Raw genomic sequence first — 144,179 nt, forward strand, 5'->3', positions numbered from 1 at the left:
TGTTGATGTAATATCAATCTCAATTTCTATATTAATAGTCCAAGAATCAAAGTTAGCTTTCCACTCAACTTCTAGCTTATATTCATGATCATAGGTTGAAGCATTAATTATTTTTCTTCTCTTTGCAATGATACCATGGGGGTCATAATGTCAAATATCCCCCATTTCAAAATTCATTTCTTTCAGAAAATTCTCAATTGGTTGAAGGGCTTGCCTAGTATTGACAATGAAAGGACCTATAGGCTTACCCAATTTGAACATATATCCTTTCTTAGTAGGAACAAAGTGGATTTCATCCATGTGTAGGCTCTGTTTGATGAACTCTAAGGAAAATATCCTCATTGGCATGAAAAGGTAATCGGTAGGGAGGGATCTCACATCCATAAACCCTAATTTCAGTGTATTTCTCAAACAAATAACAATCACCCACCCTAGTGTCCTTACTAAGCTGGAGGATCTATTTTTCTTTAAGCAAGATCCTTGGGGGGGGGATAAATTATGGATGGTTTTGTATGAAATAGTCATATAAGATGATATGAATTGGGAGTAGCCCTCATTGTTGGGTTTCTGCCTGACAACAACATCCCAATTAAAGACAAACTTTCTCTATTTGTTTGAATACATTTGACTGAGACCCAGGGATTCAAATTCATATAAGTGTGTATATAGGAACAAAAAAAAAATTATGAAGTAATATCTGAAAAAAAAAATGTGACAGAAAAGTGGTGCAACTGGAATTTGATAGATTCATCCAAGAAGGAAGGTATATAAAATAGATGGCATGGATGGATCATCCCTCTCAAAAACCCTATGGTGGCTTTGGTAGCAATATTGGCATCATCCTCCTCAAACAATTGGGCAATTACAGTGAGGATAGGTTGCACTACCTCTGTAAAAGTAGGTATTGGGAAAGTATCAGCAGTTGCAAAGTATTAGTGGCCAGGGGCCAAAATAATTTGTAAAAAGGACTATTGTTTCCTAGTTGAGAGGGAACTGTAACTATTAAACAAGGTGGTTTCAGTGAATTTTTCTAGTTTAGGAGGAGCTAGGTATACCAGAACCTTTTGAATCATCTCTAGGGTTACCTCTAATATTTTAACTCTGGTAGAAGATATAAAACAATGCTTCTTCTCAACATAAGTTATAGTAAGCCATGAAATGAACTCAGGAAAATTATATATAGAGGTTGTAATTTGGTAATATAGCCCTGATTCAACTACTCTGAAAGGGTCCTCTCCCTTGAAGTAGCATCCATACATGTTGAATCAGAGATCTGATAGGTGGTAGGGAGAGCATGGGTCGGATATTTGTGCCTCTATGTCCACGAGTGGCTTAGTGTAGAATGAGGGTTTGGATTCCCACGCTTTGGGGGTCTTTGGGGCCAATTTCTTCATTTTGAGCATGGAGACAAAAATTACAGGTAGGAGGTTGTTGGGTTACCTTGTTGACCAAGTGAGAGTTCGAGAACGATGTTGGTGGGAGCTTTGGAGAAACATGGTGGATGAACGACGAGAGAAATTGGCTAGAAGAAGAATGAATTTAAATTCAAATGGATAAAAGGGTAGGGCCTTTATAGGTAGAGGGAAACAGTCATCTAATGTCAGATGAGGTCATGAGGAGGAGACACATGGTAGAGAATGATTGGAAGGGTGATAGGTGGACCATGGAGGGGATACTTTACCATTACCTTGGTGCTCCCTTGTTGGCATTGTTGGCGACCGCATGCATGGCGGGTGTGGTCCCCACCTCTCTCTAGTGGGTGGGCAAGTGGGAGGCAAGATCAAGAGGAGACCCCTGAGAGTTAATTTTGTTCATTGATCAGATGATCCCACACTGTTGACTTTTCAACTCTAGGGGGTGGCACCAATGTATTGGTCACGCCAGTCCCACCCCCGAAATACCTCTGTGAGTAGGTCGGGCCATGAAATATGGTGATCCACCCATTAGTTGCTTGATCTTTAAGAAAGGGTCCACCTTCAATTTTCCTTCATCCTTTAAATTTGTTATGCTCGCCTTAATAAACATTTCTCAACTATTGCCTCTTTCCCTAAGGCATTCTGTGCACTACCACTACCCAATTTGGTTCTCTCTTGTTAAGCTAGGTTTATCCATCCTTCTCTAAACTAGGGTGAATAAGAGACCATTTGATGTAAAAATTAAAGAGTAGAAAATAGGATAATAGATCCTTTTGGGTTTTCATAATCTTCTTGAAAAAAGTAATAAACTATTTTTAAATTGATATATGAAAAAAAAATATAACAAAATTAATATTAATAAATGAATGCTTTGTATTAATATATACATATATTTCTAGAAAATAAATATAATTAGGAATATTTGTAACAACCTTGGTCAAAAATCCATGTAATAAAGTTATTAAAGGCAAAATAATAACCATGGTCATGGGACAAGTATTCCAAGATGAATGTTGGGAAAAAACATAGTGATGGGGATCACTTGTGATTAATTAATTTCTATGGAAATTGGCAAAGGCAATAGCAAAGGCTTTAGAAAGGAATGAGGCATTCATTGACATTTTATTTATGAAAATAATGGAAATTAGGAGAAAAGGAAGGTGAAAGGTCACATGTTGCATTGAGGGGGAAAATGAAGGAAAATAATGGAAAAATGAATAAAATAGATGCCTCATTAATAAAAATTCTTTTGAGGATCATTTCATGGCTTTTTTTAGTGTTATCTTTTTGTCAGTTCAGTTTTGGAGCTCTCATTTTCTACTCTCTCTCTCTCATACTCTTGGACACTTATAATTTTCTTGGAGCACTCTTCGAGGAGTGTGGCATACTTGGGATTCAGATCAAGAAGGAAAAGGAAGAGCAAGAAAATGCAAGAGAACATCGGGATCAACATTTATAAAGGGTTTTTCTTGCAAGTACCAAGTTGCATGTATGATTTCCCTACTAGTTTTGGCATGAATGGCACATGCATGTGGCTTCTTGTTTATGATCTGTTATTGGATTGGAGGATTTCCTAGATTGATGGTGGCTTTTCCTATCCTTGTCATTTCCTGGATAGCCATGGTGTTGTGGGTTTTCCTTTCTTTCTGGTTGGTTCTCATGATTCCTTATGGTTGTGGGTTGAGTTACTAGTTCTTGGAAACCTTGGTTGGACAAATGCTTTGGAAGCCTTGTAACAGCTTGGGTTGAGTTACTAGTCTTGGAATCCTTGGTTGGAACAATTGTATTGGAAGCTCTTGGTGGGTTGATTTAATAGTCCTAGAAGCCCTAGTTGGACAAATTCTTTGGAAGCCTGACAATAGTTGTGGGTTAAGTTAGTAGTCCTGGAATCCCTGGTTGGAATAAATGATATGGATCCCTAAATAGCTTGGGTAGATACCAATCTAGTGATGATTAGTGATGTCTGACCATGAGGTGGAATCATTGGTTGAGGGTTGAGGTGGTTTGGCCTCTAGAATCCCTGGTTTGGTTGTAGAAATTTTTGAATAATTTAACACATATTCACAGAGATTATCCTGATCATACAATTATAAGCGGAACATGTATAATACATAATCTCCTCTACGTTGATCATCAATTTACAGAAGCAGAAACATTCACAGGCGCACATAGAAGCATCAATCAAACTCATAAACACAGTATGTATCCCGGGGAAAGCATCTCGCTAAAAACCCCACACTATCTGTATATTATATTGATTGAATCATGTAACAATACAAAGCATAATACTTCTCACAAGTATCTCCACCTGTTACACACAATACAGCTCAGATCTGATCTCCAAATCTCTTCCACTGCTTGCCTGCCTCCACTGCTCAATACCTGCTCAAGAACTGATGAGAATGGCTTCCCAAACTCGTTTTTCACCTGCAAAATAGTCACTCACTCTTTGTGGACGTGAGAAAAGGCTAAAATGTGGGCCAAATACGTGAGCAAACTCATTGGCATACTCAATCCTTTGATTGTGCAAGATCTGATGCACAACTATAGTCACAACTGATAGCAATCTGATTCTCTACCACTTGTCCCTGTTGAACTGAACATGCACTGACATGCAACTGAGTTAACTGATGTATTCATTAGTTGTATTATGAGTTAATAACTTGTGAATTAATTAATAACTAATTCATCCAACTCATCTCTAGTCTATTGATCAGTTAGACTAAATACAACCAGTTTAACAAAGCTAAACTGAACACAACTCCATCAACTGCACCTCCAGTCCACTAAACTCAACTCACTTGAGTTCTAACTGAAGCCCTGCATGAAAATATTAGTCATCCCATAGGTAACCACGTATTTCCTTGTGGGATCTGCATGTACCACATCCGTAGCTCATTCTGAAGTGCTCCAAGAGAATAAGATCAAGTTTATAGTCCAAATATTATTATGAGACAATAATATTTGACTTTTCTTTTTTTGACAGCCAGTCTAAAAATAGACTTTGATCACTCACACTGTGATCACTCACACTTTCATCAAAAATAGAATTCCATCTATTTTTCCCAACTTGACCAATCATCCATAAACAGCAACCTGCAATCCATAGACATGATCCATATGTCTAAAAATAGACATAGTCTAAAAATAGACTTGCGCCAAAAATAGCCTGCGGGCCCACTTAGTGAAGGCGACTCTTTTCACTAAGCTCCATCATCTTGTTGCAATCTCAACAAGAATTTCTTGTTGCACACTTTTCAACACTCCCTCTCAACAAGAAAGGCTTCCTCTCAAACCCGATCCTGTAACTCTGGAATGTTCTCCATGCAACACATCTGGCCGGTCCACTTGCTCTGTCATCAAAGTCTCTGACTGCTATTGCCTCTGTCGACTGAAACTTTGCATCTCTGTGCTCTTCAGTATCTAACTGCTCTAGCTTCTGTCACTTTGATCCCTGACTGCATCCGTGCTGCTGCTGGTTCTATCTCCCAGCATTGCATCCACACTGCACCTCCCAACTGACCTCCCTGTTGGGATAGAAACATCCTCTGATGCTGAAGCTCTACCTGTTGCTGGCAAGTGCTCCCTCTCTGACATCTGCGCTACTGCAACATCTCCATGCATCTCGCACCATTGCACACCTCTCTGTGCCACCTAGCACTGTGCAAAACACTTGTGCCTCTCACATTGCTACAGCCTGCTAGCTATGCACTGTCCTGGGATTCCCTGCACTGTCACTCTCTCTGCCGCTCCATCCGCATCTGTCTCTACCCAATCAGTCAGTTCCTGCTACTACACATCGGGGCTCCCGTAGCAAGGTCTCATCCAAGAGGTTGGGTACCTCAAGGATCTTGCCCCTCCTCCTTGGGATGATCAATCCACATCACCCCACCTCCTACCTGGAGGTATGGATGCATGCGATCCCTCAGCCCACCTGGCTTGAAGTTTCCCCCTACTGGAGGTCTCTGGATGAGTAGATGTCTCTACTCGATCTCCTCTCAGCTTCCCCTGTTGTGGCTCCTCCACAATCTCCTGAAGCTGCTGCACCAATCGTGGCTCCTCCACAATCGTCTGAGACTTCTTCTGGCTCTGCATGTTGAGAGGTAATATACGCTCCCTCTCAACCACCAAGTCTCCATCAGTTGCCTTGCTGCTCAAGGCTTTGCATGCATCTTGAACCTCAAGAGCATACAGGTTCTTGACCCGTGAACCAATCTGCTTCACCTGTCTAGTGATGATGTGTCTAAGGAAAACCTTTCCCTTACTAAAGACCACATCATAGCCTCTGTCTTCCAACATCGCGATCGACACCAAGTTTCTCTTCAGTCCTGGTACATACTTGACATCGGTCAAGGTAAGGCGAGCTCCATGCTCCCTCTGAAAAATAACCGTGCCTACACCTGAGACACTATACTTCTCATCATTACCCATCCCTATGAGTATCTGGAGATCTTTCTCCTCCAAAGTACTGAACAAACTTTTGTCACTGGTCATGTGGAAAGAAGCTCCACTGTCAAGAAACCAACCACTTCCCATCATGGATGAAACCATGCATGCGAAGAGTGTGAAATCCAACTCAAACTGTGAAGCAAGTGCCTCACCTTCAGATCCTTCCCTGGATCCCTTCTTGGACTTCTTCTTTGGGCAATTAGTAGCATAATGACCCAACTCATGACAATGAAAGCATCTCACCTTCGCCTTGTCAACCTTCTTCCCATCATTGGAAGAATTGGATTCGGAAAGAGAAACCTTCCCCTTCCCCTTCTTCGCCTTACTCACTAAGGCACAATTCTCCTCATCCTGCATGGATGAAGAACCGTCTCTGGTGCTCTGTCTAATCTCCTCCTGCACAAGATCTGACCAAAGTCTCTCCCATCCTGGCAGTTTCTCCCTTCCATTCACCGAGTCTTGGTAGCTATGCCAACTCTTAGGAAGGTCAAGGAGTGCTAGACTCACCATCCTCATCCGACAGTCACCCCCACACTTCCCAGCTCATCTCGGCATTGGGTGAACTTCGTGAGATACTGGGGCATACTGTCTCCATTCTCACACTGAATGTTTCTGAGTTTTATCTCTTGCTTTGGAATTAAATTCGAATTCCACTAGCTCAAAACTCAACCGCTTCTGATCTAGAATTCGTGAGAACAAAGTATTTCTTGTACAGAGATCGACTGTATGGGCATTCACCGGATATCTCACCTTCCAAAAGAAGGATGAATCTAGAGGCTACCTGGCCCGATTACAGACTCTGTCTGAAGAAATAAAATGTAAACACTTTCTGAATAATAGATCCGATGATCAATCCTCGCTTCATATCCTGTAAAAATCTCTTCTACAAATCAAGCAGCTCTGATACCATGTAGAAACTTTTTCTGCAAATCATCTAGCTCCGATACCATGTAGATTGTAGAAACTTTTTCTACAAATCATCTAGCTCTGATACCATGTAGAAATTTTTGAATAATTTAACACATATTCACAGAGATTATCCTGATCATACAATTATAAGCGGAACATGTATAATACATAATCTCCTCTATGTTGATCATCAATTTACAGAAGCAGAAACATTCACAGGCGCACATAGAAGCATCAATCAAACTCATAAACACAGTATGTATCCCGGGGAAAGCATCTCGCTAAAAACCCCACACTATCTGTATATTATATTGATTGAATCATGTAACAATACAAAGCATAATACTTCTCACAAGTATCTCCACCTGTTACACACAATACAGCTCAGATCTGATCTCCAAATCTCTTCCACTGCTTGCCTGCCTCCACTGCTCAATACCTGCTCAAGAACTGATGAGAATGGCTTCCCAAACTCGTTTTTCACCTGCAAAATAGTCACTCACTCTTTGTGGACGTGAGCAAAGGCTAAAATGTGGGCCAAATACGTGAGCAAACTCATTGGCATACTCAATCCTTTGATTGTGCAAGATCTGATGCACAACTATAGTCACAACTGATAGCAATCTGATTCTCTACCACTTGTCCCTGTTGAACTAAACATGCACTGACATGCAACTGAGTTAACTGATGTATTCATTAGTTGTATTATGAGTTAATAACTTGTGAATTAATTAATAACTAATTCACCCAACTCATCTCTAGTCTATTGATCAGTTAGACTAAATACAACCAGTTTAACAAAGCTAAACTGAACACAACTCCATCAACTGCACCTCCAGTCCACTAAACTCAACTCACTTGAGTTCTAACTGAAGTCCTGCATGCAAATATTAGTCATCCCATAGGTAACCACGTATTTCCTTGTGGGATCTGCATGTACCACATCCGTAGCTCATTCTGAAGTGCTCCAAGAGAATAAGATCAAGTTTATAGTCCAAATATTATTATGAGACAATAATATTTGACTTTTCTATTTTTGACAGCCAGTCTAAAAATAGACTTTGATCACTCACACTGTGATCACTCACACTTTCATCAAAAATATAAGTCCATCTATTTTTCCCAACTTGACCAATCATCCATAAACAGCAACCTGCAATCCATAGACATGATCCATATGTCTAAAAATAGACATAGTCTAAAAATAGACTTGCGCCAAAAATAGCCTGCGGGCCCACTTAGTGAAGGCGACTCTTTTCACTAAGCTCCATCATCTTGTTGCAATCTCAACAAGAATTTCTTGTTGCACACTTTTCAACATTGGTTTTGTTGGATTTTCTCCATGAGATCCCAAATTCATGCTTGGAATATGGCAAGGGGATGTTTGATTGAAAGAAATATTTGGTTCATCCAATCTATGGTCGGATGGTACATGGAAGTCCTAGAATTGGTTGCATTTTTCATATGTTAATAAGATATTCTTTCGTCTTGTAGTCGATGGGTAAATATACTTATTTATATGTGGTGTTTATGGTTGTTATATCCTTGTTATTTTTGTTAATTATGTGTTGGTCGTGAGTATGTTTTATGACAGACTTGATGTATGGCTCTCATCATGTTTTGATTAGCACATAAATCAAAAATAAATATATAACATAATAGATGATAATGAAACTATTGTGATATGGCAACAATGTTGCTTTATGAATCTCACATAAGTATGAGACCCCTATGCTCAAATTTGTGTTATAACCTGTAGAATGCATATTTGTAACATGTTTGACGAAATGCTTGTCATGGATAGTAGGGGTCCATTCAATTCATTGATTGAATATTTCATTAATGATCTTTTCTCAATGTTATTTACCATTTCTAAAAGTTTCATGAAGTTCTGGGCAATGGCCTAAGTCGTGGACTTGAAAAAGTTGCAAAAAATCTGGGGTTGTTAGCTCAGAACTAGCTAAAAAATTCCACAGTCATTGGTATGCCCTTACTGTAGGGGTAAATGGAAGGCCTCATTCATATGCATGGATTTTCATGGGAGCGGATGGGGGTCTAGGTCAGTGAAATGTCAAGTTGTCTCATGGGTTGATCACCTAGAAAGGTTGGTTGGATCTTGGAGATTTTGTAGCATGTGTGTAAGGTCATAATGGTTTCCTTTTGTGGGTTCCAATTCCTTAACTATACATGGGGAGTTGAATCACATCACGATAACCTCTCATCACATGTTTACCCCTGCAGACTGATTAAATTGGGTAAATGTGGGAGGAGGGTGTTACAAAGTGTTATCAGAGCATGGTTCACCCTATGGTCTGGATGGGAGGTGCATGTTGTTCGTGCATAAATGTCAATTACATATGTGTTCCTTATGATTTTTGTCTATGTGCTTGTTGCATATGCATGGTGTTGGTCATAGGTGTAGTGGTGTCGCCATGTGAAAATTTGATGATGTTGCTGTTGGATGTGGTCGTCATGAGTGCATGTTGATTGTGCATTGGTCATGTGTGTTAGTCTTTATATGTTTTTATGAATACATTGACATGGTGATATTTGTAATTCATGAGGTCATGGTATGTGGTTGGTATGGTCATGCATTGATGACTGGATAATGATTAAAATGATGATTAAATGTTTATATGATTATGTTTATATATGTATTACGCTAATCTAGTTGGTCTTCCAAACGAGATATCCCCCCCCCCCCACCAAACTAAATGAAGGTACATTGGTTGGTTATGGTTTGGCTTAGTTGACATGAAATACCTTGCAGGAAGAAATATCAATATGAATAGCAAGATGGTAGACTACAACTCATGAGATTCTCCCTATAGATTAGATTACCAGCATGGTGATGAGTAGTCCCCTCACATAGCAGACACTTTGAGAAGTTTGAAGGGAGAAATAAGGAGTTGCAAAGAAGATAATGACTTAATCATTCAATCACAAGAGAGAATTTCTAGGGTACACAAGAAACAAGAAAAGGTCAATTCAGTGATTCTTTAGATCTTGTCAAACTTGAAGAGACAAGGACCACTTATAATCAGTTGTGGATAGGAGGATATCACTAACAGAGCACATGGTAGCAGATCACATGGTGGGCACAGGTTGGATAGAAATGACACAATCAAAGATGGCAGATCCTTGGATACACCCGAAAGATGAGGTAGTGGACATGGGATTTTCTCTAGTTCTAGTTCAAATAGGTATCATGGTAATCATCGTTATCATCCTTACAGGATGAGTGACAAGGGACATTTTCCAGATGAGTTCATGAAAGAAAAGACACCTACATATTATGGGGAAATGAAGAGGTCACAATATGTTGAATCATGGTTGCTTGGGATGAATAAGTTCTTCAGATTGCATGATTACTCAGTGAACATGAACGCCATGATAGAGACATTCAGTCTTAAAGGTAAAGCAAATATCTAGTGGGAAGATGTAAACAATGTCAGAGGTATTCATGAAGAGGATTTGACTTGGAGTGAATCCAAGAGACTATTCAGGAAGAAGTGTCTATTGGAGAGATACTATGTAGACAGGGAAAAAGAGTTCTATGAGTTGAAGATGGGATCTATGACTAATGAGGAGTACAATAGCATATTGTTGGGTTTATTGAGGTATATGCCTTACCTCAAGGAGGATAAGGCCAAGATCCAACGATTCATTAATGGTTTGTCACTAGCGTTCAAGGACAGGATTGAGTTTGATGAGCCTATATCATTGGAGGAGGCCATTTGCAAGCTAAAGCATTGTTTTGAGTAATCAAAGCACAAATCTGAGATGAAGCTAGATTGGAAAGGTAATGCAAAGAATAAAGGAAAATGGGACAAGAAGCGAACAAGACCTTAAGATATGGGTAACAAAGAGAATGTGGCAATGCATAAGAAGTTTAATCAATCTGATAGAGGATATGGATTTCGGATTGAGGAGTAGAACAAGCATGATGGTTGGAAGCCCTTGCAATGTTGGACTTGTGGAGGAGAGAATCACAGGAGAGATTGTCCACAACATCAGGGTGGTAGACTATAGATCTACAATGATCAGGAGGCATAGATAGTGGGGGATGTTGGATAGAGTGTTCCATGGATCTATGTAGAATTAGAGAATAGGTAGATAGATCACCAGGCATCTATTATCAAGATGGATAGTAAGATTTGTGAACAAGTTGCTTCTATTTTGATTGATCCTAAATCTGATTAAAGTTATGTTAATCCTAACCTGGTGGATAAGTGTGGTTTGAATAAAGAAGTGCATGTGGAATCTTAGTTAGTGCAGTTGGATACAGGTACAAAGAAGAGAGTTTATCATTGGGTAAGAGCTTGTGCATTTGAGTTGAATGGAATGTCTACATCAACATATTTGAATATATTTCCATTTGGATCATATAGTATGTTGTATGGTATGGATTGCTTGTATCTCCATAGGACCAAGGTGGATTGTTATGACAAGGCTATTGAGTGCCTAGATGACAATGGGGAACAAAGATTCTTGTAGGGTAAGAATAAGGAAACATCATCTAGAATGGTGACAATTATGCAGGCAAAGTGCAGTCATAGAAAAGGGTGTGTGTTATTTGCAACGCATATTTCTAGTGATAAAGGCAAGGAAGTTGAGGATGTGGATGTCTTGATTAGGTACCCAGTTCTACAACAGTTTTAGGATGTGTTTCTGACAGAGATTTCAGAGTTTCTGCTTCACAGGGAAGTTTAATTTTCTATTGAGTTGGTATCAGGGGAAACACTAGCATCAAAGGCACCTTACAGTTTGAGCACACCAAAGTTAGTGAAACTGATGTTGCAATTGAAGGAAATGCTTGACAAGGGATACACTAGGATAGGTGTGTCACCTTGGGTTGCACCAATGTTTTTTGTGAGGAAGAAGGATGGTACTCTTAGGTTATGCATTGATTACAGGAATTTGAACAAATTTACCATCAAGAATAGGTATATGTTGTTGAGGATTGATGACTTGTTCGATCAGTTGAAGGGAGCAACAATGTTCTCAAAGATTGATTTGAGATCAGGATACCATAAGGTATGCATCAAAGAAGAAGGCATCTATAAGACTGCTTTTCGGACCATGTATGGGCATTATGAGTTTATTGTAGTTCCATTTGGTTTTAATAATTGTCTAACTAATTTTATGTGCTTGATGAATATTGTATTGCCTCCTTATCTGGACAAGTTTTTTATTGTATTCATTGATGATATATTAGTATATTCTAAAAATGAGGAAGAACGTGTGGAACACTTAGAAATGGTATTGATATTGTTAAGATAGCATTAGGTATATGCCAAGCTTAGAAAATGCAGTTTCTTTCAGATAGAGGTACACTACTTGGGGTATGTGGTTTCCAAGGAAGGCATAGCATTGGATCGAGAAAAGATAAACATTATCAAGGAGAAGACAACTCCTAGAAATGTGGATGAGGTAACATCATTGATGGGGTTAGTAGGTTACTACAGGACATTCATCAAAAACTTCTCACATATTGTCTATCATATTATGTTGGTCCAAAGGAAAGGTAAGAAATTTGAATGGACAGAAGAATGTGCAGCAAGTTTTGCACAGTTGAAGCAGTTGTTAACGAATGCTCCAGTGTTAAAGATTGTATATCCACATAAAGAGTTTGTGGTATGTATAGATGCTTCGAAGAGAGGGCTTGGTGGATTCCTTATGCAGGAAGTGTTGGAAATAATACTGAGAGGGGGGGTGAATCAGTATTAGTAACTCGATATTTTTCATTTCCATATGCAGATTTGTATACGCTACTTTAGCTAAGTGAACTAGCATGTACACGCAACTGTTATTAAAGAAACCAGTGTATATGCAGAGAAATTTTGATTTACCCAATTTATCATGTATTGAACTTTAACCAGAATGTCAGATATTAATTAGACAGTGTAGTAAAAATAGAATAAAGCATAAGCATCACACATGAACAAAAAGATATAAGGTGGAAACCCAATGTGGGTAAAAACCACTTGTTGCTGTCGTCTCTGTCTTCTTTTAATAATAATAAAATTCTATTTACAATTTTGTACTGGTGTAGACTTATACCAGTACGCAGATTTCTACCTGCAAAAGGTTACAACCTTCTCGCGTTCTCCAGCTTCTCCTAGAAGGGAGCTACAACCCCCTAGCTCTTGTACTAGCAGATATGTTTGCTAGTACGTAGGCGCTGACCTACAGAAGGCGATGACCTTCCCTTTTATTCCGGGGACTATGTTTCATAAGTTTTCAGATTGGATCCATCAACAACATCATAACTGAAATTCAATCATCAAATATATCTGCATCAACTAGTCACCTTTTGAACCAACCACAACCGAATCAATCAATCACTTTGACAACCCATCAATCTGATCATTCAAAATACTATCACCAAAATAAAGTAACCAGAACCCAAGCCAGAACCCAAAACATTGCAATAGCAAACAGCAACAACTAAAACATATTTATAAGGTATACTCTACTTCCATGTGTCAAACCTGCATGTATACACGCTTTTCTCAAAGCCAACCAGAGTATACATCTACAAATAGAAATTCAGAGTTTTGAAGCTATTCCAGACTTCAGTTATACCTAGATCATATCATTTAAAGAATAATATATGCGTCAGTATTCAGATCTAGAATATACATGAGAAAAAACACATAATTATAGTTCATTTTACGCCTTAAGATCCCGATCCATCATTAGATCTAATCCCTCATCTTCCACTAAGGTTCATCCTTGGTTCAGATCTAGCACTGCACCATAACCCAATAACCTACATACTAGATCTCACAATTAATCATATATTCATACTTGCACACCTTGGCCTAATGATCTTCTCCTCCTTTTATAGTTTGTAGGTATTTCTCAATACCATGGACCAAAACCACTTAGGACCAATACCTTGGACCAAATTCCTGGGGTCAATACCTCAGACTAGATACCTTGGACCAATACCATGGATCAAAATACCATGGACCAAATACCTCGAACCAAAAACTTAGTTTTCCAAGGTATATGCGTTTTTCCTTCTGTGGAAGTGTGTGTGTACGTATACGCGACTTGTGTACAATGAAACTGCATGTATACGTAGCTTGGTCAATGGTGAGCCTACATGTACCTCTCTTTCTTCATTCTATGAAGACTGATCTGTAATTCTTTTGTTGTTTACCTACTATGATGTGATTTTCCATCAAGGACAATACCTGTATCATAATTCCAACAATCTCCCCCTTTGGACTTGATGGCAACAACCACACCAAGTCACTCTCCCCCTTTGACATCAAGGGCAAAGGGTCATGATCCCCCTGAGTACATGCTGAATTATTTGATATGATTAAGTCTGTTGATTGAGCTCCCATGCTCCCCCTGAGCACAAGCAAAGTTTGCACAAAGATGTTCTAAAGAATAATATGACTCTATACATACATCATCAATGACCTTCCTATCACCAATGACTCATACATACATCCATCTCCCAACCAAGTGGGGATATACCAAATTTGACTCATCCACCCAACCAAGTGGGGATATAACCATTGTTTATACATGACAAAAACAAGAAACATTACATCATCCATCCCATGCATAGTGGGGTTAAAAATTGGGTCCTTTCATGACCTTTAAATTTAAATGATAAACATGATATATGTAATAGAGACCAAATATCTTAAACAAGACCATGATAGTCATCAGAAACTATCATATGATCTGCACCATCAGTAGCATCTATCAACAACATCCAGACCAGCAACCTGTATATGTCCATCATTAGTTTCCAAAAGATCATCATCCTGTGACAAAGTATCTTGGCATATATAAAATCATCCTCTTGATCCCATCAAGATCAAATTGCTTAATTCCCTTATCATCATAAAGTAAGAACTCATTAGGTACCAAATACTTCTAGTCATAATGCCAACAATGCTTTATTAGAAGCATACCATGTTCTCCCCCTGAACCTGTTCCACCTGTTCACTGTCAAATCTGAAAATTGCATATGTCAGTAAGAGATATCAAAGCATCATCATCAATTAGATATACATCAAGTTATCAACAACTTTATGAAGACCAATATATTTTCATATGTTATTAGCAAATTGTAACCATCATCAAAGAGAGCAGACAAAACCATAGCAGACCCCTTTTCCCTGAGTCTGGCCCACTATTTTTCTTCAAACCAACATATACGTGACTATGCCCGCATAAAACCACATATGTACACAACTACACTTCATGGAACTCGCGTATAACCACTTCTCTCTAAAAAAATAGGATTTAATAGCAAGATGATGCAGCAACTACTCCCAGCTTTTGTCTGAGATATTCAAATGTCTCTCTGTTCATTGGTTTAGTGAATATATTAGCAACCTGTTCTTTGGAGGGAACATACTCCAATTTGACCTTTTGTTCAAGCACTTGTTCACGTATGAAATGATATTTGATGGGTATGTGCTTTGTCTTGGAGTGCATGACTGGATTCTTTGAAATACTGATGGTACTTATATTATCACATAGAGTGGAGATGGGTAGAGTACATGTGATCTGAATATCTTGCAAGGTTTGCATCATCCAAAGTAGTTGTGTGCAGCAAGATGTAGCAGCCACGTATTCTGCTTCAGTTGTATATAATGCAATTGAACTTTGTTTCTTGCTGAACGAAGACACTAACCTGGAACCCATATAGAATGCACCACCACTAGTGCTTTTTCTGTCATCAACACTTCCTTCCCAATCTACATTTGTATATGCATGAAGTGTAAGATCTGTATCTCTAGGATATCATAAACCAAAGTTCTATGTTCCTTGAAGATATTTGAAAATCCTTTTGACTACTTGAAGGTGTTCCTTTGGATTTTCTTGGAATCTTCCAACTATTCCCACTACATGCATGGTGTCCGGTTGGGTACCTGTTAGATAATGTAGACTGCCAATGATGGATCTATAAGTTGGTTGATGTACTGTTGTTGATTCATCATTTGAGCTAAGACTGCATCCTGTTACCATTGGGGTACATACTGGTTTAGATTCTTCCATGCTGTACTTTTTCAGGATCTGTTTGAGATATTTGGTTTGTGAGAGAAAAATACCATCTTTATTTTGTTGAACTTGTAGACCAAAAAAATAGGTAAGCTCACCAAGCAAGGAAATTTCAAATTCTTGCTGCATTACTGAAGAAAAATTCTAACTCATGGATTCTTCATTGCTACCAAAAATGATATCATCAACATAAACAACAATTATTAGCAATTTACCAGTGTCAATATTTGTATATAGATTGTTATCTTCTGACCCCTTTGAAAAACCCTGTTGGTGGAGATATTTGTCAAGACGATAGTACCAGGCCCTTGGAGCCTGTTTTAGACCATAGAGAGCCTTTCTAAGTTTGCATACAAGTTTTTCATAATTTCCAAGAATGAATCCTTCTGGTTGTTCAATATAGACTTCTTCTTCTAAGTCTCCATTAAGAAAGGCATATTTTACATCCATTTGGTATACTTTGAATTTCTAAAAACTAGAAAGAGAAAGTAACATTCTTATGGCTTCAAGTCTAGCAACAGGTGTAAAATTTTCTTCAAAATATATACCTTCTTATTGAGAATATCCTTTACAAACAAGTCTGGCCTTGTTTCTAATAACTTCTCCATTTTTTTTCAGCTTGTTTTTTAATATCCATTTAGTTCCTATGATATTCTTATCATGATGTCTAGGAACTAGTTCCCAAGTATTATTCTTTTCAATTTGCTCAAGTTCTTCATTCATGGCCTTGACCAAACATTCATCTTTGCATGCTTCATTTACATTTTGAGCTTCGATGGAAGATAGTAATGCTAGATAGCTTGAGGCTCCGGTAACAGTTCTTCTTGTCTGCACACTTGCCCCTTTTTCCCCTAAAATTTGAGTTTCTGGATTATTTTTTTGAACATACCTAGACGAAGTCTTTTCTTCTACCATTATCTTCTTTTGGTGCTTCATTGGTTTCTTCTTCAAAATCAGTTGGATTTGATGTGGGAAAATGATCCTCATCTTCTTCATAATCTTCAGTTTTGATCTGTTTTGGATTTTTGCATGCTTCATCAACCACAACATCAATACTTTCAATAATTTTCCCAAGTCTTTTATTGTAACATTTATATCCTTTACTTTGGGAAGAGTAGCCAAGAAGAATACCTTCATTTTCTTTGGGTTCAAACTTACCAAGTCTTTCATCAGTCCTTTTGATGTAACATTTGCTTCCAAAAACATGGAAGCATTTTACAGTAGGAGTCTTACCATACCAAAGTTCATGAGGAGTTTGAGTGTTGTTTACCCGAACATTTGCTTGGTTGAGAATAGTGACAGCGGCGAATGCAGCTTCACCCTAGAAGGTTGCAGGAGTTCCAGATTCATCTAGCATAGCTCGAGCCATTTGTTGAACAGTTATGTTCATCCTTTCTACCACTCCATTTTGTTGAGGATTCCTTGCGGTGAAGAACTGCCTTTTTATTCCATGTTGTTCACAAAAGTCAAAGAATTCATCTGAGGTAAATTCCCCTCCTCGATCAGATCTGAGGCATTTGATTTTGTGATCTAATTCATTTTCAACCAAACCTTTGAAGGCTTTAAACTTTTCAAATGTTTCATCTTTATGCTTTAGAAGACCTATCCAACACATTCTGGAAAAATCATCAATGAACAATATAAAGTATTCTTCTCCACGAGGTGACTTTTTCCTTGATGGTCCACATAAATTAGTATGAACAAGTTCAAGAGGCTTACTAAATGACCCTTCCTTTTCAATGAAGTGAGATCTGGTTTTCTTACTGAATTGACATGATTTTTATATAGTATTTTCAAGAATGTTGATATCTGGAAGATCATGAACAACCTGGAATATGCATGCTTTTCTTATTTGAAAAAATCTTAGATGTCCCAATCTTATGTGCCATAGCCAGTTTTCATCATTTTTGCTTAGATAGCACTGTTGTTGTCCTCCCTTGAGTATGTATAAGTTGTTTGGAGTTATTATACCTTTTATCACGGTTTCTACTATATCAAGCTCATGAACAACGCATCCATTTGATCTAAACACCACTTCATTTCCTTGATCACACACTTGACTGACACTCAACAGGTTATGCTTTAGACCATCAACATACATAACATTCTGTTATAGACATTTTTGGGCACTGCAACCCCAAGCATAAAATGTCCATAAACCAAGGGCTCCTAAGTCCCTAAAAATTTTGTTCCAACCCCTAAAGGAACAAGGTCAACTGATTACAGCTTCTCCCAGAAGTTCTCCATGAAAAACTACTCAGAACTAGTCAAAACAGGATCATTTCACCTGCTCCATAGGCAAAGTGCGTTGCATCTCACCTAAGTACACTCTGTGGGTGCGTTTCATTTCAAAAAGCCCTTCTATGGGGTGCGATGGGTGAGAAGAGACAAATGGCAGTGTCAATCCGCGAGGTGGAGAGGCATGGAATCTTCCAGAAACTTTTCCTGTGACACTTGCCTCTCTGAATTCGACCAAGGATGAGTAAGAGATCATCAATCTCCAAGTGGAAGCAAGAACTATCAGAGGGAAGACACTAATCAAATCACAAGCTGACTCATCTCCCTTACAGATATCTATATATGGATCCCTCATCCCAGAGATCCAGGGGGTGGAATTTTGCATCTTGTAAGGAATTGTTGTTGGTTTCTTGAGGCAACATCATAGTGTTGGGTGATCTAAGCTTTGCATGAGGTGAAGAAGGGCTTACTTGCTGAGAGGATGATGTTGGGTCAGAACAATTGGTTGTAACTCTCTTGGCTCTTTCTTGATTATCAATAAAGCTATTCAAGTTTTCCTCCATACTCTTTTGTAATCTATGTTTTTTGCAGTTGTATGGTCAATTTACATCTGATCCTAGATTGTTTATGATAATAGATCCATGTTCTCGTATAGTGTTATGCTGCTTTGATTCTACAGGTACTCTGTGAAGCTGGGTATACAAGGAAGCGAGTAGCAAAGGACTATCAGAAGAGAGAGGAATCAAGCAAGGAACCAAGCGCAAGACAAAGGTTGGTCTCCTTTATTCTTCTCTCATCTATCTTTCATAAAGGAAAACGAAAGTAGTTTTACTTTGTTTGTTTCTAAGGTAGCTACCACACCTTAGTGGGATTAGCAGTTCTGCATAGACACTTTTCCCTGTAACAAAATGGTGACTCCGCTGGGGAACAACTAGGTTGTTTGTTTATCTACATTTGTTTACTTTATAAACTTACAGACATAGCCTGAAGTTGAGCCAGGTAGCTTTTGAACTGCATTTGCTATGCAAATGCAAAGTAGATAAATGCCGCTTCAGTCAATCTCCGGGTTTTGTTTATGAATTAAACAACTGATTTACAAACTCTCTAATTGCCCTTGTGGTAGCTCTAGTAACCTCTTTAGATCTATCCCTATTGTTGATTTACTGATTATCACTTGCTCGGCCAAAATCCCTGAACTGAACTGCAAACTGTGACCCGGAACCCAAGAAAAGTCTCGTCCCTGGCCCAGCGCACTCTCTGTTTGTGAATCTGAAATTCAGCGCACTTCCCGAGTGTAGTAGGTGCGCTGCATTTCAAATTCACTGTGTTATAGGTGTGCTGATCAGACTAGGCATTGTTCCTGAATGTTGGTTTCTGTTCACTCTTTTCAGATCTTTTCAAGAATTTTGCTGCCTGTAGTCAGTACACCTCTGTTTGAAACCCCTTTCCTTACTATTATTCCGCCTCCATTGTGCAAAGAACTGTAAATGTTTTTGTGTATTTGTTGAGTCATTTTCAGTTCTCCTTTGCAAAAAATTAACGTAATTGTACTGTCGTTTCTTGATTTGAAAGTGTCGCAAGTGTCATTTTCAGTCATAGAAGAGAGTCTGATTGCTCTTGATAGTCGATTACCCTGTTACTGTTGTATTTGATCTGAATTAGTTGTTTTTCTAGTGTCGAAAGAAAGTCTTCATTTCCAAATCGCAAAGTGTTGTCATTGTCTTCATCTTGATTTTGAAAAGAAACTTGTTAGTAATTGTCGCTTTGAAAAGTAATTCAGATTTGCGCATTAGCTTTCTTTTTATCATTCACATATTAAGAAGGCTGAAAACAAATACATGCATGTGCATTTGCATTTAGACTGTTTGATTGGTTTGATTTAGGACAGTGCATATAGTGTGTGCTCTATGCTCTTTGTGAAAGAATATTGTCTCTCTGTCCTTAGTAGCTAGGATTTTCATTGCACAAGGAAGATAAAAAGATTGTTTATCATCTTAGGTTGCATTTTAGGAATTGTACATATACATCACGCGATGAACCTGAAATGAAAATTTCTTAAGCAAGATCAACTATAAAATAAATTTAATGAATCTAACAACGATTTGGAACCTAATGCACAACATCTAGAAGTCTAGGCTAGAGACGTATTCCGGCGTCGTAAAGCCTGGTAACTGTTGTTCTCACTGTTGGTTGGGTGATTCCTCCACTTTGAGACGATAAGTGCCAGTACGGACTTGTGCTCTCACGTACCGTCAAGTATATTTTGGGAGACCACAATAGGCTTAATCCTTTATCCATAGGAAGCCATGTATACCGCCCTATCGATCGCAATGCACTGAACACAGCATTCGGGAAGATTGACTACCATACCGTAAAAAGTATTCTGTAGTTTTGCGATTGGTTTGGTAATCCCTCTGCCTAGATTTCCAGAGCAGTCCCTTTCGTTCCTTTTCAGACTCCTTAGCGGAAAAGGTCCATCTGAGCACTTGTCACTTCAGGCTCATTAAAAATTGAAGGCGACTAGAGTCATCTTTTGTTTTTTCTCGACTCTTTAAAATTGAAAAAACAAGTTCTGTCAAAGCGTCTAAAATTTATTTTAAGCGGAATAATCGTCACCTTTCCTACGTTGGTCTTGGGTTGAGAGAATGGAGTCTACCAACCAAGGAGTTCCCCTTGGAGAAAATCCTAGTCCCTTCTCCTCTTGGGGAGATGTTGGTGCACCACACATGGCCACATTGTCACTTCTAGGATTGACGATTGGCTTACCCGTATGGATTTTCTCAACCTCCGTCGTTCAGAACACCGCGATTCCTGAACAATCGAGTCAGCAACTAGACAATTCCAGAGTTACCCCCCAACCCTCTACTTCGTCCAATTCTTCTTCTCCTCCTTCCTCTTCGCTTGATGGGGCTGGTAAAGCCAAAAATCAAGTATCTGAGAAGAAGAAGGAAAAGAAGAAGAAAGAGAAGAAGAAGAAGGAGCCAAAGGCGAAAGGGGGAAACCAAGCGTCGTCTAGCGAAAATCCACACACTGCACCGACCAAGCCTAAATCGCCATGTGTCATTTGCAAAGGAGACTACTATCATAGAGATTGTCCCTGCATCCCTCAGATCTTAAGGGACTGGTCTCCTCGTTTGCACAACCCAGTGTCGTCAACCTCTGATGATCATGTTGAAAACACACCGTCGACTAGTGAAAGTGAAGCCCCTGGACAAAAAGGAAAGTGCAAATTTCCTTGTAAACTGTGTGAAGGCGATCATGTCGTCCACCATTGTACCTTCTTAGACGAGGCTAAAAGAGTTTTGGACGATCGTCTGGTTTCACCGTTATGACTTCCTCCTGGATATAAGAAACTCTTGCCGAGTCCGTCACTAGTTGAAAATCCGGCTGACCCGCCCAGGTGGTCGGCCGAAGCATCTGTCATTGAAGGTAAACCATCTAAACCCATACCAGAAAAAAGTCAAAAGGTCGAGGCGGCATTTGACCCAGTCTTGCCTTCAGAGGTCTTATCTTCAGATGATATAGTCACTGAAGAGAACAAGGATGACACCGTCCAAATTCTTTTCATAAACACAAACTCCGATGAACATGGGGGCAATTTATCCATTCCTTTACCACAGGAAGGAAGTTCGTCAGAGTCATACCCAGCCGTCTATTTGGTCCCAACTCCAAGCAACCTAGTTGTTTCCTTCGACTGGAATCAACTAGGCAGACCCCGTTTACCGGCTAGGATACCATTCCAAATCATTGCCCAAGTATATAGAATGGTTATGGCCGGTACCATCATAGATGAAGGGGCTTCTATGAGTATCCTTTCCTCGACTGCTTGGAAAGCGCTTGGTTCGCCATCACTTTTGCCTGAGATGAGAAATCTAACAAGCTTTGATAAAGGAACCAGTTGACCGTTAGGGATCCTTCCCAATGTGCCCATAACATTGAGAGGGAAAACCGTTCATATGAATGTAATGGTAGTCCAAGGTCCCCTGGATTATAATCTACTCCTTGGAAGAGGCTATATTTATTGCATGGGAGCCATTATCTCATCACTCTTTAGAGTAATGTGTTTTCCGCACGAAGGAAGAGTGGTCAAACTCGTAGACCAGTTTTCATTTCCCGGTTCACACATAGCAAATAGTCATATACCATCCCTAAATGGTATTTTCACGCAAGGAATGTCTCATCAATCCCCAGTCCGTCCTCCTGATGAGCACGAGTGATTCGGAGGACATGGCTGAAACCCAGGGGGCATGCACGCTGGTCTGCTTCGGCAGGAAAACTTCAGATATAGGGTAGGTTTTCGTGAGGGATATATGACTAGTCTGATGCTCCCATCTGTGTTTGGAAAAGGGGGTTGGACTGGAATAAGATTCCCTTGTCAAAGTTATGTGGGTGGAGGCGTCTGCGCCACTTGCCTTTGTCTATTTCGGTAGGCATCGCCGAAGAAGTGTTTTGTTTGCGATCCAGATAAAACAATCTTTGGTAACCTGAAAGAGGTAAACCTTTCCCGATAAAACAAATTTCCTGTCGGTATAATAGAAGGTGACCTTGAAACTCTATTTTATACCTGGGGGCATGCAAACCTTTTGGCGTGCAAGCGAAGAGCGACCATTTATTTTTTTAAATCTGTAGGTCCTCTAACCCTTTAAACTCGTAGGATTGGTCGTTTCCTAACTTGCATAAAGAAAGGATGTGGGGCAAAGATTTAAAAAATTGTCGTTTTTATATATGAGACATCCTTATTATACGACTGGATATATCAAGCAGTTTTAACGCGGACTTCATGCTCATTAAAAAATAAACATAAGCAATGAGCAAATGTTCCCCCCAGCATTTAAGCTCGATAAAAAATGAACTAATTCCCGGTAAATAATCATCGTCAATGTAGTACTTCAGCCTTTAAATCCTTGGTCGTGTTCCCATCATCACCTCCACTCTGTATTGGCCGATCATTCACCTCCATTTGATTGTTTACCCCTTTTGAGGAACAACTTCGAAGAGTGATCCCACTAGCCATCCTTGTAACACTACCGTGATTGGAAAATTCCAAACCTTACCTGGAATCAGCTGCTACCCAATTTTATCACTCGTTCCTCAAAGACAAGTCTCCTTTAAGCTCTTTTCAACTGACTCGTAAAATATGAAAAGATTGCTGAGCCATTGGCCTCTCCAGCTCGTTAAAGGGACCGGAAGTGCTATCCCTCCTTTAGATTTTAATCTTTTTGGACCTGAGGGATTATTACACAAAAAGATCGAGGGCTTGTTTTGTTCAGCTCGTTAAAATTATCGAAAATTCATCCCTTCTGTATTGTTTTATACTTTTTCAGACTTAAGGGATTAGATGATGAAAAAGTATTTTTTGAGTTTCCTTTACGTCCTTTTTCAGATCTCTAAAATTGAAAAGGACCGAGTTATCTTTGTCATTAAACTCGTTAAAACCTAATAGCGATAAACTTGTCCATAGCAGACAAGAACGAGTTTCACTATCGCTAGGCTCGTTAAAACATGGCGATGGGTTTGCCTGAAGGGCAAATTATAGAACAAGCATATGTTATCCTCCTCAAGCTTGACAAAAATAAAGAGGTACTGGTCAGCAATGACTAGGGAAAAATTGGGAAGAAAACTTGAAGAAACTTTGTTGGTAGCAAGTCGCTCTTGAACATGACACTTTCACTCTGCATCCAAGTCGGGTTGGGTTGTTTCATTCACCGGTGACATCACCATGGTCCCATCACGCCATCCACATTTGGGGTTAATGCTACCAATCCATCACGTCAGTGTTGCCGATATGTTCAAGAGAAGTCACTCAGAGAATTCACCTGTGTCTCACCCGATGCAATACATTTACGCTCCATTCATTCATGACTGCCACCCTGAACCTTATATCACTAGATCGTTTTCACCTCCATTAAAATCATTTGCTCCGTTCCGTTTCATTGATGTGGTATTCATTAAGGCCCTCCTATGACGGTTCGCTTCTTGTCGACATCAGCTCATTATCCAAGAAGTCAATCTAGGAACACCCCTTTCAGTACTTTGAAGCTTGCATGCCTCAATGGCAAGTTTCTCACTTTCGGTGACAGGTTTACATCAATGGCCTTCGACCGAAAGATTTTGCGTGGTGTTCGATGCCAAATCCTTTATTCACACCACGTGAATTGTATTGCAGTACCTTGAGGGTCATTATCATTATCGGTGATTACTCTCGCGCCTGTTAACAACTTACAACATCATTGGTTGGTAATCAGGCGATGTCTTTCCATGTTCGACTCCAAAACATCTCTCACATGGATCGACTTGTACTTTGAGTGAAGATCGAACGAGATTGAAGACCCCGGATCTAGTTTCATCCATCTGTGCTGCGATATATATTCAGGAAAATAAAGACATCAAATGTACATCATTGCTGCACAGATAATCATCCAATCAAAGAGATGATGGCTCTACCAGAATCATCAGTCTACACTCAGACGATTGTCTGTCCTATGTACATGAAAATGAATTTATAAAGCTGAGCATGGGAATGCCCGCCTCAGCTAGATCATGAAAATATTATGAAGATAATGTATTGTATTGTATCTTATTACAGGTCTCCTCCCAGCTTGAAAGAACTTCAGATCCTCATGATAAAGCATTTCACCCGACATCAAAAAGATTAACGACCTCATTCTTTAGGGGGCAATTGTTATAGACATTTTTGGGCACTGAAACCCCAAGCATAAAATATCCATAAACCAAGGGCTCCTAAGTCCCTAAAAATTTTGTTCTAACCCCTAAAGGAACAAGGTCAACTGATTACAGCTTCTCCCAGAAGTTCTCCATGAAAAACTACTCAGAACTGGTCAAAACAGGATCTTTACACCTGCTCCATAGGCAAAGTGCGTTGCATCTCACCTAAGTACACTTTGTGGGTGTGTTGCATTTCAAAAAGCCCTTCTATGGGGTGCGATGGGCGAGAAGAGACAAATTTCAGTGTCAATTTGCGAGGTGGAGAGGCATGGAATCTTCCAGAAACTTCTCCTGTGACACTTGCCTCTCTGAATTCGACCAAGGATGAGTAAGAGATCATCAATCTCCAAGTGGAAGCAAGAACTATCAGAGGGAAGACACTAATAAAATCACAAGCTGACTCATCTCCCTTACAGATATCTATATATGGATCCCTCATCCCAGAGATCCAGGGGCTGGAATTTTGCATCTTGTAAGGAATTGTTGTTGGTTTCTTGAGGCAACATCATAGTGTTGGGTGATCTAAGCTTTGCATGAGGTGAAGAAGGGCTTACTTGCTGAGAGGATGATGCTGGGTCAGAACAATTGGTTGTAACCCTCTTGGCTTTTTCTTGATTATCAATAAAGCTATTCAAGTTTTCCTCCATACTCTTGTGTAATCTATGTTTTTTGCAGTTGCATGGTCAATTTACATCTGATCCTAGATTGTTTATGATAATAGATCCATGTTCTCGTATGGTGTTATGCTGCTTTGATTCTACAGGTACTCTGTGAAGTTGGTTATACAAGGAAGCGAGTAGAAAAGGACTATCAGAAGAGAGAGGAATTGAGCAAGGAACCAAGCGCAAGACAGAGGTTGGTCTCCTTTATTCTTCTCTCATCTATCTTTCATAAAGGAAAACGAAAGTAGTTTTACTTTGTTTGTTTCTAAGGTAGCTACCACACCTTAGTGGGATTAGCAGTTCTGCATAGACACTTTTCCCTGTAACACATTCCCAGCTTTAACTTTTTCTTTCAAGAAAACAGAGCCTTTACGTTTTATGATAGCAGGAGTGTCATTTCCAAATGAGACATTCTTTTCCTTTTCTAAGGCATTATATGAGTGTAGTTTTTCTTTGTCACCTGTCATATGTTTTGAGCATCCACTGTCGATCTACCACTAGTTTTCTTGTCCTTCTGCATACAAGGCTATACCACATCTTTCTGTTTGCAGTTCTTTCTTTCTTCATATTTTGTAATTTTTCTCCTTTTGAGATATTTGCCAAAATTTACTCCTGCATTCAGATTCTTCATGGCCAAAGTTGTTACAGATTGAGCATTCTATTTCATTTTCAAGAAGAGAAAAGTTACTATAGGAACTTTTCTTGATCCCTGTCACATTCCTTTGGTTTCATGCCTCTCTAGTCATGATGGTTTTGTAAGCAACACATTGAGCAGCTTTGTGTCCAAAATTATGACATGAGAAACATTATCCATTGAAGAAGTTCTTGCGATTATCGAATCTACTGATCTGGTGATTGTAGTTTCTATTCATCCTTGAAACAAATTGAGTATGATTTATCTGAGGTTGGTTGTGACTTCTGTTCATCCTTGGAGCTAACTGAGTTTGATTTACCTGGTGATCTGCTTTATGCCTTTGTTGATGATTGTCATACTATTTACTGTTCTTAGCTACATCAAGATAGCTTTTATTGGAGGATGACAGCTTCTGTGATTGAGGTGCTTCTTTAGTATATCCAAGACCTGTCTTGATCAGAGGAGAATGCTGCACTTTGATGATTTCATCTAAGGTTTCTGATCCTTGAGCAAATCTAAGATTGAGAGATTTTGTTTTCTCAAGATCCTTTCTTAGACCCACAATTTCACATTCTAGATTTTCATTGTGTTTTTCACTTTCAACAAGTTGATATGTCAAGGTATCTATAATCATATTCTTTTCTTCTAAACAGATTTTGAGTTTAGAGATTTCTTCATGAAGTTCATCTTCTTCTAAAGCATCCAAAAATTTATCATCTTCATAGGCCATTAGAAGTCTGTAGTCATTACTATTTTCATCTTCATCACTATTTGATAATCCATCGCTATCTTCATGAGTATAGTAGCTCCTTTTACTTACACTCTGTTTTCTATTCCATTTTTCAGATTCCTTCCCTTTATCATATTTATCTTTATGAGGACAATTGGCAACATAATGACCGACTCTACCACATGCAAAACATTTGAAAGGTAGTTTACCTCTAAATCTTTTGAAACCCCATTGAAGCTTCTTGAAAAAGTTTACTTCATCTTCTTCTTTTGAGATATGTCTTGATTCATTGAGTTCTTCTTTTCCTTTTGATGAAGCTTTAAATGCAGCTTCTCTCATATCTGATGGACCTCCTTTTCTCATCTCAAAGGTAGTTAAGATTTCGTGACACTGTGTCATAGTAATAGTCTATAGATCCTATTTTTTTCTATGGCAGATACTTTTGATTCAAATTTAGTAGACAAGGATCTTAAAACTGTTGGCATTATGGCTAAAGTGTTGTCCTTGATGGCAACCCATTCAGGTGATAGATCACAGCAGTAGAGATTGATGATCAACTATCAAATATTGAAGAAAATAAGGGGTATGCAGGTACACCTTACATAAGGTGTGTACACGCAGGTTGGTGTTACATAAAGTGCGTACATACCCGCAGTTATCCCGTTCAGGAGGTGCGTACCCCCAGTGCACACTTTTCAAGGCAAAGAAATTCACATGTGGGGTTTCTTATATTTTACTCTTGGTATTTAGCCGACAGTATTTGTGTTATTATGGTGTCGGCCCGTGGTATTGATCCATGATTTGAGGAATAGCTTTCCTATATAAAGCAAAGGAGATCATTTGGCTTGGAAGGTGCTTGGGTTGAACATCTTAGGAGAGCTAGATCTGAAATATTATGATCTCTTGGGAATAATTTCTAGATCTAAATAAGGCGAATCTACTGATGGATTGAGATCTCTTCGGCGCATGATCAGATTTGTAGATCTGACTGTCTGGGTTATTCTTGAAGTCTTGAAATCATCTATGCCCAGAGGTACGTAGGTACAATGGAAGAAAAGTACGTACATACGCAGGAACGAAGCGTTTCAGGTGCGCCGGTACGCAGGCACAGAAGGGTTGCAGGTGCGGAGTTCCGCAGGCAGTCCAATAGACTCAGAGCGAGGTACGCAGGTGAGCAGTTGACTACAGTGCATACGTAAGCAGGCGAGCAGTTGAGCAGGGTGCGTACGTAAGCAGGCGAGCAGTTGAGCAGGGTGCGTACTGTAAGCAGGCGAGCAGTTGAGCAGGGTGCGTACTGTAAGCAGGCGAGCAGTTGAGCAGGGTGCTTACATAAGCAGGCAGTATATGGGTGAAGCTGCTTACTTCTCTTAAAATCTCTGCTTATCATTCTGATGATCTGGGTTGTTGAAGTGATGTTTGGTTCTGATATTATGTTCAGATAACAGCAGTGATTGAGTGAATGATTATGATTAACTTCAGTTTTGTTGGATGAATGGATCCGTTTAAAATGACTTATCTTCATGTGATATGATGTACTAGATCTGGTTGATAACTCTCATAATATCATTGTATATGTATGGATCTGATGATTGGGTGATTTAGAAGGTTGTTTGATTATGAGCTTCAAGTTGTTGTTGGGTCCAGTATGAAAATTGGATGAAATGTGGCCTTTCAGATTATGTGTTGTGCTTCAATGTATCCAATCTGAAAATTGATGAAATGTGGTACCTGGAGGAGAGAAGATTGTAGGTCAGCACCTATGTACTAGTATCTAAGCTAGTACAAGAGCTAAAGGAAATCTTTGGAGCATTGTAGCAGGTAGCAGCCTGCGTACTAGTAAATGGATCGGCTAGTACAAGAGAAAAGGGGGTTGTAGCTCCCGTACTGGTATAAGACTGCACCAGTACAAATATTGTAAAAGGATTTTCTTATTAAGAAGAATATTGATATGACTTGCAGCAGGTGGTTTTCTCCCGCATTGGGTTTCCACCTTATATCATGGTGTTCATGTGTGTGCCTTATGTGTGATGATCTATTCTCTATTACTGCATCTGTTATCTGATAATATGGTTGATAATGTTCTAATGCACTCATTGAAGATCAATTAACTTAATCATAAGAAGTTGTGGAAGTAGCATATATGAATCTGATCATGGAAATAAAAAAGTTTTATTAATGTGATAATACTGATTCACCCCCCCCTCTCAGTATTATTTCCAACAATTGGTATCAGAGCTGGTCCTTTGATAGAAGCTTGATCGCTTGAAGGAGATCCGTGGAACAATGGGAAAGAAGCTTAAGAAGAAAGCACCTAAGAAAAGGAAGTCATCTCAAAAGAACTATGACAGTGGGAGAATCGATTGGGGATTAGGTATAAGAAGCTCTTCAGATTCAGAATCAGATTAAGAATCATTATCAGGTATGAATGTGTTATCCTCTGATGTTCCAGCTATATTTCCTTGTGAAAGAGATGAAAGTGATAGTGAGACTACTAAACTTGCTCTTATGGGTGAGCAAGAAAGATGTCAAATAGAGGCAGAATTTAACAGGCTGACAAACAAAATTATTGAACAAGAAAAACGTTTTGACGTAAAGAGTGGTGCCCTCAAGTTATGCAAGGAAAGGTATCAAAAGTTGCAGGATGAAGCAACATCTCTAAGAAATGAAGTCATTGAAAAGAACACAACAATCAAGGAGCTCAGAGATCGATCCAGTTATTATGAAAGTCTTGAAGCCACAATCCTCTCACTAAAAGGAGATCTTGAAGAATCAAAGAAGCAGAATACAGATCTACTCCAAGCTATTGCAAAACAAGAAAACGAAGTCACCAGCTTAAAATCTCAACTAGAATGTGCCTTCCGAGTTCGTCAAATGCAGCAGGATATGAATGAAGAAAAAGAAAAGGAGATTCTCAAACTAAGGGAACAAATGGAAGAAGGAAGGAAAGCTAAAGAAGATTTGAAAAAGCAATCTCTTGAAAAGGAAGAACAGCTTCAAGTTGAGGTAAATATCTTGAAAGGTAAACTAGAAGAAAAGGATAAGCTTTTACGATTTCAAGATAGTTCTAAAGTCTTGGATGATATTCTTAGTAGTCAAAGGTATCCTGCTATAAAGACTGGTCTTGGTTTCCATGAATCTGTTGAAGGTGAATCTAGTTCACAAGGTGAGGCAAGGAACTCTAAAGAGAAATCTAAAGTGGTCAACGAAGAAATGAAAGATCAATCTCATCATCAACCAAGAAAAGGGATACCTCAAAGAAAATCCTTTACTCCTCCTTTGAATAATGTTGAATGTTATGTATGTCATAATCTTGGACATGTTGCAGCTAGATGTAGAAGAAGAAGGGTTCAAGACCATTATGCAGAAAGATCATCACATTCAAGGTACTTTTATGGATATTGCTTTGCTTGAAATATGTTTGGTTACAAAGCTGCTGATTGTTACAGGACGAATATGAAACATGTAAGATGTTATGCATGTAACAAGCTTGGACATATAGCTAAGGAATGCAGGAACAAAGTGTGGGCACCATATCAAAAGGAGAAAATGTCACGCTTGAAGATATGGAGGAAAAAGGAAGTACAGTCAGAAAAAGGTGGCAAAGCACAATGTACAGACATACCAGAATCAGAGGGAGCTGAAAGTACAAAACTTCAGTGTCCTGAATCTCATATGCAAACTTCATAAAGGGAAGTCGCATATATACGCGAATTGGATACTGCACAATCGCGTATATGCTTGTTTGAAGGCAGTAGGCAAGTGAAGTTGGAAGTGAATTGATCAGATCTGGGCATCTGAGCATCTGTGCCACTCTGGTGGACTGCCTATTCGGGCCTAATCAGAAGTACGCAGGTGTTTAACAGTAGAGCTGCGTGGGTACGCAGAGCAGAAATAGGAGAGCTGCGTGGGTACGCAGAGCAGAAGAAGGAGAACTGCGTGGGTACGCAGAGCGACGAAGGTTCAGGTGCGTACGCACAGTAACTGTACGCGGCGCGATAGTATCTCTGGGCGCGTACCTACAGCAAAAGCACGCGGCGCAGTAGTGTCGTTGGGTGCGTACCTGCAGTGACAGTACGCAGATCGGTTGAGGAAACAGTGCGTGGATACGCAGAAAGGTAGAAGGATATCTGCGGGTGTACGCAGGGGAGCAGAAGGTGAAGTGCGTGGCTACGCAGGGCAGATAAAGAAAAACTGCGTACCTGTCTTAAGACATTTTTTTGGCTGACTCTTCTTATTGATCAGATCTGACAGATGGCACCAGTTTAGAGGGAGCATATGTTCTTAATGCATTGTTGGCATTATGGTCCTTGGTGATGATGCTTATGATTCATCTTGCTATGGTTATGAGTTTTTCACATGGTTCTTGGATCAGATGGTGCTTGCATGGAGTCTTTATTATTATTAGCACATATATGGATGAGGATTGTTGGCTGGATGATTATTCAAAGTTGCATTGTTGGAGACATGATGATGATGAGATCTTACCTATATGATGATATGTTGATTGATGCAGATGCTTCCTTTTGATGGCTCTTGGTTCATGTAGATCAAGATGGTTATGAATGAGTTGATGCAGAAGTATCTTGCTGTTGACCGATACTATGAAGCAGATCATACAGTGTTGTTGCTGATGTTTATCTTGGGTGATTGGTCTTTACTCATGATGTAATAGTGGGTCTCTTTTGTAGTTATCTCTTCAAGTCATGTAACGGCCTTTGTTTCCCCACTATGCCTGGGATGAATGATATCATATGTAAACTTTTGATGTATCACCATTGTGATAAATGTATGTATTGAGTCTTTTGGTGATAGGAAGGTCATTTATGATATATAGAGTCATGTTCTTCTTGTAGAACATCTTTTTGCAGTCAGGGGGAGCTTGAGCATGGATAGCACTATATAGCAAAGCAGACATCTCAGCTTGTTCTCAGAAAGAGCATTATCAGATTGGAGCACCATGGCATATACAAAGGGGGAGTTCATTCAGAGACTTCAGCAGATCTGGTTTATAGAGCATGTTCTTAGGGGGAGCATAACCCTTTGCCCTTGATGTCAAAGGGGGAGAGTGATTTGGTGTTGTTGCCATCAAGTCCAAAGGGGGAGATTGTTGGCATTATGATGCATGTGTTGTACTTGATGGCAACCCTCTCATAGAAGATCATCTCACTTGTATACATTCAGATGAATCTACAGAAGAAATATCAGATGTGACGGAGTGCATGGGATCACTAGACAAGCACAAAGGGACCAGATGACAGTTCACAAGTAAGCTTTGCCATCAAGTCCAAAGGGGGAGATTGTTGGCATTATGGCTAAAGTGTTGTCCTTGATGGCAACCCATTCAGGTGATAGATCACAGCAGCAGAGATTGATGATCAGCTATCAAATATTGAAGAAAATAAGGGGTACGCAGGTACACCTTACATAAGGTGCGTACACGCAGGTCGGTGTTACATAAAGTGCGTACATACCCGCAGTTATCCCGTTCAGGAGGTGCATACCCCCAGTGCACACTTTTCAAGGCAAAGAAATTCAAATGTGGGGTTTCTTATATTTTACTCTTGGTATTTAGCCGACGGTATTTGTGTTATTATGGTGTCGGCCCGTGGTATTGATCCATGATTTGAGGAATAACTTTCCTATATAAAGCAAAGGAGATCATTTGGCTTGGAAGGTGCTTGGGTTGAACATCTTAGGAGAGCTAGATCTGAAATATTATGATCTCTTGGTAATAATGTCTAGATCTAAATAAGGCGAATCTACTGATGGATTGAGATCTCTTCGACGCATGATCAGATCTGTAGATCTGATTGTCTGGGTTATTCTTGAAGTCTTGAAATCATTTATGCCCGGAGGTACGCAGGTACAGTGGAAGAAAAGTGCGTACATACGCAGGAACGAAGCGTTTCAGGTGCGCCGGTATGCAGGCACAGAAGGGTTGCAGGTGCGGAGGTCCGCAGGCAGTCCAATAGACTCAGAGCGAGGTACGCAGGTGAGCAGTTGACTAGAGTGTGTATGTAAGCAGGCGAGCAGTTGAGCAGGGTGCGTACGTAAGCAGGCGAGCAGCTGAGCAGGGTGCGTACTGTAAGCAGGCGAGCAGTTGAGCAGGGTGCGTACTGTAAGCAGGCGAGCAGTTGAGCAGGGTGCTTACATAAGCAGGCAGTATATGGGTGAAGTTTCTTACTTCTCTTAAAATCTCTGCTTATCATTCTTATGATCTGGGTTGTTGAAGTGATGTTTGGTTCTGATATTATGTTCAGATAACAGCAGTGATTGAGTGAATGATTATGATTAACTTCAGTTTTGTTGGATGAATGGATCCGTTTAAAATGACTTATCTTCATGTGATCTGATGTACTAGATCTGGTTGATAACTCTCATAATATCATTGTATATGTATGGATCTGATGATTGGGTGATTTAGAAGGTTGTTTGATTATGAGCTTCAAGTTGTTGTTGGGTCCAGTATGAAAATTGGATGAAATGTGGCCTTTCAGATTATGTGTTGTGCTTCAATGTATCCAGTCTGAAAATTGATGAAATGTGGTACCTGGAGGAGAGAAGATTGTAGGTCAGCACCTATGTACTAGTCTCTAAGCTAGTACAAGAGCTAAAGGAAATCTTTGGAGCATTGTAGCAGGTAGCAGCCTGCATACTAGTAAATGGATCGGCTAGTACAAGAGCAAAGGGGGTTGTAGCTCCCGTACTGGTATAAGACTGCACCAGTACAAATATTGTAAAAGGATTTTGTTATTAAGAAGAATATTGAGATGACTTGCAGCAGGTGGTTTTCTCCCGCATTGGGTTTCCACCTTATATCATGGTGTTCATGTGTGTGCCTTATGTGTGATGATCTATTCTCTATTACTGCATCTATTATCTGATAATATGGTTGATAATGTTCTAATGCACTCATTGAAGATCAATTAACTTAATCATAAGAAGTTGTGGAAGTAGCATATATGAATCTAATCATGGAAATGAAAAAGTTTTATTAATGTGATAATACTGATTCACCCCCCCCTCTCAGTATTATTTCCAACAAAAACTTTCTCAACTAAGGTAACTTCCTTTATCTCTTCACCCAATTTTTTCATGCAATTAACAACCTCATCTATACGTAAGAAATAATTGGTAATACTTTCATCATTGTGCATCTTAAAGTTTCATATTGAATTATGAGAGTTTGTAGTTTAGCACGTTTTACCTGAGAGTCTCCTTCGTGGCTTAGAACGATTTTGTCCCATATTTTTTTGGCTGATTTGAGCTGCATAACTTTGACAAACTCTAATTGTGACAGACTTCTCAACAATGTATTGAGAGCCCCGACATTGGTTTCATATTTCTTTGTAGCTACTGTATCTGTAGGAATTGCTGATGGAAATGTATATCCTCCTTCCACGATTTCCCAGACATTTGTTCCAAGTGATTGAAGGTAGGTTGTGGTTCTTATCTTCCAATAAACAAAGTTGCTCCCATGAAAGATTGGTGGTCTGATGGATCCCCCGCTTACTTGATTATTCATGATGATGGATCTTCCTTCAAGCGATCAAGCTTCTTCTGAAGGACCTGCTCTGATACCAATTGTTGGAAATAATACTGAGAGGGGGGTGAATCAGTATTAGTAATTCAATAATTTTTCATTTCCATATGCAGATTTGTATACGCTACTTTAGCTAAGTCAACCAACGTGTACACCTGACTGTTATTAAGGCAACCGACGTATATGCAGAGAACTTTCGATTTACCCAATTTATCATGTATTGAACTTTAACCAGAATGTCAGATATTAATTAGATAGTGCAATAAAAATAGAATAAAGCATAAGAATCACAAATGAACAACAAGATATAAGGTGGAAACCCAATGTGGGTAAAAACCACCTGTTGTTGTTGTCTCTGTCTTCTTTTAATAATAAGAAAATTTTGTTTGCAATTTCGTATTGGTGCAAACTTATACCAGTATGCAGGCTTCTACCTGCTGAAGGTTACAACCTTCTCTCATTCTCCAGCTTCTCCTAGAAGGGAGCTACAATCCCCTAGCTCTTGTACTAGCTGATATGTTTTCTAGTATGTAGGTAGCGACTTACAGAAGGCTATGACCTTCTCTTTTCTTCCAGGGACCACGTTTCATAAATTTTTAGATTGGATCCATTAACAACATCATAACTGAAATTCAATCATCAAATAAATCTGCATCAACTAGTCACCTTTTGAACCAACCACAACCGAATCAATCAATCACTTTGACAACCCATCAATCTAATCATTCAAAATACTGTCACCAGAATACAGTAACCAGAACCCAAGTTAGAACCTAGAACACTGCAACAACAAACAACAACAACCAAAACATAATTTATAAGGTATAAGATACTTCCATGTGTCGAACCTGTGTGTATATGCACTTTTCTCAAAGCCAACCAGCATATACATCTGCAAATAGAAATTCAGAGTTATGAAACTCTGAAACTATTCCAGACTTCAGTTATACCCAAATCATATCATTTACAGAATAATATATGCATCAGTATTCAGATCTAGAATATACATGAGAAAAAACACATAATGATAGTTCATTCTATGCCTTAAGATCTTGATCCATCATTATATCTAATCCCTCATCTTCGCCTAAGGTTCATCCTCGGTTCAGATCCAACACTTCACCATAACCCAATAACTTGCATACTAGATCTCATAATTCATTAGATATTCGATACTTGCACACCTTGGCCTAATGATCTTCTCCTCCTTTTATAGTTTGTAGGCCTTTCTCAATACCATGGATCAAAACCACTTAGGACCAATACCTTGGACCAAATACCTGGGGTCAATACCTCAGACCAGATACCTTGGACCAATACCATGGATCAAAATACCATGGACCAAATACCTCGGACCAGAAACTTAGTTTTCCAAGGTATACACGCTTTTCCTTCTGTGAATGTGCGTGTGTATGTATACGTGACTTGTATACAATGAACCTACGTGTATACGCAAATTGGTCAATGGTGAACCTACGTATACCTCTCTTTCTTCATTCTGTGAAGGCTGATTTGTAATTCTTTTGTTGTTTACATGATATGCTATGATTTGCCATCAAGGACAATACTTGTATCATAGTGCCAACAGGAAGGACAGGTAGTATTATATGAGTCACTGAAACTTAATGAGCACAAGCATAATTATCCGACACATGATCTTGAATTGGCAACGATCATCCATGCTTTGAAGATGTGGAGGCACTATCTTCTTGGTAGGCAGTTCATCTTGATGAGTGATCATAGTGGATTGTGGTATCTATTTAACCAACCAAATCTGAATGTCAGACAAGCTATATGGTTATCCATGACCGCTGAGTTTGAATTTGAGATTAGGTACATTAAAGGTAAAGATAATAGGGTTGTATATGCTCTTAGCATGTAGATATAGGTAAATCACATAGCAACTATGAGTTCTTATGGGATAAATTTGCAGGATAGGATTTTGCAAGCAGGGTAGTAAGATGACAAGTGTTATCTCTTAGATAAACCCTAGCTATGGGAAAAACCTTAAGGTAACCTCGAACCTCTTTAAGGTTGAAAGTTGGCCCTTCAACCTAGAGAGGGATCTCTCCCTAAACTCAACTACTCAAGGCCACTGTAGTAGAAGGTTTACAATTAAGTCCTATGGCCAAATTATCTAAGAATGACTGAGTTTGGTTGGACTATGTGAAAATTCCACCATTGGGCATGGAGTCTGACCCAATCACGCTTTATATAATTTTAGTTTCAATGAGAAAAACATGAAAGCAAGGTAGTGATAATTCCTTTGACACTTTAAGGAGTTTGGAAGAAAATGAAGGAAATTAGAGCAATGGTTAAGTGAACAACAATTATTTAATGCCTGAGAATAAATAAAATGGATCATAAACATATGAATCTCAATTTCAAACACTCATTATTTCAAACATGAGGAAATATAAAACAAAGAAAGATAGAAAGGGAATCATAACATAAGAATTTCTGTAAACTTTTCATGAAGATTGTTTTCATTAAGATCTACTCAATAATACACAAGGGATGTTAATTTTTCCAAAAGGTTCCAACCCTTTCTTATTCTACAGTGTTTGCTTATATAGACAATAAAATAACTTAAATAGGTTTTTAGGTCAAAATTAATTAGAGTAATCCAACAATAGTAGTGTAAGTCTCTTAGGTACATGAAAATGAAAATATCTTTAAACATATCAAGTTTTCAAATCAAAACAACTCATTGAACTTTTTTCTAAAAATGGGACTAAGAAAATGTATCATTGTTATGGCTCCTTCAGTATAGATCGGGCCTTGTCATTCTTCAAAAACATACTTCTATTGTAGCTCCTTATTTTGTGGGTATCCCTCCTGCAATTCGTTGATAATGCCGATGTCAATCCTTTAGTTGCTTGAACTGGTGACTTTGCTGACGGGCCAACTGTCAGCGTTTTCTTTCAAACTGTTCTTCCAAAATGTGTTGGCAATGAAAATTTCAGTGCCTCTCTACAAAATGCACTGAAAATGAGAATATCAATGTTCCTTTGTACTTTTATGTGCTTAAATGCTAATAGGTGCTTCATCAATATTTCACTCTGATAGTGAAAAATCAAAAACTGAAAAAGATAGTGTGGTGTAGGAATATCATCTCTGCGGACAGAGACAATCCCTCTAGCCCAAGAGAGTGGGTCTAGCCACAAACAAGACGATATAATGTAAATTTCCTTAGATTAGAATCGAATAAGAGTGCCTACCTCTTAAAATGCTAATCCACTTGATGTTGATCTATGATCAGACAATGTACAGTTAGGAAGACTTCTCTTGAACATGTGGATGACACGACTTTAGATTTTGGCAGAATTTGACATCATAGGATTAAAGGTCATTGTGACATGGTAGAGATCATATGAAATCTTTAAAATGGATAACCCAAAACCCAACACGAACAACAAATGAGTGTTAATGTTCAAGAGCGACATGCTACCTCAAGTGAAGAATACAACTAATGAAATACTTCCAATTTTCCCTCACCATTTATGGCGAGTACCCCAATTATTTTTACACAAGCTTGACGGGGATATCATATGCTTGTAACATAAGTCCATCCTTCGGATGGATCCATCCTAGTAAGTTTTACGAGCCCTAGGAAGGAGTAGCTTGGTCTCATCATAATGACAAGTCCTATGTCGTTTAATATTTTAACGAGTCCGACAAGGGTGGAAATCGAAATATTTTTCATACTTAGAGAATTTGAAAAAAAAATGAAAAAGAAAACTCCAAAAGTTCCCTTCTCATAAATTTGTCTCTCGAACCTAAAAAGGTAGAAAACAATATTCAAGATAACCTCCTATTCATGTTTGAATAAGGTATACATTTTTCGTAAATTTTAAACCTTAGCCCAAAAAAGGGGTAAACGTATACTGAGGTGACGACATTTCAGAACCATTTACAAGGTCAAAACAACAAGGGCTCGGCAATCTTTTCATAGTTTGAAAGTCATAAAAGAGATTAAAGTAGACTCCCTTCTTTTATTTGCTTTAACGAGTCTAAAAGGAAAAAATACTTGACAATCTTTTCATTTTTTACGAGTCAGAAAAGAGCTTAAAGGTGACTTGTCCTTGAGGAACAAGTGGTATAAAGGTTAGCAACTGGTTCCGGTTATGGTGGAATTGCTAAAAAACTAAGAGGTCAAGAGGCTAGCTAATAAAACCACTCATCATTGCGATTCCTCAAGAAATGGTAAAACAGCCAAGTGAAAGCAAATGATCAGCCAAAGAGGTGGTGGCAATGGAATAGAGAAAAAACCAAGGCTTATCTGACAGGAGAGGCGGATAAAAATGGCAATCATGAGGGTTAAAATGGAGATGGGTTCATTTTGACACAAGTCTGGACCATGGGGAAGTATGCTTCGATTTAGTTTCATGTTTACACAAGCTTGAAATGAAAAACTATGGTTGGGTTTGGTTTCATGTTTACACAAGCTTGAAACGAAAAACTATGATCGGATGAAAAAATGGCATGCCCCCAACATGATGAGAGCCGAGGCACATGCCCCCCAAACTTCACTTCATTCACCAGAGTAGACACCGGGTTGCTAAAAGGTGAATGGAATGAAGTTTTACTTTCGAGATCCATGAAAGATTCAACTGGAATTTGACGAGATCTTAATCAAATACTCGATATGGAAAAGGGAGTTGTTTCATTTTTTAATGAGGTTGTCACAGTAAAAGAACTATCCTCAAGACTCCTTGTTTCATTTTTTAACAAGGTTGATACATGAACAAACTATCCTTGAAATATATTTCATTTTTTAACGAGGTTGATATAGAAACAAACTATTCTCGCATGTTGTTTCATCTTTTAATGATGTTGACATAGAAAAAGAACTATCCTTGTAACAGTTGATCATGGACCATACGAGAATATGGGACGATGGTTGCATAGGAGGCATCTAGTGACTAATGAATGACAATTGATTAATGGTCACTATTGTCACTTCGTGTGGAAAACAAACCACACTGAAAAGTGAAGAAACAAGAGCTCCCATAACATAAACATAGTCGCGTCCAAGGAGAAGATTGAAATCTAAGGGACCTTGGACTGCCATCACGTCTATATAGACGGTCTTTCCTCCCAATGTAATAGGGAACTTCGGAAGGATCCCTAAGGGTTGATTGGCTCCTCCATTGAAAGCCAATAGATTCTGGGTGACAGACACAAGCTGTGGGGAACTGAAAGCTTGGCAAGTAGTAGAAGACATGATGTTAACATATGCGCCTTCATCTAATATAGTGCCATGTACTACCATATTATAGGCTTGTACTGTAATCTGGAAAGGCACATAAGATGGAAGGTGGAAAGCAGTGAATTGACTCCAATTAAAAGAAACAACAGAACTACATGGTGGGCATATCATATGATTCCCCCCATGCTTTGCAGGAATAGGAGAAGGACTCTCCTGAACAAATGGGATGGGAGGGCCACTCTTAAATTCATGAGAAACTGAGGAGACGAGAAGAACATGAGCAGTATGATCATTACTCTCTTCAAGAACAGAGTGAACAACTGAAGGCAGAGCCAAGTCAACACTCTTTTCGACCAATGGTTGGAACAATGTAAACTTTGAAACAGGAACTGATACTGTTACCCATTTCGTAGAGATAGCAAAAAAGTGACCAGGTTTTGAAAAGGGGCGATGCAAAACACATATTTTTTTAGAGCATAGTTTTTGGCATTTTAAATTTTTTTATGTACATTACATTTTAGAATGTTAGTGATTTGCATGCTGATTTTAAAAAGTGGTGATTCTGCATCAGGCCCTTTTTTTAAAAGACCTATTTTTTGACTTTAAATTTTCTAATGTATGAAATGTAAATAATTATTTTCTAAATTTAACAATTTTTGACACTTTAAATTTTTTAATGTATTAAGTGTGGATATTTTTTTAAATGTTACATTTTTTACACTTTAAAATTTTTTATGTCAATTTTCTTTTGACATAAAAAAAGCAAATATAAAAATATATATAAAAAGACAAAAAAACATAAAAAATGTAAAAAAAAAAAAAATTATCTCGTAAACCATAAAAAAATTTGAAAAAATAAAAAATAAAAAAACTATAAAATTAAGTAACTAAAAATAGAAAATTTTAAAAAAGCATTAACAAAAAAACTACAATTTTTTTTAAACAAACTAGATTAAAAAAATAGAAAATTAAAAAAAAAAAACAATAAAAATCTAAAAAACTATTAAAAAAAAAACTAAAAAAACAAAAATATACTCCAATTAAAAAAAAAAAAAACAACTAAAATTTCAAAAAATATATACATTTTAAAACTCAAAAAAACCACAAACATTTTAAATTTTAACATATATATATATATATATTATATATATATATATATATATATATATATATATATTGGATTTAAAAAAAAACCATTTAAAAAAAAAAAAACATATATTTTCCATTTTTTAAAAATAAAAAACATGTAAAACTTTAAAAAACATGTATTTACGATTAAAAGTTTAAAAACATATACGCATATAGCTCCACTGCCCAGGGCCTCGCCCCCACGGGCGGTCGGGCGGTGGCTATCCGATTCTGAGAATGGGATAGCCACCTCTATGGGTGGCGGGGTGGTGGCTATCCAATTCCAAGAATCGGACAACCACCCCCAAGCTGCCCATGGGGGCGCGGCTCTAGGTGCCGAAGCTGCACCCACTTCACCACCGAGGGGCGTGCAGCGCTGCCACCCAGGGCGTGCAGCTCTGACGCCCAGGGTCGCACCCACACAGGTGTCCTGGCGGTGGCTATCCGATTCTCAAAATTAGATAACCACTGCCCGATTGCCGGTGGGGGTGGCTATCCGATTATGAGAATCGGATAGCCACTACCCGCCCGCCCACGTGGGTGGCTATCCGATTTCGCCGCCCGTTGGTGTGGCTGTCCAATTCTCGGAATCTGATAGCCACCGTTGGGCTGCTCGTGGGGGTGGCTATCTGATTCTCGAAATCGGATAGCCACCACTTGGCCCCCTGTGGGCATGGCTGTTCGATTCTCGGAATTGGATAGCCACCGCCCGGCTGCGTCCCCATGGGTGACCAAGAAGTGGCTATCTGATTCTATGAATCGGATAGCCACCCCCACGGGCAGCCGAGCGGTCGTTAACTGATTCCGAGAATCAGATAGCCATCGCACGACTGCCCATGGGGGCACAACCCTGGGCGGTGGCTGATAAAATTGTTTTTTTTAAATAAAAAAATAAATTTTGTTAAATATGTTCATTATATTTAAAAAAATAAAATTTAAATGTTTTTTTAAATTTTATATATATTTGTAAAATATATATTTTTTAAATATTTTAAATGCTATTTTTAAGAAAATCAAAAATACATTTATCTTTTTTTCATTTTAAATGTTTTTTAAAATCAAAAAGTTAAATTAATGTCAAATCCAAATTTTAAATATTTTAATATAAAATTCGAAATGTTTTTGTTTTTTTTTTTTTTTTTTAATTTGAAAATATGTATATTTTTTAAAATTTTAATTGCTGTTTTTTTTTCAACATATTTTTGTTTTTTTTTGTTTTTTTAAATGTTTTTAATCTTAATTTTAGTAGTTTTAAATTTTTTTTTGTTAATTTTCTATTTTTTTAATCTACTTTGTTTTTAGTTTTTGTTGATGCTTTTTAAAAATTTCATATTTTTAATTAATTTTATAGGTTTTTTTTTTATGCAATTTTTTTTATGGTTTACAAGATTAAATAAAAAAATGTTATTTATTTATTTTTATTTATTTATTTATTTATGAAAATATGTTTTTCTTATTATTTATTTCTTTATATTTTTTTAATTTTTTAATTCTTATCTTTTATAGGTTAATTTTGTTTTTTTTTTTTTTAACATTTTTATGATGATTTTTTTTTTTGTATATGTTTTGTTTTTAATATATATTTTTATTTACATTTTGCTATTTTTAAAACTTTTTTGTTTTGTTTTTTTAGTTGTTTTAATTTTTAATTTTATGTTTTATTATTTTTTTGAAATTTTAATGTTTTTTGAAGTCATGATAAAATCTTTTACACCATTATTTCAAAATGTTGAAAATTTACCTTAGAAAAAAAAGAAGTGTTATTCCAGCATCAACACTTTTCATTTTGAGGGTGATTTTTGCACAATTTTTGCACATAAAAATTCAGTTTTACTGGCATTTTTTAAAAATGTTGAAAATTGACTCTAAAAAAAAAGCCATTATTTCAGCATAAACACATTTCATTTTCAGGGCATTTCTTGCACAATTTTTGCACAAAAAATTTGTTTTCACTGCCATTTTTAAAACATTTTCAAAATTGACCCTAAAAAAAAAAAACCATCGTTCCAGTATACACACTTTTCGTTTTTAGCACTGTTTTTCATGTTTCTTCGGGGTTTTTTGGCCAGAGTTCCCATTTTGAGTTTATAGTTCCCGTTTTAAAGTTTGCATTGTTTTGGTCGGGAACAAATAGAGGAGAGTCATGCTTAGGAAGAGGAGGATGAGTAAGAGATGAATCTAAGTCGATCTCCTTACCAAATAGGAGAGGGTCAGAAGAAAGTCTCTGATAACCAATAGGGAGTTGGACTTGAAGAGCTATAAGGTTTTCCAAAATTTTGGAAGCTTTATCCATAAGAGGACAAATGTGAAGAAGATGCTTCCCTTCACATAACCTACAAGGGAATCTAATGTTTCCCTTCTTCTTACCATCATTAGATGAAGGTGCGACATCAACATGGTTGGTCAACAGTGATGGTCGATTCAGGTCTTGAGACCATACCTCTAAGGCTCTGGGAATGCCAGGACAGTATCGAAGGAGATGGTCACCCTTACACAACTTGTAAGGGAATCAGACCTTCCGTGGAGGATCAGAAGGCTTGTCTACGGGAGGTGCATTTGGAGTAACAACTGCACAGTTGGCCTCTTGCTTATCTGACTTTTTCTTCTTTCGCTTCTTCTTCTTCTTCTTAGCCTCCTAGTTACTGGATTTCAAACTTTCACGAGGTGAAGTAGAAGAGGAAGGTGAAGAAATAGGGGAAGAAAGTGAGAGATCAACCTTAGAATCAACGTGATGTGATTCAAATGAAGGAGATGGCTAGGTAGGAGTTGGGACACTTAGGACCACCGAGGTTGAAAATAACTCGATAGGTAAACCAATGGTTAACCTAGGGAGGGACAGCGTTACTGTATAAGGAGCACCAGCATTTCCAAAAGAGGGAAAAGGACCAGGATTCCCATCCAACGAGAATCCTTGACTAGTACACTCTGGAAATGTTTCCATTGGAATCGACCCTAAATAATCACTAATGAAGATAACCTTAACCAAGAATATTTCATGTGTAGTTAATTTTAAGACAATAGAACAAGACTTTGCATTTTATTGTTTTACGAGTTGAGAAAAGGGCGAAAGGTGACTCTAGTTGCTTTTGTAGTTAACGAGCTCGAAAGGAAAAGTGCTCGAGGATATTTTCAAATTTAAAGAGTCAAAAAGATCAAAATGGCTATTTAGGATAATCTAGGCAAAAGGATTACTAGGTAACCTTGAACTGTAGAATACCTCTCGGTGAACTGAAAAGTACGAGCATGTAGTCTCCCTGAATGTTGTGTTCGGCGCATCATATTTACAAGGCGGCAAACTTGTCTTCCTATGGATAAAGGATTGCAACCTATAGGGGTCTCCCTTTACATACACAATGGTACAGGGAGCACAAGTCCATACTAGCACTGTCTAAAGTTAACGACAACTGCTAGGTTTAAAGACGCTGGAACACGTTTCTAGCCTAGACCACTAAATGTGAGCGTTAAGTTTCAATGCTTCTTTAGGTTAATTCAATAAATTTTAATGGTTGATCTTGAATTAGGTTTCAATTCCAAGGTCCTACCACTATCATATGAAAACTCTTATATACAATTGTATGAGAAAATAAATCTTTCCTTGATGAAAGTTAACACTAATTGAGGAATAGAGAGCACACAATCAATGCAATGATGAAACAATGAAATATTTCACTAATACATGTCCTAAATGCACTTAATCTTCCCGTAACAACAAAAGAAGCTTCATTTCATTTCCAATGCTTATGATGTTGGAATTCTAGCTTTTCAATGACACTATTAATGCAATATTTTCACTTATGTGAACTAGAATGATATTATTCTTTTCATAAAATGAAAAATGAATCTCACATAGAGCAATTTTAATGAAAATTTCACAATTCTAAACAAACAAGCATCGATCAAATCCAAAGCATGATAATTGAAACTAAAAGGAACTTCTTCCCTGAATCGAACAAACCAAACACATAAATGCTTCAATAGACAAACCAAACAATGTAATCTATGCTCGGAAAGAGGAAAGAGACACTTCAAATAAGAGAACAAACGAGACTCTTTCGCTCATTCAATTGAAAATGAAGCAATGAATATGTTGCGACTGAAATATGGATTAAATGAAGCAGCAAATCAGAAACTTAATATAATGAGTAAACAAACAAATGAATGGTAATTGGCCTATATGCCCTAGGATCATAAAAACCATCCAAAAAACACAAAAAATCAAGCAATGAAACTTCAAGTTAATCAATGAATCAAACCCAGCAAACAAATCATCCTAGTCACTTATGGGCAGAAGAAGAGAGTCTGAGGGTCAAGAAACACTGGCACTGGAATGGGAGAAAATTTAATTTTTTCTTAACTCAGAAATTGGCACAAATTTTTGGTTGAAGCTAGTGCTGATCGGCCTGATCGGGATGATTGTTTGGCTAAAACTAGCATTGATTTCCCTGATCGGTGCGACTGTTTGGCTGAAACTAGTGCTGATCAAGGGATTCAAATAAAAAATAAAAAATAACTTCACATAGGGCCAGACTTAACACATCAGAGGGTGGGCTAGTGTCTGTATGCCTTCAAATAGGTCAATACAAATCCAAAAGACCATAAATAAAAAAAACTAGGCACACAATTAGAAAAAAACAAAGTGATGAAAAGGAGATGTATTTCCCAATGGAGTCGCCAATTTGTGATGTAGGAATATCCTCTCTATGGACAGAGACGATCCCTATAGACCAAGAGAGTGGGTCTAGCCACAAATAAGAAAATCTAATGTAAATTTCCTTAGATTAGAATTGAATAAGAGGGTCTGCCTCTTATAATGCTAATCCACTTGATTGTGACCTTGCTTGCTTGCTCCAACTTCCTTTCGTTCCTTTCATTCAAGTACCTGAAACAAACATGCAAGAAACAACAAAAAACTTGATAGCATAAAATCGAATCCAATCTACTTAAAAGGCCAAGGAGTTCTAAGCTATCAAATGTAATATTACACCCAATATAGGAAATAAACCATTAGCTGTATTAAATTAAACTTCAAAGATAAATACAACTGAATCCTTGACATTGGAGATCTCCTTTGTGGTATCCAAGTCCCACTACATGCCTTTTCAGCACTCTTTTCCTCCTCTAGCTTGACATGAAATGGATTCCAAGGTCTAACTCTCTCTCCTCATGCTTTAGCTACCAAAGACTAGTATTTTGTCATCTAAGACTAATCTTCTTCTATCAAAAGCTAAAGATTTCATAATTTGCAGATGGTTCTATCTCTCCACCACTTTCACTATGTGTTGTATTGTCTAACCAAAAAGGGTAAGATGAAGTGGTTTATATAGGGAGAGGAGGTGTTGTAGTGGCTACAACCACCCTCAAAAACTTTTTCTTAGCTTCATTTTGGAGCCTCCCTACCAACCTTTCAGAACAACATGTCTTGCTTCGTCAAGTACACAAGCTTTAGTGATTTCTTGCAGGATGACAACATGTCCATCGGATCTTGTTGCATTCCCCTCACAGGCTATTCCTCCAGACTTGGTCTAGCTACAGGTTGAGCATCTCCTTCAATAAATTGCGCAATTCTGGAGGGCAACCAACCTTCCCTCCAGAAATTGTGAAATTTTGTCTGGCAGCCTGCTGGGATCTCAAATTGCGTAATTCTGCTAGTCAAGCTTCATCCAAAAATTTGTGCAATTCCTCCTAGAAGGGCTACTCAGCATAGGAATTACACAATCTTGAGAGCAGTCAGCTGCTCTGCCTAGAAATTAGACAAATCTCCTGGGCAACCAACACAACTCGCTTCCAAAAATGCACATTTTCTCCCAGTAGTTGAGCAGCCTCTTGCATGTGTAGTAGAGTTAACTGGTTCCCTCCAGGACCACGCAAAACCGATTTGCATGCATGGTCTACTTCTCCCAAGGTAGCATGCAAAGGCATCCCTTCATTCAGGGATCTACTTCAAGGATAATTTTAGGACCACGCAAAACTGATTTGCATGCATGGGCTACTTCTCCCAAGGTAGCATGCAAAGGCATCCCTTCATTCAGGGATCTACTAAGTACTTTTAGCAGCTGGAGGTTGAATGCAAGGATCATTTCAGAAACCTCCCACCAAGTGTCGCTTTTCCTATATTTGTGGCATGCATGTCACATTTTCAATTTTATCAAAAATCATGAACCATACACTGTAGAGATCATTCATCATATCGACCTTGTGGCTCTGGCATCCCACGTTGCATCTAGAAGTCATCGACACATTCAGCTCAACTTTTTTGGGGTAAGCCCACTTTTCATGTCTTGTGTTGCATTTCTGGCCTTTTTGTGTTTCACTTTGTATGAATGTTATCTGCTTGATTTCAGTGAGCGTTTGCTATTGTTTTGATACATACTAGCTTGTACTAGCATTGTTTCAGTTTTCATTAACATCTCACCATTATCGCATGTATGAAACTATTTTTCACAAATCGTTGCCAATTCAGCGACTCGCCTCACACACATGCATGTTGTTCCATTTTCTAAATCTTCCATCCTCTATTTGCATGCACCATCATTCACTTATGTTTACACTTAGTATCGCCATGCATTCACATTCACATTCGCTTTCAGTCATCCTTTGGTGGGTCTGGGTAGCCTTGGCCCGAACTCTGCCTCACCAAGATAGTATTACGCAATCCTGAGAGGGAATGCTCTGTCTTCCTCTCAAGAAATGCACATTTTTGCCCAGTGACTGTCGTCTGGTCTTGCATTGTGCAATTATGAGGGACAATGATTGCTAGCCCAAAAAATTGCACAATGCAGTCATTGAGCCTGCAACCATTGCCAGCTGAGATTGCGCATTGCGCACTTCCAACAATCAGTAGCCAGGTTGGACTGTGCATTTCACAATTCCAACAGTCATTCTGCCTCCTGACAGCTTGGACTATGCCTTTCTCAGTCTTGGCAGTCAGTCTGTCGACCTCCCGGTGGAAATTGCGCAACCTTCATTGATCAGTCACACAAGTATGTTGCAAGTCGGTTCTCAAGTTCATTTTGGTTTTCGACTGATAGATTACTTACCATGAGTGTTGCCATGCCTCTAGGTATCAAAGGTGTTCATCTACCTCTCAGCAACACATGTACAATGGTTTCCAGGAGAGCAGAGTCAAAGAAACTGTTCAGAGCATACTTGGGGATGCAGTCGGTCAAGTGTCTATGAACTTGCCTACCCACGAAGACATCAAGTTGTTCGTAGACAAGGACATCAAGATATGACAGTAGCATCATCACAACAATTAGCACCATGAACAACAGCTGAAGGCAGCATACCAGATGCAACAAATGCAAGAGGAAGGTTGTTGACAACATAGAGGTAGAACAAAGTTGCAACCTCAAGAAGATCCACTTGTGATGAAAGGAACTTTTGATACTTAGGCTATGAGGTGACAACGTGACATGAAGATCACACGAAAATAGAGAATAGAACAAAGAAGGAGTTTCATGTGCTGAAGCAACAACTCAAGGAAGAACAGGAGCTACATAAACGAGAGAATGAGTTGCAACAAGAACATGTATAGCAGCGAGCATAACATGCACTCACAAATGAAACTGCGCCCGTACAAGTTAAAGATCCATCCCAACAGCTAGCACAGAGTAGACATGGTGAGCAGTGTTGTTGATCGCATGAAAAGGAATTCAGTAGCATGCATGTCATAGTGCGCATGCATGAAATATAACCCATATGGCATACTCACCGAGGCAAATAGAAAAATCAAGTCCAACTGGAGTTGAACAGGTAGTTGACAGTTGATGCACATGACCACCAACACGCACTGGAAGGTCAACATAGACACTATGCACAGTGCATTGCCGGTTCAGTTGTACCCAAGAAGACCATGCACTTGTTAGCAGACGAGTTGGATGGAGGAGGCACACCAGTGCACCTAGATGCAATAGAGGCAAGAGTTCACTCCAGCAAGATGTCACCATGGAGCACATGCACACCATCATGGACGACCAAGCTTGGCATCAGCTCACCACCTTCACCTTCACAAGCATGTTAAGCAGTTGGTCTCACCATAATAGACCGAGTGTCAGTGATGTCTTGCATGGATTTCTCAATCTATTTTGTCTCACATGGGCACATGTGCATTGTAATGTAACATTTTTTCAAGTGGAAGTTCAATTGTCGATAGCCGGATGTAACATTCATAGAGTAGATGAAGAGTCATGACAGTATATGAATTTTCATAAAGGATAATGTCAAGGGTCACCCCACCCTTTTCTATAAATAGAACCTCATATCTCATTGTAAAGGCTTTTGGTCAGCCAAGCTTCCGATAAGACTATCATAGAGAGAGCTTGGATTGTGTTGTAACGAGCCTCTACTTCTCCACTGTGTAGAGCTAGTACATCTCTTTGGAGGATTAGGTGGTTGTGGTTGTAACGTTCCATTGTTGGAACTAGTGGCTAGACATGGATGTATTGTATGACTGGAACTTATACTTCTTAATATAACAGAGCCAACATGTTTCATGCATATGTTGTATTGTATTCTATGTTATCTGGTTTACTCTAAATGTGTATTTGTTTGCTTATGCATGCATGTATGGACTTTTCTGTGTATGTATGTATGAATCTTTCTGAAACGTGCTATTGGTTTAACCATCACTTTCGATTGCCAGCTAACTTGTCTTCCATGTTGTGATGTATCTTTGCTCGTGTGTTCCCTTCTTAGCTTCTTGCTATCACGGGTTTCCAAGGGGCGCACTCAACTCAACCCCCGTGTATTTCAACCTCTCATGCACCTTCCTTGGCTTGCTGCAACTGTCACACCCTTGCTACCAACAGAGACATCTTACTTGCCTCTATGTGAAATCATGGTCAAGGCATTATCGTATGACCCACTTCTGGGACTCCTACACCAAATAGTCTGAGGTCTAATTGGGACTTCTTACCAGGGAGATCCCCTTACATGTTGGTGGGTCCAACACCATCAACATTTTTGCACTAGAAGGAGGGCCATATGAAAATATGAGCCCTCATCATCTATTTTGAATCTTCGTACATCTATCATGGAGTTTGTTATAGTTCGCCCTCTGAAATCTCTGTCCAATGGACATGTCTTTCACATCGAGAGGGAGTTTTGGGATCACTTATCACAACTCATGTATGATGGTGAAGGTGAAGTGGCCTGGCCTAAGCACTTAGATGACTTCCATGTGTTCATGTTGGGCATGGAAGATTTTAATGAAATAGAGACTTGTTCATTGCTAGCACACACACTTTGCGACCACCCATCATAATGGTGTGGAAAACTACCTCATAACTCCATGCACTCATTCAAGCAGTTCAATGATCTAATCGAATCTGTTTTCCACCATTTTGATCCTGAAGTGTTTGATAAAAAAAATTTAAAATAATGGAAGGACCGCACGAATCACCCATGGAGCTTTTAGAGCGCTTCCGTCTATTCAGGTTTGAAGCCCCAAAAAGTCAGATGAAATTTCACTATCTCATGGATAGATTCAAATACTGCCTTGTCCAATCTATCAATCCAAAGAAGAAGTTCAAGTTTAAACCCCACTTAGCATACTTCGGTGATGGAGGTGCAAAATTACAAATGGACACGGTCACTATCACAAATGATTGTCTACCATCCCCTCATCAAACAGCTCCACCATCGCAGAGTGATGTGGGAGACCATGCACATGCATTTGTTCAACCATCAAATCCTCTCGACATCGCTCCTTCCGAATTTTGTGAGGACTTGGTTGTCAGTCCCATACCTCGTCACATGTATTTTGTATCTCAACCTCCATCTTCGAACTGGGATAATCCTCCAAATGAAACTGTCTTGTGTTCTTCCGTTCTAGACTCTACACCTATTTTGAACGAGGATCGATCTATCAATGGATTTGTTGCTGCACAACCAACATGTGCTGACATTCATGAAGAGCATGACTGGGAACTTGAACATCCACCAGTAGCAAAGGACCATCCTTGTCTGTCTAAACCTCCTCATTCTTTTCCTGACCTGCTTGGTGATCTTGCCATCCCTGATTTTTCATGTGTATCCCCATCCATCATCTAAAAATAGAGAGGACCAATCATTATTTGAACATCCATTTGATTTGTCATCTACATTTTCCGGAAATGCAGAGGATGAACATTCTTACTTCTCATCTACCCCTCTATGCGATTCATCAAATCATGAGGATGCTGACCAACATCCTGCATTTTCTGATATTAGTTTTCGTGATCTCTTCACGCCATCATTCGATCACGATGTTGATTAAATATTTGTTAATCCATCTAAGACACTTGTCTATGATGATCCATCTATCAATGAAGACGAAACCCCCCAGATTATCGAGGCACTTCAGCCTGAGTTGATGGTTATGTTAGGCCCTCGCTGTCATGAGGTTGGTTTCACTTCTGATCAGGAAATTGTTCAAACATGTAAGGATCCTCATGACTCATTTGTATCCATTGAATATCAATCTAACACTCGGATTTCACTTCCTCCACTCAAACTACATGATCCCATTGCTCATGCATTGGAGGAATCTTGCTCAGCAAGCACACTTGCACAACGTAGGTGGTCTACCTTCCTCACGTATGCTTTCATATCACAGTCAAGAGTGTGCGTATGATTAACATCTACACGTCGTGTCACACAACATCATGGTATGTCCACAGACTGCATGTCATGCACTTTCACTCATTTTTGTTTTGTGGACATTTGTAATCTCGGAGTGTGTCTGTCTTCATTGTTGTATCTTTCACAACTGCAAGTGTGCACGAACGTGATTCTCATGGACCATGCCTTCACCAACATGGGTCAACCAATGCACCGGTGGCTACATTGGAAGTATCACTTCACATGATCAGGACCATGCACCATTAGCTTAGGAGTAGGAGTAGCGTTTGCTTTCAGTTTTCTTGCTTGCATGCATGTTTTCTTCTTTCTTTATGTGTTTGTTTGTTTGCTTACTCGCATTTCTTCCGCATTTTCTTCTCCTTCTTGCTTTTATTTTTGATTTGTTCGCTTGTTTTTTTCTGTAGGTTAGTTTCGCACAGACCATGTGTGACTCTTGAAAGAAGCTCAGTAAAGTAAAAGAGGACTTGTACAACTATTAACATTTGGTCATCTGTTGTCCGCTTTCTTATGTAAGAACTTTTTGTCTTCAATCCATGATACATCAATGGAAAATATGTACTGTTCGAAGTGAACCTTGGTGAAAACACAACACTTGCGCGCTAACTAGTATCACCTACACTAGTCGGTTGTTTTTGGGTTAATCCTTGTCAGCTCAGTCAAGTAGAGTAAGGTGAAGGGGAAAACCTTAATAGACACGTCAGAGGTAGAATAAACTACTTCTCTGTAGGAACAATCTCTTGTGCTCTCAATAAGTCGGGATCCATCTTATGCCTCTGAAATAAATAAGTTCTATGCATAGTTACGAAGATGAAAAATGAAAAAAATGAAAAAGTGAAAAAAGTTTGAGAAAATGAAAATGAATAATGCGAAAGAAGAGAAATGCTTACTGTATAGAGAGGTGATGCAAGTAACTTCGCCGGGGTATTGACCAAGCTCGCTGGCAGTAGAGCCATGCTTGTGTTCCTATGTGACTTTTTCGGGGTACTATCCAAGCCTACTGGCAGTGGAGCAACACCAGAGATGAAACTAATACTCTGATGACTATACCGCTTGTGCACCAATATACCCCTCAACCCCAATCGAAACAACTGTGTTGACTTGTCTTGGAATGTGTGTCAATAGACCAAGAGCTTGGCAGCTGCTACATCTTACAATCAAGAAAGTGTGGAAACCAAGACACACTGAGAATTGAACAATACTTTCGGAGGTGTTAGACTTGATTTTCACAAACAAGGTCCATTCAAAGAGCTTGATTTCTACCAGTGTGTCTCCAAGTGTTGTAGCGGCTACAACCACCCTCCAAAATTTTTCCTTAGCTTATTTTTGGAGCCTCCCTACCAACCTTTCATAGCAACATGTCTTACTTCATCAAGTACACAAGCTTTAGTGATTTTTTGCAGAATGACAGCTTGTCCATCAGAGCTTGTTGCATTCCCCTAACAGGTTGTTCCTCCAGAATTGGTCCAGATGCAAGCTGAGTAACTCCCTCAAGAAATTACGCAATTCTGGAGGACAAACAACCTTCCCTCCAGAAATTGCACAATTCTGTCTGGCAGCCTGCTGGCCTCCAAAATTACACAATTATTCCAGCTAGGCTCATCTAGAAAATCGTGCAATTCCTCCCAGCAGGGCTGCTCAGCCCAGGAATTACACAATCTTGGGTAGCAGTCAACTTCTCTACCCAGAAATTGCACAAATCTCCTGGGAAATCAACCCAGCTCGCTTCTAGAAATGCGAATTTTCTCCCAGCAGTTGAGCACCCTCTTGCATGTGCAATAGAGTTGACTGGTTCCCTCCGGGACCAAGCAAAAATGATTTGCATGCATGGCCTTCTTCTCCCAAGGAAACATGCAAATGAATCCATTGATTTAGGGATCTACTTTTAGAAGCTGGAGGTTGCATGAAAAGATCATTTTGGAAACCTCCCACCAAGTTTCGCTCTTCCTATATTTGTGGCATACGCGTCACATTTTTTATTTTATCAAAACTCATGAACTAGATGCTACATAGCTCATTCCTCACATCGACCTTGCAACTCTGGCATCCCAGATTGGATCTAGGAGTCATCGACACATTCAGCTTAGTTGTTTTGGGGTAAGCCACTTTTCATGTCTTGTGTTGCATTTCCGACACTTTTTGTGTTTCGCTTTGTATGAATGTTGTCTGCTTGATTTCAGTGAGCACTTGTTGTCATTTTGATACATACTAGATTGTACTATCACCGTTTTAGTTTTTGTTAACATCTCACTAATGTCGCATGCATGAAATTGTTTTTCACTAACGGTCACTGATTCGGTGACTCGCCTCACCCACATGCATGTTGTTCCACTTTTTGAATCTTTCATCCACTCTTGGCATGCACAATCATTCATTTATGTTTACACTTAGTATCACCACGCATTCACATTCACATTCACTTTCAGTCGCTCGTCGGCGGGTCTAGGTAGCCTTAGCCCAGACTCTGCCTCACCAAGACAACATTGCACAATCCTGAGAGGGAAGGTTCTACCTTACTCTCAATGTTGTTGGGAAAAGTATCCAATACGGAATGACCCTATCCCACTCTAAGGGTGATAGTACCTCAGCAACAATTAAAGCAAAGCTATTTGAGATTACTTCTTTATGAGATGTAAGAGAGGGGAGAAAGAGATCCACTAACCGTTGTCTTCCGCTAATGATTGATCCAATCTTCTCTCTTTGCTGCTTGCTCCCAGCTCCTTGCTCTTTCACTGGCCCAGCTACACCAAGATCCTGCAAAATAACAAGAGAGGGAAACTACAAGAAGCATACATTCATAATTGATTCAAGGATTAGAATAAATCAAATATACAAGTATCAATATGCCATTGAGACACATGCATATAGAAGAACTTCAAATGCTTTATTAATGGAAGAAGTAAAGTTCAGGAAGTGATACAACCATAAAAGGCCCAATCCAGCATCACCTCCCAGCAGAAAGAAATCTCCTCTTCACCTCCTTCAAGCAAATCACCCAATAGTTCTATACTCAAACCAACAGCACTTTCTTACATTCACAAGATTCCAGCCTCCTTAGACCTAATGAGAGAGCTCTATATATAGGAGTTTTGGAGAAAGGATGAGTCAGCTTGAGGCTGGCATGAAGCTGACTAGTGTCCTCTCCCACTTCAGTTATTCTTCAGTTCTTGAGTCCACTTGGAGGTTCTTGCTTCCACTTGGAGATCTAGACCCTCTTACTCATCACTAGGCGAATTCCCTGATCCAAGTGTCATTTTGGAAGCTTCCTGGGCATTGACACCTTGAGGAATGACTGTGCCACTTGGCCAAACTCGCCCAGCGCAAGTAGCCTTCTTTACAGTTGACATTCAGCGCAGGTACAGAGTGGAGCAGTTGACATTCAGCGCAGATGCTCAGTGGAGCAGTTGACATGATCCAGAATTAGCTTGTTTTTGAGTGTTTTCAGGTGGAGAACTGATATTTAGTGCTGTGGTTTGCTGACCTTGTTCCTCTAGGGGTAGGAACAACATGTTTAGGGACTTTGGATCCCTTAGATTATCGACATTTCATGCTTCATGTTGTAAGGTACAAAAATGTCTATAACAGTTGCCCCCTAAAGTATGAGGTCGTTTATCGGGTGAAATGCTTTATCAGGAGGATCCGAAGTTCATTCAATCGCTGAGAGGTGACCTGTAATAAAATACAATGCAATACATTATTTTTTCATTCTGCTTTCATGATCTAGCTGAGGCGGGCATTCCCATGCTCAGCTTTATAAATTCATTTTGGTACATAGAACAGACGATCGTCTGATGGTAGACTGATAATTCTCTGCTGAAATTATCATCCTTTGAGTAGGATGATCATCTGCTGCAATGGTGTACATGTCAAATGTCTTTATATTTCCTGAATATATATCGCAGCCCGGATGGATGAAACTAGATCCGAGGTCTTCAAACTCGTTCGATCTTCACTCTAAGTACAAGTCGATCCATGTGAGAATTGCGCTGAAGTCGAACATGGAAAGACATCGCTTGATTACCGGTCAATAATGTAAACCGTTAACAAGCGTGAGAGGAGTCACCGATAATGATAATGACCCTCAAGGTACTGTAGTACAATTCACGTGGTGTGAATAAAGGACTTGGTGTCGAACACCACGCAAAATCTTCTGGTCGAAGGTCATTGATGTATACCTGTCGCCGGAAGTGAGAAACTTGCCATTGAGGCATGCAAGCTTCAAAGTACTGAGGGGGGTGTTCCTAGATCAACTTCTTGGATAATGAGCTGAAGTCGACAAGAAGCGATCCGTCAAAGGAGGGCCTTAATGAATCCCACATCAGTGACACGGAACGGAGCTAATGATTTTAGTAGAGGTGAAAACAATCTGTGAAATATGATTCAGGGTGGCGATCATGGGTGGATGAAGGATAATGTATGGCAGTGGATGGGACACGGTTGACTCTTTCTGAACAACATCTCTTGAACATATAACGACACTGATGCAATGGATTGGTAGCATTACCCCAAATGTGGATGGTTTGGCGAAGACCATGGTGATGAGACCGGTGAATGAAACAACCCAACCCGATGTGATACGGAGGAAAAGTGTCATGTTCAAGAGCGACTTACTACCATTAAAGCTTTGAGGTTCTCCCAATTTTTCCCCAGTCATTTCTGACCAGTACCTCTTTATTTTTGTCAAGCTTGAGGAGGATAACATATGCTTGTTCTATAACCTGCCCTTCGGGCAAGCCCATCGCTATGTTTTAACGAGCCTAGCGATAGGGAAACTCGTTCTCGTCTAAAGACAAGTTTGTCGCTATTTAATCATTTTAACGAGTCTAACGACAAGGAAAACTCGGTCCTTTTCATTTTTAGAGAGTCTGAAAAGGTACAGAAAGTTAACTCCAAAATTCCTTTTTCGTCATCTAATCCCTTAAGTCCGAAAAAGTATAAAACAATACAGAAGGGATGAGTTTTCGATAACTTTAACGAGCCGAATAAAACAAGCGCTCGACCTTTTTGTGTAATAATCCCTCAGGTCCAAAAAGATTAAAATCTAGAGGAGGGATAGCTCTTCCGGTCACTTTAACGAGCTGGAAGGCCAAAACTCGGCAAACTTTTCATATTTTATGAGTCAGATGAAAAGAGCTCAAAGAAGACTCGTCTTTTGAGGAACGAGTGATAAACAGGGATAGCAGCAGATTCCAGGTACAGGTTGGAATTTTCCAATCACGGCAGTGTCACAAGGATGGCTAGGTGAAATCACTCTTCGCAGCTGTTCCTCAAAATAGGTAAACAATCATATGGAGGTGAACGATTGGCCAAATGGAATGGAGGTGGCGGGTGCAAGCACGACCAAGGCTTTTTATGGCTAATAAATTTACGATCACAATGGTTATTTACCGGAATAGGTTCATTTTTTAATGAGCTTAAACTCTGGAGGAAACTCTTGCTCAATCTTATGTTTATTTTTTTTAACGAGCATGAACTATGTGCTAAAACTGCTCGGATCTCGCTTTTCTATTTTTTAACGAGCATAAATTCTGCGGTAAAACTACTCGATATACCAGTCATAAGATAAGAAATGTCTCCTGTGAGATAGATATTTTTTATGGAGCTTTATCTCACGAAGCTATGCTCCTCATATCCTTTCTTTATGCAAGTTCGGAAACGGCTAATCTAAAAAACAGATAAATAACCGCTCTTAGCTTGCACTTTAAAAGGTTTTCATGCCCCCAGGTATAAAATACAATTTCAAGGCTACCCCTCCTCTCCCCCACTTCTGCTTTTCTTTGGGTGTTCACAGCTACTTGTCATCTTGCTAGTCTAATGTTAACGATACTTGTCTTCTCGTTATTTTTAACAGGTCTTATGCGGTACTTGTCTTCCCGTCAGCCCAACTTTTGACAGCTCTTTGCAAGATCGCAAGAGAACAGCTACTTGCGACAAGAGAGCAGCTACTTGCGACAAGAGAAGAACACTACTCAAAGATAAAACATTGGTTTTATTGAGGGAGGCTTGCCTCTTTCTGGTTACCCAAAGATTGTTTTGTTAACACCATCAAACGAAAACATTTCCTCGGCACTGTCTACTGAAGTAGACAATGGTGAATGACCTTTGTCAAACAAATAACCTTAACAAAAGAATCCTGTTCTAGAACAACCCCTCTTCCATCCACGGACGGGGTACGGACTAGTCATATTCTTTCGCGGAAATTCTACTTTATACCCAAGGTTTCCTCTGCCCGAAGCAGACCAGGATGCATGCCCCCTGGGTTCCAGTCCTATCTTTCCGAATCACTCGCACTCATCGGGAAGGAGGACTGGGGGTGGAGACATTTCTTGGGTGAATAGACCATTGAGGGTTGGTATGTGACTATTTGCGATGCGTGATCCCGGAAATGAAAGTTGGTCTACAAGCTTGACCATTCTTCCTTCGTGTGGAAAACACATTACTCTAAAGAGTGAGGAGACTATAGCTCCTATGCAATATATATAGTCTCATCCAAGGAGTAGGTTATAATCCAAGGGTCCTTGAACGACCATCACGTTCATTTGAACGGTCTTCCCTTTCAATGTAACAGGTACATTGGGGAGGATCCCTAATGGTCGACTGGTTCCTTTATCAAAACCCGAGAGATTTCTTATCTCAGGCAAAAGCACCGGGGAACCCAGTGCTTTCCAAGCAATAGAGGAAAGGATACTCACAGATGCCCCTTCATCAATGATAGTTCCAGCCATTACCATTCTGTAGATTTGGACTATGATTCTGAATGGTATACTGGCTGGTAACCGGGGTCTGCCTAGTTGGTTCCAATCAAAGGACACAACCAGGTTGCTTGGTAGTGGGACCGAATACACGGCCGGATATGACCCTGACGATGTTCCTTCCTGCGATAAAGGAATGGGCGCATTGCCCTGATGCTCATCAGAGTCGGTGTTGATGAAAAGAATCTGGATGGTGTCATCCTTATTCTCTTCAGTGAGGGTGTCATTTGAAGATGAATCTTCAGTGATGGTGTCATTTGAAGATGAAACCTCTGAAGGAAAAACCGGGTCAACTGCCGTATCAACCTTTGGACTTTCGTCTGGTTGGATTCAGTAGGTTCATTCTCAATGACTGACGCTTCAGCTGACCACTTGAGTGGGCCAGCTGTATTTTCAACCAACGAAGGACTTGGCACGAGTTTTTTGTATCCAGGAGGAAGTCTCAACGGTGAAACCGGGCGATCTTCCAAAACTCTCTTCGCTTCATCTAAGAAGGGACAACGGTGGATGGCGTGATCGCCTTTACACAGTCTGCAGGGGAATCTTGCTCCCCCTCTTTGTCTTGAACCTTCACTTTCGCTGGTTGACGGTAAGCATTCAACATGACTATCAGAGGTTGATGCTCCCGAATTGTGCAAACGAGGGGACCAGTCCTTTAGTATCCGAGGAATACAGGGACAATCTCTATGGAAGTGGTCTCCTTTACATATGACACATGGCGATTTAGGCCCGGTCTGTGCTGTGTGTGGATTTTTGTCAGATGTCTTTTGCTTGCCCCCAGTCGCCTTAGGCTCCTTCTTATTCTTCTCTCTCTTCTTCTTCTCCTTCTTCTCCATGGGAGCTTGGCTTTTGCCGGCTCTACCTTGCGAAGACGAAGGATTGGAGGAAGAGTTATAGGAAGTAGAAGGCTGGTGGGCAGCTCTAGACTCATCTAACTGTTGACTCGACTGTTCAGGAACCATGGTGTTCTGAACTACACTGGTTGAGAATAGCCAAACAGGCAGGCCAATTGTCAGTCCTCGAAGCGACAATGTGGCCATGTGGGGCGCACCAACTTCTCCCCAAGAGGAGAAAGGACTAGGATTTCGATCTTGTGGAATTCCTTGGTTGGGGCGTTCCATGTTCTCAACCTACAGATCAACGCAGGAATAGGAGGTGATTATGTTCCATTTAAAATAAATTTTATAACGACGCTTTAGACACAACTTGCTTTTTCACTTTTTAAGAGTCGAGAAAAAGCTAAAGATGACTCTAGTCTCCTTCGATGTTTTAACGAGCCCGAAGTGACAAATGCTCGGATGGACTTTTTCAGTTATAGAGTTTGAAAAAGGCCAAAAGAAACTGCTCTGGAGTTCTAGGCAGAGGGTGTGCCAAACTTTTCGCAAAACCACAGAATACGTTTTACGGTACGGGTGGTCGATCTTCGTGAATGCTGTGTTCACTGCATTGCGATCAGTAGGGCGGCCGACACGGCTTCCTATGGATAAAGGCTTTGTTCCTATAGGGGTCTCCCAATATATACGCGACGGTACGTGGGAGCACAAGTCCGTATTGATACTTATCGCTTCACCGTGGAGGAATCACCCAACCACTCAACGCTAAGATATCACGTTTAACGACGCCGGAACACGTCTCTAGCTTAGACCTCTATGTGTTTGCGTTATGTTTCAATGCGTTGTTATGTAAATTCAATTTATTTTAAGGTTGATCTTGTTTAGCAGTTTGCCTTTATGGATCACCACGAGATGTATAGTAACACTCCTAAATGCAGCCTAAGATGATAAGCAAGCTTTTCAATCTTTCAACTTTGAAAATCTTAACTACTGAGGGAAAAGAAAGACAACATCTTTTCACACAGATCATAGAGCACACACTAATGCACTTTTTCCTAAATCAACATGCAAACTGTCAAAATGCACATGCACAATGCAGGTATTTCTTTTTCTCTTTCTTAATGTTTGTGCGATACAAAAAGAAAGCTGTTGTATAACTTTGAATTCAATTTCAAGTGAAAGCAAACAAGCTTGTCCAAAATCAAAAGACACCTTAAGATTTACTTGTTTCGACACTAGAAATATATAAATTCAAACCATATGACGAAAGCAAAAGCTCAATCAGCTATGAACAGCAAATAAACTAACTCTTAAGATCAAAACGACACTTATCACAGGTCTAGATCTAAGAGGCCACAGCAAGACTAGTTCACTTTTGTTATGGGAAACTGCAAATGATACAAGAAATACACAAAGAACAAACACAGTTTCTTTATACAACCGAGGCGGAATAGTGGCAAGGAAAGTTGGTTTCAGATAGGTACATTGACTGGTAACAGGCTGCAAAAACAAGGGTGAAAACAGGGCAATAAACAGGAGGGAACCCCAGTAGCACTAGGCAAAACTGGTTCAGCGCAGGTAGTACACTGGCAGTTTGACCTTCAGCGCAGGTAGCCCCTTCGGGAACTGTGCTGAAATGCAGACTGCCTTCACAGTGCCTGCACTGAAGATTCAAACTTTCGTTTTTCTCAGTTTCCGGGTCACAGATTGCTAAAAAATTCACAGTTTTTGGCCAAATCAGAAGCTATCAGTCAAGTACACACTAAGGGATGAAAAGGAGGATGAAAAACTATCACTAAGAGCTATTTAGAGTCCTTGTGGATCAGCTCTTCAAATCATAAACTTGCCCAGAAACTGAGCTAGAGTAGCTGCCCTCTACTTTGCATTTGAAAGATCCAAATGCAGTTCGATTCGGTACTCCCTTTGTTTATGAAATGAATAGCAAAAACACAAACAACCAACAAGATACATTCCCCACCGGAGTCGCCAATTTGTTGTTGGGAAAAGTATCCAATATGGAATGACCCTATCCCACTCTAAGGGTGATAGTACCTCAGTAACAATCAAAGCAAAGCTATTTGAGATTACTTCTTTATGAGATGTAAGAGAGGGGAGAAAGAGATCCACTAACCGTTGTCTTCCGCTAATGATTGATCCAATCTTCTCTCTTTGCTGCTTGCTCCTAGCTCCTTGCTCTTTCACTGGCCCAGCTACACCAAGATCCTGCAAAATAACAAGAGAGGGAAACTACAAGAAGCATACATTCATAATTGATTCAAGGATTAGAATAAATCAAATATACAAGTATCAATACGCCATTGAGACACATGCATATAGAAGAACTTCAAATGCTTTATTAATGGAAGAAGTAAAGTTCAGGAAGTGATACAACCATAAAAGGCCCAATCCAGCATCACCTCCCAGCAGAAAGAAATCTCCTCTTCACCTCCTTCAAGCAAATCACCCAATAGTTCTATACTCAAACCAACAGCACTTCCTTACATTCACAAGATTCCAGCCTCCTTAGACCTCATGAGAGAGCTCTATATATAGGAGTTTTGGAGAAAGGATGAGTCAGCTTGAGGCTGGCATGAAGCTGACTAGTGTCCTCTCCCACTTCAGTTATTCTTCAGTTCTTGAGTCCACTTGGAGGTTCTTGCTTCCACTTGGAGATCTAGACCCTCTTACTCATCACTAGGCGAATTCCCTGATCCAAGTGTCATTTTGGAAGCTTCCTGGGCATTGACACCTTGAGGAATGACTGTGCCACTTGGCCAAACTCGCCCAGCGCAGATAGCCTTCTTTACAGTTGACATTCAGCGCAGGTACAGAGTGGAGCAGTTGACATTCAGCGCAGATGCTCAGTGGAGCAGTTGACATGATCCAGAATTAGCTTGTTTTTGAGTGTTTTCAGGTGGAGAACTGATATTTAGTGCTGTGGTTTGCTGACCTTGTTCCTCTAGGGGTAGGAACAACATGTTTAGGGACTTTGGATCCCTTAGATTATCGACATTTCATGCTTCATGCTGTAAGGCACAAAAATGTCTATAACACTCAGGAAATGTGCATTTCTGCCTAGTGACTGTCCTCCAGTCTTGCATTGCACAATTCTAAGGGACAGTGACTGCTGGCCCAGAGAATTGTGCAATGTAGTCACTGAGCCTGCAACCATTACCAGTTGAGATTACACATTGCGTAATTCTAGCAGTCAACAACTAGGCTAGACTTTGAATAGTGCAGTTCCAATAGTCAGTCATCCTCTTGATGGCCCAAATTGTGCCTTGTACAGTCTTGGAAGTCAGTATTCCTACCTCTTGGTGGAAATTGCGCAACCTTCATGATCAGTCACACAAGTATGTTGCAAGTTAGTTCTCAAGTTAATTTTGGTTTTCGACTGATAGATTTCTTGCCATGAGTGTTGCCATGTATCCAGGTATCATAGGTGTTCATCTGCCTCTTAGTAGCATAGGTACAATGGTTTCCAGGAAAGCAGAGTCGAAGACACTGTTCAAAGCACACTTGGGGATGCAGTCGATCAAGTATCTATGAACTTGCCTACCCACGAAGACATCAAGTTGTTCGTAGAAAAGGACACCAAGATATGATGACAGCAACATTAGATCAAGCAACACCATGAACAACCACTGAAGGCAGCATACCAGATGCAATGAATGCAAGAGGAAGGTTGTTGAAAACATGGAGGTGGAACAAAGTTGCAAGCTCAAGCATATCCACTTGTGATTAAAGCAACTTTGGAGACTCAAGCTATGAGGTGACGACGTGACATGAAGATCACGTGAAGACAGAGAATGGAACAAAGAAGGAGTTGCATGTGCTAAAGCAACAAATCAAGGAAGAACGGAAGTTACATAAACAAGAGAATGAATTGCAGCAGGAACATGTACAGCAGTGGGTGCAGCATGCATTCACAGATGAAATTGTTCTCGTAGAAGTTAAATATCCATCCCAGCAGCTAGCATTGAGCAGACATGGTGAGCAATGTTGTTGATCACATGCAAGGGAATTCAGCATCATGCATGTCATAGTGTGCACGCATGTGATCTAACCCATTTGGCACACTCACCAAGGCAAAGACAATAAGAAATTCCAACTGGATCTAAACATGTAGTTGATAGTTGATACACACGACCACCAACACACATTGGAAGGTCAGCACGGACACTATGCATCAGTGCATTGCCAGTTCAGTCGCACCCAAGAAGACCATGTGCTTGTTAGTAGATGAGTTGGATGGAGAAGCCACACCAATGCACCCGGATGCAATGGAGGCAAGGGTTCACTTCAACAAGATGTCACCATGGAGCACATTCACACCATCATGGAAAACCAAGCTTGGAATTAGCTCACCACCTTCACCTTGTTATACTCCTATAGTAATAGGTGTCATATTTTATGATTGACAAGTTGGGCTCTCTAATATGTTCATCCTTTCCTCGCTGAAAAGGTTTCCATATTATGAAAAAATAATAAAATAAAAAAATATAAAGAGGGTATACCCCAAAAGAAAAATCAAAGGGTGAAAAAAATAAATGGTCAAAAGAAAAAATGAAAAGAAATGAACCCCAAGTAAAAAAGAACAGGAAAGTGTGCAAGTTCAAAAGGCCACTACTATTTCATTTTTGCAAAATAAAGCATCATGTACAGCTTGTTAAAACTTTTTTCCACAATTGATGAAAGGCCAAACAACTTAATCTTTGTTAGTTCATGTTTAAATTTCATTTTTAGAGATAGAGAATAAAAATCTATCAAAACTGTTTAATCTTAGTAGATGAGTAGATAGGTAGAGAAGCAAAGGAGCTCAACTGTTTAATCTAAGCCCTTGGAAGAAATAAGTGTAGACTTAGATAGGCTTACAATGAAAAGAAAAGAAAAATTGATGAGGGTTTGCCAGTCCAAGTGCACCCAAAAGAAAGAAGAAAAAATGTTAGGCAAATAGGCTGGGTAGGTAGATGATGTTGCAAAATGAGACTTGTGATTGATTTTGTCTCTCAAGATGTTCATCTTACTGTTATCACAAGTGCATGGCAATTTTATATTTTGGAGCAGCTCAAGTGAGGCATGTCTAACTCCCCTTCATCCTTTCCCCAAATCATTTACTAATTTCCCCCATAGATATTAAGATCTGCTTCATATCCCTCTTGAAGCCACTCATTCCATTTCATCATTGGCCTAAGTGAATTCCCATTTTACTTAAGGAAAAATGTATATTGTCACCCCAAAACCCTTGTTTTCCCCTTTTGCCTAAGTTTTCAAACACTATGACTTAGCTCTTTCAGTTTCATTTCAAAATCATATTAACACTAATTTTTATTATATAATTCCCATATAAATTGCTCCATTTCCCGTATTATATTTATATTATAAAAAAAACCCAAAAAATTTAATATCCCCGCCCCTGTTAACTAAACCATATATTTGTCTATTAGGATTTAAAGGTTTATTTGAAACCTTTAAATAACCTAACCGTTTCCCCATGCGCAAAACCATAGGATTAATTAACCCTCGGTTAATTAATAACAAATCACCCCGCCAACCAATAACATTGCGCCCGATGCAATTAAAAAATATGGTTAATTGATCGGCCCCCGCACATTAAGCCTCTGCCTTTTTCATAAGCCGTCTGCCATCTGATCTGGACCTGTCCATCCAACGATCCACATTGATATCATAACCCGCCTATCTGCCAAACATTAACTCCTAGGGAAACGGTGTTATTTCCCCCATACAGGTGCCATGCGTCGAGTTCCCACGTTGTTCGCTACCCCTCCACCCGAAACAGCCCAAGCCTAAAGGCAATGCTGGAAAAATAGCTTACTGCCCTCCCGCTGACATCACCCGTCCAAAAAATCAAATTTTCCCGCCAAAAAATCTTTTGTTCAATAAAAGGTAAAAAAGTCATTTTTTATAGTTTTTGCTACAAAAACAGCACTCCAGGCATGCAATCAACTGACTTTGTACCTGGTTCTCAACCGCCTCCCAACCATGAAAGCTCCAGCAATGAGCTCACCGACTGCCGACCCTCCATTTTACAGTTTTTTTCCTCTTTGTACGGTTCGAAACAAAGCAAAGGGATTCCCGAGCTCGCAGAAGAAGAAACAGAGATAAACAGGGATACATGCTGCAGTCAGTGCGAAACATTCAAAAACATGATTTACCAGAGGAAAGGCACTCAGAAGACATGTTAGCAGTTCCATTTTGCCGAACAGCGGTGAGCAAGGTCGGTTCAACATTTATCAGTGTACAAAACAAGTCAAAGAGTATCAGAGGAGCCATAAAGAGTATCAGTGCAGAAATAAAGGCATATCAAATCAGAATTAAAGAGTATCAGAGCCAACTAAAAGAAGCAGATAAGAACTTTAATGCAGCATTTAATACAAACAGTCAGCACATAGCTAGAAAGGACACCTGCAAGCCGAACCCTAAAGGGCCTGCATCCAGTGCAACATCAGATATCTTCTCCTAGCCGTTTCTATCTTCTCTTGTAAATTATTTTAAGTTAAACCTAGATATTATCTCAGAGCTTTTATGAGATACCTGTTGTACATATTTTTGTTGTATAAATACCCCCTTCATCAGAGTTTTGAGAAGGTGGGGTATGTGTAGATTTCTCTAGACTTTGTTGTAAATATTGAACTGTGGAATAAAAAGATGTTGGGATCAAATTGTTGTCTGGTTAATTGGAAGAAGAATTGATGCAGAAGTCTTGTCACAGAATTCTTGAATCAACCCATGGATCAATGAGTACTTTCTACCTTGTGTTTTATAGTTTCTTGTTTGTTATATCATCTGTGTTTCATGATCTGAATAGTAGAGAAAAATATTAATCCAGAATTTGCTTAGCTGCACTCTGTTTTCAGTCTTTACTATTCTTTATGTTTTCTTCAGAATTAGAATAAACAGTGAATTCTTAATTACTCATGTTTCCCCTGATTCTCTCATGTTGATTATTTGATAAAGAATTCTTAATTTCTCTTTGTTGGTAAGCTTTCACTTTCCTTATTTCAATATGATGAAGGATTCTTAACTGCCCTTCACCCATTTGAGTCCATTCCATCTGATTCTAGCCTTTAATTGTTCCATTATTTGACTACCTTGCTATGTGATGCCTTCCTCTGTTAAGAAACCAAATCCAAGAAACCATTCTCCTTTTTGACTCCATTATGCCCAATGGACTGAACTCTTCAATTTTGCCTCACTGTTCTATTGTATCTCACCACCCAAACTCAAAACAAACCCTTGTACTTCATAACTAGCCTAAAACCTTTGAAAACAAAGCTAAATCATAAAGAGAGAGCCCTCTCTGGATGCAGATTGGCTAGAATCTGTATCTAAAAGACTGGTCTGTGGTTACCTCGACTGTATTCCCTTTCTTACAACTTTTGGGAACAACCTGAGTGATAACATCATTGGTGACTCCACTAGGGAACTGGATAATTGTTTGTTTCTACTATTTTCTGTATAAGCTACAGATGGAGCCTGAAGTTAGCCAGGTAGCCTTTGAAACTGCTTTTGCTTTACAATTTCAGAAGTAAATAAATGCTATTTCAGTCTATCTCCAATCTAGTTTATGTTTTGAACAGTTAGTTCCAAATACTTGATCAGTTACTCTTCTAAAAAAAAAATCTTCAGGAAAATTAAAAATCCCCTCGTATAAAATTTCCTAGAAGAGTCTGTTAAAGTTGTGTTGTTAAAATATTCCAAGAAAAACCAAAAACAGACCTAGAATCTGGCTCCAAAAAAGATCCGTTACACAAGATCAAATCCTGATCCAAATCCTCCACCTGTATTTGAAAATCCTAATCTGATTCCTAGGATCCTTAGAAACCAAGAGAGCCAAGATAATTCTACTAGTTCACACCTTGACAAAAAATTGCAGAGCCCTATTCAATCTGAGCTTACCTCTGAAAAAACACCAAACCTTTCTGTCATGGCTACAGCTTCTCTAAGTTCCCCATCAGCACCCCCAGCTACCTTTTCCACTCCTCCATCTACAGCCCGCACTTCCACTGTTATCTCTACTCTTCCAGCTGTCACAGTTATTTTAGCAACCATGGCAAACCGATATACTCCCCTAAACTTACTTGCAACTCTGGGGGCCATGCCTCAAGATTATCAAAGTAAAATCACCTATTTTGATGGTACTGGCACTTACACAGCTCAACAACATACCAAGAAAATGACCGACTATTTTGAAAACTATGAGATTGATGATGATGATGTCAGAATGAAAGTATTTGTTCAAAGTTTAACTGGAGATGTTAGAACCTGGTTTAGAGCCCTCCCTGCAAACAGTATCAATGGCCCACAAGCTCTTTATCAGACTTTCTTAAACAGATGGGAAAAGAATAAAGATTCTCTGCACATTCTATCAGAGTATGAGAACCTAAGAAGATGCACACAAGAAATTGTCCAAGATTACTGTACCAAATTCAACAATATCTACAATGCAATCCCTCAGAATCTCAGACCTCCTCCAGATTTAGCCTTAATCAAATTCCCTGATGCATTTGATTCTGACATGGCATACCAACTTAGGGAAAGAGCTCCTTGAAACTTAGAAGAAATGCAGAGCATAGCTGTCAGTGTTGAAGCCAATCTAATATCTAAACGGTCTAGAGCCAGAGCCGAAAGGAGGATACCTTTCAAAGAAGAACCTTCTGCGATGGAACAAAAACTAGATGCAATTATCAAGGGAATGGACAGACTTGGAGATAGAGTTGAAACAATTGAGAGAAAATCCCCATGGGATGGTCAACCTAGGAATGCTGGTAGAAATCAAAATTTCAGGAAGAATCAAAATCCTAACATGGGAAAGATGGGGCCTGACCAAAACATTAGGCCCTCATTTCAAGAAAATTATGCTGAAGCTTTAACATCTGATGAACCAACTGAAGACACTCAAATTAATCTAATGGGACTCAAAAATGAACAACAAGTTTTCTTGACCCATGAGGATCATGAAGCTAACATTCTTAAACAATTCCAAACTCAGTCAGGTGAATCATTTGACTTCAAGGAGGGATATGATACAACCATTTATGAAGTCCACAAACAGTACAATCTTAGCAGCAGAAGAATAGATGTCCCTGAAATCAGCAAACAGAAAGAAAACAAGCAACCTAACAAAGGTAAGGTCAGTAACCCCCCTGTACATATTCTTGCCAAAACCGATCCTAACCCAACTAATCCAATTGTTGAAGATATATCAGACATTCAACCACCTAACAGACAACCTTCCACTGCTATTCCTGCTGAAGGAAAAGAAGAACAACCTCTAGAACATGATTTGGAAAACAATTCAGCACATAATCCCACTCCCGAAGAAGAGAAAAATCCAGAAAATTCAGCAGTCCGAAATACAAAAACGCAGACCGAGAAACCTTTCAACTTTGAGATAGAAGTAGGCAAACTAAAGATAGTTGTTCCCTTATCAGAATTAGCTAAGCATGATGTCTATAGAAGTCAAATCAGCAGATCATTCGGAATTTCTGTCAATGAAGATTCAGTAAACGTTTTTGATGACCAACCTGAACTAATATTTGGCCCAGAAGTAAATGGAAAAATAGCAGAGGGACAAGCTCCTCCTTTTTATGTGGCTTTAAACATACATGATAAAATACTCCACAATGCCATGTTTGATTCTGGTGCTTCCCATAACTTAATGCCTAAATCTATAATGGAAAAACTTGACCTTGACATCACCAGGCCTTATAAAGACCTTTTTTCTTTTGATTCGAGTCAGGTCAAATGTTTAGGTTTAATCAAAGATTTATGTGTGTCACTTGTTGAATATCTTGCCAAATCCATCTTAATGGACATAGTAGTAGCTAATATTCCTCCAAAATATGGTATGTTATTGTCTAGATCTTGGGGTGCTAAACTTCAAGGTTCTCTATAGTTGGACATGTCTTATGCTACTATTTTAATGTTTGGTCAACCCAAGAGACTATACAGAGAAACCTTAATGAAGTATGTAGTGAGTAGTCAAGAGAAAGCTCAAAATTTCCCTATCTACTCAGTACATTTAGACATGGATTCTTTCATCTTGTACAATGCTGAAGTTGGTCTCCCACATGCAATGAAAGGTTTAGCAGATGAAATAGAAGAAAAAACACATGAAAAGTCTAGTGCTTGAAGCCAAGAAATTGTTGAAGATCATGAAAAATCGGATAACCCAAAACAGTTTGAAAAACTAGATCTCCCTCCTGAAAGGATCCCTGCAAATCCATACACTAACTATAAACATGAAATCCTTTGGTACTTAGAGTTTGATGGTTCTAAAAACAAATTAGGAGCAGGGGCAGGGGTATGGGTGCACAACCTTAAAAACAAACATGCTGAAGGTCATGCCTACAGGTTAAACTTTAGATGCACTAATAATATGGCTGAATATGAAACTCTGTTGCTAGGTCTGAAACTGCTGAAGAAGTTAGGAGCAACTAGAGTGTCAGTCCTAGGAGATTCTAATTTAATCATCCAACAGATAAAAGGGAAGTTCTTGACCAATGATCCCAGATTAAAATAATACAGAGGGACTGCCATATAAATCCTCAACATGTTTTTTGAAACTCAGCTTGCCAAAATCCCAAGAAAACATAACTTGCAAGCTCACAGCCTAGTAATGTTTGTCAGCACCTATAAACTGCCATTTGAAACAAATCATCAATTCACAATAGAAATTAGACACAGGCCAGCCATACCTGATAATGTGAAGAACTGGTAAGTGTTTGACAATGATAAACAAATCAACAATTTTTTGACCCTAGAAGAGGAATTTTCCAGCACTAACGCAGATGAAGACGCATACAGTGAATTTGATCCAGCAAATCGGATAGAAACAAACATTTCAGTAGAAAACGCGACTCAAATGCTTCATCCAACAAAATTCACCAAAGAGGAAATACACGAGCTCAAACAAATAGATATTGATGAAATTATTGAAGAAGATTATGAAATTATCAATTTGAAAGACAATCATTTGCCCAAAGGATTAACTCCTTTGGAAGATCTCTTTGATTTCAACGACATTCCAAAGAAACCTCAGATGGAACCTCCAAATGTAGACATTGAAGACTACAACATAGGACTAAACAGTATCCAAAAATGATAAAATTGTCCAAATATTTTCCCCTTGATCAAAAGCTTAAGTATGTTGAACTGATCAAATAATTCCAAGATATTTTTGCCTAGAGCTATGAAGACCTGAAATCTTATGACACCTCTATCATTCAACATACAATACCCCTCAAGGAAAATCAAAAGCCATTCAAATAGAAACTCAGAAGAATCAACCCTGTACTACTCCCTTTAATTGAAAAAGAAATCAAACGAATGCATGATGCAGGGATAATTGCACCAATCTGATTTTTAGAATGGGTGTCCAATTTAGTGCCCACTAGAAAGAAAATAGGGGAAATCAGGTTATGTGTTGACTTAAGAAATTTAAACAAGATTTCTTTGAAGGACAACTATCCTTTACCCAAAATGGATCATATTTTACATAGGGTAGTAGGTGCTTCTAGGATTTCACTTTTGGATGGGTTTTCGAGGTTTAATAAGATTCTAGTTCATCCTCATGACCAAGAAAAAACTGCATTTACAACACCATGGGGTACATTCAAATATGTTAAAATGCCATTCAGACTTAAGAATGTAGGGGAAACATTTCAACGTGAAATGGACATAGCTTTTGCAAAAGAGATTCACGATTTTCTGGTTGTATATCTTGACTACCTCGCTGTATTTTCCAAAACAGATCAATAACATTTAAATCATTTGAGACAAGTGTTTTTAAAATGCAGAAAATATGGTATTTCACTGAATCCTAAAAAATCTCTGTTTGGTCTAGAAGAAGGCAAACTCTTAGGTCACATCATTTCCAAAGATGGCATCCGAATTGATCCTGCTAGAATTGAAGCCATTCTGCAAATACCTCACCCCAGAAATGTCAAAGAACTTCAAGCTTTCCTAGGGAAGATTAACTTTTTGAGAAGATTCATACCCAATTTGGCTGAATTAATTAGATTGTTGAACAACATGTTGAGAAAAGATTCAAAAGTTAAATGGACAGTAGAAGCCAAGCAAGCATTTGAAGAAATTAAAATGGCTTTGACCAAAACACCAGTCCTCACAAGTCCAAAATTTGACAGAGAATTCATAATTTTCTCATTTGCATTAGAACACACCATAGCAGTTGTTTTACTTCAAAAAGATGATCAAGGATGTGAAAAACCCATAGCCTTTTTCAACAAAGCACTTAGAGATGCACCTCTAAATTACAAAATCATGGAAAAACAGGCCTTTGCACTTGTGAAAGCCATTCAAGACTTCAGAGTTTACATATTGTACTCACATGTAATTGCTTATGTGCCAAATGCTATTGTAAAAGAAATCTTGACTCAGGATGGAATTGAGGGCAGACGAGGTAAAGGGATTGCTACGATATTGGAATATGACATTGAGATAAAACCTACAAAGCTGATAAAAGGGCAGGGATTAGCTAAACTCATGACTGAAACAAACTTTCAAACCCTGGATATTAATGAACTGGATAACGAACAGGAGATGGCAACTCCACAAATCAGCCAAGCCTTCTTAGAATCACCTTGGTATGATGACATAATTCATGTATTATTAAACCTACAAGCTCCTACAGGGTTATCCAGAATAAAGAAAATATTTTTAAAAATGAAAGCTTCAAAATTCTGTATTTTAGATAATGTTCTTTTTTGGAAAAATCATGAATGTATTTTATTGAAGTGTTTAGTAAAAGAAGAAGCTAACAAGGTTCTCAAATAATTTCATGCAGGGGACTGCAGTGGACACCTCTACTGGAAATCAACTGCAGACAAAATCCTAAGGGCTGGATTTTACTGGCCATCCTTGTTCGCTGATGTAAAGAAGTTTGTCACTGCTTGCCACAAATGCCAAATTTTTGAAGGTAAAAGGAAACTGTTGCCCTTACCCTTGAGACCAATTTCCACTGAAAGACCATTTCAACAATGGGGTTTAGACTTCATTGAAGAAATACATCTTCCCTCTTCTGGCCAACATAAATGGATCCTTACTGCTACAGACTATTTTACCAAATGGATAGAATCCATCCTTGCTAGACAAGCCAATGACACAGTGATCATAGGATTCCCAAAGACCAACATCTTGTCTAGATTTGGCTGTCCTGAAAAGATCATAACTAACAATGCTGCTGCCTTCAAATCCAAGAAACTAATTAATTTCTGCAACAAATACCATATCACTTTAGGCCATTCCACAACATATTACCCTCAAGGTAATGGTCTAGCTGAGTCTTCCAATAAAATCATGATCAATAGTATTAAGAAACTGCTGGAGGAGAACAAGAAAAACTGGCACAAGAAACTCACAAATGCACTATGGGCAGACAGACTCACTACAAAGAGATCAATTGGAACCAGCCCTTATGAGCTAGTTTATGGTATGGAGGCTGTGTTTCCTTCATCCTTAGGAGTTCCTGTGATGAAATTGCTACAATAAGTTCAAGTGGAACCCAATGCCATTCAAAGAAGAATAAATTAAACTATCCATTTGCAGCAGACCAGAGACGAAGTGCACCAAAGATCTCAAGTGTTACAAGAAAAAATTAAGAAGATATTTGATAAAAGGACCAAAGCAGAAGACTTCTACATTGGAGACAAAGTTCTGAAGTGGGATTCCAGGAGAGAAGACAAAGGAAAGCATGGGAAGTTTGACTTCCTGTGGAGAGGGCCATATATCATTCAGGCATTGCAAGGGAACAATACATACTTTTTGAAGATCCTGGATGGTACAGAAACAGAAGAAGGACCAGTGAATGGTCGAATTCTAAAACATTATTTTGATCCAGGTTTTTGAAATTTTCTAACTCTAACATGTATATATGGAAATTCAGGTTCAGACATCTTGAAAGAAGCAATCAGTTTGTTTATATCAGCAATGAGAATGAGGAGGAAAAGTGCCAAAGATTTTAAAATCTATGAAGGAACTTTACCATTTTTTATTTTGCCTTAGTTCATTAATAAGAGATTGCAGAAAAAGACTTGGGAGTAGTAACAGATAATCCAAGCAAACCATCCAAGCACAGATGTACAGTTGGTTGAATTAGCTCTCGAATAGTGTATATATTTTACAGGATCTTTTTGTATAGTTTCTACAATCAGTAAAGGAAGATTTCAGAGCATAGTAAAAGGTATTCATAAGGCCATGTGACCTGCTGTTCTTGACTTTCCACTAGAGAAAGCCATCCCCAAGTGGAGCCAATGTTATACTCCTATAGTAATAGGTGTCATATTTCATAATTGACTGGTTGGGCTCTATAATATGTTCATCCTTTCCTCACTGAAAAGGTTTCCATATTATGAAAAAATAAAAAATTAAAAAATATAAAGAGGGTATACCCTAAAAGAAAAATGAAAGGGTGAAAAAAATAAATGGTCAAAAGAAAAAATGAAAAGAAATGAACCCCAAGTAAAAAAGACCAGGAAAGTGTGCAAGTTCAAAAAGCCACTACTATTTCATTTTTGCAAAATAAAGCATCATGTATAGCTTGTTAAAAAAATTTGCCACAATTGATGAAAGGCCAAATAGCTTAATCTTGGCCAGTTCATGTTTAAATTTCATGTTTTAGAGATAGAGAATAAAAATATGTCCAAACTGTTTAATCTTGGCAGATGAGTAGATAGGTAGAGAAGCAAAGGAGCTCAACTGTTTAATCTGAGCCCTTGGAAGAAATAAGTGTAGACTTAGATAGGCTTACAATGAAAAGAAAAGAAAAATTGATGGGGGTTTTCCAGTCCAAGTGCACCCAAAAGAAAGAAGAAAAAATGTTAGGCAAGTAGGCTGGGTAGGTAGATGATGTTGCAGAATGAGACTTGTGATTGATTTTGTCTCTCAAGATGTTCATCTTATTGTTATCACAAGTGCATGGAAGTTTTATATTTTGGAGCAGCTCAAGTGAGGCATGTCTAATTTCCCTTCATCCTTTCCCCAAATCATTTACTAATTTCCCCCAAAGATATTAAGATCTGCTTAATATCCCTCTTGAAGCCACTCATTCTGTTAGCACCTAAATCTGCCTTAGGCTGAAGGAAGGCAAAAATTAGGGTAACCACAAACCACGCTCAGTCTGGTAGCTAGCCCTACCAGAGCAGGAGAGGGCTCTCTCCGAGTCACTCTCAGTGAATAGATAATCGAAAATGGTCCGAGATGACTTAGAATGAAATATTTGCCTGAGGCTAGTAAGTGAATAGGGATTCTGGAAACAATTTTCATGAATGACCGAGCTTCTGAGATGGTATGGGACCAGCGCTCAGCAAAGAACAGAGAATTTAATACAAAGGCATAGATTATTCCGTGAGGCAAGGTAGGTGGAAAATGTAACAATTTAGTTTGAGGTACCGCGGCATGAATAGATTGCTGAAGAAAGTGAAAAGGGCATAGTGACATGAACCCTTTTCAACAGAAGAATAACACTGAACATGAAATTTTCCCACAGGCAGAGCAATAAAATTGAATTCTACCTAATCTCACTCAGAAAATTTCACTGGAAATGAACATGAATTGAATTATGAAACATAACGAAATACATATGAAAACATAAGAGACACATTTGCTACACTCACAACCACAAGAATCTCATGAAACAGAACCGCTGCCTTTCATTAATTCTCTGTCAAAAATACAAAGTGAAGAAACAAAGTTTCTTTCCCATAGTCTCCCAGAAGTTACAAACTAACCCCCCTTTTGTAAATAACTTGCATACAATATATATAATGTGTGAGGAAGAGATAGAACGCCCAAGGGTTGGGGAGTTACTCGAATCATTGCGAAATGGAGATGGAGAGCCAATCATCAACTACAGGTGCAGCGTTACAAACATGACATTTGGCTTTGGGTGACTGTTTGCCTTCCTTGGCCACTTGGATATAAGCCAATCTAGAGAAAAAACCCTTTAAATGCCACCTTTGGTGCCAAAAAACCGAAGTGTAGATGAGCGGGCCCACTTGGAGAAGTCGCGAACCGAAATTTCGCGAAATGGAAGCATATTGGAAATTTTTCCTCTGTGCGCCACGTCATTTTCTCTATGTGTCGCGCTACTTTGGGGCATGTTTTGGGGCACTTGCATGTGTCCAAAATGTGGCCAAGTGGGCTTGTTGGAAAGCGTGTCCTGTCTAATCTCTAACCCCACTGGAATTTTTTAATTTGGTGCTCATTTGCCCCTCCAAATCTTCATTCTCCCAAGACTACTTCTTGTGTGTCAAAAAAGTGGCATAGAGGCCATTTTTGGGTGTTTTTTGACCTTTAGGAGACACAGATGTTGTCAAAATTTCTTGCCTAGACACCAGTAGTCGTAATTTTCCATGTTGAATCCAAAACTGCAAGCCATTCCTCATTTGGAGCTCTAGAATTTTAGTGTCGCGCCACTGGGAGAAAATCCCTTTTTTTGCACAAAAATGTTTAGGTCTGCACTTTTCCTTCGCATTACCTGTGGTCCCGCACCTAATGGTCATGGATCCTGCGGACCTGACCGCACCTTTTCTTTGTGATAGGTGCGTACCCTGAGTGCGCCGCGCCTTCTTGCAGACCAATTTTGGAGGTCTTCCCAGTGTCCAAAGTGGGTGCAGGATAGCTCGTTTGAAAGGTATTTGAGTCTAGTTTCCAACTCAACTATAAATTTTCAATTTGGAGTTCATTTTACCTATCAAAAGTCAAATCTCCCAAGACTGGTCAAAATGTGCAGAATGAGGCTGCCTCAAGGCAAAGTGATGTTGCAGTCAACTTTTGAAGGTCCTTCTCAACTCCAAATTGAGCTCATGATAGCTCATTGGAAATATATTTGGGTCTAGTTATCATTCGACTCATCAAGCAATTCATTTGGCCAATTGAGCTAGGAGAAAACTTGATTTTCCCAAGGTAACTCCAGAGGTGCATTCAATTCCCTCAGGCAACGGTATTTTTGACATTTCTCTTAGACCATGACACCTGTGTAAAAAGTGAAGAAGATTTTTCTTCCATGGCCTGTTTTGGACAAAAAATCTCTCAGTTTTCCAAAATTCATCTTTTCTTGCGCGGAAACATCATTTGAGTGAACTATTGAACCTTCCTCTAGCCTGCAAGTATTATTTGAGAACAACTATTTCCAAACCCTACACCTAATGACTGAAATGACTCTTGTCCATTAAAATATCAAACATTGACTGTCATGGACCTTAATAACTTTGATGAAAAGACCTAAGCCAACAGGTACAAGACATGAGGGGAATGAATTAACAAGACCCTTTCATCAGATTATGGCATGCCTCTAGCGCAATGCAGCTGAGTGAATGGAGCGAGACACCTAAAAATGAGATGTAGAAAGAGTTTTGATCTCTGACGGAGGACTGAAAAGACTGACTCTAACATTGGCTCTAATAGGGATGGCAGCTCCAGCTCCTTGGAGGTGCCAAGAACTGCAGATCTCTGGAAGAGCTAGACAGTGCCTTCATCCATTGGGCTATGGAGTCCATTATTCGGACAAACCAACATGACTCAATTTATTGACTCAAACTGACTCAATTCAAACTGAAAGAACTGACTCAATGCAAAAGGAAATGACTCATGACTGACTTAACTAAAACAAGAACTGACAAAACTTATTCAATGGCAGCAGTCCATCAAGATTCGAGGGTTTCAAATCATGATGACAGCCACCTGCGTACTAATGCAATATGTAAAATCATATGTAATGTGTCTTCCAATGTAACCAATCAAGTAGATGCCTCCTTGATTGATTCTCCAGATCAGATCTTCTGGTCAACAATAGACACTGGTGACTGGGCCTCCAAAAACATAATTGACCATGATCTCCTTCATCAGTGAATACTGCAATAATGACCTTCACTGTTGACTGCAACAAATCTGCCATTGGATCCTGAAAAACATGAAGTCTTTCCTCCTGCTGAAAAAACAAGGTATCTTTTTCTCTTGATTCTGGTCTTTCTTCATAAATAAGAGTATGCTCCTGGTCTTCAAAAAATTCTGAACAATAGGTGAGCAGATTTCCTCTTCAAAGAACATTTCAAAACATGAGACATATGAGGAAGAGTCTGAAAGACAATCCTGAAGGTTCTGCTTTTCGGTAGCCTGAATGTATTGTAGGTCACCTTCATATGATATGACAACCAGATTGTCTTTGCATTCATCAATCATGTGAAAAGAAACTTCAAATGATTCTTGAAACCCAAGCATGACATTTCTATCATCTACCAACGATTCATCCAAGGAACCTTTTTCACTTACTTGAACAAAATTCTCATCTTGTTGTTCATGAACTGACTACATTACCTCTTCATGAAGACTGTGTTCTAATGACATAAGAACATTTGGATCCAAAACGCTATCTTCTTCTATGGACAGATCCGAAACGACACTTTTTCTTTCATCACTTTCAGCCATATGGAATTCTTCATCCTGCTGATCTATAAAGCTGTTCACCGGACTGTCATCTTTTTCAAAAGAGATATTATGAAGATTCTACCTTATAAACTGAAATGCTTCGTAACACAAGGGTACAGAATCCTATTGCATCATTAAATCATGTATTTCGGCTGCCTCACCTTCATCTGTAATTTGACCTTGAATTGTGTTTGGTGGCTAAAAATCTGGTTCTGTATCCAAAATGATTTCATCAATCATTTTAGGGGAAGATTTCTTATTAATGACCTACTAAATTTTTTTTCCATCTGTCTCATCTTCAACATTAAAACTGAGAGATTGTTGATTTCCTACAAGCTTTTCATTTGAAGATTTACTATGCAATTTACCCCGCAAAAACTGAAATGATTCAAAACGAAGAGGTAAGGAATCTTCTTGTATCGTTTGATCATATAAGCCAGATTCTATGTATTCATGTGCGACCTGACTATTAATGGCATTTGGGGGCTAGAACTCTGAATATAGGAAGTCTGGAACAAATTTTTCATCTCCCTCAAGAGGATCCAAATCAAGATTTTTCGATAGCTGATGTCTGATTGCATGGAAATTATCTTTGATGAACTGACATGAATCAAACAACAAAGGCAAAGATCCTTCACTTACCTCAAAATCTGCTGCACTTTCCTCATCATTTCCATAGCTGATATGCCTCGGTTAATCACTGTACTTGAGCTGTTGTAAGCAAACTTCCTCATCCCATAAACTGGCTGCTGATTTGTCTGCAAGATTAGCTTATGTTTGGAGAGCATAATCATCATCATCATACTAATCAAACTAAGGAAAATCGTCAGTATAAAACACGTCATCAAGCATACATGTCATATCAACAGGTCTTTCTTCTCCAATATGATCTACAAAACAATCCTTATGACTACTGAGATAAGAAACAAAATGTTTTGGATCAGCCACTTGTTCATGAACACCATTTTCATCTTTTGCAGTCATTTTCCTCACTATCTCTTCTACTGCACTCACCAAAATGTCAAGATTTTCCTCTGAAGGTGTAGTTTTCTCTAAATCCATGTTTTTCATCTCTTCTTCTTTCAAGCTTGCCTTTCTGATCCGCAAATGAGCCTCTACATTTACTGCATTATTCTGCATCTCTTCAAGTGTTGCGACATTCTTTTCTCTCAGCTGAAACTCCATTTCCGGATCAAAGGCACCCAGGTAGTGCAAGAGAGCAGATCCAGGAGGGGGTCTTATATCAACCGGCATTGAATAATAAACTTGATTAAATCTGGCTTAAAACTGTTGTACTGTCTCCCCTGGCAGTCTTTTCAGCTGATTATACTCTTCTACGATAAGGAAAATGTTTTGTCCGATCCTCCATGTGTCAAGAAAAACTTTGATGAACTGTTGTAAATCTGTGATGCTCAAATCCGGCAGGGCTTTGAACCAACTCTTGACTTTTCCTTGCAAAGAAAGAGGAAAAAGCCTTATACTGAAATCTTCTTCATCAATTTCAAAAAGGTCTAGAAAAGTCTCAAAATTCTACACATGTTGCTCAGCATTGACATTCTTACATTCACCGTCAAATCTTGGCAAGTATAGATCATAAGTTTTGGGGAAATCATGAAGAACAAAAGGTAAAACAAGAAGTTTATACCTATCTGGCATTATAACAGCTGTAGGGGTATGTACAAGAGCTATGGGATCAGTTTTGTTTTCTTTAGGCTCATCACTTTGTAGAGAATCATCATAAGATGTAGGAAAAGTAAGGAAGCCAGGATCAAAGGGAAACTCACCATTTACACTTTTTGAATAGATCGAGTGAATATTTTGATCACCTTTATCATACAACAAGTTCTGAAAAACTTTTAGGGCAGCTTCAAGAACAGCGAAGAAGTAATTTACAAGAAAGCAGAGTAGAACCTGAATACCATTCCACTTTGGATACCCAAACTTTGTGTAAGATCCTTCCATTTTCACAAAGAAAAAGTTAGTCCTCCAGTGGAGTCACCATGAAGCACCGATTGCTGGGTTCTTCAGTAAATGGAGTCGCCAGGTGGATGATTTCATCCGTCTTCTGTCTGATCGTTGTCCACCATCAACCATCAGATCTGAACTTGAGATATGTACTGGGGCAAAACAATATTCAAGCAAACCATTTTCTTCCCCAGTGGAGTCACCACTATGTTAGCACCTAAATCTGCCTTAGGCTGAAGGAAGGCAAAAATTAGGGTAACCACAAACCACGCTCAGTCTGGTAGCTAGCCCTACCAGAGCAGGAGCGGGCTCTCTGTAGGTCACGCTCAGTGAATAGATAATCGAAAATGGTCTGAGATGACTTACAATGAAATATTTACCTTAGGCTAGTAAGTGAATAGGGATTCTGGAAACAATTTTCATGAATGACCGAGCTTCTGGTATGGTATGGGACCGACGCTTAGCAAAGAACAGAGAATTTAATACAAAGGCACAGATTATTCCATGAGGCAAGGTAGGCAGAAAATGTAACAATTTAGTTTGAGGTACCACGGCATGAATAGATTGCTGAAGAAAGTGAAAAGGGCATAGTGACATGAATCCTTTTCAACAGAAGAATAACATTGAACATGAAATTTTCCCACAGGCAGAGCAATAAAATTGAATTCTACCTAATCTCACTTAGAAAATTTCACTGGAAATGGACATGAATTGAATTATGAAACATAACGAAATACATATGAAAACATAAGAGACACATTTGCTACACTCAACCACAAGAATCTCATGAAACAGAGCCGCTGCCTTTCATTAATTCTCTGTCAAAAATACACAGTGAAGAAACAGAGTTTCTTTCCCATAGTCTCCCAGAAGTTACAAACTAACCCCCCTTTGCAAATAACTTGCATACAATATATAGAATGCGTGAGGAAGAGATAGAACGTCCAAGGGTTGGGGAGTTACTCGAATCATTGCGAAATGGAGATGGAGAGCCAACCATCAGCTATAGGTGCAGTGCTACAAACATGACATTTGGCTTTGGGTGACCATTTGCCTTCCTTCGCCACTTGGATAGAAGCCAATCTGGAGAAAAAACTCTTTAAATTCCGCCTTTGGTGCCAAAAAACCAATGTGTAGATGAGCGGGCCCACTTGGAGAAGTCGCGAACCGAAATTTCGCGAAACGGAAGCAAATTGGCAATTTTTCCTCTGTGCGTCGTGCCATTTTATCTGTGCATCACGCTACTTTGGGGCACTTGCAAGTGTCCAAAATGTGGCCAAGTGGGCTTGTTGGAAAGCTTGTCATGTCTACTCTCTAACCCCACTGGAATTTTTGAATTTGGTGCTCATTTGCCCCTCCAAATCTTCATTCTCCCAAGACTACTTCCTCTGTGTCAAAAAAGTGGCAGAGAGGCCATTTTTGGGTGTTTTTTGACCTTTAGGAGACTCAGATGTTGTCAAAATTTCTTGCCCGGACACCAGTAGTCGTAATTTTCCATGCTGAATCCAAAACTGCAAGCCATTCCTCATTTGGAGCTCTAGAATTTTAGCGTCGCGCCACAGGGAGAAAATCCCCTTTTTTGCACAAAAATTTCTAGGTCCACACTTTTCCTTCGCATTACCTACGGTCCCGCACCTAATGGTCATGGATCCTGCGGACCTGACCACACCTTTTCTTTGTGACAGGTGCGGACCCTGAGTGCGCCGCGCCTTCTTGCAGACCAATTTTGGAGGCCTTCCCAGTGTCCAAATTGGGTGCAGGATATCTCGTTGGAAAGGTCTTTGAGTCTACTTTCCAATACAACTATAATTTTTCAATTTGGAGTTCATTTTCCCTAGCAAAAGTCAAATCTCACAAGACTGGTAAAAATGTGCAGAATGAGGCTGCCTCAAGGCAGAGTGATGTTGCAGTCAACTTCTGAAGGTCTTTCTCAACTCCAAAGAGCTCATGATAGCTCATTGGAAAGATCTGTGTGTCTAGTTATCATTTGACTCATCAAGCAAGTCATTTGGCCAACTGAGCTAGGAGAAATCTTGATTTTCCCAAGGTCACCCCAGAGGTGCATTCAATTCCCTGAGGCAACGGTATTTTTGACATTTCTCTTAAACCATGACACCTGTGTAAAAGGTGAAGGATGGTTTTCTTCCATGGCCTGTTTTGGAAAAAAACCTCTCTCAGTTTTCAGAAATTCATCTTTTCTTGCTCGGACACATCATTTGAGTGAACTATTGAACCTTCCTTTGGCCTGCAAGTATTATTTGAGAACAAAAATTTGCAAACCCTACTCCTAATAACTGAAATGACTCTTGTCCATTAAAAGATCAAACATTGACTGTCATGGACCTTAATAACTTTGATGAAAAGATCTAAGTCAGCAGGTACAAGACATGAGGGGAATGAATTGACAAGACCCTTCCGTCAGATTATGGCATGCCTCTAGCGGAATGCAGCTGAGTGAAAGGAGCGAGACACCTAAAAATGAGATGTTGAAAGAGTTTTGATCTCTGACGGAGGACTGACAAGACCTACTCTAACACATTCCATTTCATCATTGGCCTAAGTGAATTCCCATTTTAATTAGGAAAAATGTAACTGTCACCCCAAAACACCTGTTTTCCCCTTTTTCCTAAGTTTTCAAACACTATGACTTAGCGCTTTCAGTTTCATTTCCAAATCATATTAAAAATAATTTTTTATTATATAATTCCCATATAAATTTCTCCCTTTCCCGTATTATATTTATATTATAAAAAAAACCTTGAAACTTTAATATCCCCACCCCGGTTAACTAAACCATATATCTGTTTATCGGGATTTAAAGGTTTATTTGAAACCTTTAAATAACCTAACCCTTTCCCTGCATGCAAAACCATAGGATTAATTAACCCCCGTTAATTAATAACAAATCACCCCGCCAACCAATAACATTGCGCCCGATGCAATTAAAAAATATGGTTAATTGATCGACCCCCACGCATTAAGCCTCTGCCTTGTTCATAAGCCGTCCGTCGTTCGATCTGGACCTGTCCATCCAACGATCCACATTGATATCGCAACCCGCCTATCTGCCAAACATTAACCCCTGGGGAACCAATGGTATTTCCCCCGTACAGGTGCCACGTGTCGAGTTCCCACGTTGTTTTCTGCCCCTCCGCTCGAAACCGCCCAAGCCCAAAGGCGGTGCAGGCAAAATAGCTTACCGCCCTCCCGTTGACGTCACCCGTCCAAAAATTCAAATTTTCCCGCCAAAAAATCTTTTGTTCAATAAAGGGTAAAAAATTCATTTTTTATAGTTTTCGCTGCAAAAACAGCGCTCCAAGCTGCAATCAGCCGACTTTGTACCCGGTTCTCGACCACCTCCCAACCATGAAAGCTCCAGCAATGAACTCGCCGACTGCTGACCCTCCATTTTACAGTTTTTTTCCTCTTTGTATAGTTCGAAACAAAGCAGAGGGATTCCCGAGCTCACAGAAGAAGAAATAGATATAAATAGGGATACATGCTGCAGTCAGTGTGAAACAGTCAGAAACATGATTTACCAGAGGAAAGGCACTCAGAAGACACGTTAGTAGTTCCATTTGGCCGAACAGCAGTGAGTAGGGTCGGTTCAGCATTTATCATGGTACAAAACAAGTCAAAGAGTATCAGAGGAGCCATAAAGAGTATCAGTACATAATTAAAGGCATATCAAATCAGAATTAAAGAGTATCAGAGCTTACTAAAAGAAGCAGATAAGAACTTTAATGCAGCAGTTAATACAAACAATCGGCACATAGCTAGAAAGGACACTTGCAAGCTGAACCCTAAAGGGCCTGCATCCAGCGCAACATCAGATATCTTTTCCGAGCTGTTTCTATCTTCTCTTGTAAATTATTTTAAGTTAAACTTAGATATTATCTCAGAGCTTTTATGAGATACCTATTGTACATACTTTTGTTGTATAAATACCCCCTTCATCAGAGTTTTGAGAAGGTGGGGTATGTGTAGATTTCTCTAGACTTTGTTGTAAATACTGAACTGTGGAATAAAAAGTTGTTGGGATCAAACTGTTGTCTGGTTTACTGGAAGAAGAATTGATGCAGAAGACCTATCACAGAATTCTTGAATCAACCCATGGATCAATGAGTATGTTCTACCTTGTGTTTTATAGTTTCTCGTTTGTTATATCATCTGTGTTTCATGATCTGAATAATAGAGAAAAAGATTAATCCATAATTTGCTTAGCTATACTCTATTTTTAGTCTTTACTATTCTCTGTGTTTTCTTCAGAATTAGAATAAACGATGAATTCTTAATTGCTCCTGTTTCCCCTGATTCTCTCATGTTGAATATTTGATAAAGAGTTCTTAATTGCTCTTTGTCGGTAAGCTTTCACTTTCTCTCTTTCAATATGATGAAGGATTCTTAACTGCCCTTCACCCATTTGAGTCCATTCCATCTGATTCCAACCTTTAATTGTTCCATTGTTTGACTACCTTGCTTTGTGATGCCTTCCTCTGTTAAGAAGCCAAATCCATGAAACCATTCTCCTTTTTAACTCCATCATGCCCAATGGATTGAACTCTTCAGTTTTGCTTCACTGTTCTATTGTATCTCACCACCCAAACTCAAAACAAACCCTTGTACTTCATAACTAGCCTAAAACCTTTGAAAAACAAAGCCAAATCATAAAGAGAGAGCCCTCTCTGGATGCAGATTGGCTAGAATCTGTATCTAAAAGATTGGTCTGTGCTTATCTCGGTCGTATTCGCTTTCTTACAACTTTTGGGAACAACCTGAGTGATAACACACCCTCACAAGCATGTCAAGGAGTTGTTCTCACCACAATGAAACGAGTGTCAGTGATATCTTGCATGGCTTGCTCAAGTTGTTTTGTCTCACATGGGCACATATGCATTGTAATGTCTTGTCAAGGGGAAGTTCAAGTGTCAATAGTTGGATGTAATAGTCATAGAGTAGATGAAGAGTCATGAGGGTAAATGAACTGTCACAAAGGGGAATGTCAAGGGTCACCCCACCATATTCTATAAATAGAACCTCATAACTCATTTTAAAGGTTTTTGGTCAACGAAGCTTCCGATAAGACTATCTTAGAGAGAGCTTGGATAGTATTGTAACGAGCCTTGGCTTCTCCACTACGCAGAGCTAGTACATCTCTTTGGAGGAGCAGGCGGTTGTGGTTGTAACCTTTTGCTGTCGGAACTAGTGGATAGACATGGATGTATTGTATGACTGGAAATTACACTTATTAATATAACAAATCCAACACGTTTCATGCATATGTTGTATTATATTCTATGCTATCTGGTTTACTCTAAATGATATATGTATTTGTTTTCTTACGCATGCATGTATGGACTTTTCTGTGTATGCATGTATGAATATTTCTGAAATGTGTTTTTGGTTTAACCATCACTTTGGATTTCTAGCTAACTTGCCTTCCATGTTGTGATGTATCTTTGCTCATGTGTTCCCTTCTTAACTCCGTGCTATCACAGGTTTCCAAGGGGCACACTCATCTCAACCTCCATGTGTTTGAACATCTCATGCACCTTCCTTGGCGTGTTGCAGCTGTCACACCCTTGCTACCAATAGAGACATCTTACTTGCCTTTGTGCAAAATTGCAATCAAGGCATTACCATACAACCCAATGTTGGGACTCCTACACCAAACGGTTTGAGGTATAATTGGGACTTCTTACCAAGGAGATCCCCTTACATGTTGGCGGGTCCAGCACCATCAGTAGGAGGATAAGGATGAGATCCACTCAAGGGGGAAGAAGGTCTTATCTCCTTGATAAGTTCCACTTTTAAGGGGGAAAGAACCTTATATGGAGTTCTCGGCCCTTATCCAACCAAACAAACATCCAGCGCATTGCCACTAAAAGTTTCTAGACATGAAACTTTGTTTCCTTTTATAAAAACTTTCCAGAAGTAGACTGATGTAGGTATTGGGCTAACAGTAGTGATGATCAACACGGGTCACAGTGTAAAACTCTACCATTGGTGTGGGTGAGACACTGGGAGAGAGCATTGATCTTAAAAACTAGGTTTTAAGAAGGATTATCTGGAAATGTTCTGAAGGGAGTGGGGACTACTTTCTTCAAACTTCAAGGGATGCAAGAGCATAGGTTTCATGGTGAAAGTATAACATAGTAGTCACTACTAGGGTTCTCTGGGATCAGGAATGCGGAGTGATAGGTGTTATACGGGGAAATGACCTCCTCACCAGCTCAGAGGAGAAAGACATGATGACTGAAGGACTGACCAAGTTCACAAGCCCAATTTTCAAGCTAACATTGTCTAGGAACTAGAAACCTTCTTTATAAAGATTCCTAGCAAGGTTGAGGGTGCGTTAGTGCCTTGGGTAACTCTTTTTGTTACCTCAGGAAGAGTGTTAGTGAACCTAAATGGGTTTCTATGGATCAAGGGAATAAGTTGACTGAGAAATATCTTGATATTCTCTCTTATGTTAGCTCACAAAAGCAGAGAAACATCATAACTCGACCTGTTTGGAGGAATTACTAATTCCTAATGGAGTCTACAAACGGGAAAGAGCACAAAATCATGGAAACATAACTTCTTTTACCTAATGGAAATCATGAAAGACTTGGCAACCTTATCCTCACATGCTATATATGCAAGGCTAGGGCCATTGTGGAAGAGGTCAAACCATTTGAAAGGATTGCCTATTTGACTGTCGAGCATAGTCTCTGACAAAGGAATTACAAGAAGTTAAGAAGGGAGAGAGAGAGAGGAGCTGGAGGGGTAAGGGAGGGCTAATACAACTGATGGTTGTAATCACTCTTTCTACATCAATATAGAACTACAATTGTGTTTTCCACTTTGTGATGTTGGTAGTATAATTTGTTTATATGTTCATGCAATGTCGTTATTATGAGTGCCTTAGATATATCCAACTAGATATCTTTATATGTTAATGCATTGTTTGTCAAATTTATATCTTGTGATATTACACTTGTCTTATCTATGTGTAGGTTTTGATCTGGAGTTGGCTCAGGGGTATTCCACCTTGCTACATTGCACTCTCTAGCAACACCACACTAAGACTTGAGGTAATAACTCCTTCTTCCTTATTTGATTCTCATTTGTTAAACATAGATATGCATGCAACTTTGTGACAACTGTAGCTAATCTGACTATCTACCAAGGATCTCGGGAAGATCCTTGAGGGTTTCTACATTACCAAACACTCGTGCATTAATCCTTATAGGAGAATTGGTGACTCCACTGGGGACTACACTTATTCCCCAGTTTTCTCCCAGAAAGTTTCTGGATATCTATTTCTTCCAGGCCTTCCTGTACTTCTTCATTCCCTTTCTGACCACTCAGGACTATACAACACCCTTCTCTCAGTGCTCAGCCCTAGATCTGATCCCCATAGCCTCTTTTTGCGCCTTTTTCCTCACTAACACTATCTGCTAGTGTAAACAGTGCTTTACAAAGCACTGTGGCCTCACACAAATTGCGTTAGTGCTGCAAGTAACTCTTTGTACCCTCTATTAAAAAGTGTTAGCCAACCACTTCTTGATAAACAGACTGCTCTGTGACCTCATGAGTTGGGAAATCTACTTGTATACTAATTAGGGATCTGCAACTGCAGTTGTTTGATTTATTTGTCTGCTGTACAATTTGTTTTTAAGAAAATAGCTTTATTTATTAAATTTTTTGTTTTCATTAAAAAAAATACAAAATTTTTATCATTTTCTGCTTAGTTGGTTAGATCTACATTATTTGGTTTCGAAATATGTCAGTGAGCATTGTTAGTTCTATCGGTTGCGCTAGTGTTTTACTAAACAAGATGAATGGTATATATATTGATGCATGAATGACTCTCCCTTTGTAGAAGCAACTTCTTCATCGAAATTGAAATTTACAAGCATTGTTTTTGCATGATTTGATTCAGAGTCCCATATAACTTCATACGTCAACACCCTTACCGAAGATTCTAACAAAGTACATTTAAAATCTACCTAATAAAATCAATTAGCAACTCTTTTTAGATTAAACACACATTAGTTTAGCCTAGGATCTTGGGTTAGGAAGTTGTGAGTTAACTGCCCAAGATCATACACTGAAACTAGTGTCATTAACGAGAGAAATCCTTCTACACTTATACCATCCGAGACCACTCCAGTAAAAGTATAGCTAAATACGAGACAACATCAAACTGTAAATAAAGGTAGCCTGCCTTCACTTACATATCCTTTGGGTATTCTATGTATCGGGGATCCCTTCGAGGATATTGGAGCTGAGTTGAGGACTCAGGTATCCTTCCCACATAGCATATTGTCTGGGACTATGTCCCACCCGGTAGTGTCTGGTGATTTGAGGTATCCTTAGTAGCCATACATTTAGGGATGAACATAAGGTGACTAGGGCAGGCTACCCTAGTACCTAACACAAATGAACCTACTCTGTCTTTGGTTTTTGGGAGGGTTCTCATCTTCATGAGAGTACTTGGCCCCTTAATCTGAGGCTCGAGCGAAGCTCAAGAGTAATTGTAATCGTACATTTGTCCAAATCCCTCTTTTATCCATTTTGATATTGGGTTTCATCTCCAGTGATCGGTGGTTATCAAACAGGGTCATTTCCCTCTACTTGTTGATTGATTTCTTTAGTGTATTTTTTATTTTTTAAGTGCCAGATTGTTATCACCGAGACTTTAATAAATATCACTGTAAAATATATTGATAAAATTTATCAGTCACCGTGGCTACATCCGGCCCTCATCATCAATATAGATGGTTGTTAGGTCTTCCCCCACTCATTGTGGAGGATCCGTCAAGCCCTAGTGAACCAGATTACCCATCTTCGGGAAATTAGTCTCTGATATCTAACACTGAATCATTTTGGACATCCCATGATTCCATATTACTGGAAGATTTCTTTACTGAAGGTTTTATTCCTCCATACAATCCTTCGATCACGAATCCATTGGGACCACTCTTGATTCCAATTGCATTTGTACCTCCTATGTCTTCTGTTGGACCTACACCACCCATCCCATTGATGACTAATGGGTCGTGGGATTTTGTGGACACTTTTGGTCCACCGCCACCTCCCCAGTCAATAGTCAGTACCACACCTCTGATGGAAAACCCTGCTATCCCACCTATCCCAGGTTCAAAGCCTATTATGACACCCAACGCAAGTGGAACCTATTAGAGTTAGTATTTACATATTGCTATCAGTGATCAAAAATCCTTTTTTATATCATATTAGTGTCCCATTCAAAATTTTTATGATTCCACCTAGGTCATCATGTAAAACTTTACTCACTGATGGTAGCCCAAAATAAAAAATCGCCATCCCCTCTCAAAAATCAAAATTTTTTGGCCCACCTTCATGTGTCTTGCTGAGCATACATTGACTACAAAACCTCATTTCATTATGTTTTTTCAGTCAAGTCCACCTGGAGTTCCGTCATTCAAAGTCTCATTAGGTCACTTAGGTCTCATTTTCCAAGGTCCAATAAAACATCATATCACTGCATAAGGCCAGCAAAGTATGAGAGAAAAACAAATAATATCCATTTTTCAGTCAAATAAGGGTTTACAAGCATGTAACCATGGTTGTTGAAGTTCCAAATTTGATTTTAAGTAAGAATTTCATTCCAGTTTGTAATTTTATATCAAAAGAGAGATGTAATATTTTTTTTTTAATGTAATTTTATGTTTATCATATGTAATAAGTCACTATTTTAGCTGTTTATTCAACATCCATTGCCAATATCATCCAAACAAAAATCAAAGTGAAGATTTCCAAAGTTTTAGCATCATCCACCTACAAAAGAAAAAGTCAGAAAACAAATTAGCGAAGAGGTAAAAAAGGGGTCAAATGAAACATTAGAAAGTGGGTTTGAAAAGAAAAATATCAAACTCACTCACCTATAAAAGACTTCTTACCTTCAAACTTACCTCCATTTTCCTCCTAGCACCCATTAAGCAAACCCCAAGAGAGCTTTTTCACACTTCTGGGAAAAATCAGCAGAAACAGAGTAGACGTTGTGCATTTCCTTCTGGCGTTGTGTGTTTGGTTGGCGTTGTGCATTTCCTTGAGGCATTGTGCGTTTGGCTGAGGTGTTGCATACTCTGCACTGGCACTGCGAATTTGTCCAGTAATGCTCTAGCTACCTCCTCAGCTCCTCCAAAGCATTCTCAACCTTAAAACAAGTAAGTAGCAACTGAAGCATGTTCTTTTACTCCTCCTCAAGTTAACTCCTAAGTGCTTGATAGGTTTATTGAATATTTGGTGTTTAATCCTATATCTAAACCCTATATTTCCCCCCAACACTACCCTTGCACTCTCATTCCCATTTATACATTTCCCTTCACCCTCCTTCCCTTTCCCTAAATATTTACATCCCAGATACTCCCTAAACCTTTATCCTCAAAACCCTAAGTCCTAGGTGATACCACACTCCCTAGGCTCCCAAAACCCTCTATTGCAAATGATTTCCCCCATCCCCAAACTATCATACCACTACCCTATATCCCTCTTCAAATACATATACCCCTACATCCATCATATTCCTATCTACCCTTCCCCATTTACTATTCCCTAAAACTACATTCCCCCTACCTTACACCTCCCTAGGGTTTGATACTAAACAACATGAGAGAGGAGGAATATAGACCACATAGTGAGCAAGAGGAAACAGATAGAGAAGAAGATAGGTAACATAGGAGGCCACACAAAGGAGGGTAGATACACAAGTTTGAGCCTATAGATCTTAGGGAACTCCTAGCATACCCTATGACTGTGACATCCTTCAAATGGATAGGCTATTATGATTTTTGTGAATAAGTGTAGGCAGTCCAACATCATCTTTAGTTGACTAGGCTCTTTACTACTAAACTTCAAGACAACCAGGTCACTCTTGCATGCATAACTTTCACTTTGTCTACTGCCATGATATCAGTTGCCACTGGGATTCTAGATGTTGGGGAAAACTGGTTTAAACAAGGTGATTTGGAGAGGCATTATTATGAACCTTACATGAAAGCAAGATACAGAAATGAAAGAAGGGGTTATTTTCCTTTTTCACACCTCCTTGACAGATATGCCCGGTGATGAAGATTATTATGAAGTATTTCTCATGTGAAGGTAGATTCTCCAGGGTCTCTTCTTATCATATATGTCTTTTAATGCATTTCATTAGGGTAAGAATTCTCAATATACCCTACTATCTTTTCAAGAGTGTTGAGAAGATGGACTACATTTCCCAAAATAGGGAGTACAAAGATCAAATGAAGAGCCTATTTCATCATTCCCTCATCAAAATCATAGTCCTTTACCATCTCAAGGAACTCAATATTGCATGGAGCACTTTCATAGCTAATCCCATATTCACTCATGCACCCACTCAAAATGTCCAAAGCATCCCTTCATCATCTCATCCATCCACCTCCATTCCTCCATCTCATCCCATACATCATTCATCTTCATGTGATGAGTCAACCACACCATCACCTCCATCATCACCATTTCATGAGAATATTCATTCACCTAACAGAGATGAAGGCAGAGAGAAAGAGCACATAGAGCATGGTGAGATCAGCAAGCCTAAAGGGGCTAGTTTGGGTACCTTGACACATACCTTTCAGAGAGGGCATAGGCAAGTGTTTTCCCCACAGATTGTGGGAGGGGCCTTACTTTCTTCATCAAAAAAGAAAGTATAGGAGGGTAAGGAAAAGGTGACATAGGCAAAGATCCAGCAGCAGGAGGAGGACCTCCATGAGGCAGAGCAGGATTTTCACTTAGTTGACCTAAGTGAAAATGATGAGAGTGAAAATAAATCCATTCTCATCGAAGAGAACAATGCACTCATAGGAGATCTCTAGGTCTTGCAAAGGGCTAAATACATTATTTCATACTATGAGCAAGAAAACAAACAATTTTAGGTCAAACATGAGCTTATGGAGATTCAGCTCATCAAGGCAAAGAGGGAGGCTGAAAAGGCTAAGGCCTTACTTGATGAGGCATATGGAGAATATAGTGACCAACTGGAAGAATAGGTACCAAGAATAAGGCCAAGGACTAGAGGCCTAAAGAGAGCTTTGGAGCTAGAAAAGCAAAAGAAGTCTGAACTAGCTAATGAGCTCACCCTAAATAAGCAATTTGCCAAAATGGTAAGTGAGAATAGGGAGCATTGGCTTGAGAAGGTGAACACTCATCTTGAAAGCCTCTTAGAGAAGGCCAAAGGAGAAACTAACCTTCAAAGAAAGATGGAAAAGTACTATTTCCAAAGAAACCAAATAGCAAGGGAAAATCTCAAAACTGCTAGGGCAAGAATTGAAGCCCTAACTCACCATGAGGAGAAAAATAAGCTTGAAATACTTTCTGAGGACTCATTCCATGCCTAGCCATCTTAGACATTAGCTTGTCAAACAATTTTGAATACCCTTGGCTCAATTTTTGTCATCTAGTATTTTCTGTCTTTTTAAGGCAATTTGCATATCAGCACTTTGGTCAAACGTGCAACGCCTTAGGAATTGTGCATTTTTTGGAGGAATGGCCACCACCATTGGATTCAGAAGGACCAATATAGTTAGGAATACCATGTTTCCAACCATAGAAGGAAACAATGGTGGGTGAAACAGGCAAAAAACCACCTAAAAATCATGTTTCTGCCTCTTTTTTGGACCAGGTGCTGTGCGTTCGAGTAGTCTTGGGAGATTGAAATTTTGGAGGGGAAAATCAAACCCATTTTTAAAGAAAATGGTATTTTGGGAAACTAGATAGGATACTCTTTCTAATGAGCTATCCTGGGCTAGTTTTGGACATCAGGAAGGCTGTCAAAAGTCAGCTTGAAGATGGTGATGCGCGTTCGACAGTCAGCCCATATGTTCACTGCTTCTCTCCAAATTGATTTTCACCTATGGGAAATTGATGTTTTACTTATGTAATTGATAAGGATGATGTAATTATTATGTTTGCTACTATTACCTGGGGTAAATAAATTAGGTAAATGGCCTACATGACTTGTAATGAATGAGTTTTCTTAAGTTAGGGATGAGTCACTTTGACCACCCTACACTCTAGCTATCACTTCAATTTTTGTTGCAACTGCTCCTCCTCTCATGGATTCAACCCCTGAGGGTAGGATGAGTTGTAGCTATTTTGGTGGGATTCATGTGGCATGGTATTTTGACATTGTTTCTTCTTCAGTTTCATATGTATGAATGTTTTTTACCTTCCATGATCCATTTCACTTCAAGTATGTTCGATTTTCAAGGTGTGATAAGCATAATTCATCTTATATACTCTGTTTTGGGAAAATCATCATAGATTGTTTCATTTATTTAGTTTAAAAAGAATTCATGATCTCATGCTCTTTTTAGCACCTTACTAGTCTAAACCATTTCATCACTATACTACTAAGTGTTAAAGTAACTTGCCTACCTTGCCCATCAGATGTCTGCAATTCTAATTCTCTTTTGCCCTGACCTAGTTCACTCTCTGACCTAATTCAATCATCCAGTGACTAACCCAATCCAAATCAAATCAAACAAACCCTAAGATACTATATCTAGCCTAAAACCCTAATCCATCTAGCCCTCTTAGTTGTGATCCTTTGGAGAGAGCCCTCTTCGGCTTGGGAGGGATATCTACCAAGTCAAAAGATTGGTCTGTGGTTACCTCAGCTGGACTCTTCCTCAGCCTTGGTGATCCGGAGGAGTGATAACATACTGACGCCTTTGCCAGGGAACGAAAGGTTCATTTTCCCTAGCTGTACGAATAGTTTACATTGGAGTTTGGTCCTCCAAATGACGAGACTAAGCTTCATAAAGGATGATTCATTAATTTCAGTGTCAAGATCGTAGAGCTAGCTTCGAGGAGAAAAATATAACAAATTCTTCATCCTAATCTAGTTGATTCAGTTGAAGAAAATTAGAGATTGTTCAAAAATAAAATAAGGTTACAAATCACAAGTTCAATTAGACTTCATCCATTAGTAAGCTCTCAGTCATTACCAATTTTAGATTTCGCTATTGAAGAATTTCCTTTGAAAATAATCTCTATTCAGCTCAAAGTCTTAGGTCTTTTACCTCATATAGTTTGTGACCCTGTTAAGATATTGGCTCTGAAAGGATATACCAGGTCAAACCCTGACCCAAATCCTCCTTCTCCGGTTGATAATCCTGAAAGGTTTATGAGAAATCCTAAAGTCCCTTTCCCCGAGGCTGAAACCACAAAATTGGAAGGGACCACTTCCTTTCCAAATCAAATACATAATATTGAGGATATACCTTCCGACATTAAATTTGAGCTATCCCTATTTCGTTCAAAATATGAATCTTGTCTTACCGAAGAATTTTTTGATCCCATAAAGTTTGACTCATACCTTCCTGCCTCAGAGTCTTTGTTTAACCAACCTTTTGCTACTTCTTAGTCTTCAAAACTTGAGCATGAGGTTCGGTCTAATTTGGAGAAACTTCAAAGCCTAGCTGATCAATTACAAATCACTATTGAAAAGGCCTATATTTAGTATCAAATTGAGCTCTTATCTTTTGCCATAGACTCTACTACACCTCGGAAAGCATCCACATCACCTCCCCCATCTTTATCTCAACCAACACAACCCATTGCAATTCCCATCCACCATTGTCCAGGAGTTATGGCGAGATTTTCACCCTTAGTGTTACCTAGTCAGTTGGTGGCTTTACCTCAGACCTATGGCCAGAGGCTTCCTCTATTTGATGGTAGCCCAGGAGTCACAGTGTAATGACATATTGATAGGATGGATGATTTCATTGACTTAGAGGAAGTCGATGAAGATGATGCTAAAATGAGGCTAATGGCTCAAAGTTTCTCTGGGGATGTCAAAAAATGGTTCCATGGCTTGGCAACTCGCTCCATTGATACTCCTCAAAGGTTGAATGAGTTGTTCTTAACCAGATGGCAAGAAAAGAAGAATCCATTACAGATCTTGGTGGAATACAACACACTGAAGAGGAATCCTAATGAGATGGTTCAAGAATTCACTATAAGGTTCAATCAGATCTACAATTCCATTCCGAATAACATAAAACCTCCACTTGATTTGGCACATCAGCACTACTCGAATTCTTTTTATTCGGAGATGGCTTATCAATCGAGGGGAATAGATCCCACAACTGTAGAAGACATGTAGAACGATGCGGTAAGTGTGGAAGCAAACTTGATGATTAAAGACTATCAGTTGAAACATGAGAAATCAGAAAAGAGAGTAACCATCAAAGAAGAACCTTCTTCTTCCACCAATATTAAGCTAGATGCACTAATCAGAACCATGGAGAGAATGTCTATCCGAACGATAAATTCGGATAGACCTCAGGAGACCCAAGTTAGAAATATTAACTTTAGAAATCAACAACAACCTCAGTATAGGATAAAACAAAGAGAGTAGAAAGCTTCTGAAGCATCGACATCTCAGCAGCCAATTCAGACACCCTTGCAGCAAAATTATTTGCAAGGAGAGTTTGATGATGAAACAAACCCGATGTTGAGGAAAATCACTTCTTTAGGGAAGATTACCATCCCATTTTCTTGAATGAAAATGAGAAGTATGTCGAGAAAGTGGAGGATCCTAAAGATGAGGACTACATACTGGCAAGTGACAATGCATTGGAGACCCAAACCAATGATTATCAAAGAGGATATTTGAACGCACTCAGTTCTCAGCAAAATAAATATTCTTTGAGGAATAGAGATGTCCCAATCACTCATATTCAGAAAAGGACATCAAAGCAAAAAGATACCCAACAGAAATCAAATCCTCAAGGTAGTCAAAGCAAAGGTAAAGAGCTGGCAGCAACCGATCAAAGTAGAGAAAAACAACCATCTACAAGCAGTCCAAACAAGGATCATGACATTCAAAAGAAGGATCATATACCAATAGATATTCTCGAGAAGAGAGACAATGTCCAAAGAGAGGTAGATAAATCTAGTTCTTTCAATCTAGAAACTGAAATTTCATTGAAAGTGTTAATCCCTCTTACTGAATTAGTTAAAAATAGCCATTATAGGTCTGATATAGTTAAAATGCTCAAAGTTTATCCTACATCTGACATGGTTAATATTGAAGATGACTAGCCTGAATTGATTTTTGGTCCATCCATAGATGATCAGTCAGGAGATAGTGATGTTCTTCCATTTTATCTCAGTTTAAGAATCCACCAATTCATTCTTCACAACTCCATGCTTGACTCTGGAGCTTCTCATAATTTAATGCCAAAATCCATCATGGAAAGGTTTGGTCTAGATATAACTCGTGAGTACCATGACTTGTATTCTTTTGATTCCAGCAAAGTCCATTGTTTGGGTCTAATCAAAGATTTGGTAGTATCCCTGGATCAAATCCCTGCAAAGAATGTTTTAATGGATGTGGTGGTAGTTGATATACCACCATGGTTTGGCATGTTATTGTCAAGATTTTGGAGAGCGAAACTAAGAGGCACACTACAGTTAGACTTATCCTACGCTACCATCCCGGTTTTCGGAAAATTGAGAAAGTTGTACCGAGAAACCAAAATGAAGTTCATGATAACTAGCAAGGATAAGCCTAATAATAATCCTATAAATGTTGTACATACATATTTAGAGTCTTTTATTTTCTATAATGATAGTGGACTGAATGATGTAGATAGTTAGCTTATTAAAATTTGAGATGTGCCTGAGATTTTCAATTGTATAAAGACATTTTTAGATCAAGAAAAAGAAGAGTTACCAAGCTCATCCGAACAACCTTCAGACAAGGCAGAAAAAGGTTCAGATTAGCCATCTAAGAAGGTAATTGAAACTTCATAACAGTGCAAAAAGTAAGTTCAGAAAAATGACCCAAAACAACAAAAATATGAACAACTTTTGGAAGAGGAAAATGGCCTTTGGACCCTGGAATTTTATGGTGCTCTTGGGAAAGACGAAGCAGGTATTGGCATTTGGATTCGAAGTCCACATCATCATCAGCAAGGTAATCTCCCTCAACATGTTATATTATTCTCATACAAGTTATCTTTTAATTGCACTAACAATGAGGCGGAGTACGAAGCGCTGATCACAGGTTTGAAGATTTGGTAGAGGTTAGGTGCACGAAGAATTTCTGTGTTTGGTGATTTAGAACTTGTAATTAAGCAAGTTAAAGATGAATATCAATCTCACCATCCGCGAATGAAACAATATAGAAATGTGGTTTTAGATAGTCTTAGAATGTTTCCCAAGTATACACTTTCAGTTGTACCAAGAACTCAAAATCTTATGGCAGATTCATTAGCTACAGCTGCAAGTAATTTTAAAATTCCCATCTTTTCAACAAAAAATTCGTGATTCATGTGAAGCATCGACATTCTGTTCTTAATAACTTGCGATATTAACAAGTATTCTGGGATGACAAATAGGTAAATAACTTTCTTCAGAGTGAAGGAGAGTTTGAAATTTTTTCTATAGATGGAGTGTATGATGAAGATGATCAAGTCATCGAGGCAGCTCAAGTTGATATACTATAGCTAAAAGATAACAATATTCTGAAAGCTCTTGTACCTTTGGAAGACTCGTTTGATCAAGATGATTTAGTAAGGAGGCCTACATTGGTTCCTACAGAGAAAGGTGTTGAAGACGTGAACATCGGATCAACAGACAAACCAAAAATGATTCAGCTATCCAAAACATTGTCTCCCGAGGTAAAAGAGAAATACATTCACCTATTGTCTGAATTTCTAATGTTTTCGCTTGGGATTATGCAGACTTGAAGGAGTATGATAAGAAAATAATTCAGCATACCATCCCAATGAAGCTCGATCAAAAAACCTTCAGACAAAATCTAAGGAGGATTAACCCAAGGTTGTTGCCATCCATAGAGAAAGAAGTTAATAGACTTTACAAGGTTGGCATCATTGCTCCTATCAGATTTTCTGATTGGATATCGAATCTAGTCCCGACGGTAAAGAAGACTGGGGAGATTAGGCTCTACGTAGACTTTAGAAACTTGAAAAAAGTGTCTTTGAAAGATAATTAACCACTTCCAAAAATGGACCATATCCTTCAGAGAGTTGTGGGCGCTTCCCGGCTGTCACTTTTGGATGGCTACCCGGGTTACAATCAAGTTTTAGTGCATGAAAATGATCAAGACAAGGCAACATTCGCCACACCTTGGGGCACATTCAAATATGCAAATATGCCATTTGGTCTAAAAGATGCAGGGGCCAGTTTTAAGCATGCCATGGACATAGCATTTTCAGATGAAAAATATGTTTTCTTGGTTGTATACGTAGATGATGTAACCGTATTTTCACATTTAGATGACAAACATTTGCATCATTTAAGAGTCATTTTTCAGAAGTGTAGAAAGTTCGGGATCTCTCTCGATCCAAAGAAAAGTCTATTTTCTATGGAGGAAGGTAAACTTCTCAGCCACATCATTTCGAAAGACGGCATCCGAATTGATCCTTCATGAGTAGAAGCCATTCAACAAATTTTTTCCCTCATAGCCACAAGGAAATCCAAGCATTTAATGGTAAGATGAATTTCTTACACAGATTTATTCCTAATTTAGTTGAACATCTTAGAGAAATGACCAATATGTTGAAAAAGGATAATGAGGTGAAATGGTCTAAAGAAGCTCGCAAGTCCTTTCATGCAGTGAAGCTTGCCTTAACCACTGCTCCTATTTTGATTAGTCTTGATTACACCGATGATTTTATTATATTTTCATTTGCTTCTGAGCATACCATGGCAGTAGTACTAATGAAAAAAAGGGATAAAACCGAGCTGCCAATATCATTTTTCAGTCGCAACATCAAGGATGCAACCCTTAAGTACAACATCATTCAGAAATAGGCCTTGGCTTTGGTAAAGGTGATCAAAGATTTCAGTGTTTACATTTTACATTCGCATACTCTTTCTTATGTACCTAATGCAACGGTAAAAGAAGTCCTTTTGCAGAATGACCCAGAAGGTAGAAGAAGTATATGGATAACAAAATTATTAGAATATGATCTTGAGATCAAGCTTAAAAAGCTAATCAAGGGTCAAGGCTTAGCCAAACTCATGGCTGAGTCAAACCTTCATGCTCTAGACATCAACCTTATGGAAGCATTATCTGACAATCAAGAAGAAGTGTATCTCATTTAGGTATCTGAAATCTTTCTATCATCTCTTCGATATTCTAATATTATTTATGTACTTCAGCATCTAAATCCCCCTCCAAGCATGTCTAAGACTAAGAGCAGGTCATTGAAGTTGAAGGCTTTCAAATATTGTATCATGGACAGTCCACTTTATTGGAAAGATCCTGTAGGTTTGTTGCTGAACTGTTTGACCGAAGATGAGTCCAAAGAAGTAATAAATGACTTCCATAAAGGAGATTGTGCGGGTCACTTGTACTGGAAGACCACGGCCAAAAAAGTACTGAGAGAGGGCTACTATTGGCCTACACTTTTTTTAGATATCTATAAGGCAGTGATGAGTTGTCATGAGTGTCAAGTTTTCCAAGGTAAAAGAAAGATTCTTCCTTTGCCTCTACAACCAATATCAATTAATGCACCTTTTAAGGAGTGGTGTCTAGATTTTATAGGTGAGATCAATCCATCGTCATCTGCACAACAAAAGTGGGTATTGATAGCTACAGACTACTTTACGAAGTGGATCAAAGTGATCCCAAATAGGCAATCAAATGATTCAGTTATCATTAAGTTTTTAGAAACTAATATCTTGTCCCGTTTTGGTTATCCTAATAAGATTATCATAGAAAATGCGACAGCATTCAAGTCCAAAAACATGACTGAATATTGTGACAAGTACAACATAAAGTTGGGACATTCTACAACATACTATCCGCAAGGAAATGGTTTGGCAGAGTCTTCCGATAAATCCTTAATCAATATCATCAAGAAACTGTTGGATGCTAACAAAAAGAATTGGCAAAAAAAGCTGATCAATGCATTGTGGGAAGATTGGATGAGTAGTAAGAAATCTCTTGGGCTTTCTCCTTTTCAGATTGTGTATGGAGTAGATACTATTTTTCTTACATCTTTAGCAGTCCTCACCATGAAATTATTACAAGAACCGGGAAGTGAAGAGAATGATATTCAGTGCTGGATCAATCAAATGATTCACTTAAAGCAGACATGGGATGAGGTATTTTAGAACACCTCCAAGATTCATGAGAGAATAAAGAGGATCTATGACCGAAAAACAAAGGAAGATGATTTCAAAATCGGAGATGTGGTGCTTCGTTTGGATGCCAGAAACGAAGACAAGGGTAAGCATGGCAAATTTTAGAACTTATGGAAAGGCCCTTATCAGATTTCAGCTTTCTGGGGACAAAATGCTTTCTTGTTGGACAAGATGAATGGAGAACCATGATTAGGAGGACCAGTCAATGGTAGGCTCTTGAAGCATTATCTTTTCTGAATTGTCCTGGTTTCATTGTACATACATTTTAAATTTTCTGCAAGTGTGAAGTAGAAGATCATTGGAGTTCAGAGCCCAAAGTGAAGGCCATGGAGCTTCACTGATTTTCTGCCATTTACAGTATTCAGTCCTTAGTCAAGTAAGTCAGTTTTGAGTCAGTCTTGAGTCGGTCTGAGTTATTTGAGTTGTCAACATTTACTCATGCATTCCAGTTCAATTTTGTTGACTGTATTGACCCATATGGTTAAGCTACTTGGTCTACGGTGTTCTTGGCACCTCCAAGGAGATTCCATCCCCAAATAAGGCCAATGTTAGATTCAATATTTTCATACTTCCATCAGTGATCAAAACTTCTCTTTTATATCATATTAGTGTCTGATTTGAAATTTTTATCATTTCGCCTAGGTCATCATGTAAAACTTTACTCACTGATGGTAGCCCAAAATCAAAAATCGCCATCCCCTCTCAAAAATAAAAATTTGTTGGCCCACCTTCATGTGTCTTGCTAAGCATACATTGACTATAAAACCTAATTTCATCATGTTTTTCCAGTCAAGTCCACCTGGAGTTCACTCATTCAAAGTCCCATTAGGTCACTTACATCTCATTTTCCAAGGTCCAATAAAATATCATATCACTGCATAAGGCCAACAAAGCATGAGAGAAAAGCAAATAATATCCCTTTTTCAGTCAAATAAGGGTTTACAAGCATGAAACCATGGTTGCTGAAGTTCCAAATTTGATTTCAAGCAAGAATTTCATTCCAGTTTGTAATTTTATTTCAAAAGAGAAATGAAATAATTTTTATTTTATTTATGTAATTTTATGTTTATCATATGTAATAAGTCACTATTTTAGCTATTTACTCAACATCCATTGCCAATATCATCCAAACAAAAATCAAAGTGAAGATTGCCAAAGTTTCAGCATCATCCACCTGCAAAAGAAAAATTCAGAAAACAAATTAGCAAAGAAGTAAAAAAGGGGTCAAATGAAACATTAGAAAGTGGGTTTGAAAAGAAAAAGCTCAAACTCACTCACCTATAAAAATCTTCTTGCCTTCAGACTTATCTCCATTCTCCTCCTAAAACTCATTAAGTAAACCCTAAGAGATTTTTTTCTCATTTCTGGGAAAAATCAACAGAAATAGAGTAGGCACTGCGTGTTTCCTTCTGGTGCTACGCGTTTGGTTGGCACTGTGCGTTTTCTTAAGTCGTTGCACATTCCCTTAAGGCATTGCGCATTTGGATGAGGCACTGCGCACTCTGAACTGGCACTGCACATTTGTCCAGCAACGTGCCAGCTACCTCCTCAACTCCTCCAAAGCATTCTCAACCTTAAAATAAGTAAGTTGTAGTTGAAGCATGTGCTTTTCCTCCACCTCAGGTTAACTCCTAAGTTCTTGATAGGTTTATTGAAGAATTGGTGTTTAATCCTATATATAAACCCTATATTTCCCCCCAACACTACCCTTGCACTCTCATTCCCCTTTATACATTTCTTTTCACCCTCCTTCCCTTTCCGTAAATATTTATATCCCATATACTCCCTAAAACATTATTCTCAAATCCAAAAGTCCTAGGTGATACCACACTACCTAGGCTCCCAAACCCTTCTATTGCAAATGATTTCCCCCATCCCCAAACTATCATACCACTACCCTATATCCCTATTCAAATACGTATACCCCTACACCCATCATCTTCCTATCTACCTTTCCCCATTTACTATTCTGTAAAAACTACATTCCCCCTACCTTACATCTCCCTAGGGTTTGATACTAAACAACATGGGAGAGGAGGAATATAGACCACATAGTGAGGAAGAGGAAACAGATAGAGAAGAAGATAGGGAACAGAGGAGGCCACACAAAGGAAGGTAGATACATAGGTTTGAGTCCACAGATCTCAAGAAACTCCTAGCATCCCCTATGACTGTGACATCCTTCAAATGGCTAGGTTGTTATGATTTTTGTGAACAAGTGCAGGAAGTCCAACATCATCCTGAGTTGACTAGGCTCTTTATTACTAAACTTCAAGACAACCAGGTCACTCGTGTAGGCATAAATTTCACTTTGTCTATTGCCATCATATCAGTTGCCACTGGGATTCCAAATGTTGGGGAAAAGTGGTTTAAACAGGGTGATTTGGAGAGGCATTATTATGAGCCTTACATGAAACCAAGATACAAAAATGAAAGAAGGGGCTATTTTCTTTTTTGACATCTCATTGACAGATATGCCCCAATGATGAAGATTATTATGAAGTATTTCTCATGTGAAGGCAGATTCTGCAGGGTCTATTCTTATCATATCCGGCTTTTAATGCTCAATATACCCTACAATATTTTTAGGACTGTTGAGAAGATGGCCTGCCGCCTACATTACCCAAAAGTTGGAGTACAAAGAACTCAAGGATCTCAATATTGCATGGAGCACTTTCATGGCTAATCCCATATTCACTCATGCACCCACTCAAAATGTCCAAATCATCCCTTCATCATCTCATCCATCCACCTCCATTCCTCCATTTCAGCCCATACATTATTCATCTTCATTTGATGATTCAGCAACACCGTCACCTCTATCATCACCATTTCATGAGCCTATTCATTTATGTAGCAAAGATGAAGGCGAAGAGCAAGGAGCATGGTGAGATCATCAAGATTGAAAGGCTACTTTGTGTACCTTGACACATACCTTTTAGAGAGGGCATAGGAAAGTTTTTTCCCCACACATTGTGGGAGGGGCCTTGCCTTCTTCATCAGCAAAGCAGGTACATAAGGGTAAGGAAAAGGTGACAGAGGAAGAGATCCAATAGTAGCAGGAGGACCTCCATGAGACATAGCAGGATTTTCACTTAGTTGACCTAAGTAAAAATAATGATAGTGAAAACACAACCATTTTCATCAAGAGAAGAGTGCAATCGTAGGAGAGCTCTAGGTCAACTTGCAAATGGCCAAATACATTATTTCATACTATGAGCAAGAAAACAAACAGTTTGAGGTCAAACATGAGCTTATGGAGATTCGTCTGATCAAGGAAAAGAGAGAGGCTAAAAAGGCTAAGGAATTAGTTGATGAGGCATATGGAGAATATAGTGACAAACTGGAAGAACATATGCAAATAAGAAGGCCAACAACTAGAGGCCTAAAGAGAGCTTTGGAGCTAGAAAAGAAAAAGGAGTCTGAACTAGCTAATGAGCTCACCCTAAATGAGAAATTTTCCAAAATGGTAAATAAGAACAGGGAGAATTGGCTTGAGAAGGTGAACACTCATCTTGAAAGCCTATTAGACAAGGCCAAAAGAGACACTGACCTTCAAATAAAGATGGCAAAGCAATAATTGCCGAAGAAACCAAATAGCAAGGGTAAAGCTCAAAACTGCTAGGGTAAGAATTAAAGCCCTAACTCACCATGAGGAGAAAAAGAAGCTTGACATACTTGCTAAGACATCACTCCATGCCTAGCCACCTCACACATCAGCTTCTCAAACAATTTTGAAGACCCTTGGATCAATTTTTGTCATCTAGTATTTTCTCTCTTTTTAAGGCAATTTCCATATCAGCACTTTGGTCAAACGCGCAACACCATAGGCGCTGCGCACTTTTTGGAGGAATGGCCACCACCATTGGATTGAAAAGGAACAATACAGTTAGGAAAACCATGTTTCTAGCCCTGGAAGGAAAAACGGGTGGGTGAAAAAGGCAAAAAACCACCTAAAATCCATGTTTCTGCCTCTTTTTTGGACCAAGAGCTACGCGCTTGAGTAGTCTTGAGATATTGCAATTTTGGAGGGGAAAATGAAGCCCATTGTGAAAACCAAGGGATTTTTTGTAAACAAATAGGATAAGCTTTGCAATGAGCTAGCATGGGATAGATTTGGACATTAGGAAGGTAGTCAAAATTCAGCTTGAAGATGGCGCTGCGTGTTTGACGCTGGCACTACGCGTTTGACAATCAACCCAATTTTTCATTGTTTCTCTCCAAATTGATTTTCACCTATGGGAAATTGATGTTTTACTTATGTAATTGATAAGGATGATGTAATTATTATGTTTTTTACTGTTACCTAGGGTAAATACATTAGGTAAATGGCCTACATGACTTGTAATGAAACAGTTTGCTTAAGTTAGGGACGAGTCATTTTGACCAGCCTACACTCTAGCTCTCAATTCAGTTTTCGTTGCAACTGCTCCTCCTCTAATGGATTCAACCCCTGAGGCTAGGATGAGTTGTTTTGAGGCCCATATTATGTATTTTATTATTCATTCTACAGGTTGGACTCTATTGGATGTTGTATTAGTGTTTTAGACTTTGGCATGAAATATATTAGATGAATTGCAGCTATTTTGGTGGGATTCCTATGGCATGGTATTTTGACATTATTTATTCTTCACTTTCATATTATGAACGTTTTTTACCTTCCATGATCCGTTTCACTTAAAGTATGTTTGATTTTCAAGGTGTGATAAGCAGAATTTATCTTGTATGCTCTGTTTTGGGAAAATCATCATAGATTGTTTCATTTCTTCAATTTAAAAAGAATTCATGATCTCATGCTCTTTTTAGCACCTCATTAGTCTAAACCATCTCATCACTATACTACTAAGTTTTAAAGTAACTTGCCTACCTTGACCCATCAGATGTTTGCAATTTTGTTTCTCTTTTTCCCTGACCTAGTTCACTCTCTGACCTAATTCACTCATCCAGTGACTACCCCAATCAAAATCAAATCAAACAAACCCTAAGTTACTATATCTATCCTAAAACCTTAATCCATCCAACCCTCTTAGCTGTGATCCTTTGGAGAAAGCCCTCTCCGGCTTGGTAGGGCTAGCTACCAGGTCAAAATATTGGTTTTTGATTACCTCAACTGGACTCTACCTCAGCCTTGGTGATCCGGAGGTGTGATAACAGAACCTAATACATGTCGGTTTCTGCCCCTTCTGTATCAGCTATCATACCTTTGACAAGTGCTACATATAGCATTCCTTATAACGCTGCATATAGCATGGTTAGCAAGGGTCTCGTCAACAACCCCTTTGGTTGGCATCCATTGTTTAGTTCTAACCCCCAGGTTCAGATGCCTGGGGGCAATGTTCCCAATATGCACATACTAGCCAGGAACGTTATAGTTCCCCCTCTGTTTATAAGAGAACAGGGACAGTCATTGATTTACATGAACCCTCCTTATGTCAGTCATGGACCTATCGTTAATTACGTGGAGAGCGAGATTCCTCAATAAGGTCCCACTCAATTCATCTGGGCACCCCACTCTCAACCTCAAATGAGTCAAAGGGGCATTCCTTATCTTGGGGGAACTTACAACCCCCAGTCTAACAATCCCTATGGACAACCACAATACATGACTGTACCCCAAGGAAATTACTATTCCACACATCTTGTGTATAATATTGGGAACAACATGATGGGAGGACCACATGGATCCTCAAGTCATATGTCATCGCCTTGGTCCGATTCAGGGGCATCAAACACCTTTCCTTTCTTACCAACATTTGATATCCCTAACTTGTAGAAACTCACAAATGACCCCATCTATCACAACTTACTTTGTCCTCCAATCCCGCATAAAATTTCGATAGACATCTCAAAGTTCAAATGGAAACAAGGGGAGTATCTTGGTATGCACATCACCACCTATCATTTATGGTGTGTTTCTAACTCCATGGTGGAGGATAATATCCAGCTACAGATATTTCCTCGCACCCTTACTGGCAATGTAGCCAAGTGGTACATCGAGTTACCATGTGTGTCAGTCAATACCTTTGGCATTTTAGTGATGGAATTCTTAAATAATTTTCAGTTACCCATCCTCTATGAAACTGGGATGGAACTCCTTACCTCATTACGTCAGGACACTACCACCCACATCTCTGTTCATATCCATGAATGGAGATGTAGGCGGAGGCTAGTCAAATCTCCCCTCCCAGACTATCTATTAGCGGATTGGTTCTACAAATCTCTTCTCCCCCAAATCACTAAAGATGTTGCCTTAGGTGGTGTGATCATGACAGACCAATCCATTCGTCATGCCCAACACTTAGATTTGATATATTCGCAGTCTGGCACTTTATACGATGTTATTCCCAATGCCCCTGGCAACTCTAATGCTCCTTTTACTCAGCAACCCGATGTGCACACCGATGGTATTATCAATGCTACCTCCAGGGCTACTTTAAAACATCTTAGTGGTCACATTGCCCAGTTGTCATTTGATCCCTCTACCAAATCGACTGTTATTCCTATTGTCGTAATAAACTTTGTGCAGTCTACACAAAAACCTGGTGGTAAGAACAAGAAGAATAAGAAAAGACCACTCCTTCTGAAGAGCAGTCAACCAAGTAGTACAACCAAAAGAAGAATACTATTGTGCCCTCTGATGATGGAAAGGAAAAACCCACCAAAATCCCTTGCAAAATTTGTGCAGAAGACCATATGACATATCTGTGTCTACATTTCCAGGAATGCACCAATTTCATCACTAAAAAGGAAACTGGCAGGACCCCTGCAGTCCTAAACAATCCTTTCCCTACTCAGTAGTAGCAACACCTTATTGTAAACCAACCCCAACCCCCTCAAGGGGCAATGACGGTTCGCATCATCCTTCAGCTGGTGAAGGACCATCTACTGTTTACACCTTTGAAACGGTAGATCTTCAAACTAGAGCCAAACATTATGGAGCTCCAGCCGCTAATGCTGAGGAAGCCTCCTCGAGTCAAAACACATTGCCTAACGATCTTCATATCGAAAGGCCAGTTGCTGATCTTGTGATTCACACCCCAAAAGGGGCACTTCATCGAACAATGCATAATACATCTGCACATGCTGCCCATAACTACAATATTGTAGAAGATTTGGTGCAAGCACCATCAGCTATGTCAGTGCTCAAAGTATTACAAACATGTCCAGCACAAAGGAAATCCTTGCTTTTAGCAATTGGTGGGGTCGACCCTCAGGATTCAATGCTTGCAATTTTTGACATGGACAAATGTAAACCTATCCTTTCACACCAAATTTCATTTCAGGTGAAAATATTTTCGAAAGGGCACAAAGTACATAGAACTACCATTGATGAAGGTGCTTCTACTTGCATCATGTCGGCTTCATGTTGGCTCGCTTTGGGTTCTCCAACCATATCACCGCCATCAAATTCCCTTAAAGCTTTTGACAACCACACTTTCATCCCAAAAGGTTATCTAACTAGCTACCCCATCACTTTGAGTGGGAGAACGGTAATGGTGGACATCGAAGTCGAAGATAGAAAGCTCGACTATAATCTATTGTTGGGTTGCAGTTGGACTTACGCCATGACTACCATTGTTTCTATTGTCTTTCACATGATCCTATTCCCATTGGATGGAAAGATAGTCATAGTGGACCAGCTATCCTTTTGCACCCCTGATTATTCCCCGATACCTAGCAGATCTATACCTATAGTGGGTGGTGTACCTGACACTTACATTAGTATTTATTGAAGGGATCTTCCCTGATGGGTTGTTTCCCTCTTCTGCTGCCCATAGTTCCACAGATAGTCTCTATGGTTTCATCCATTCCTCACGAACTGACCGATCCTTGTATCCTCCCAACCCCTTCAAGCATTGACGCTTATAGAGAACAAATGCCACTGTCACCATCTGAATTGGCCTACCAAGCCATTCAATCTGCATCTGAATCTCTGGTCACTTTGGTTATTTCCAACGGTACCACCTCCCCTCCCATAACTACTCCTTCTTTTGATCTCCTCAATCAAGTCCTACCTTTGGATGAAGCTATCAGAGAGATCATGTGTTTAGAAAAGCGACCTTGGGAGGACTCTGACGATCGTGTTTTGATATCTGATTCAGACACAATGCCTCTTCAAATCCTGTCATTTGACGCACCTAAAATCGTTTCCTCACCTTATACGACTATACAAACTTTGGACTCAGAGGGAAACATGGGAAATATTTCAAAGACATTTCTCATCGATATTTATGTCAAGACAAGCATCGTAGAAAACATCTAGGTTGGAGCCAATTTCACTCGTGAGGAGATTGCAAGCTTCACCTACCTTTTTAAGGAATTCCGCGATGTATTTTCTTGGTCTTGCGAGGAAATGTTTGGCATAGATCTATCTATTGTCAAGCATGAGATAAAGGTATATGAAAATGCCAAGCTTGTCCACCAAAGCCTTCAACCAGTCCACCCCCACAAAACTGCAACCATCAAGATTGAGGTGGAAAAATTTTTATGTGCTAGTTTCGTCTACCCCATTCCCTTAACATAATGGGTTTCCAATTTGGTTCCTATCGATAAGAAACAAGGTACCATCCACGCATGTGTCGAATATCAAGACTTGAACGTCGCGTGTCCAAAGCATAACTATCTGACACCATTCATCGACCAAATCATCAATGACTGCGCTGGTTGTGAAGCCTTCTCATTCATGGATGGCTTCTCAAGATATAACTAGATCACTATAAAACTAAGAAACCAGCACAAAAACACTTTCATTTTCCTTTAGGGTATATTTCCATATCGAAAACTCCCATTAAGTTTAAAGAATACTAGAGCAACATTTCAAACGGCTATGGACTATGCATTTCATGATATCAGACATATTGTTCAGACTTACTTGGACGACCTTCCAGCCCATTCCAAGAAGCGAGCCCAGCACCTGGATCACTTACAAGCAATATTTCTTCGGTGCAGGTTCTACAACATACATCTGAATCCACCTAAATGTGTTTTCTTTGTCGAGTCTTGACGCCTACTTGGTTTCATTGTCTCCAAGTACAGGATTAGGCTTGATCCCGATAAGGTAAAGGAAATTACTCTATTTCCTACACCATAATCCATTTTGCAACTCCAACATTTGCAACGGAAAGAAAACTTCTTATGACGGCTCATCGTAAACTATGCTGAGTTGAAGAAAGGCTTTATGCACCTACTCAAGAAGGTAGTACCATACTTTTGGTATGATCAAGCTCAACGATCATTCGATGCCTTGAAAAGGGCACTTATATCAGCCCCACTTCTTAGTGCTCCCAATTATGGGTGCGAATTTCTCCTGTACCTCATAGCATCACCATCCTCTCTTGGAATGGCATTGGTTCAAACTCATGATGACCTGAGTGAGCATGTGATCTATTATCTGTCGAAAGGCTTGGCTGGGCCCAAAATCATATATTCACATGTGGAAAAGCTGTCCTTGGCCGTTGTCTTTACTGTTAATCATTTTTGACACTATATACTGTTGCGACAGACTACCATCATCGCTTTGGAGAATCCCATGAGACACATTTCGTATCATCAAGTCATTGGAGGAAAATATTCCAAATGGATATCCTCCAACAAATTGATTTGGTTTTTGCCACTGCCAAGGTGAAAAAATCCTTAGTCTTCACCGAACTTTTGTCAGATCTTCCCATTATCGATCCTAACAAGATATCCCATGATCCTCTTTCAGATGAAGTTGTATATTTGATTGACTCTATTTACCCTTGGTATGGTGAAATTCTTTTCTACCTCCAAGGGCAATGTTTCCACCCTGAACTATCGTCAGGGTACCATCGTCGCATCCGCCACCAAGTGCGACACTATTTAGTGCTTAGTGATACTTTATATCGTCATGCACTGATATAGTTCTTTGATGTTGTCTCACTCATGAAGAGGTGAAACACGTTTTAAATGACTACCATGCTTGGGAATGTGGCGGCCATCTTTCTCGCATATCTACTGCTCAAAAAATTTTATGCGCAGGCTACTACTGGCCAACCTTATTCAAAGATTGTATCGAGGCTATCCGGTAGTGCCAACCTTGTCAAGTGTTTACAAAGAAAATGTGCACCCCTCCAGCCCTATTGCACCTGGTTATCTTTGTTGGCCCCTTTTCCAAATGGGGTATAGACTTTGTCACTTGCAACCCCACTTCCTCTACCGGATGCAACTACATTATTGTAGTTGTGGGCTATTTCATGAAATGGGCTGAAGCCCTTCCCACTTTCTGGGCCGATGGAGAAATCATGGCACTATTCCTATTCAATCAGGTTATCTATCAATCAGGTTATCTTTCACTTCGGTGTGCCCCGCACGATCCTTACAGACCATTGGTCTCATTTTCATAATCACATGATGTCTGACTTAACATCGTTGCTCGGTTTTCGCTAGGATCAATCATCCTCTTACTACCCCAAAGCTAATGGCCAAGTAGAAGCTGTCAATGGCGTCTTAAAGACCATGATCCATAGGTTAGTATGGAATCATAAAATCCACTAGCATCAAATTTTATATCCTGCTGTTGGTAAGGTAAATCCCCTCTGCGGACAGAGGCGATCCCACTAGCCTATCACAGAACTAGCCACAAACAAACCACGCTGCTACGCAAGTTCCTAGTTATGCATCAAAGGTGAATCAAGAAGACTAACCTGGAGTCCAACGCTATGATTGAAGCAGAGTTGATATCCTCGCTCCCTTGCTCCAACAGATCATGACGAATACCTGCACATGCAAAGGAAGAGACAGATACCAACATAAAAACTACCAAGGCACAACTATATTTCAGTCAGAAAGGAAATAAATCAACATATCACCATGATAGATAATGAGATTGGAACTATAATAGCAGTCGCTCATCAATTAATAAACAAGAAAAGTTACAACCATTGTTCTGACGTCGACCCTTCTCCTGGCTGGGCGAGTAACTATATGTGTCTTGACATGCATCTCTTCTCCGGCAGCATAACCTCTCTAGCACTCACTAGCATTCCTCCAAGAACTCAACATCTAACACTCCATGACCAATAATCATCACTACTATCACTCAATCACCAAATCACTAGCATAACACTAACACCAACACTCTCTCCAGCTTGTCCAATGCATAATGACAAGCTTATATAGATGAAGAAGGGAGGAGGATGCGATGAACCGGGACACCTTTCGTGGAATTAGCAAAAGCCATAAAGATGGACAAAGCTCGACAAAAAACTGATTTTCTATCCTCAGAAAAGCTCCATGTAATGAAGGAAACAACAGTCGGACGTGCATTAAGGCAAAAAGCACGACTAAATTTGGTTGGCGCGACTGTTGCTCTAAGATAGAGCGCCAATGGTCGCGCCCTCTTTTGAGGATCTCCATCATTGGCGCGGGTAGGATACTGTGGACTTGCGCCAATGGAAAAAGAGCACTTTTTAGGGATGATCTGCAGAAGGTGTCTTCAGGGAACATGGAGTACATACTCAGGGGAACATAATGCAAGTGTTTTTAGCCCTTGTCACTTCTTATAACTCCCGGAATGAGTCCTCTAAGGTACGACAAGAGGAGTAACAGGGATGGTGACAAATTACTGTGTAACAGATGCCCCCTAAAGCATGAAGTCCGAGAGGTGGAGAGGGGTGAAATGCTTTACCAGAACGCACATAAGAGCACACCAGAGCACATATAGTTATTGCCGCCGAGGAGCTGTATTAAGAGACATGACTGATAGTTCAATTACATGATGTACGTGGCATGGTCGCAGCCATCCATAAGAGAGTACATAAATAATCTGGATCCATAGTATGGACGCAGCCATCTGGTTAGGATCAATGAACTGACTCAGGTATGGTCGCAGCCATCCAGTGAATGAGTCAAGTACCAAGAATCACGCCTGGATTACGACAGACACAATCCAGGGTCTTGCGCTCCATCTCGACCCGAACAAGAGTACAAGTCCAAGCATGTGAATATATGAGCTGAAGTCGAACATGCATGAACATCGCCTGATTACCAGTCAATAATGGAAACTGTTAACAGACGCGAGAGGTACCACCAATAATGACAATGGCCCTCAAGGTACTATAGGTACAATCTACGGCGTGTGAATTAATGAGCTGAAGTCGAACACCCATAGAATCATTCGATCGGAGGCCAATGATGAAAACCTCACGTCGAACACGAAGAACCTGCCATTGAGGCATGCAGGCTCTAAGGCACCGGAAGGGAGTCTCTAGGTCAACTTCCTGGATAATGAGCTGAAGTCGACAGGGAGTGACCTTGATCGAAGGTGGGCCATAATGTTTCCCACATCATCGACACGAGACAGAGAGATAATGTCGTGAATCAAGATTGTGCGAACTATCAGAGGGAGGTTGTTTATTTGCAGAGGTCAACTTCTCTTGAACATATCGGCGGCACATTAACGGAATTGGCAGTATTTGACATCAATGTATCAAAGGTCATTATGACGAGGCAATGAGTGAATGAGAGGTCAAATAGGGTACCCAAATCCATGGAAGCAAGTGAAAGATATGAGATGAAATATCCCCACCCTGGACACGAAAGCAAAAAGTGCCATGTTCAAGAGCGACATACTGCCGTTACGGTAACAATTATGGTTCAAAAATTTTATTTTCCCCCACCATTTCTGGCAAGTACCCCAGTTATTTTTAACAAGCTTGATGGGGATAGCATATGCTTGTGTTGTGAAAAAATCCGATGTCATTAAGTTTTAACGAGTCTGACAAAGGAAGAACTCGGCGTCTTTTCTTGTTTAGAGAGTTTGAAAAGACAGCGGAAAAGGAAACTCCAGGGATGTCCTTTTTCGTACAGTTGTGTCTCTCGGGCCCGAAAAAGTATAAAATAATACCCAAAAGAACCGCCCGATCATTACGATCGAGGAGTACTTTTCATGATTAGTGACTTCGACCTGAAAAAGTAAAAAAGCGGTCAAAACCACGTCGTTTCGTAACCACTAACGAGTTTGAAACGACAAAAACCCGGTAATCTTTTTATGTTTTAACGGTCGACAAAAAGAACTTAACACGACCGCCCCTTATCATCATTTAACGAGTCAAGAGGAGCGACTCGGCAATCTTTTCCTCTTTAAATGGTCAGAAAAGAGCTAAAAGCGGACCTTGAAGTAACCTTTTCTCGTGTTTTACCGAGCTCAAAAACCGAAAAAAAGAGTTCATTATGTTGCTCGAGTGGCACTAATCCCTGTCAACACACAAAAGCAGCGTAAAATCCTACTTTGACATAAAAATATTCACAAAAATATGATTTTAATGTGTTTTTTTAAGCCAAAAGAAGCTATAAATAGTGAAATAGTAAAAAATAAAATTACTTTTCACTTTTTACTTTGTGAGTTTACCGTTGGAGGGTTTTTGGGTGCAAATTTCAACTGCTGATTGCGACCAATCCAGGAGACCATTCGAGCCGCCGTTTGAAACAGGTAAGAGGCCTCATCCTTAGCTTCATTTTTATTCCATTCTTTCAGTTTTCTATCCACAGAATTATCCTCTGTAAGGGGTATTGCAAAAAATAGGGTTGCGCCCATTGGCGCGAGTTTCCCACGCGGGTTCGCGCCAATGGGCTGTTTTTCTAAAAGGGGTCGCGCCATTTTCGCGACTGTTTGTAAAACAGTCGCGCCAATTGCGCGAACCAATTTACACATAATTTTGACCGTTGAAAATGCAATTTTCTTTGATTTTTGGTTCCACCATTGATCTTATGATGACATTTTGGTGTTTTGGTTGCAGGAATTGGTCAAAATGGCTATAGAATGGAGAGAAAGGGAACATGAGGCCATAGATGCTTTAGCATTGGAAGATGACACATGCATGGATGCTTTGCGAGATTGTGGTTTGAAAAAATTCTTTCTTACCTCATATCTACGTGCACAGCCCGAGTTACTAAGGTGTATTGTGGATGCCTGGGATATTGAGGATCAGGTATTTCGCCTAAAAGACCAGACATTGGAGTTGGATGTCTCTGATGTTTATTTTATTACTGGACTATCTCGGCGGGGCGCACGGCCCATCTTGACCGGTAGTAGACCTTCTGGGGAAAAGATGGGGGAGGTAATGGCCAGAGTTTGTCCTGGGGCTCATTTTGGATCCAATAGTGCCAAAGTGGACATTGTCACTATCCCAGATTTGGTGCTACGAGTGGTACTATTCACTATCACTCGGACGGCTGGGGTACAGGCACCCCACGAGGCCAGCAAGAATCATTTGCTGCTGGCAACTGAGTGACTACACCCTACATTATTTGATTGGGCCACAGCAGTAACAACAAATATAAAGAGGCAGCTTACCAAATGTAAGCGTGATGGCAATAAACAGTTCGGATATGGATCCATCATAGTATCATTTTTTCTGGAGCGGCTACCGATATTCCGGATCCCAGGAGGTATAGTGGCAGATCCAGTGCCACGGGAGCCGAGATTAGCTCGATGGGCACCACTTATGCCCAGAGGAGGTGGGGGCCAGCAGATGTCCTGGAGGCCCGAGTTCTTCATTTGGCTCCAACACCAGTTGATCGTCGTGGAGGACTGGCCCTATGCGGGCACTAATTTTACTGGAGATCCAGATCTCCCGTTGCCTGAGGGAGAGGACTGGGACGAGGAGCTAGGTAAGGACCTTTTATGTTTTCAATACTTTAGCATATTCGATTTTTTATAATTTATGTCTGTTTCTTACAACATCTATATATGTATGCAGACGTTGGTGCAGAATGACCAGCCGACTTGCCTCACAGCGTACGGAGAGTACAACCTGCAGCGGACCCTCAGGCAGAGGGTGACGATGATGACCTAGTACAGAACCTTGAGGCACTTACTCGAGGGATCCCAGATTATGGCAGACTGGCGGACGTGCCTAGAGTGTACCAGAGGCATACGGTGGGAGTGTCTACTCGCGTCCATCGTCTGTTGAGACGTGTGGTGCGGGCGGTGACATGCTATCATGAGCATCACCGCGATTAGACGCCTAGGTTTCATTTTTTGCACGTTTTTTGAGAGACATGTTGTCGACGGCTGTATGAGTTTTGGACATGTATTATTTTTTGGATTATGTAATGCGCGGGGCGCAAACATTTTGACACTCACGTATATATATATACATATGTTCATGGTTCATTATTGTGTTTTCATGTGCTTGCTTACATAATGTTTTAATTACAAATTATGCAGATGTCTATCTAATACATGATTGGCCAATGCATCAGATAATGTGTTTAATTGTCTCGGAACATGTTGATATGTCATAAAATCAAAATGTCTTTCCAACAACCTTACACGTAAATACAACCTTAGTATATGATGGTTTCTGATGGAATATTGCCTGTTGAGCTGGTGGACAAGAAGTTGAGAGTCCAGGTTTACTATCAATGCGTGAATACCGAAATTAATTGCTCTAGCAAGTAACTCGATTACAGCACAGTATTCGGCAACATTGTTAGTAGTATGGCCTAAACACACACCCTGGCAATCTATTAGCTCGTTATGAGGATCGTAGATTACCCATGCCGCAGAAGACAAACTGCGGGTACTGCGGTAGGCACCATCAGCGAAACCAACATAAGGTGCATCCGGCATCTGCACAAGAAGCGAAAAACACAATAAGTGGCAGCTGTGTCTCGAAAACCGACACACAACACACCAAAGTACATGTATGTACATAATAAAATGTACCAGCATCACGCATAGTAATTTTTCAAGTAAAGCCCATTTCGGGGCTTCCCAAGAGGGTTTCCTTCATAATCAATCAGCTCGTAGGCCCCTTTCTGCAGGACTCTCTTGACAATATAAGGGCCTAGCCACATAGACTCGAGTTTTCCTGCGCCTAGCTCATCTTTCGCTTGATCATAGAGTAGGACCAAGTCTCCCTCAACAAAAGAACGCGGATGGACAGTCTGATTGAAGTGAGTCTTGACTCGCTTCTTTTGTGTTTCGATGGCCAAAGAGGCCAGGCGACGAGTCTCATCTAACCGTTCTAGGTAAAGAAGGCGTTCTTCTAACGGGGTAGTGTTGGGAAGCAGTTCGATGGCTAATTTCAATGAAGGGATTTCACATTCAATTGGAAGGGTAGCCTCTAGTCCATAAACTAGTTGAAATGGAGTGAAACCAGTGGCATCCTTCACGGTAGTTCGGTAAGCCCATAAGGCAGGGAATAACATCAAATGCCAGTTAGATTTATGCACACCAACGATACGTTGAAGCATTGTGACCAAGATTTTATTGACAGCTTCAACTTGACCATTGGACTGAGGGTAGTATGGAGTTGAACTATCGTGTTGCAAGCCTAGCTGGGTTGTTAACTCCGACATCATATGATTACGGAAATGCTTTCCGTGATCAGTGACAATGGATTGAGGGACACCGAATCGTGAAATAACATGATTGAATAAAAATTGCGCCGCAGTGTGACCGTCTTCAGTTAATGTAGGCATCGCCTCGGCCCATTTAGTAAAGTAATCGACGGCAACGATGATAAACCCATGCCCCCCGGCCGAGCGAGGGTTACAGGTCATATAATCAATTCCCCATTTTGCAAAAGGGCCGACGGAAACTACAGGGTGCAACGGAGCAGAAGGCACTCGCATCTTCCGCTGGTATATCTGGCACTCATGACAAGACCGGACGGCAAGAATGCAATCCTTGAAAATAGAGGGCCAAAAATAGCCAGCACGAAGGATTTTTTGGGCTGTAGCATATCCGGACATATGTCCGCCACAAGCGCCAGCGTGGCAGTCATTGAGAACCCGTTCAGCTTCCTCTAGAGTAAGACAACGGCGAAGAACGGAGTCTGCACCAAGACGATATAATGTATCTCCGATGATACGGTAGGGTTGAGATTGATGACGAATCCTCCACCGAGCGTCTTTAGACACACCCGGACGGAAGGAGGACGTTTGCAGATATGTGATTATATCTCTGTACCATGGATCGAGGGTGCTAATTAGGAACAGGGTTTCATCTGGTATTTGGTCTTCTACTGGCGAGGTCGAGGACGACGATGGCAAAGAACAAATTAACTCAGCGAACACAAGAGATTTCTTAGACTTGGCAGTGGTAAATTCCAAGTCAAACTCTTGGAGGATAACAATCCACTTTGAGTATTTGCCCCCTAGTAACTGGCGTGACAATATATACGTCATGGGGTTGCAATCAGAAATCACAGTAGTAGTACGCAGAAGAATATAATGACGGAAGCGTTGTACAGCACAAACTGCGGCTAGTGCCAACTTTTCGATATAAGCATATCGAGTTTCCGTGTCTAACAGGTTGCGACTGAGATAGTAAATAACATGTTCAGTGTTATCATCATCGGTTTGGACAAGAACCATGCCGATAGTGGTATCGGCGGCAGCCAAATACAAGGTGTAGTTGCGATAATAATTCGGAGGACGAAGCAATGGAGCAGAAACAAGTAAACTCTTGAGACGTTCAAAAGATTCCTGAGCTGTGGTATCCCACTGGAAAGGGATATCACGCTTTAGTAATCGCGTAAAACCTTTAGCTACTTCGGCATAGTTGGGAACAAAACGGCGTAAAAAATTGGCTTTCCCCTGCAAACTTTGTAACTGATGCAAAGAATTTGGGGGAGGGAGATTGAAGATAGCTTCGACTTTAAGGGGATCCAAACGGATGCCTTCCTTAGAAATGATAAAACCGAGAAGTCTACCAGATTCAACGCAGAAGACACATTTGTGGGGATTTAGCCGGATTCGGTAGTACCGACAGCGAAGAAAGATTTCGCGAAGGTGTTTAGGGTGGTCCTGACGTTTAGCTGAATGAGCAGGAAGATCATCCAGATAAGGTTGCACAATATGCCGAATGTCATGAAATGCATACGACATTGCGCGCTGGAAGGTAGCACCGGCATTTTTAAGACCGAAAGGGAGCTTTTTATAGGCAAAAGTCCCCCATGGGCAAATAAAGGCCGTTTTGTGTTGATCAACAGGAGCAATATTGATCTGGTTATAACCGGAGAAACCGTCCATAAAAGAATACATTTCACTGCCGGCACACTCGTCAATGATCTGATCAATGAATGGTGTGGGAAAATTATCTTTAGGACAGGCTTTGTTTATATCACGGTAATCGACACAAACCCGGATTGTACCTTGTTTTTTAGTTACAGGGACAATGTTAGATACCCAATCCGTAAGAGGAATAGGGTAAATAAAACCGGCGTTAAGAAGCTTTTCTACTTCGGCCTTAATCGCCGCAGCCTTCCTAGGATGTACAGGGCGTAGAAGTTGATGAACAGGCTTAGCATCTGGGTACGTGATTATTTCATGCATCACTATACTAGAATCAATGCCAGGCATTTCTTCATAGGACCAAGCGAAAACATCACGAAATTCGCGAAAAAGTTCAGAATAGAGTTGAATCTCCTCTGGAGTACAAGTGACTCCGATATGAAGATGCTCGACTATCCCGGGTTTAACAGAGATGTCGAGGGGTTGGGTTCGTGTAATGTTTGCCATATTTCCTTCAGAAAAAACCTGATCAATTTGAATAGGCGTTTGAAGGATTTGTGATGGGAGACAAGGAGCGAACCGCTCGAGGCATGTCAGGAAATGCTGCGAGGCAGGGAGAAATGAGGAACGATGGTGAGAACTATACCAGGGAGGTTCCTCTGGAGACATGGTCTCAATAATAGCTTCGTCGGAGAGGAATATTTCTCCTAGAGAATCCGAAGAAGCCTCATCTAGAAGTCCTGAGGATGGAGTAAGCGCAGAAGAGGGAGCCGAGGCAGCAATGATTTCAACATAATTAAACTCGGCAGGACTCAACGGCATCTGGTCGCCCCAGGAATCTACTTGGTCTGTAGGGGGTACGAGCCACGGATCAGAGCTAGTAGCGATCATATTGACAGAGGCGACATTTATAGGAGGGAGTGGAAAAACACCCATAAGATCAGGATCTTTGAAAAGTCCAGCTCCCAGAGTCTTAGGTAATTTGGAAGTATGGTCCACGAACGGGATGGTGCCGTCGGAAGAAGAAGCAAAAAAGGAGAGCTGGTCAACGGTAACGATCTTCCCTTGATGAGGAAAACGAATAATTCGGAAGAAAGATGAAGCAACAGCTTGCATTGCGTATATCCAGCTACGTCCGAGAAGGAGGTTGTAGGTTAGAGTAGCATCAACAACTTCAACTTCCATCTCGACCGTCTTCCCTTCCAAAGAGATTGGTAAACATTGGAGTATACCGTAAGGACGGGACGCTCTTCCATCAAAAGCTTCCAAGGTGGTGGGAGATTGGCTCAACGCCGGAGATCCAATCGCTTTCCAACAGGCAACGGACATGATGCAAGTTGAGGCACCTTCATCAATAACTGTACGATGAATTGTCTTGGAATCAATAATTACCTGTATGAGGAAGGCGATTTGAGGAGGTAGTCTTAGAGTGTGGCGTTCTAAGTCAAAAGTTATTAAATCCGAATCGGCCGGATCTATGCCACCAATGGCAGATAGCATGGACTTCCTCTGAGAAGGGCAGCTCTGAAGAACTTCTAAAGCGGACATAGCCGACAGAGTCTGTGCTAAGTCTTCAACGATGTTGTAGTGCTGTGCAGCACGAGAATTCGGATTATACGAGGATTTACGGAGTACTCCTTTTGGAGGGGGTCGAAGAGGCGTTTCGGTGGTAGGTCTCTCAATGTGGAGTGGACCGGAACTGAACGGGGGAGCACTTGGGGGAACCTCAGGCTCTTTCCCGGCAGATAACGAATAATCCTTCGTTCGAGTACTGATATTAATGGGTATTGTACCAGCCATAAACACTTGAGAACCAAAGGAAGAGGGAGGCTGAGTAGGGTCAGCCACCATTTGAGTTTTTTGAGTGTGTTGGGTGGGAAAGGGCTCCTTGAGCACCGCAGGAGTCCCAGAGGTGCCTTTTAATAAACGACTAACTTCGGACCGCCTCGGGCAATCCTTGGTAAAGTGATTTTCATCGCAAATAAGACAAGGATATCTGGGTTTGCGTTTAGTGCCGTCCTCAGGTTGAGGTTTTGGGGTTTCCTGCTTAGGTTGCTCCGTCTTATTTTTTGCTTTCCCTCTTTTCTTCTCTTTCGAAGCCTTGCTTGTTGTATTAGATTGGACGGCATTAACCTCAGAAGTAACATTCGAACCAGACGATGCCTGGGAAGGTTGTCCATTCGAAGCAGATGTTTTTTGCTTTGCGGGGTTCGTATTTTTCTTAGAGGGTGAATTAACCGAACCGATGATACCGTCAACAGTGGGTGTTGGCGGGGCTTTAGATGTTCCTTGTCTTGGGACATCAGGCAGATAATCATATAACGTACCTGACTGAGAATAAACCAAGTCAAGGTACTGAGCTCGAGAAATAGCTTGCTCTTCAGTGACACACGCCCCCATGGCGATATCCCGAGCTATTGGAGGTACGAACGAAGTCGTAAACCAATCGGTAAGAAGCTGGTCGGGAATCCAAAATTTGATCATACGTCTACGCCGTCTCCATTCATGAATATGATCAGAGATATGCGTAGCTGTCATTTGTCTTAAGGAAGTGAGGAGGTGCGTACCCGTTTCGTATCGAATGGGCAACTGGAAGTGAGTGAGAAACGCCATAGCCAAGGAATTGAAATCTTGAAAGGACCCGCGATGAAGTTCGATATACCACTTAGCGGCAGAGCCAGTGAGAGTCCTTTGAAAAAGGCGAAGCCGAATTGAATCGTCAAGCCATGAATTAGACGAACACCACAAATGATAGGTCATAATATGGGCTTGTGGGTCTTCATTGGCTTTACCATCGAATTTTGGACAGTCACCAGGTATTTTAGTTGGAACTAGAGGCCAATAAGGATTATGAAGGATAGGATCATTGGTTAATTTGGATACATCTGGTAATTCTAAAGTCGCTAAGAATGGTAATTGAGGATTGAAAGGCATCTGGGGCTGTTGGTAGGGTGGAGCACCAGGGTTCCACCCAGGTGGTGGTTGCCCCCATAGAGTTTGTCTGGAAGGATTTGGCCCCATAGTGGATTGGCCGTAAGGATTTGTATAGTGCCCCCCAGCATAAGGATTACCAAATGATGCTGCAGGCGTGCCATATTGCTGTTGTTGGTAATTCTGGTACGGGGCAAATGGAAATTGCCCTTGAGGTTGTTGGTAGCCATACAATGGTGGGGCTCCGAATTGAGTTGAAGAACCAGGCTGGGTTGGATGAAAAGTTTGTGATTGAGACCCAGCCTGCATTTTAAGGCCAGATGGGTGTTGGGGTCCCATTTGGGGCCATGGACCAAACTGAGCAGTACCAATGAACTGTCCTATAGGTTGGGCTATCTGGCCAGAAGGAAAACCTTGTTGATGGTGAGGTTGGCCGATCTGTCCAGAAGGTTGGACCTGCTGATACTGAGGTTGGCCTACCTGCTGGAACGGTTGTTGCGCAGTTGAAGGTTGTCCTAGCAGACTAGATGGTTGAGGAGATTGGGCAGTTGGTTGGCCCAACTGTGTTTGGGGCTGACCAATCTGCCCAGAGGGTTGTGAATACTGGACAGTAGGTTGACCGAGTGGTTGAGTACCTTGTCCAGACATTGGACTATACTGGACATTGGATTGGTTCGGGTTAACAGTTTGTTGACCACTTTGTCCAGCGGGATAGCCTTGCTGGATACCAGGTTGGACTTGTTGAAAAGACGACTGACCTGAGTTACCAGAAGGTTGCAAAGAGGAAAAAGGAGCAGCAGTAACGAAAGGGTTTCCATAAATGGATTGCCCTAGTTGGTCTTGAGGGGGTTGTATTGGAGATTGCGCAGATAAAACTTGACCACCATGGAAAGAGGTGGAGGTCCAATCAATGGACAATGGGACCGATACCTCAACAACCGGTTGAGATGAAAAATATGGATCATATGGCTCCTGCATTGAGACATTTGTCATGGGGTCAAAGACTCCAAACAAAGAAGCTGAGGGACGACTATAAATAGAAGTCAAGGGGGCTGCACATACCGTTGGAGCGGTTGTGACGGAGGTAACAGATAGACCGCGACTTTGTGGAGTAAAAGGCTCCGTAGCAGGAAAAGTGTGTGATGACCACATGGGACCTGTGAATGGAGTTCCAGAAGGCGTAGCATCTCTCAAAGCTTTATAACCCAACGGTAAATTTGTAGTAGTAGGCGTACTACTAACATGTATAGGGTCCGTTGAGGTGGGAATTTCACCGCTCGTTGCAACGGACTCATCGGTTGTAGTAGGGGATAATTCATCCATGTCGGATGAAACTTGTGGGACTGACCCACGAGGGGAAGGATGGTCCCAAAAAGGGATACCATCCTCAAAAGGTTCCCACGTAGGGTTCCAATGATACTGGTAAGTCTCGTCACCCGGGGCACGAGAACTAAGTGGTTGTATACTTAAAACCACAGGAAGACTCACCACCGGTGTTTCGGTAGAAGATGAAACTAGTAATTCTGCCAGGATGAAACTTGAGAAGTTTATCGAGATAACTCCTACTTCGGACTGATACAAACGAAAGCTAATTGGGTAGATGTTATCATGGCCAATAAATTTTAAGACACTGAACTTAACCTTTTCATTTTTTAAGAGTCGAGAAAAGGGTAAAAGATGACTCTAGTCTCCTTCGAATATTTAATGAGCACGAAGTGACAAGACACTCATAGGCACCTTTTCGTTTAGGGAGTCCGAAAAGGATCAAAAGTGACTGCTCTGGAATTCTAGGTAGAGGGTGTGCCAAACTTTTCGCAAAACCACAGAATACTTTTTAGGGTACGGGTGGTCGATCTTCATGAATGCTGTGTTCACTGCATTGCGAATTGTAGGGCGGCTGACACGGCTTCCTATGGATAAAGGCTTTATTCCTATAGGGGTCTCCCATTATATACTCGACGGTACGTGGGAGCACAGTCCGTATTGGCAGCTACCGTTTCACCGTGGAGGAATCACCCAACCACTCGACGATAAACTACCAGGTTTAACGACGCCGGAACACGTCTCTAACCTAGACCTCTAGAGTGTTTGCGTTATGTTCCAATGCGTTTTTATGTTCATTGAGTTCATTTTAAAGTTTATCTTTGATTATGTTTCAGTTTTTTGGTCCTACCATATGTGATATCTCGAAAACTTCTTACATGCAAACTATATGCCGAAATTAAATCATTTGATTCGATGAATTCTATCTACAGGAGGGTTGAGATCTTTTTCACAAACAAAATGATCACTTCAACAAAGAACAAAGATCCTAATGCAGCTAATAACAAGAAACGAAATTTTGTCTTTTTTCTTTTCAATAGCAACAAATAACAATAAATGCTAACTACTATAATGCAAGAGATTTTTTGTTTTTCTTTCCTTTAAGATGGCATGATGCATGTAAACAAATTCTAAGAGATATGCACAATCCAAGTTCAGTCAATGAAATAGAACCAATTCTAAAACACAAAATGAACCATGCAAGCAAGGAAAAACACAAAAACTAGTGAACTTCAAAGAGGCTAGAAGTGAAGTATTCAGAGTATAGAAAATCAAGCTTTAACAAAGCACTGGATAGGTGTAGAACAATCAACAAGCTAACTAGATGATCAAAAGACCGAAACTTCCCACAAAAGGCTAGACATGCAAAGTCACTGGAAATAAGCAAACAACTGAGGGATACAGGCTAAAACCAGTCAAGCAGAGGTTCAACACAGTTCCAGAGGCTGCAAGAGATATATAAAGAGATTGAATGAGCTTTCCACCCACACACAGGCAAAATTTACAGAGCTGGCGCGACTGTCAGCCTGCAACTTGCGCTACCACAGAATTGGCGCGAGTTGCTTTTGAGCAACGTGCGCCAACTGGCGCGACTGTCAGAGAAATAACCGCGCCAATTAAGCTTGCCAACTAAAAAGATAAAAGATACGACCTCAGGTCGGGTTGACAGTGCTCAGATGGGTCAAACAGTAAAGAATCAACTCAAAACTGACTCAGGAATCTCATGCACTCAAGCAAGCAGAAGAAAATTAACATGCAAGACAGAAATCAAAGAGTTACTCCCCAGTGGAGTCGCCAATTTGTTGGTAAGGTAAATCCCCTCTGCGGACAGAGGCGATCCCACTAGCCTATCACAGAACTAGCCACAAACAAACCACGCTGCTACGCAAGTTCCTAGTTATGCATCAAAGGTGAATCAAGAAGACTAACCTGGAGTCCAACGCTATGATTGAAGCAGAGTTGATATCCTCGCTCCCTTGCTCCAACAAATCATGACGAATACCTGCACATGCAAAGGAAGAGACAGATACCAACATAAAAACTACCAAGGCACAACTATATTTCAGTCAGAAAGGAAATAAATCAACATATCACCATGATAGATAATGAGATTGGAACTATAATAGCAGTCACTCATAAATTAATAAACAAGAAAAGTTACAACCATTGTTTTGACGTCGACCCTTCTCCTGGCTGGGCGAGTAACTATATGTGTCTTGACATGCATCTCTTCTCCGGCAGCATAACCTCTCTAGCACTCACTAGCATTCCTCCAAGAACTCAACATCTAACACTCCATGACCAATAATCATCACTACTATCACTCAATCACCAAATCACTAGCATAACACTAACACCAACACTCTCTCCAGCTTGTCCAATGCATAATGACAAGCTTATATAGATGAAGAAGGGAGGAGGATGCGATGAACCGGGACACCTTTCATGGAATTAGCAAAAGCCATAAAGATGGATAAAGCTCGACAAAAAACTGATTTTCTATCCTCAGAAAAGCTCCATGTAATGAAGGAAACAACAGTCGGACATGCATTAAGGCAAAAAGCACGACTAAATTTGGTTGGCGCGACTGTTGCTCTAAGATAGAGCGCCAATGGTCGCGCCCTCTTTTGAGGATCTCCATCATTGCCACGGGTAGGATACTGTGGACTTGCGCCAATGGAAAAAGAGCACTTTTTAGGGATGATCTGCAGAAGGTGTCTTCAGGGAACATGGAGTACATACTCAAGGGAACATAATGCAAGTGTTTTTAGCCCTTGTCACTTCTTATAACTCCCGGAATGAGTCCTCTAAGGTACGACAAGAGGAGTAATAGGGATGGTGACAAATTACTGTGTAACACCTGCACTGTAGGCATACCGAAGTTTAGTAAAAACTGCTAAAGGCTTTACACCTTTTCAACTAGCTTATGGCCTGGAAGCAATTTTACCAATCGAGTGTTAGATTCCTTCCTTACATATCGTTGTTGGATTCTTACTTGGCACCACTGTCGAATAAGAGCGTCTTCTATACATAAATCAACTAGATGAAACTCGTCGAGATGCTGAATTTGCACTTGAAGCCCACAAGTGGCAGATCAAAGCCCAGTATGACAAAAAGGTCAAGCCTCATTCTTACCAAGAGGGAGATCTTGTTTTACTCTACAATAAAAAACATGACCTCTTGGAGGTAGGAACACTTCAACCCTTATGGCTCGGTCCATATTTTGTCACGAAGGCCCTCTCAAAAGGGGCATATGAACTTCAAGGCTGGGAAGGCAACTTGCTCATTGAGCCCAAAAATGGGGTCTATCTGAAAAGGTATTATGCCTAGTATTGCACTAGGCATGTGCTTTGTAATTTTATGTATTTATAAGTTTTGCTTCTTTTTTATGTGACTGGACATTTTTTGGTATTTTTTGAAGTATTTGTCTCATACATATTTCTCATTGTGCAGATGTCTTCATTACCCTTTGCATACGTAGGATACGTGGATGGTGATAGTCATCACACACAACACATTGCATCAGCTACTTGTGTCATTTACACACCTAAGTCAGAACTGCTTTGTTCCTGGGGGGTCTTTCTTGGTACTGCCACAAACAATATTGCTGAGTACATGTCTATAATTTCACTTCTCACTGAAGCGTCATCTTGGGACATCTCTAATTTGGTGGTCAGGTTATATTCTCAACTTGTCGTTATGCAATTGACAAATCATTATCACATTCGTAATCCAATCTTGTTACGTCATTATCTAAGAGTACGACTCTTGGAATGTCAATTTGAGATTACTACATATGAACACATTCCTCGAAAATTTAATACAATTGCTAATTCATTGGAAAACTATGTGTTATATTGGCATATGTCTCATTCATTATAGATACATGTATGAAAGTAAATATTTACACTGTAAAAAATTTACAAAAACACTTAATAAACATTTACATAATAAAATAGCAATATATATATATATATATATATATATATATATATATATATATATATATATATATATATTGAATCCAATCCTTTACATCGGAAAATTTCCCAAAACTTGGGTGCTTTAAGTGCAAAATGGTTACTAAGCCTAGCTATAAAAACCTGCTGGCTATACCATGCATCTGCTAGGAGAGCCTATTGCTCATGAAAAGACAATACAGCTCTAGCTATCCTTTGAAGAGGAACCAAAAACTGCTCAGGCACACCAACTGTGTGTTGCTGCATGTTAGTGGGAATCTCCCTCATAGGAAGGGGGGCACACCCATGCTCAAGCCCTCCAGGTTCCTCAGAACCTCGTGAAGACTCTCTCCAAACCTTAGCGCAGTTGGCCACCTCACCTCACTTGGTGAGGCTTGCCTACAGGTCGCATCGGTGCCACATCTGTGTCAAGAAAAACGCTTCATGACAGTACTTGTTCACCAATAAAATCAACAAAAACATAACATAAACATTAAGAAGCTTAAAAATACTTTAAGTACCCTCAAATAAACCTTCTTACCTTGAGGCCCCCAGTTTGTACCAGGTAGAAAAATCAAGTCAAGATCACCTGTGAAGTCCATGCCCTTATAGGCATAGTCATCTATCATCACAATTTGACCACTGAGCCATTCGAAGAAATCCTCTTCAAAAAGATGTTGGATGGGTCCTCCTCCTGTGCGAGGATTGAACGATGCCCATCACCTCTTCCTAGGCTCCCTCAAATCAAGTGAACCTAATCTCATTCGTGGTCGCATAACTGGCACCCTCTCAAGTATGAAGGATACAATGAGAGTACCATACCCAAAACTCTGTTGGATCTGGGTCTTACATGCAGTCAACTCTACCTTCAACTAACAAAGCACCGCCTCGCACCAGTTGAGGATTTGCGGATGGACACAATAAAAAACAAGCAATAGTTGGGCCTTTGTCGCAACATGGGGACTTTTATACCCCACAAAATGTACAATCATCCATAAAATGGCCCTCATAGACCTGGATTTGATCTGCTCTATAGGGACTATGTTTCTCACAAGCCTTCTCTTAGGGATACAATAAGCTCAGACTAGCTCTAAAGTAGATCGGGTATTGGGCCTACCACTGGTCAAGTTTTCTAGTGCTCCTCTGCACAAAAAACCTGTCAAGAAATAGATGTCACCTAGGTCAATTGCAAGCTCATGGTCCTCAATCCGGAACATTCCTTCATGTTCATCCCAACACTGAATAATCCAGCTCAAAAGGTCCTCCTAACCTTTCGTCAAGTCTAGCTATACATATTTCATCAAACCACATTGGCACAATCAAAGTATACAAGCTGGATCGTTTCACATAAGCAATTCTTGTCAATCATGGGCCCATTCTCTCCATAGACTAGTCATGATGGCTCAAAACCTACCCAAATCAACCCAAAAATAAGTGAAAATGGGGCAATAAAGCTCAAGAAAACACTTGCTAGGGTTTTAGAGTGCACCCTCATGCACTAACGGCCCCCTTGTGGAAACCAGGGAGGATTAACGCCCTCCTCCAGGTCGTAAAGGGTGTTTAACGCTCCCTACTGACCTAAAAGGGGGCGTTAGGCGCATTAAATGAACTAGGGCTCCCAAAATATCTGAAAATCCACCCCAAATGCAGCTAAAAAAAGGTTAAATAATGAAAGATAAGGGTTTTGAGATCTACCTGGGATAGACGGCAAGTCGAATGGTCGCCAGATCAGCCACAATCGTCCATGGAAAATCTGCTGCTCTTTAGCTCCAAAACACTCTCATAGCTCTCAAATAATGCAAATGGTGAAAGTGGAGGCTCCAAAACTCCCTTATAGTCACTTTCGAGACATGACTTATCTTAATTGAAGTCATTAAAGTAGAGGTAGTCCATTTCCTATGATATTTATCAGGTGCCATGACCCCATATTGGCAGAAATTACTCATGTTTTGATGAAAGGACTTTTAGGGTTGAACGATAGAAATGACCATGTTCGATTCTCAATGAGCACTTTCTTTTATGGGATGTTTTCTCTTTCTTGAACTAAAAAATCCCCAATTTTTTTTCATCGAGCTTGTTAAACTCCTATGACGATGGCCTGAGCAACTCTTTTTCTCTCTTTCTCTAGCTCACTAAACTGAAAAAGATAGACTAAGCATTCTTTTTAGGAGATTTTTCTCGCTCATAAAATTAAAAAAACCCCGAGTTACTTCCCCAGGCTCGTTAAAAAATTATTAATAAGCTCCGAGAATTATTTTTAGGAACTTTTCTCACTCGTTAAATCGAAAAAACACTGAGTTTTTGTCATTGGGCTCGTTAAACCTATGACCACGATATGAGCACTTTCTTTTTTGGGACTCTTTGTTTCTCTTAAATTGAAAAATCCCCAAGTTTTTTCCTTCTTCAAGCTCATTAAATCCACGAAGGAGGAATGAGTAGTTATTTTACCTCATTTTCCTCGCTCATTAAACTAAAAAAGATACCTCGATTTTTCTTCATTTGACTCATTAAAATTTGATGAAGGTCTATTGAGTTTGTCGTCGTGTGACTCATGAAAATTTCACGACAAATATCGAGTTTACTCTGTCTCCTCATACTCGTAACAAAATGAGGAAAACATTTATTGATCATAGGTTTCTCTTTATCTGGACTCAATAGATTAACTAACGGAAAAGGAACCTTTTCAGGTATACTATTAAACCTTTGTTAGACCCGGTTAACAACTATGACAAAGGGACCACCCTGGAGTCATTCTTTACAATATTTTCAGACTCTCGAAATATGAAAAGACCACTGGGTTGTCCCATCTGGACTCATTAAATTAAATAGATGAGGGATGGAGTTTCTCTTTATGATATTTTCAAACTCTTGAAACATGAAAAGACAAATGAGTTTGCCTGTCTCGACTCATTAAACTATCGGATAGGGCATAGAGTCGCTCTTTACGATCTTTTCAGACTCTTGAAACATGAAAAGACCAATGAGTTTTCTTGTCTGGACTCATTAAACTAATCATATAGGGCATAGAGTCGCTCTTTTACGATCTTTTCAAACTCTTAAAACATGAAAATACTAGTGATTTTACCCTTCTGGACTCACTAAACTAATAAGATGGGGAAAGTGGAAAATACAATTGCTTTGTGTTTAGTATTTTGAAAAGATTGTTTTGGTAGCAGTCTCTCCCTTGAACATGGAACTCCCTCAGATAAACCTTCCTTCTGATAGCCTCTCAATATGAACCTTACCATCCTATGAGTTTAGCCTATATACCCCAATGTTCTTGCATCTCTGTATCCTAACACTCTTTGGTGTTCATGAGTCTAGTGATGCATGGTTAAAACCATTGTGTCGTGCCTTCTATTGTTCAAGAGAAAACCTTTATCTTATGTTTCCTCCATCAAACCATCAAGCATATTCTTTCATCATGCCCTCTATCGCTTTGACCCAATGCTGAAAAGATTCTTCAAAAATCAATCATTCTTGTCCCATTTCATGTCGACTGATGTAGGAAACCTTATTTCCTACCTTTCAACACGTCTCTTCCTATCGACTTCAACACTCTATCTAGGAAGAAGACCCAGAAACACTTCAGTGCCTTGGCACTTGCAGAAATTAGTGGCTAGATTGTACTATGCATCTTGGAGACCATCACCATTATCAGTGGTCATCCTCACATCTGTTAATGGTGTCCATTATTGATTGGTAATCAAACAATTTCATGCATGTTCAACTTCAACGACTTTATTCACATGTATTGATCTATGTTGTTGCGGTGAAGCGGAAATCGAGACCTTGGGTAGAGACTTACATCACTCAGCCTTATTTCCTCTCCTAAGTTACGTTTATTGCTTTTTGGAGACAGATCATCAGAATGATCCTATTATCACACGGGTTCTGCATTGTGCTTATTGGCGGCCAGCATCGTCATATATCTTTATTGATAAAATCACTCTGACATAGCTATTGAGTGTGGGAATGCCTAACTCAAGACATGATTTTAGTTGTTTTATATATATGTGTTGTATCAAGTTTCTCGTACCACTTGAAGCTCCGATCCTCTCTCTCTTTTTTCCAAATAAAAGGATAGTTATATATGAATTATTTTGGCCATCATCATAGCCTCTAATATCACACTTTAGGGGGAATATGTTATATAGGAAAATGACCTCCTCACCAGCTTAGGGGAGAAAGACATGATGATTGAAGGACTGACCAAGTTCATAGGCCCATTTGTCAGGCTAACACTGTCTAGGAACTTGCAACCTTCTTTATAAAACTTCGTAGAAAGGCTAAGGGTGCGTTAGTGCCTAGGGTAACTCTATTTGTTACCTTGGGAAGAGCATTAGTGAACCTAAATGAGTTTCTATGGGTCAAGGGAACAATTTGACCGAGAAATATCCTGACATTCTCTCCTATGTCAGCTCACAAAATCAGGGAAACATTAGAACTTGACCTGTTTGGAGAAATTACTAATTCCTAATGGAGTCTACAAAAGGGAAAGAGTAGAAAAGCATGGTAACATCACTACTTTTACCTAATGGAGCTCATGAAAGACTTGGCAACCTTATCCTCACATGCTATATATGTAAGGCTAGGGCCATTTTGGAAGAGGTCAAACCATTTGAAAGGATTTCCAATTTGACTGTCAAGCATAGTATCTGACTAAGGCATTAGAAGAGGTTAAGAAACGAGAAAGAGAGGAGCTGGAGGGGTAAGGGAAGGCTGATACAACCAATGGCTGTAATCACTCTTTTATACATCAATATAGATCTACAATTTTGTTTCCGACTCCATGATGTTGGTAGTATAATTTGTTAATATGTTCATGCAATGTCGTTATTATGAGTGGCTTAGATATATGCAACTATATATCTTTATATGTTAATGCATTGTTTGTCAAAGTTCTATGTTGTGATGTTACACTTGTCTTATCTATGTGTAGGCTTTGATCTGGAGCTGGTTCAGGGGTCTTCCACCTAGCTACATTGTGCTCTCCAGCAACACCACACTAAGACTTTAGGTAATAATTCCTTCCTCCTTCTTTGATTCTCATTTTTTAAACATAAATATCCATGCATCTTTGTGACAATTGCAGCTAATCTAACTGTCTTCCAAGGATATTGAGAAGATCCTTGAGGGTTTCTACATAACCAAACACCTATGCATTAATCCCTATAGAAATAGGAGAGTGAAAAATTATTGTGTAATAGATAGCTACCAACTTCTCAGCCGAGGGTGCTTGTTGCTTTCAATAAAATGTCCACCTTATCCATCCTCTTCCTCTTGCTCTATCTAGTTTCCATGGGGATTTTCTTCTTGGCTTCCTTTGTTTTTGACCTTTTTGAATCTGTAGCTTTCTCTTTGTTTATAATTAGGTATTTTAGTGGAACATTCTCCACATTTATGACTTCTCTGGTAAGGTCAGGGTTTTACCTCAACTTTATATTTAATCTTAATTTGTTTAAGGGCTTGGTTTGAGGTTTTTTACCTCCTTTGAACATATCAAACAATGTGGGTTCTTTTTCAGATGGAACTTCTTCATCATGGGATTCAGGCTCAACCCTATTTCCTTTAGTTTTCTCTAGTAGCTAGCTTTCTGTATGGAAACCTTCAATAGGTGGATTTTTAGCATGAGGGGAAGTCATAGTAGGAGGATTTATAGTATATTGCATTTTTCTAAGCCTATCACTTCTTCTAGAATAGAACTTGGGAATTTTAGGAACAAAAGGTGAGGGTTTTTATTCCTTATTTCGGCTTCTGGTTTGTACATTGGGGGTGCCTTGAGAGGAGGTTCTTTCTTGATTGTTTTTTATTTTTTTGGTACCCTTCTTCCTTTCTTGTTTTAGATGTAGGGGGATGGGGTTGAAACCCTCCCCGGAACAAAAAATGGCTCCATTTTCTTCCATCCTTTACCAATTGACTTTCAATTAATAATTTAATTAAAGATTTGTGATAAATTAACTGTTGAGATGGGTTTGTCCTGGCCCAAACCCAGGCAACCATATTCTTCAGAATTTCTAATAAAAAATAACATGCATTCATTATCAATTGTCTAGTTAGGTGCGCTAAGGAATGAAAATTATATAAGTTTACCTGGTTAAAATGCCCTTCACATGTGAAATGTGACTCGGTAATTCATAGCAACCCATGCCATTTGTATTCTAGCCAAGACCTTTGCACCCCTGCCTTCCAGTTCGTTTCTTTGAATGCAATCTTTAGGAAGAATGGGAAATCAATCCTAGCTAAGACATGACTCTTAAACACTCTTTCTCCATCTATAGGCAGAGTTGTGACCTCCACAATCAGATCCTCTATCACCTAGAACGAAATTCCTCCAACCTCCACATGCTGACATTCAAAACACTAGGAAAATGCTCAAGCAACCTTGTCATGGAAATTGGTGCATCATTTGAACAAATCCTCCCACCCAGCTGGTTGAAATTTTGTTGAATTTCCAAGTAGATCTCAAGAAGGTCAGACCCTTTTGGTTCATTTATGTTTAACCTCCTGCTTTTCCCATCATCTTCACAGCCTAGAAATCACACAGAAGAAAAGGCCAAGATTCGATCATGGATCTCTCCTAAGTAAATGAAACCAAACGAGTTTCCATCGATTAAAATTAACAAGAAATAATAATTGAAATGGGGAAATTATATACAGGGAAACAATGATATTCAGGTAACTGATTGACTAGTGTTAGGGTCCTATAATTTATAGGATCTCAAGGTGACTAAGCATTTCACAGTTTGCAGGTTTCAAATTATTCATAGATTTCAATTTTCAATTGATTTCATAAAAAAAAAGAGGAAAATGAAATGAAAAGAGGGTATATAAAAAAAGAGAGAAAAAAAAGAAGAAAAAAAAATCCCCAAAGATTATTCAAATCATACAGTTTAAGCATGATTGAACAAATTTCAATTTATGTTGAAAGGTTAGAAAATAAAGAGTTGCCAAATAGTTAAATCTTGGCAAATGAGTAGCGAGGTAGAAATGGAATTTGGTCCAACTATTTAATCTGGACCAAAGAGGAGAAATAAGTGATAGAGTAGGTTAGATCTTAAAAGAAAAGAGATGAAAAGGAAAAAAACAATGAAAGAACAAAAAATGCCAGGATAGAGAATAAGGGTAGGTAGAATAAGAGAATAAAGAAGGGGTATCAAAGGACCTTCTTAAAAATTGGAATACATTTCCTAAGGTTCGAAAAAAATTTGATCTTTCTGAGGTCGGATAGCAAGATTTGTAAGGAAAAGGGGCTTATGAAAAATTAATAATTATCCCCCCTTTTAAACCTTATTTATTTGCCTTTTCACATTTCTATAGTCCACACCTATTCATAACCCGACCCCACCACGGACTCACCTGTCACATGATTGTTAAACTACTCACCATATTTTCCCTCATCTTTGATCACTCTACCCGATCGAATGGCCCACATCTTTTTTCACACCCCCCCCCAACCATCTGAAAGTTAATCCCGGGGGGTGTCCGAAGTTAGCAGTTTTCGCTCCCTTACGTGTCATGATCTTGTGAGTTTGTACCCCCCCCCCCCATACTGCCTACCGCTCCGCAGGCCCCCTTGAAAATAAGTATCCAGTATTGGCTAAACCACTCACCCAAGCGGCTGTTGAACACTTGCCACCTCACCGTGACAATCCATCCCATCCATCCAGTCATCCCCATTCCCACTATTGAGCCATAAATGAGGTTGGGCCGTTAGCCAAAGGACCCATGCCAAATTAAGCTAATCCAATGGCCTGATTTCAAATCATAAAATCACCACAGTCGTGCGGAGTTCAAACTTTAAACGTTATTGTCCATTTGCAGGCGCTTCCTCCCACTCCATTCTTCTATTGCAAAGAACGCAAAGCAGAGCAAGAGAAAAACAACACAATCCAACATTATTTTCAAGCAGTGATCATCAATTCCTATTCTTGAATTCCATTTCTATTCAAATCCCTTTCTTTCTCCCTCACTAAAATTCTCACTTCGTTATTCCTTTCTATTACAAAGTAGACAGCAATGGAACCTAAGAAAAAAGAACTAGAAATCTTCAACCTAATGGTGCACCCACCATTGGATTTAGATCATTTACCATTGGATGACAACGATTTCAAGATCCATGAAACCCTCTCAAAATTTTATCTGTTTACTGTATATTGCTAGTGGGAGGACAAATTCATGGAGGAAATGGATGACATAGGCATGTGGGACACCAACGTGCCTTTCTATATCTTTCCTAAAACACAAAGTTGTCCAGAACTGATCAGGAAGTGCCATTCATGTTACAACCCCAACAAAGAGCTGTGATGGCCCCAACAAGAGATATTTTATTGACAATTGATGCTCAATCAATAATGTAGATGATGCAAGCCCCAGTTATTGAAGGAGTTGTTCCTTTTTCACATGAAGTTTTGATTGAAATGTACCAAAAGCTTGATTTCTCCAAAAGAGCTAAAACATTTAAGCTTTTCATGGCCAAGAACACACCTTTGCCAGGAAAAAACCCTCCTTATTCCTCCTCTGTTTTCCCTGACAGAACCAGATATATTTCCTAAGTCCTCTCCTACCTACTTGGCTATTATCCTGATCAATGGTTTGATGAAGCTACTATATCTTTCTTATCTATCCTCTCCACTGAATCCAAGCCCTCGATCATTTTCAATTTCAACCAGTTTCTAGCAGATGTAATAAATGAACATCTTGTCAACATTTTCATACAAGAAGTTTTTCATTATTCCTCAGTGTTGGTTTACATGTTTGTGTATTTTTAGGAAAATAGGTTTTAGTTTTGATTGAGAAAAATGAATGATGAAGGTGAGCCTCAATTAGTGATATTTTTGACAACCTTGGTTATGAAAGATCAAAATGATTTTAGTTACAAGACATTTGTTGAAATGTTTGTACACCCAACAATGAGCCTCCTCAGTGGAATTGCAGAACTAGGATAAGTGAAGACATAAAAGGAATTATGCAGCTACCTAATCAAGCCAGAATAGGTGATTGGTACTTGTACCAAAACTACACTGAAATAAGAGTGTATGGCTGTGAATTGGCCCCCCACAAGCTGCCAAAGTTCCTCCCCATGAGTATCTTTGCATTAGAGTATATTAGATAGATGATCAGTGCAGATGAGATGCATTTTGTAGCAGCCAAGAAGAAATCCCAATTCAGGTTCAAGTCCCAAATTGGTCCTTTCATTTGCAATGGTAGAGCTGCAGGAGAGGAGGCAGATAGAAGACTAAGAGAGATGAATTTCACCCACAGCTTCACTTGGTCTTATGACCCTTGGGGTATTATTTCTAAGAAGAGGGTGCAAAAAAAATCCACAGCCTACATCCACACTCAAAGACCTGAAATCAAAAAATACATGAATCAAACAGAGTGGGTGCTAGATACATTACAGGAGGCCGAGGAGCAGGTAATCTCCTTATCTAGTGCACAAACCACAAGACCACAGGAGAAACAAATAACTGAAGAAAGGTCTGAAAAGGGAAAAGAGCCAGAGAAAGGAATAATATGGAAAAGATCCAGAGGAGAGCAGTCACCAAGATCCGATATATCCATAAAGGAGTTCAGATTGAAGTACATAAAGAAAGCTAGGAAACAATGCATGGATATAGATAAAGGATCACCACCACAGACAGTGATCAAAATAATTGATATTCCAAATTCTTCACCAGTTGGAGGACACCCATTTCCTTCTACTCCAACTTTAGAAAGACAACAAACTATCCAATTTTCCTCATCTACAAAGGTGACTAAAGAGAAATAAGAAACTCTATTGGATACCTTTAGGGAAATCAAAATTAGGAATGAAATGTTCAAAAAGAGCACTTATGCTCAGTTTTGGAAGGAGAGTGCAACTGCACAAGGTAGACTTCTCTCTGCCTTTGACTCAGAGAAGGGGAAGATGCATATAGCATTTTTGGAGGCACAAACATCAGAGCCTAAAATTCCAAAAGAATACAAGTGTTGGCTTGTATGGGCTTGACCAAGGTTTAGAGGTGATTTAGGCAAGCAAATCCCGGTACCACTAGCCCTTTCAACAATAGTTCGCAGAGCACAGACTGAGGTCTCACTTGAAGTAGTATGGGAGGGTGCTAGAACCAGGTTTCCACACCCTGGGGATGTTTGATGAGCTTCTGGAGGTCCACAGTTTAACCCTACGCGCACGTCACTATGCGCACTTGTTAGTCCTTTGCAACCTATGATGATGCTTCCACGCAACCCTACTTGGGGCGCGACCCGTATTATACCAAGTTCCTTGCTATTTAATCTTTTATTACCCAATTACTCAACTTATTTGTGTAAGACTGGTGATAATTAACCATATATCCAGCAATCATATAAGTGCGTGTGATAAACAAAATAGTATAAATGTAAAGAAGGCAATACACAAGTAGAACACAGAAATTGGAATCAAATTCTCTTTATTATTCTTCATTCAAGATTACAAACCCGGCATTGCCCTGCGCACTTAGCTGCAAGGGCCTGCGCACTCAGCTGCGGACTCTACTAGGCATCTACGCACTTAGCTCTGGAACCTCTTCCTACTACTATGACCCAATACACTTAAACTCTTACTCTATGCTTGGACCATGCGTATTCATCTATTTTTCTAATATTCTAATTAGCTCTCTTTACAACTTAGAGCCTTGCTCTATTTATACAATCCCATGGTCCGTGGACCATGGGTAGGCCAACATATCATTACATTACTTTAAAATACTTAGGGCGGACAACCTTATGACTCAACCTATACTTCACGCTCTGCGCCCGTAATTCGTGGATTCTTATAATACATTTGACCAAAACTTGGGCTTTGAGACCTAAAACATGAAGTGGGGGTATTCCATGCCCAATAGGCCCCCAAAAAAATCATTGTGACTCATCCTGAGTCACTCTGTTGGTGCAGCGATCGTGGTGCGAAGCCCCTCCAATTTGGTCCATATGGCCTGAATTTCGACAATGTACTGAGCCACTGCCTGTTGTACCTGTTTCTTTCTTGCTTTTGAATCATCTGTGTCTGAATCATGTCCTTACATTGGTACCAAAATCTATTTCATGTGTTTATAGTCCCGTGCCTTGTCCAGCTCCTTGGGTCACGAAGACTGTGCTTCGGCCGGTTAGTCAAAGAGCCAGCCCACCCATGTAGGGTTTTAAGCGACTTCCATTTACTTTGCCTGGTAAGGGTTCTCCATTTTGTTTGACTAGCTAGGCCACGCCTCTGCTTGTAACCTCCTTTACCACATATGGTCCCAGCCATTGCATTCTAAATTTTTCCAGAAATTTTTCAAGATTACTGTCATACAGCAGTACTAAATCGTTTACCTTGAAGGTGCGCAACTTGATATGGCGGTTGTGCCAGGCCTTTTCACGTTGCTTTTGTACCTGCTAATGAAATCTAGCCAGAAACCGTTCTTCCTCGAGTTCTTCTAATTTCGTGAGCCTTTCTTCCAGAGCTTCGTGGTCCATCATGCCTGTGAGAGCTACTATTCGTAGACTAGGTACGATGTATTCCATCGGCATGACAACTTATGTGCCATAGACTAACCGGAAAGGTGTTTGTCCCATCAATTTCTTGCACGTTGTCTTGTATGCCCATAATATGGTAGGTATGTGCACGTCCTAGTCATTTCATTGCACGTTACATACTTTGGTCATCGCAATCTCCAATATTTTTTTGAAAGCCTCTACTGTCCCATTGGCGTGTGGGTGGTATGGTGTACTTTTTTGATGATACATCAAGAACTCTTTTGTGAGCGCGCTGATGGTTTCATTCAGAAAATGTGTTTAGCGATCTCTCATTAATATTTTCGGACAACCAAATCGTGTCAACATGTTTTTGAACAAAAACTTCACAGCTGTAGCGGCCATGTAATCCTTGATCGGCTACGATTTTTCCCATTGTGTCAGGTATTCCATCACGGTGATGATGTATGGTGCACCCATCTTTCCTTAAGGTTTGATCGGGCCAACAAAGTTGATTTCCCATTTTTCAAATGGCTACAGTTTCATTTATGGATTTAGTGGCATCTCATCTCTTTGTGATGGTTTTCCAGTCCTTTGACATATATCACAGGCTTTACAGTGTGCTTTCGAATCCTGGTGCAGGGTCAGTCACCATAACCCTCTGCGAAGAATATTCTATGCAGTCACGTGTCCTGCACAGTGTCCTCGTGCAGCGCCCCCATGTGCTTCCATGAGGATCTGAACTAATTCAAATTCAGGTATGTATCTTTGCAATATCTCATCATTGCCCATTTTGTAGAGGTGCCCCGCGATGATAGAAAAGTCTGTCGCACGCACCACCAATTCCTTTTTTTGTTGGACTGAGTATTCCTTCGGCACAGTCCCTATTATTAGAAAATGGATTATGTCTTTGAAGTGTCCGTCTGTGACACACACTGCAAAGAGCTGTGCATTAGGTAATCCCTCTTCTAAATTCATTGGTTCCTCGCTTGTCTCAATTCGTGACAAGTGATCTAGTCTTGCGTTTAGGTGTCTCGGCTTGACTATGACCTCAATATCATATTCTTGAAATAGTAAGATCCATTTGCATATGCACCTCCCCAGCATAGGCTTGTTCACCAGGTATTTCAATGCAGAATGGTCGGTGTACATCTTGAAATGTCCCCCAAGTAAATAGTGTCGGTATTTTTGGAGCGCGTACACCATTTCCAATCCCTCGCGCTCAGTGGTGGAATATTTATTTTCGACTTTGGAAAATCTCCAACTTGCAAATGTAATCAGGTGATCCACACACTCCGTGCCCTCCTGTGTGAGTAAGGCTCCCAATGGTATACACGACGCATCAACATGTACATGAAATTCCACATCCTATTTTGGGAAGACCAGGATTGGAGAGGAGGCCAGTTTCCCCTTCAGGACATCCAAATTCTTCATGCAATCATCATTCCAGCAATATGTAACATCCTTTTTCAATATATTTTACATCGGCACTATTATTTGGGCATAAATTTTGATGAACTTCCTATATTATCTGGTGTAACACACTCCTTCGGCTGGATCTAGCGGTACTACTACGCGTAGTGACCTTTTCTCAAATATCATTTTGCGCTTTTTAAAATTTATGATTCTGTTCATATCAGTGGCCCAGTCTATTCCTATTAGTGTGGGATAGGGATTACTGTCATCGACAATCTCTATCACTTCAAAATCCACCTGCACGCTCGCACCTTCAATATCCACTATTACTCGTTACAATCTTCCCATGGGCAAGATCTTTTGTTGGTTTGCCATTCGTAACTGAATAGGAGACCACTGTAGCACGGGTCTACCCATGCGTTCCCACATTTTCTTTGGTAGTACATTCACATTTGATCCTAAATCCAGGATTACCTAATCCATTTCATACTCGCCGATTTGCGCAGTCAACCTCATTTCCCTTCCCGTGCACAATGCTTTCTTTCCAAGTTTCCGGACCACACACAGTTCTCTTGACCTCGCGTACCTAGTGATAAGTTCCTGTGGCACTTTTACTGCCTTTCTATCATGTAGCAGTTTCATGCATGTCTCTAGAAAGGTAGTGAGCATTGAAGGATCCATTCCTGGTTCTAATTGATCCTTACTACCTGAAGTGGAGGCCTCTGTGAAGCTCTTCTTAGCTTCCATGAATGTCTCCTTCGCACATTCTAAATCAAATTTAGGTTCCTTAGTAGGAGCCTTGCGAACCCATGCACTTTCATCTAGCTGCTTACCTTTATTATCACCAGTGGTCATACTGCTCCTGAGCATCATGTTTACATTTGGGTCTTCTTCGCGTGGCTCAGAACTCATCATCTGCAAATTCTGAGTCGGAGGGGATTGAAGTACCCTTTTTCATGAAGTCTCGCTATCAGTGTAGGGTAGTCTTCTACCTCATGATCAAACTGAGTATAATACAAAATGATGTCCTTATCGGGTTTATAAAATTGTGGGCATAGTGCCCTAGCCCTCCGCAATTATAATAAATTAACTGTCTGCGACCCCTTCTTAGTCCCATTCCACCTCGACCTCGACTGTGCCCCTGAAATCTAGCACATGCCATTCCTGCATTCGGGTCGAGGGCTCATGTTTCGATTTACACCCTATAGTTAGGGGTTCGATCCATCATTAGTTCGTAGCTTCTGTAGGTGTGCTCATCATGGCCTACTAGCCTGCAAAAGTTACAAAACAATTATTGGGACGTCTACGTATATTTCTGCAATAGATGAAAATTATCCGTAGTGTGTTTTCCTCCTATCTGACAGATCGTGCACCATAATTTAGGCACTGCGCTTAGCCCTACCTGTGCCTTAGGTCTTAACGACATCAGCCCTCCTCCTTCCAAGTAGTTTGCGAACACTAGATAGTGGTCCTTGTCATGCCCCTGGCCTTTGCATTTTATGCACCATACCTCCTCGCACACCTCCTGCCGAGGTGTCCTATCCTGTTTCAAAATTTGCATTTCCAGACATAGATTTTGTAATTGCGCATGGGTTTTTTGGACTCCCAGACTAGGGTCTTGTATAGGGGTCTCATGCAATCTCATTGCCATTTCTAAAGCTTTGGCCTGGGTGGAAATTTTTTACTATGACAGCGTCATCCTTAAGTGCGGTGTCAGTGATGCTACAAACCATGCATGGTGTTGTCCATCTGTCAATGGCATGTTGGCTTCGCGAATCATACCCTTCAGTCTTTGGTCCAGATCCCAGGGGGTCTCGCCCAGGAGCATCGTGATCTCCTTAACCCTGATGATTGATTATGTTTCCGACTTTGGCATGCTAAATTCCCTGTTGAGCATGGCCTGGATTTCTATGATTCCTGCGTTTGGATGGTTATTAGAATGCTTGATGTACCAAGTTAATGCATGATCCTGCAACGTGCTCACTAGCGTAGCCTTCCTGATATTGTCATCCGTTACGCCTTGTGCTTCCCATACTTCTCTTACCACAAACCAGAATTGGTTCGGATCTTCATTCCCTACTCCTTTGAATACCAGTAGTTTGATCACACTTGCCTTGTTGAATTGTGGTGGTGGTGGAGGTGGGGTGGGTGGAGATGTAGGTGAGGAGGGTGAGATGGGTGGTGGTGTAGGTGGAGGTGGTAAACACGGAATGCACTGCCTTATCAGACTGACCGTGCTTCTCAGAGAAACTTTCACGAGCTCTTCCTCGCTTTCCCACGAGGGGGAAATTAAGGGACTGGTTTCCAATTCTTCACTACTTCTGCTTCTGTAGATCTTCCCACTTCGCGTAGTCCCAAACATTAATTTATTCGCATAACCTGCTTTTCACACAATAGCATCTTAATCCAAGTGTTCAAAGATTTGATATACTTACCTCGCGGTCCCTTGAGGAAATGTCGCTCTGCCTCACTGTAGCTGACGGTCGTGTCTACCGCGAACTTAGTGATAAATCCTCCTATAATTCGGTCGAGCCAATGGTCCATAGCTCGTGCAATCTTATCTTCTAATGCTTCTAGTCTGCGCACTAATTCCAGAGTCCACACGATTGGTTTTTTGAGCCTACACCTTCCTTGACTATCTGCTAGCTTCACGATCCACTCATATAGCTCAAAAGGACAAGATGCAAAGAAAATTTCATGGATTTCCATGTACAGGTAGTGCTCCAACTACTTTTCCTTAGTCACTCATCGATTTCTATTTTCCTGCACCGCGAGCTGGTGAATCTTCTTATCCAACCACTTTTCAATTTCTTTCTTTGTTGGATTCCAGTGGCACGACATCAGACATCCCTTATGCAGATCCCAGTCTCGGGAACAAAACTATTTGTTGGCTTGTATGGGCCTGACCCAAGTTTAGAGATGATTTAGCTACGAAAATCTCGATACCACTGGCCCTTTCGGCAATAGTCCGTGGAGCGCGGACTGAGGTCTCACCCGAAGTAGTATGGGAGGGTGCCAAAACAAGGTTTCCACACCCTAGGGATGTTTGATGAGCTTCTGGAGTTCCGTGGTTTGACCATGAATGCACGTCGCTACATGCACCTATTGGTCCTTCGTAACTTGTATGCTGCTTCCATGCAGCCCTACTCGAGGTGTGACCCGTATTATACCCAAGTTCCCTGCTATTTAATTTGTTATTACCTGATTACTCAACTTAATTATGTAACACTGGTGATAATTAACCATATATCCAGTAATCATATAATTGTGCGTGATAAACAAAATAGTATAAATGTAAAGAAGGAAATACACAAGTAGATGCATAGAAATTGGAATCAACTTCTCTTTATTATTCTTCATTCAAGATTACAGACCCGACACCGCCCTGCGCACTCAGCTGTAGACTCTACTAGGCCTCTGTGCACTAAACTGCAGAGCCTCTTCCTACTACTATGACCCAATACACTTAGACTCTTACTCTATGCTTGGACCATGCATATTCATCTATTTTTCTGATATGCTAATTAGCTCTCTTTACAACTTAGAGCCTCGCTCTATCTATACAATCCCATGGTCCGCAAACCATGGGTAGGCCGACATGTCATTACATTACTTTACAATAAGTAGGGTAGACAACCCTATGACTCAACCTACACTTCGCACTTCATGCTCGTAATTCACGGAGTCTTACAATACATTTGACCAAAACTTGGGCTTTGAGCCTCAAAACATGTTGTGGGGGGATTCCATGCCCAACAAGAAGCAAAATTCATTCGAGTTTGATGTTAAAAATGTGCATCCAATTGATCCGCTATAGATGCACAAGCAAACAGGTGAAATGCTTTCATCTACTTTGACCAACACTTCCATGAATTTGTTCAAAATGTAGGTAGCTCTTTCAAATGCTCAGTCTTAGTTGAAGATGGAGAAAATTTCATCATTATCAAAGGACACCAAGATTAATTCTTTGGAAGACATAATAATAAAAATTGGGTATGACCCCTCAGATACCAAGGTAGCTGAAGAAGTGATAAAGAAGAAAGAGATAGACATCGCAGCTCTTAAAAAGCAGCTCAAGTTACCTGCTACACATGACCCACTAACCAAGGAAATATAGGAAACTGAGACCATAAAAGCTGACATGATGAAAGTTATAATAGATCAATCCATACAAATCAAACAGATGGAGACAAAGATGGAAAAGATGGTGCAAGAAAAATAAAAATTATCACAGATGGCTATCACCACAATGGAGACCCTTCCTCTAACGACCCTCCCCATAACTACTCCAGCAAGTACAACAACAGGAGAAGGAAGCAGTACAGAACAATTGGAAAAATCTATGGAGGGAATGAATATGCAAAATGAAGAGATTAAAAGGCTAGAATCCCAAGTTAGTGTGTTACAAGAACAGATTAAAAGGGCTGAAGATAACCACTTGGTAAAGATGTAGAGAGAAAAGGCAATGGTTGAGAGGCTTCAAAAGTCAGAAAAATAATCCTCCATTGGGAATACTCTCGGGAGGATTAAGGAAATCATTTGGCACAATATCATAGATTGGATGAATGAAATTTGGCCTAGCATCCAAATTATTTTTGAGCAGAAAGAGTTGCTAGAAAAAGCCAAAGAAGCCATTTCAGCCACCAACACAGAGTTGGGAGATATGCGAGAGATAGCAAATGTAATTATCAAGTTCCTAAATGCAAGAAACAAATATTAGTTGGAAGACTTGGGAGTGGAAGACAGGACAGAGACCATACTACAAGTCAAGAAGGTGCTGACAAAGAAGAGTTTAAATGTGCAACTAAAGGAAAAGTGCCAAGTTTTAGAATTGATAGTAAACAGGTTTTTTAACAGAATGTAGCCTTTGCATCAAAAGGGTCTTCCCTCTCTATTTATTATAAATGAAAAACTCATGGACAAAGGGGGTTATGTCCAAAAGCTTCAAGGCATAGCCACAGATGCTACAAATCTGTTAAACATCAAAGGAATCATAACAGGGAAAGCTTTACTAGAAGCAATTAGTGTTCAAATTTACATCCAACATGAGTTGAAGCATGTATTTTTGGTCAAGCCATCATTTGCCAAATACATTGATGCTGATGAGGTGTATCGAAGGTTAATCAAAATCAATATCCTTGAAGGGGAAGCGTGAAGTGACTTATGTGACTACCAGGAAGAATGAGACAAGGATGACTAGAGTAATGATACAGGTTTGAGTCAGCACCAGCCACGTCAGCAAAACCACTCCAGTCTAACTAACACTTTAGGCAATAACATTCCAAAAAAGGAGGGACACCTCTCCTAGTCTTCTCAACGTGGCTACTCTTTACCTACATTAGTCAATTTTTCCTTCATTATAACAAATAATAGATTTCCAAGTTTACAAGGCATATCATTGGAGCATTGTAATTTCGAGCTGGAGCATCAATAAAAGATAGTTTATAGGATACTTGATCTATTTTGACCTGGTGAATTTTTTCTCTCTGTGTTTAATGTATTTTTATTTACTTATCCATGCATTTTCACTTCTCATTGTAAAACAAAAATTATAGTTTAAGATATGCTGTTAGAGAACCTTACTGCTATATGTAT

Source organism: Pinus tabuliformis, chromosome 9 (assembly GCF_031772625.1).
Source record: "Pinus tabuliformis cultivar Carrire ecotype Pingquan chromosome 9, CPIR1, whole genome shotgun sequence".
Lineage (NCBI taxonomy): Eukaryota > Viridiplantae > Streptophyta > Pinopsida > Pinales > Pinaceae > Pinus > Pinus tabuliformis.